This window comes from Strongylocentrotus purpuratus, unplaced genomic scaffold, assembly GCF_000002235.5.
Source record: "Strongylocentrotus purpuratus isolate Spur 01 unplaced genomic scaffold, Spur_5.0 spur5_scaffold_4, whole genome shotgun sequence".
Taxonomy (NCBI): Eukaryota; Metazoa; Echinodermata; class Echinoidea; order Camarodonta; family Strongylocentrotidae; genus Strongylocentrotus; species Strongylocentrotus purpuratus.
In genome coordinates this window covers 32,234,708-32,378,886 of record NW_022145610.1, presented here as the reverse complement: position 1 = coordinate 32,378,886, position 144,179 = coordinate 32,234,708, and the positions used below count along the sequence as shown (strand labels likewise).

The following is a 144,179-nucleotide window of genomic DNA, read 5'->3' as shown; positions in this document are numbered from 1 at the left end:
TTTGTCGAGGGAGTCAGACTTACGTATTCAAAAATGTTTGGTTTGATAAATGCAGGTTTTTCCCTAGATATTCCCTATGCCTTTATAATAAATAATTATAGTGCTTATATCGCGCCTAACATTTACTTTATCAGAAGTCTCTAAGCGCTTAACAATAATGGAACATAATTACCCTGGCTTTAGCAGTGCAGCTGTTACGCGCGCTGCGTTTCAAGGAAAAATTCCTACCAGGTACCCATTTTCTTCACCTGGGTGTAGTGTGGCAAATGCACCACTAGTCTATGTAAGTAATGCAGTTGGGGTTTCTTTAAGAATTTGAGTATTTCATTATCAAATTTATGAAAGTAATGGTTGAAAAAATACAGTTAAAAAACATTCCAAAGATTCGGAATCGAGTTATGGTAATGGTACCCGTTGTCCCGGGTGAATTGTCATTTGAAAGACTCTTTCAGTTTGTGTGTTTGATTGAGTGTATTATGTTTGAAATAGGGTAAGTTGTGACGCTGTAACAATTTACCTCAACATGGTCTCTCTCAAATATATACTTGCAAGGGGGTGAAAAGCACTTGAAAATTGAGTACTCGTTTTCCTACCCGTTTTAAAACACTTTACCCAAACGTATACATATTACTGAATGGATCATGACACCTTTGGTAAAACATGAAATTATTGAACTAATACAAACATTAATGAGACGGGAGTGACCTGCCTCCGTCATCTCTTGCACCACTACCATCAAAAGTGGTCCTTGCTGGTATTGCTTATCAAACTCAAGGCAATGCAAATTATTTATATCATCAACAGTTCTGCTTGATTCGGCATTGGGTAACTTGATCTCTAGATAGATATATAATACATAATATAATAGATAGTAATACTTTCTATTTGTTTTACTGACCCAGTGAAAAGGATTGCTAGGTCCCAGTCGTCAGGATTTGTGTCATCGTTGACGCTTTGAGCAGCCTGCCAAATGCAGAAATTTTCGAGGGTTGTATCTCCGTTATTCGTAGGCGTCATAGTTACTGGAGATCCACCGGTGTCAGTGGCCTATAGGCAATATCAAGACAATATAACTAAATTGATTGCATTGTCAAGGGTTACCGGATCCGACAGGGGTAGCCCCTCCCCCCCCCCCTCCCCAACTGAAGGTGTACACATATTGGTTTTGAGACTATAGAGGCTAACATGCATATACACCAACTGGTGCTGGATCCAGGGGGCAAGTAGGGCAACCCCCTCCCCTCACCCATCAAAACCCCAACCTCTAGTATGAACGAAAATTTGCCCCCACCCCCCCCCCCCCCCCCCATCGTGCTGCACCGGTATGTCGACCCAAAAGGGACACATGGAAATTGTAACAACCCCTTCTGTGTATATGAGTCATTTTCAGAGTAATTCCTCCCCATTACCGGCTAGAGGATCCTTGACCCGCCAAAGAACATACAGACAAATATATATTTTAATGTTAAAAATTAAGCGATTATTTTTCGATGTAAATCAGAACGAGTGGATAATTTATCCACTTAAAGAACAATGATCATATGCAACATTTATAAATCGCTTAATACTAGCATGCTGCTAACCGCACACGAAGATAACATGAATGAAAGGAATGAGAAAGAGAGAGAAAAATAAAATTAGCGATACAAAAATATTGTACAGAAATAATTGTCAGCAGTTGTTTGGGTTGTTAATTATAATATATTGACTTACAGTATATATCTATAATATTGATATTATTATTATTATTGATTGTCACGAAAGACAGAAACCATGAATATATAATTTGTGCCAAGTTATAGAATAAAGTAGGCCTACTGCTACCCAATAATTCTGTCTGTTTTTATATATTTTTCATTCTTCAATCATCTTTGTCCTCCTCGCTTATGCCTCAGTCACACCTTCGCGTATTTGGCTTGCGTATTACTGCTTATTTATGGCAAGCCATTTTTTCTTGATATCAAGAAATGTATTATTGATATCAAGAAATAGGAATAAATGTTAAAACGGCTTGCCATAAAAACGCAGCAATACGCAAGCCAAATGCCGAGGTTGAAAATACAAAGCAAGAACTGTCGCCGGCTTAGCATTGAGGGCATAGACGCCGGAAGTGGGGGGGGGGGGCAGGGGGGGCAGTTGCCCCCCCCCCCAATCAAAAAAGTGGGGGGGGCAAAACGCATTTTTGCCCCCCCCCAAAAAAAACGCCCCCTCCCCCCCTCCAAAAAAAAAAAAAAGAAGCAGTAAAGGAGTAAACATGGTTTGTATTTTTAACCCAAAAGAACATAACAATAATAAAAACCTGAATTAAATCACATAATAATTCCATTCAAAGAAAAGGAAAGTTCACAGGAATTTAATTTCTTAAACATTGCGCATGCCACCTATACGATATTGATCAATGGAGGTCTGTACAATAGCGATACGCGCATATCGTTGACATATTGTGCGAGAATGGGAAAACGTGTCTGTTTTTGTTTTGTTATAGGGGTGAGAAGACATGAGCCCCCGAAAGCTGGCGTAATGATGGGGGGGGGTGTATTTCTTATTCGATACCAGTGATTTACAAATGTTGCTGTTATGACATGATTTTCCGGTATTTTGTCTCCATTTTCACACCTTTTTATGCGTTTGTTGGCAAATAAGAAATTCCTAAATTACAGTCGGACGAAAAATACGCTTATTTAGAAGGCTTTATGTCATGGTCTGCAAAGTGGCTGGGCTCGAGCCCCCCCCCCCCCCCCCCCCTCACTTTTTGAAAAAGTATGTTAAAGAGAAAAAGAAAGAAAGACGGAGAGAAAAAATAAGTGACCTGCCAATGTCACAAATAAGGTATAAAACATGCTCATCTGACCGTAATTAAATGCCTAAAACTCCAGAGCTTACGGGGGCTCTGCCCCCTGGAACACATCAATGGCCTTAAAGAGGGCCCCTGGATGCTCATCTGACCGCAATTAAATACCTAAAACCCCTGAGCTTCCGGGGGCTCAGCCCCTTGACCCCCTGCCGAGGCTCATGCCCTGGACCCCACGCCAATCAACGCTCTACCTGATCGTTAATACTCCACTTTGAAAAACGTTCCGCGGGACCTGCAAGACAGTAACGTGTTCGACTGGTGGTGATGCAGATTTTTCGTCTGCCCCCCCCCCCCCCCCCTTCCGAACATTTTTTCTTATTACGTCACTGCCCCTGGAAGGTGAGCCCCCTGGAATGTTTGCCCCCCCCCCCAATCCCAAACTGCTTCCGGCGCGCCTGATTGAGGGTGTGTTATTTTCTCAGGATTTGGCGCGACATGGAAACAGTCCAGCTAGGCAGTGGACTCCCCAATAATCCGTAGCAATAGAACATATAGATCTACAGGATGGCAAGTACAATGTCATATTAAAGGGATCCGGTAACTTTGTCTAAGATTCTGAAAACAAAATTCTGGATTTAGCTCATGCTGCAATGATAATTATATACCTTTAGGTCAGTCAGGAACCCCATGACTTTTACAAGCCGATCGCCTGTCTCATTATCAAGATATTTATGATTGGAATTACACATTTTGAAAACCGTTTGTTTCATAACACTACAGTGTATTGGGGAAAATGAGTACCGTATGGTAAAACCCCGTCACTCAAAGATTTTTACTTTTTTGAGGCACTTCTTGATCATTTTGAAGCGCAATTTTTGTTAGGGCTTCAATATTACACCATATCACAGACACTGATAACACGTAGTTCCGTGTATCTCAGATTTAAAATTGTTAAACGATCCCTTTAATGCCAGGACCTTGTCTTAGAATACCCCTTTTCATTGGTGACCAATGAACCATATAATCAGGAAAGGTATATCTCACTTAAACCATTCAATTCCGCCTTTTGGTGATTTTTTTTGGATCTGGTAAGAAAGGATATTATATGGTCATATGGTGCCATCCTAATGCTGATAGAGGAAAGCTGCATTTAATTATTGTTGTATACAAAAGTAGAGCAATGAAGGGCAGCAGTAATTTTTAAATATGACCTTAGTTTATGGATATATCATAACCTCGTATATTGGATGAGTGTTAATGATTGTCACAATGGCCAAGGGTTGTAAAGTGGTTTATTTGATGTAAGTGAATTATAACAAACGATCAATGGAAACAATAAATTCAATATGACAGGAGTTACAAATACAATATCTTACCGTTAATGTTTCCGTCATTGAGATAAGGAGACGGACCACTGATATTCTCATGCTGATGTCAAGGCTAGGGTCTGCATAACGCCTGCTCATCTATGTTTCGCGGGGAAAATAGGTGGAAAACACATAGAAAATTGTGTTTATGTAGAGTGTTCCTAATGTGAATGAATGTTCTTAACCCTTCAAAAAAGGTTTGGAAACTCGAGTTTGATCGATGATATCTCTCTTGTCATGGGATAGTTATTGCTTTGTTTACTTTCATTACAAGGTACATTTATGTTTATTCCCCGTTACGATGACACCATATTTGTTACGATTTTGCAGCAATGGAATCAGCTGTATATCAGAATAAGAGGCAGGGTCAAAAGTGAAAAGTTACAAAATAGAGTGATAAGCACTGGTATATTTATAAAGTAGTGCAGTACACAGCAGCCCTGCACTCTCCAAAGAAAGGAGAATGCATAGCCGAACAACAGCGGTGCAGTTTGCAACTTTTCACTACATGCGTACTATGTCAGTAAACGCAGACTGGGTAGTGGATATTATGGAAAATATTAAAGATATTAATACAAACTATTGTTTAAAGAATAATATTTGAAGGAATATCTATTTCAAAAAATTACATTGGTCTTCAGAGAGGCCCTGCAAAACATTAAACAAACAGAAGAGATTAAACAAAATTGAAGTACATATGTAACAATATGACGTTTTTTTTTTGTTTTTTTTTCGGGGGGGGGGGGGGCGGGTCATATCATAAACATGGGCATATGTATCTGGCGAGCACATACAATGTCATACCTGTCAACATTAAAACAAAACATAAATAACTATTTCAATGCCTAATCGGGAAAGCAGAATATTTGTATGGTTTATACAGAGGTTAGTCATTAATACCATTATTTCAAATTAAGAAATAGGAACCATTAAAATAAATCAAGGAACAGTTCTTCTAAAAAAGGGAATAGTTTCTCCAAAGGTGCTTACAATGTTTAGTATGGTTGTGGCATAGCTCTCTGTGTCACCCATGTATTCATTGTAAACTAGACTGTCCACCACGTAGAAGATCTCCAGGAACTTGGCGCCGAGGTAGGGTCCCGTGTAGACAGTCTCATTGGCAGGAATCACTGTTCCATTCGCTGATGCACTGTTTGAATCGATCATGACTGTGACTGGAGAAAAAAACATTGTAAAATTAATGTAAGATAAACCAAATGAACACTACCTGTCCTCTATACATTGACAAACACAGAACCGAGTACTTCAAAAGATCTTTCGGTTATCAAGGCTTCGTTATATGGAATGCATTACCCCCTTCTTTACGTTTATTAAACTCACTGGATTCATTAAAAAAAACACTGCAAACTCCTTTCTCTCACAAAGTTTAAAATTTACTTAATACTGACATGAATATTATATCCCCCCCCCCCCCATTTATATCAACATTATATCTTGTTCAATTTGTGTGTTCATTATAACTTATGTATGTATATATGTTTTGTGAATATGTTTTTGATTATGTTGATACAGGGACCCTTGGTCGAGCAGTTTTTTTAAACTGAAAGGGCTACCCTGTCAAAATAAAACGAAAAATATAAAAAAATTATAAAAAACTAAATGAAACGCGTAAATATGAACAAGATTATTTGAAATATCTTTGGACCCCTGCATAGCGTTATGTATATGATTGTCTCCTACATGGTTTTGGGTGTATTGACCCGGATATAGGTTTAGGGTAGATCATACACGAGAAGAAGAAGATGATTTATTCAGAATTAAGTTTCAACTTGGAAACCCAAAATTTGTAGAAGAGAAACGCCTTGTTGATATATCCCGTAATATTTTCACCAACCTACCTTTATCATTTGTCTACGTTCTTTCAGAGCAATTTGGTATCAGGGTTGGATTTTAACCTGACATAAATGTGTATATTAAGTGAACAGAAGGTGTTCGGAAGGCTTACATGGTTCTACGGGGCACGAGGTGTCATCATCTGTAGATGGGCTACGTTTGTAGATGATGTGTAGTTTGACTGCATCTTCACTACTACTCCTCTTCATCCTCTTCGCATGGTGCTCTTTGAGAGGTTCTATATGTAGCAGCTCATCTGCCACTGACAGTATACCTCTCTGACAACGAAATGAAAACATTTTGGTACAGTATAATAGCGAGAAATTCCATTTAGGATACTTGGCCTAGCTCCAACGAATATACATCTTTGTTACGAATAATTGTATCTAAATAGACAGAATGGAAATTGCAAACATTTGTTGTCGCAACATTGGACAAACAACTACGGTTGCCCTACTTAAAACACGTAATGTATACAATGTGCATTCTGACTATTCAAACAATTATTAGTATTATTAGAATATTCGTACGAGATGAAATCATTTGTAACGAGGCACTTAATAAAAAAAGAAATACATTGCATTACGGAAATGGCATATTGGTTTTGTTAATGCTTGGATTGGAGTATGTTATTTTGCATTATCCTAGCTGGGTACAGGTTAGACATTTGGTTAGTGTAGGAAATATACTATAAAACATGCGAAGTAAAATCACCCAAAGGTAGTGTGTAACGTCTTGACAATAAACAGATTTTAGTATTTTCCTTTTAAATGTTTTAGTTTGGAATCTTGGAGAAAAAAGAAGAAGATAATAGTGAAATCTCAAAAATAATCCTATTTATATGTAAGGGGCAATTTCCCTTTAACGTCGAAATGGGTCTTATAAAATACAACTAAAATATTTACCAATCCACTGCATGTGCTCAGAGCTCCCGTTGATCCTGTATGAGAGATTGACGTAGCGAAGAAATGGCAGTCTCTGGTCTGAACCGGTTCTTTCCTGATCGATCCATCCGGCTGTAGATATTCCACCTCCAGATCGGGTCTCAGGAGCCAGCGATTTTGCTCAAGGACCACGTGATGCTCCTCATCGAATGCGGTGAAAGTGACTTTGTGAGCTTCATTGTCATTGGCCGAATCTACGCTTCGTTTTGATACTTTCGAGGGATCATGAACCAGCGGCAAGATGATGTCATATTCTAAATTAAGAATGCATGAAGTTAAAAGTTAAAAAGCTTCATCGTGTATTAAGAACATTAACAACATGATGCGTTATTTGCTACAAATTCAATGTTTTTCGTCATGAAGTATTTTAATTATTTTCTATGTGACAGGTGAAATAATCTTGACTTCTTATAACAATATTTTCACTTTATTACCATTAATCCAACTCAAGGAACAAAACCATGTAGGCTTATATATAAATTTTGGCCAACTTTGGAATAGTTGGTCGCAATATGGCGTATGTTCCTTCGTTTTGTTCGTGCCCATAAGCAACTAGACCCGTGTCGGCATAACTCGGTATATCGATGGCTCTGACAAGGAGTGGATTGGGTTCTTGTCGAATTACGCACTTACAATAATAATGAGGAAGGGGAATAAGACTTGAAGGAACCCATGACTCATTCAAAGTGTATGCAAGTTATTAGGATTTCGCCATTAAGATTAAAATTGACAATATTTTTTATTTTGTTTCAAATCTGATTTCATATTATCATTTATTCTGTTATTGATTAGGCTATTTTCCCATATTTCGTTAATTGTGAGGTTTTTCAACAACAAAAAAGCTCAAAGGCACAACCAATGACAATGTATGACTGTGCTCTTACAACATAAATTAATATTTGAAAAAAGATACACAGTGTATTAGCATATTCATGTAATATGTTAGCTTCATAGATAAAACCAAGTATGTTGTGAATGTATTGCATCAACGTGTTTGGTGTTGCGTTGTGTGTGTGTGCGTGTGTGTGATAGAACCTAGACAAACATATTAAAAATCTAACATCACAAAAGTGATTATGAGATACTGACCTTTTATCTGTGCTTTCTTTGTGTAGGAATGAAGTTCCTCTTCAGTTAAAATGCCATGAAACTAGGAGACAAACATGTAAATATAGGAAAACAATTAATAAAAAAAGAACATGCGTGTGAGTTGTTCTCTCTCTCCCTATATATCTCTCTCGCCCCTCCTTCCCTCCCCTACATCCCCTCTATTTCTCTTTCTTTTCTACTCACATCTCTTATCACTCTCTTACACCCCCTTTCCCCTCGCTTTCTCTCTCTCTCTCTCTCCCTCTCTCTTTTCCAGTCACTCTTCTCCTACACTTACCTACCACTCCCCTACACCCCTTTCTCTCTTCTCCCTCCCCTATCCTACCCCCTTGTCTCTCTCCCTCTTCTCCCATTTCTCTCTTTTCCCTTCCCTCCTAGCCCCCTCTCCCTCTCCCTCTTCTTCTTCCCTTCCCTATGTACTCCTGTATCTTCTCCCACCTCTCTCTCTCTCCAGTTTACCTTACCCTCTTCATGAACAAATTCTATTCCTTCATTTTTTTCATTCAAGCTATGTCTCTTTACATTCCCTATCACTATGCACTGCTCAAAACCAACCATCAAACATAAAGTTTACTTCCCTAATAATAAGTCGTTATACTCTTCACTGTGCTAATGTTATGAACAAAATACATTGTATTCAATCAGGATGCTATTATTGTGTCTGTTCAGTATACCCAAACACTTGATGCACTGGCAGAAATATAAATCACTGGCTAAATATAATATAGTACAGGATTTAGTAAAGGGTAAGCAGTCACAATGCCATACCGACCCCGGACCGACCCTAAACCGACCGATAGACGACAAAAGATATTTGGGGGTATTGCGCTAACTTTAAAGATAAAGACCAGTTATGGTCATGCGATGGCATTGTGAAAGAAACGTTGAGGAATCAATCAGAAAAGGTTGATCATCTAGCATATAAGTATTGGTGTGTATTGCAAGGTTCTGGAATAATCAAAATGGTAAGAAATTAGGCCGAGTCTTGGTTTAGTTACAATCACTGTACACAGATATATGTGTATGGGACTACGCGAAACGTTCGCGATATCTATCCGGTCCAAATAGATATAATAATTTACCGAATATATCACTTAGTAGGCGGTTTCTCGGCAAAATGTATATCATCACGTATTAGTCAAACATATTCTTTCACATGATTGGTAATAAGAGCTTCCATTTCATTTTTTGAGAGGGGGCGTTTCAAATACTGGTCTTTACCTTTAAAAAATCATTATGTACCCACGCGCAGTCAGTTGTAAGTGAAAATTGGAAGCAAAATAAAATACACAAAGCATGGAGACATTCGCAATTTTTTTTCTCACATTTTGAGGGGTAAAAGTAGTAAGCAGAACGGCAGAACCTATCCGCCATATTAGTAACGTAAATTTGTGTTTAAATTGGCTTTTGTCTTGTGTCGGTCTGTTGTGGCTAGGGTATAAAAGAGGGGAAGGTGGACAGTTTTCACTTAAAAATGATAGTCTATTTCAGATATCAGATACAAATCATCAATGGAGTGGGAAACTCTAAAATCTTTGCTATATCCTAATTTGTTCCCCATTCCTTAGTGCACCGCATGAAAGGGAGTTGCTTTAAAATCAGCATGGCATAATCATGATGAAAGCACGTCATTAAAACCAGGTCATCATGATTTAAACAACTATGTACAGAGTTCAATTAATATTGCGGCTACTGTGGTTATCCCGTCTACCATACAGTGATTGTATTTTAAATGCCAAACCTCACCTTTCATTCAGCCTTGAAAAATCCCAAATTACAATGAAAACCCACAGGGCGCGCAGTCAATCGACAATGAATTGAATAGAATTATGTTGGTCGAGAATTCTATCCAGTATAATTGACCTAGCTTTGTCACCCGAGAGGAATGTTATCTAAACACATAGTTCGTGATGGATATTCAAACTTCTTCGCAGCGCTAATTCGCTAGCGAACATGACTAGTCTCACGTACGTGCAGACACTATTCAGAAGGGAAAGAACGTACTTCCCATAGGCTCAACACGCGCCATGCCCCAATCTGTGCCGCATAAAAAAATAACGCCTCCCGGCACACAAAGCACCTTGTATTTGACATACTTTCCGGTGTCTGCGCAGGGACTGTGCCATTTTTGTCTACATATCACTGGTAGAACCTGGTGGGGGAATCAACCCCCTTTTTAACCCCAATTCATAAAACATATCTGCTCCTATATGTTTACAGTATTTGTGCCCTTTTAGATCTTAACTTTACATCAAAGTTGGATATGTTGCCTATACTAATACTATAAATGATGTAACTTGCTGTCTCATACAAGATTTAGTTTCTTTATATTGACACGTAGCAGCACTATGTAAATGTTAAACATACATGGATTTGTTTGAGGCCCATAATATTGCACAGTCATCTCTGACGTATCTCAATCATCTGTACTATGTGGGGGTAGATCCGGGTTCATATTTTGATATTCATTGAATTCTCCTTCTTGTCATTGTAGAGATTAGGATAAATGTGTTTGTGTGTGTGTGTTGGGTGGTTGATGTCTAAGTGCAGCCCCCCCCCCCCCCTCCCCCAGGCCCACTCAGTGTTATTTAGGGCACGCATATGCTTGTTCCCTCTTGTTGAAAGCACCCCCTATCTGAGGACTGCCAACATTTCCGAACCCCCCTTTCGCGGGCTTTTCCTGCCTTGGAGACCCCCTAAATCATGAAAAATGCTCAATGTACCCCCTAAATTCGGAATAATTTCTCAGGAGTCCAAAGAGATGAGAGAAAAAAACAAAAAAACACCCCCTTTTCAAAGAAATCTCCGGGTGAAAAGTTGACCCCTTTTTTGACAATTCTCGGGCCGGACCTTGTCGCACGAAAAGTACCCCTTTACCGGACATTTTGGTAACATGCATGGGGTCCGTCCGTTAATCCTCAGAGTGGGGGGGGGCGGGAAGTGCAGGAATGTGGCCGGTTTATACACATATTTTTCAAACAACCGTACGTGATCATCAGGCTATTATCAATTTCCTCTCGATTTAAAGTTTTGTTTGATGCCGATAATACTGTACAAATACGTCAGAGATGACGTATCTCAATCATCTGTTTTCTTTCAATCGTGGATCCGAGTTCATATTTTACTTATCGAACTTTCCTTCTTGTCATTGTAGAAATGATGATAAATGTGGCCGCTTGATTTAAACTTGTTTGGAATTGATTGTCATATGACCCCGAACTGCACTTTGTCTTCACACCTCAAGTAGGGCTCCCACTTAGCCGAGTTGGAACCTCGAGTTGTGGCGAGCTGGCGCGATCTTATTATTAATTGATATCAAGAAATCAATTCTTGATATCAAGAAATAATTTTACGTTATAAAGCAATGGTAATTCTGGATATCAAGAATTTGATTTCGTGATAGCAGGAATTCGATTTCGTGATATCAAGAAATGAATTCTTGATATCAAGAAATATGTTTTAATGATAAAACTGCTTGCCATAAGATCGCGCAAGCTCGCCACAACTCGTGGCTCTATGTGGGAGCCCTCCTTCAGACACACCACCACATTAAACCCAAGATACACCGACTCCCAACCAACCTTTTCTCCACCATTCTGGGTAATGTAATTTTTGTGTCGGTCTGTCGTTGGTCTTGTTGGTGTGACTGAGGTATCACATAGTTCTGGATACGTGAACCAGTCGGTAACAATTAGAGGAAACCTTGCACAGAGTCCTGAAAAACTAGATGGAACTTCGACTGCGCGCAGTCGAAAAATGATACCTCCTTCATAGAGCAATTTTACAAACCAAAACAGAAGAAATGTTTCAAATTCAAGTTCAATTGCAATCCATTAACAGGTTCTCAGAATATCGTGATTACAAGCAATTTCTCCTATACATATATGACCCTTTGATCTTTGACCTCATGACCCTAAAATCTACTCAGTTCATTGGCTCTGCAAGATGTCCCGAGTTAAATTGTAATCCATCTGTCAGTTCTAATGAGAATGCGTTCACAAGCTATTTTTGCATACATAATGAGCCCCATGACTTTTGACCTGGACCTCATGACCCCAAAATCAAATCAGTTCACCGGTTTTGCAAGTAACATACATGACCTAAGTTTGGCAGGAATTCATCAATCGGTTCTTGAGATAACGCGATCACAAGCTGTTTTTGCATACATAATGAGCCCTGTGACCTTTGACCTCGTGACCCCAAAATCTAATCAGTTCATCGGCTCTGCAAGATACATACATGACCAAAGTTTGGCATGAATCCATCAATCGGTTCTTCAGATAATGCGATCACGAGCTGTTTTTGCATATATAATGAGCCCTGTGACCTTTGACCTTGTGACCCCAAAATCTAATCAGTTTATCGGCTCTGCAAGATACATACATGACCAAAGTTTGGCAGGAATCCATCAATCGGTTCTTCAGATAACGCGATCACGAGAACGGGACGTACGGACGGACAACCCAAAAACATAATGCCTCCGGCTACTTCGTAACGAAGGCATAAAAATTAGGTGTGTGTACGAAAGTGGAGGTTCACTCTAGGGAGGAATCAACTTTGGCGTCACTTCATTCGAAGTGATAATCCAAGCCAAGAATAGCAGAATCTACACTCAAAAAATGTTATTTATTCACCACTTTCAAATGGATTCCACAAAACCTTGCATTGGATTCAATTCAAAATTAAGTGATCCCCTAGAGAAGACGCGATAGCTCAGTGGTAGAGCAGTGGTCTTGTATAACCGGGAGGTCCCTGATTCGAAAGCGAGACGATTCGCCAGTGTCCCCAGGTTGTTTATCTACAAGCATAGACCTGCTTTCTTAGCTGTCAGGTAAAACAAACAAACAAAAAAGCCTAGTATGACTCGTGAAAAGCCTGTTTCCACTCTTCTGCATTGAAATGGTTTATGGCATTTTCTAGTTGATCTCATAGAATAATATTCATACAATACATGGCTTCCCGTATAGGTAATACAATGTAGGGCCAAGGGCGTTTTTCGTTGACCTTGTTTCACATGGATAGTTCACTACCACTATTGATATTAGGCCATTAAGTCTGAACTCTTACAACACCCAATGGCCCGAATTCACAAAGGAGGTTTGTCGACAAACCTCCTTTTGTTCTTTACAAACCAGGTTTGTAAAAAAATAGTAAGAAAATAGGAAAAAAATAGTAAGAAAATAGGGAAAAATAGGAAGAAAATAGTGAGGAAATCAGAAAAAATTGTCGGGAAATAGGGGGGATCACTCATCCTTTACTTTCATGGATTTCTCAAGCACTACCATCTCACACATCCAGTCAACGACTCTGTATATATTCAACTAAATCATACAGTGCAAACTTGATATAAAGAGATCAGTTATACCTAAAATGACAAGGTAATTTACCAGCTTTTGGGGGTTAATATTTCTTGGTTGCACATGACCTCATTGTCAAAAGTTTCCACTGTAGAATAGTCACCCTACTCCTACAGCTCTTTTCTCTGCATCGATGCACCTACTCAGTTTGCCAAATTCACTTCATCCTTTCAGTCTAATCCATTCAGTAGAACATTTAAAATAGTCAAAGGGTATATATAGAAAATGTTATACAGTCCACTCCTATTATAACGAACATGGATACACCAAGATTTTATTATGAGGCAATTCTCATCAGTGCCAATTTTAAACAAACCAATGTGTTCAGTAACTTGAGTATAACATGATTTCATTTTAACAAGGAAATTGGCTTGGTCCCGAGCACCTCGTTATAATGGCAGTGGACTGTAACAAACAAAAAGAATAAAAGGGAATATGTCCAATAAAATACATGTACTTTATTTTCCAGAGGTGAATTTCAGGACTATATTACTGAGCCGATGTGGATATGCCAGACGATCACAAGCTCTCTTCCTCACTAATAACCAAATAAAGCAGTATTCTGGACATGAGAGTGTTGTTTTCTGTCTCTTTTATTACAATTTAATTACAAAGTGCTCTTAATAATGTAATACAATTTTCAAACATCAAGAAAATCATGACAAATAATATTTTGTTCTCGTTATTTACAAAGATAACAAAATAAAACTAGATTTGTAATACTTGTTTGGAACAAGTATAGGTGGGCTGATCCAACAAAAAATTGAGACAAAATAAAGGGTACATTTGAGATAGCTTTTTGTCTCAGCTACAACATACTCGAAGTTCAGCGTAAATGAAGCTAAAACGACGTAGATATTGCTCGCGATAGACAGGAATGTAGAATCGAGTTTTGAGAAAAAATCATGTCCCATAGAGAATACACGCAAAATGTGAAAATAGACATGCCTCCTTTAATCACAAAAATACGCCATGATGCTTTTGTCAAAATAAACAATTGTGATGACTTCATTTGTAGAAAATTGTCTCAGCTTGAACATTTTAAAATTTGGAAGAAAATCAATCACTATTTACAGAGATACAATCAAATTTCCATAAATATGCTGACGTCATAATATGCAAATTGGAATTTTGAGTTCGGAGGCCATTATGATGACGTCATGAGTTAATTGAAGGTCAAATGTGACATGAAACAATATCTCCGAATCATACTCTATCAAAATATGAAAAAAATTGGGGTCATCTTGCATCCTAAAGAGCTACAATGGATTTTGTATACGCATGTTTTTGCCCATATATGCTATGTATTACAAGAGCTCGCGCGCACGGAGATTTATGTTAAACGGTTGATCATTCCGTTATTAATAGTCATAAAGAGACAAACATGTTTTCAATTTGTTTGTAAATATATGTGGAATATTATAAAAGAAAAAAAATGGTGAATATATGTTGTGTAATACTTTTACGCGCGAAAACGCGCGCGCATGCGCGTGTGCGCGATTTTTTCTAAAATGCTTAGAATGGCCTAAAACGTATGCAAAATGATTTTGAGACGATTTTGAGCATTTTAAAATTTTGCGCGCACATTGACGCGCGGACGTACGCGCACGCGCGCATTATTTGAGCTGAAATTAACCGGACGGATATTGACCTTAAGCATGATAAATATGAATGAGTTTTACCTTCTGGTTATGAAGATAAGATCATGAGTTGATTTTCGTAAAATTTTACAAAATGGCACCTAGATGATTTCATCAGTCAAGTTCAAGGTTGAAAAAATTTCTGTGCTTTGTTCATATGTCTTTACATATATGTGCCAAATTTCAAGGATTTTGATCGAGCCATTTACGTGTTATCTTGTTCACAAAAAAGTGGTTAGAAATAAGAAAAATATTTAATAATAAATAAATAAAGGCAATTCTAACGAAATTATAAGGTGGTTTGTACGTTATACAGCCCACCTGATAAATCATAGAACAGATTTTTCAACAATGCACGTATGCTTTATAGTACAGTTGACATGTTACATAATTTTCTCAATCTCAATGGAACTGTCAAAATCTTAATACAATCATCATATTCTAGAAACACTTACTACAAAATCAATGACATGTCATGTCATTGAGATATAAAAATGACAGACTTACATGCTACTATTTTCAAATAGTTTTACAAAGTATACCATCATTACCATTCATAAGTAATGGTCTTATGGTCCTTTATCTTCACAATATGCAGGCACTCATTGTGTACACATACATGTTGTACTTGCCTATGAATCTCAATGATTATTGATTAGACATAAGAATTACATAATAAAATGGAAACAAATACTAATGTAAAGGATACAGATGTTGGTCATGCTGTTCACAGGCATCTAATCGAATGGTGGTTGTACGTTACATGTACATTGTCTCTTGATTAGTTTCAACTTTCAATGGATCTGTAAAGATATAAATGAAATGTGAGTTAGGGGTTAGAATAATCATGCATTGGTACATTTATGAACATGCAATTAATACTTAGTACAAGTATTTATGTATTTCATAATAACAAATTCAGAGGCACAGAACATGTGTGTACAAAAGTATGATAGCAAAAAAGATGCCAGGCTGACGACGAACGGATGGTGAAACAACGGAGTCATCATAGAGCTGTCAAGGTGCATGAAATGTAAACCACTCAGGTAGGCAATTAATTAGATTTTATTTTATTCTTAGATATATTGGGTGAACATACAATACAGAGAAGAAAATAGTAAAGGAACAATTTTTTGAAGAAAAAAATAAAAAGGAAAGAGAAAATAATGTAGGTAGAACTTGTGCCACCTGCAAATTATTTTTCTAGCATAATGATGAGGTAAACTACTCTAATATTTTGATGTCAGATCTTAAAGGTAATACAAAATTTTGGGAAATTTTGAAAATTTTGAAAATTGGGTGGATAGTGAATCTTTACAATTTTGATATTTGGATGCCCCCGTGGATGTATTACAGGGAAAAAAATTAGCCCCTAAAAAACTTCTGTTTTCGAGAAAAATTCAATATAAAAATTTACCGGTGCTCCCGGTAAATTTTGATAAAGTTCAAATAGCGCCTATGGCCGTACATGTACAATGTAACAAGAAACATTGTTTCATAGCTAAATTAATATCTTGACCTTGAGAGGGAGCTATACAACATAAAGAGTTTATTATTTATAATATAACTTTAGACTCGATTTCAACTGCGACAACGATCAATGTATATTGTAGGAACGAATCCGGGCTAACTCGGCCTACTCCTGTAGGAACGCTTCCTATGCTTCCAATACATGACCCAATACTAAACCTTTGTAATACCTTTAGCTAACAAACATGAAATAAATATACCCCAACAAATTATCAACAATAGATTTAGATTTCTACTTATACCCTTTTCTAACTGCACTCTATCGTAGTCACACCGATGAAAATATAGCCTATCCGATATGCGTCGGGCTTTATGGCAAATATACTGATCGCGTTATGGAGACCGACATCGGCGCAGGCGTCAGGCCGAGCGCCTATCATCACTGGTCAACTCATCATTATTCATATAATGGGTATCGTATGTGTGACGAGCGTATTTCATGCATGATTCATAAGACTAACCTTATTTGGTGATCGATCACTTTGATTCAACCAATCAAATATCATCTCCAGGTTCCTCATCGCTCATTGGCCTATTTTGGTCCATGCTACATAAATATTCATGAAAGAGCTTCGCAGGGGGTTCGTAGATTTTTTACGAACGAAACATGGTACATAAAAGAAAATAAAACTTTTCGCATTTACCAGTGATAGGCGCTCGGGCTGACGCCCGCGACGATGTCACTCTCCAAATAAACGCGATTAGCCCGACGCATATCGGATAGGCTAATGAAAATACAGATTGAATCTTCCTTATGTAAACAAAGGTGAAACCGCAGTTTTCCCCGTTGCTTTCTAACTGCCGATGAAATTCTCTCGCTGTGGCGAGCCCATGCCGGAAGTGAAGAATTATTGCGTAATTATTAAGCCCGCGCTCCATCTAGCTAGCATGCAGCATGTTCAACCATAAGTCAACAAACACAGCTGGTTAAGATAAAGCGCGCGTATACTGCGACCTTTGACCATTTTAATCGCTGTTTTAATCGCCTTTTTCTCCCGAACATTTTCTAACTGCACGTTTCATCGGTGTCACACCGATAGAATGAGAATTTAATCGCCTATTTCTCTTCTTTTCATCAGCTATTTAATCGCCTTTTTCTCCTCTGTTGCTTTCTAACTGGCACTTTCATCGGATGCGTCCGGATGCATCCGATGAAAATCGGTGCAGTTAGAAAAGGGTATAAGTAAGGACATTTACCTCGCAGACACATTCTCGGACTTGGAAGACTTGCTCTTCTTCTTGGCTTGCCTGGTGCTTAGCACTTTAATAGCAGGTTGGGTTTTCTGATTCCTAGAAAAATAATTTGAGAAACAATTTAGCCTAAAGCCACATCAAAACATTATATCATGCAAGGCAATATAACTGACAGACGTAGCAATGGTAAAAAATCTGAAATTTCTACGTGGATTTATTGTAATCACGTTTGTTTACATTCACTCATTCACTCAGGTGATCGGAAGTTGGAATCTGAATTAGACAGACATATCGTGTGTGCGTCGCGGTGTGGTCTAGTATGGTGGTGTGACCAAAGTTCGCGCGTGACCAAAGTTCGCGTACTAACACTAAAAGCGCTTATAACAGGAGAACGATACGCGATGCCTGTGTGGGACTGAGACAACGAAATCTTTGAGCACCGTCGACAACTCCAACGGTCAAAATGCGGCATAAAAATGTGAATAAGCTACCTTTTCACGCTTTTTATCATAACAAATTGTGTTTTTTTTACATGAAAATCAGTTTATTAGAGGGATCGACTCCGAAAAATAATGATAAAATTCCAATTTCTTACGCGAAAAACGGAACCTGCGCGCCTGCTTCCACCGTTTCTGTGTTTGTGAATTTCAATGAATCTATGGTTCGTAAGAATACAAATTTAAAAGGGGAAAGAGGAGAGACAAAGAGAGAAAAGAGCGAGAACTCGTGTATGGCTGACATATAAAATGGAGACACATGATAATTTTTTCAAACAAACAAATGACATGCAGATAGGGACTACATTGACATTAACACATAAACATTGAAAAATATTGTCTTTTATTTGCAAAATGTAACATGGGTATTTTTATCGGGCAATATTTCAATGATAGAGAGAAATTATTATATTTTTCAAAGTTTCAATATAAAGTTCGGCTTCTGATTGAAACTACGTAACTTTTTGGAATGTTTACATATTACAAAGCCCATCACAAGAGGGCAGTAAATATCATGCGCGAACTTAGGTCACACTTTTTGACGGACGTCGGTAGTGGTAAGGCTTCCGATATTCTCGTCTTATCATTGATTTGAAGTAAATAAAGCCTTGGAATATTATATAATCTGATTATATGATAAATTACGAATCTTATGACGTATGGAACATGATATATGTTGATCTGGATTTTTTGAAATATGCAAGAAAAGAAAAATATCCGCGAACTTTGGTCACCCCTTCATACATGGGAATATTGATACGTAAAATACCATTCTATACTATGAAGTAGCATTATATTCAACAACAGACACAATAAAAATCTATATATCATAATATAATTAAGTTTCAGATATAAACGTACCTTTTCAGCTGTTTTCTGGGGCCAGTTCCAATTCCGCTCGTCGATGGTCCATCATTCGACAACAAACTTGTATCTCTACGAGTGGGACTAATATTTTGAAAATTTGTCGGGCTCATTTTCTTGGGAAGAATCACTAAAATGGGATAAGGAGACATCGGAGTATGAGGAGTCACTATCTATTGATGAAATTTCATCGCTAGAATAATTGCTGGAAGACATTTTGGTGTGATTTGGAGACGTTTGATGAACGAAAATCAGCAATAAAAGTCCGATTGCGCACAATGATTCAGCAAGCGCACAATGCATTCAGCAAGCGCACGAAAAGCGGTGGGGGAAAAAAATAACGGGTTTCTTTTTTAATCCGTGCTAACTCGCCCCACGGGACATCTCGCCCCCACCTCAAAGACTGGGGCGAGATGTCCCGACCGGGTCCCGACACGATTCATCGATCGAGAGATACCAATATGTGTATTATGTTTGTGCACATTGTACATTTTTAGACGTCACATTCTTTCGTCCTGGCAGTAAATTAGCAGACCACTGGTATCTCTCGATCGATAAATCATGTCGGGATATCTCGCCCCAGTCTTTGAGGCTGGGGCGAGATGTTGCGTGGGGCGAGTTAGCACGACTCCTTCTTGTTCAGTAATTACGTAGGGGTACTTGCGTACTGTCCTCTACATTGAAACTTTACACACACATAGAACGGGAATATCTCGATCGAATGCTTTTCTTTCTATTAATAAAGGAAAAAATAATTGAAATTTCTATGTGTACATTTTCTTTTTACACATGGTTTATTTATGGTTATCTTTGAGATCACTATTCAATATGTGACCCGACAGCTAAAAACCACCAATAAGTCGCAAAATGAACAACAGAGATAAATAATGGCAGGAGATGCCAGTCATAAACAATGAAAATATGTAAGTTTAGAAAATAGACAAAAAATAGTTTACAAATTTGTATCATGTCATAAAAAATTAAAGTGCAAAAAATAGAAAGAATAGTTTGGTACTCGCAAATAGGTAAAAAGAAGTCTGAAAAAGATGAAGGTGAAAAAATAGGGGAAAAATAGTCTGAAAAAGATAAAGATGAAAAAATAGGCCGGGAAAAAATAGTTTTGAAGTCGAAAAGAGAAAAAAAAAATCTTGTTTTTTTTCATATTTTTTTGGAGAAAATAGGAATAAAATAGTCTGAAAAAGATGAAGGTGAAAAAATAGTTTGGTACTCGAAAATAGGAAAAAATAGAACTATTTTTTTCCTATTTTCTTATAAAAAAATAGGAAAAAAAATAGTCCCCAAAAGTTGAACGTGAAAAAAATGGGGAAAAAATAGTTTGTGCTTGAAATTTTTTTCCTATTTCCTTTAAGAAAACAGGAACAAAATAGTCCTATTTTTTTCCTGTTTTCTTAAAGGAAATAGGGAAAAAATAGTCTGAAAAAAAATATAGGTGAAAAAAATAGGGAAAAAATAGTTTGTGCTTGAAAATAGGAAAAAATAGTCCCCAAAAGTTGAACGTGAAAAAAATGGGGAAAAAATAGTTTGTGCTTGAAATTTTTTTCCTATTTCCTTTAAGAAAACAGGAACAAAATAGTCCTATTTTTTCCTGTTTTCTTAAAGGAAATAAGAAAAAAATAGTCTGAAAAAAAATATAGGTGAAAAAAATAGGGAAAAAATAGTTTGTGCTTGAAAATAGGAAAAAATAGGACTATTTTGTTCCTGTTTTCTTATAGGAAATAGTCTGAAAAAAATAGTCTGAAAAAAAATATAGGTGAAAAAAATAGGGAAAAAATAGTTTTTACTTGAAAATAGGAAAAAAATAGCCCTATTTTCTTGAAGGAAATAGGAAAAAAATAGTCTGAATTTCCGGAAAATAGGGAAAAAATAGGTAAAAATAGGGAAAAAATATATTTTCGCAACACACAAAACTACTAGGAGTAGCACATCAATATTGTTATTTGTATAATACATGTATATCATGCTTTTTTGGAATCGTTCAAATGATAATAAATTGACTCAGTCATGCTGAAAGTCACATGCAGGGTGGAAATCTCTCCTTTCAAGACGTAAATAGCATTTAAATAATAGTCTATAAATCCCTGAACAATTTGGCTCCTCCTTATTTAGAGGAGTCCTTCAAATACTGTAACTATTCATATTCTCTACGATCACAAGGAAATATTAAACTCCCCAAACCAAAGAGTGAATGCTGACGTAAAATTTTTGTGTATAAATGCTCACGTGAGTATAATGACCTAACGTTAACTATTAAGCTATCCAACAGCTTTAAAACTTTTTGCAAAAATCTAAATTTAAGAAATTACTTTTGCTCTGATCTGTCATGGAACATGCTTGGGATGGGGGGGGGGTGTTTATGCTTCTCTAATATGTATTAGGTTTTATATGTATATAAATTATATTATTTTATGTTGTATTGTATGTTGTATAATAACTGTTGATATCTTAATTCCTGGACCCCAGAGAAGAACAGTTTTGTTATACTAACAAAGCTGAATGGGTTATCCAGCCATTCACTATTCCATTGTTTTTACTATTTACATGCATTTCCTTTGTATTGTTTTTAATATTGTGATATGGAAAATAAATACCAATACCAATAACAATGCACTGTAAATGAAAATGTGTATATGAGACTACACTAACACGTGGTATGACAGTGCGATTCAACAACCTATTATTACTTGTCATAATTCGAATTATGAGGAAATTTGAATAGCCATCCTGTTCAGGGGACATTTTCTTTTCTATGATACTCGTCCACACTAATATATAAAATTAAAAAAAGAATGAAAAAAGCTCACACGAATTATTTTTCACCTTACTCGACAATCTCTTTAAGAATGAAATGCAGGAATTATCAGTACTAAATTACTGGCATATCTCCCATCATTTACGAAAGGATTATGGTATTTACTAATGACGAAAAGAATGATTGTAATTTTGTTATCATGTAAAATATGCTTCGTGAACAGTACTGTAGGCCTACACAAATTGTAAGTCATTACAAAAATTAATGTGTAACATGGCCTACACTGTAAAAAATAATTTGTTCATTGGTAATTTTTACGTATTTTTTCCATGTAGAATTTACTTGAAAACATTAGTTTTGCCACTTACGCACTAAATTTAAGTCTTGCTAACTCAAACTTTCAATTTAGTAGAACATACGTGGAATATTTAAGTAAAATCAAATACATAAAAACTTTAAGTAATTTCAGCTTGTATTAATTTAGTAATTTTAACTCAAAATCAGAAATTATACGTATTACTCAAACAATTTATGTTGATTATTCTTATCTTTTTAAAGTAAGGACCGATGCAGTGCGTAATAGAAATATTTACATAATTCATGAATATTCATTAAGATCAAATTAAACTCTTTTTTTTTTTTTTTTTTTTTTTTGTGGTTGAATGAAAATTTAAGGACTTTAAAACATTTAATAATTCATTTAACCTGGCTAAGCAAAGACAAGACAATTTTTAATTGTTACCCAGTTCAAAACAAATAAAAACTTGATATTTCAGGAAATTGTCAACCAATTTTCCTTTTAAGATGCTACGATCAAGTATATATAAAATTTGGAGCCTTTGAATATGTGTCGAATTGAAGCGTATGTAAATCTTAAATAGAAGTAGTGTTAGTGATTAGTGATTAATCTTAAATAGAAGTAGTGAATGATTAGTGGATGTTACTTGTTAGATTAGATGGGTAGCAAATCGTGCAATATGTAATCCTATCATAGCTTTTTTTTAATTATCTAAAATGATTACAATACTTAAATTATTTACGCTAATGTAACTCGATTTAACTGAGTAAAAATGTATTCAGCAAAATAAGTAAATTCTACTTAAGATGCCGTAGGTAATATTTACTTAATAAAAATAAGGCAATTCTTTTCCTCAATTTAATTGAGTTATTTCGACTATTATTTTTTTACAGTGTAGTTTGTATGAAGGGAAATGAAATACGTTCACTAATTGGGCTATTTCATTGTGATGTTTTTTTTTTTATAGTACTAAATTACTGGCATATTTCCCATCATTTACGAAAGGATTATGGTATTTACTAATGACGAAAAGAATGATTGTAATTTCATTGTGATGTTTTTTTTTATAGAAACGGGGAATGAACTACCGGGGAACTATTAAAGATCCTGCCTTCCATATAAATATTGGATACCACACCTTTCAAGTTTGGCTTTAGCGTACCTGGGCAGGAATAGGCCACGGTAAACTGAAAGATACGGTCATCGATTTTAACCTGTTTGATGCAGATAACCTTTAATGTTTGTATTTTCAAAGATCTCCGTGCACTAAAGATTCTCTAATCACACACCCACACCCACTTGCGCTTCATAATCTCCTCCTATCATCCTCATACCCATCACCCCCCCCCCCCCCCCCCCCCTCTCTCTCTCTCTCTCTCTCTCCCCTGTCTCTCCTCTCCCTCCCCCTCTCTCTCCTCTCTCTCTCTCTCTGTTTCTCCCTTTCTCTATCTCTTCCTTTCCAACTCTCGCTCGCTTCTCCCCATCTCTCTTCTTCATTTTTGCCTCCTCTCTCTCTCTCTCTCTCTTTTTTTTTCTTTCTTCCAATTCTCCCTCTTGTTAAAAGGAATTGATTGACTATTGAGTAAAGATACATATTCATTTTTTAAGTTACACATTTTATATTTTTATATTTTACCATCATAAGAAATGAAAAGATAGAAACTCACCTCTGATAGGCAATACCCTCCTTGAAAATTCAGCACCAGCCAAAGGAAGAGAACTGTATACGCCACGCCCATGTCTCTATAGAGAGCATCTAACACAATCCGAAAAATCGATCAAAGTTGTACTTGATCTTTCTTGCTGAATGCCTGTACAAAAGTTTAACATCTGCCGTGAAAACTTAATCAAACTGCTATCTGAACAAAATGATGAGTCGTTTGCATGTATTTCGTCCAATTAAGCAGCATCAATATTGTTAGAACTTTAGTCGACAGTATTATTTATTAGTTACAACATCGATACTTTATTCACCGACAGCGCTGAGTTTAGGATTTCTCCCTGGTTCTTCTCCATCAAATGAAGTTATGAAAGCAGTAGCAATTGCTCATATTTTGGAGTGTATTAATACAACAGCTTGGATGGGCAACATGAATGATAACACAATCACTGAAGCGGATCTATTGAATGGATTCCATATTAGTTATTCCCTCTAGAAAGCACCCTACAGACTATCAATATTTCAAAGCACAATGATAATGAACGAACCGTAACCTTTGCGTGACGTCACAAGACGCGATTTGGGCGTCGTCCTCTATACTATGACAATTTCTTTCATGTTGAATATTTCTGTAGTAAATCAAAAATTTACTCATTTTAGTTTTGGTTTTTGTTTTAAACAAGTTAAGAATCAAATAAACCTGATTGACATATGAAAAAGGCTAGGTTCTTTGAAATCAATACCTATTATAGAGTAAACATGTACATCCAATAGTAAATTTGTGTAGGCTTTAGCTTTCACTTTATTACATGTTGCATAATTCTATCGTACAATTTTTATTTCTTCGTGTTTGGTTATAAAACAAGGAAACATTCAATCAAACCTGATTGGCAAACGAAAAGACTAGCTTCTTAAAACGTAAAGCTATTGGAGATACAATGTCATCAAATAATAAACTTTTGTAGGCCCAGAAGCGGATCTAGAAGGGGGGTTGGGGGGGTTGCAACCCCCCCCCCCCCAAAAAAAAAAAAAAAATCCGGGGACCATTTTTTTAAATCTTATCTTTTTTTTTAAACTTGTAATTTTATTTTATTCTATTTCTATGTATTTATTTCATTTATTATTATTATTATTATTATTATTATTATTATTATTATTATTATTATTATTATTATTATTATCATTTCTTTTTTGGGGGGAGGGGGGGGGGGGTTGGGCGAAAAAATGTCACAGAGTCCTTTGCCCCCCCCCCCCCCCCATCAGCTTTTTTGAGGACACGGGCCACCGCCGAAGTGAAAAAAGAAAGAAAGAAAAAAGAACGCACGCTGGAGAGAAACCCTTTCAAGTGCAAATATTGTGAGAAGATTTTCAACTCATCTGGTAACTTAACCAAACACATGATAACTCTGGATATAACTGTGTATTTAACTGTTACTTAATTTAAAAAGACGTTATCATGCACTGCTTTTTATGGTCTCCATTGTGTTAATAGATGCCAGGAAAACATCACTTACGGGGTTCAAATAAACACCCCCAAAAACATTGGCTCGCCGCTTCGCGGCTCGTGGACGATGCTCCGCATCGTCATTATTTTGGTCAACCCCCCCCCTTAGCAAAAAGCTAGATCCGCCCCTGAGGCCATAGTATATTGATGGTCAGATTCTGTCCTACATGGATCACCAAAAAAGATGCAATTTGCCAAATTCTTACGGTTTCCTATTAATGATCTTGGAACTATACTACTGAAAATATAAGATAAACAAGAAATTATTCTCTGTGTTTGTTTTTAAAAAACAGTAGGAGCTAGCATATGATAAGTGTTTAGGCCTAGTTCAAGTTCGGAGAGGTAAACTTCCGATCCTGTCTGTCGCGGCTAGGATTTGAACCCTGAACCGTTTGATCCACAGCCCCGGCGACGTAACCACTTGCCCACGATACCTCAAAATTACACTGCCCCATAGTGCGTGGGCGCGTTACGTGGATAGGTAGGGGATGTGTATTTGTGTTTCTGTGCTTGTAGGAACAAACGTCTGACTGCATCGTTCTGTTATCTGAGACCGACCTTCCTACATACGGGGCTTGGGATCTAACTCGGATCGTTCCATGGATGGACCAGGGAAGCGGCCACTATAGTCAAGATTGACTCGTCATGGGTTCCTCCTTTTTTAAGGCACCCTTTATATAATATAGCGTATCCGGACATCTATCCCCTGGACATCCACCCCCCTGATAACCACCCCCAGTCAACTACCCCCTAGGATAACTACCCCCTAGGGCAACCACCCTCCAAGACGACTACCCCCAGGACAACTACCCCCGGACAACTACCCCCGGACAACTAATCCCAGACAACTACTCCCAGACAACTACCCCCTAGGATAGTTGTCCGGGGAGTAGTTGTCCTAGAGGATGGTTGTCGTAGGGGGTAGTTGTCTGGGGTTAGTTTTCCTAGGGTGTAGTTGTCCTGGGGGGTAGTTGTCCGGGATGTAGTTGTCCTGGGGGTAGTCGTCCTAGAGGGTGGTTATTCGATGTACCGTTCTTGACTCTTATAATCCTTATCTAAATTCAGTTTCCTCCCCTCCCGCGCAAAGCGCGGAAGCTTTGACGTATTATTAGACAAAGAAGACGATTCGTTGTACCTATCCCGACCCTTAATCATTATCTGTATTCAGTCCCCCTCTTTCGAAGCGCGGAAGCTTTGACGTTCCATTAAATTATTAGAGAAGGAAGACGATTCGTTGTTCTGTTCTCGACTCTAGGGACCCCCTAGAGCGCGCGCTACGCGCGCTCTTTAAGTGATTCGCACGCTTCGCGTGCTTACTACCGCCCCCCCCCTAAAATGAAATCCTGGCTACGCGCTTGTAGTAGAATAGGGCGCACACGGACCCACCACCGTGTCAGAGTTGGGTTTCGTGCATCGTCGAGGTTTTATGATATTCTTAATTTTCTTGATACTTCTAAACTGTTAAATCATTTAATGTCGGGTATGTTTTTAAAACTTTATTTCGTGCATCATAGATGTTAATATATTGTACTTGGGTGATTGGTTAATACCCTTGCAATGTAATTTAACCATTTTAAAATATCAAATAAGATATAGATCAACACAAAGACACAAATACACATGTGTGTGTATGTGCTCGAGCGAGGAGGCAAGTGTGGGAAGGGCCAGTTTTGGGGGTAGTGAGGAAAAACATTTGCTCGGAAACATACCTATATCGAAAACATTAGTGAGTTAGACTATTGCTGTTTCGTAGTGTGCATTTGCCAACAAATATAAAAAAAAAAAAAAAAACTAACAGTAATAGTAATATCATATGCCAATATCTTTTAGGGTGCTGCTTATAGTTTGAGAACAGGGTTTTATTTTAAAGCTAAGGTGATTTATGAATTTTAGGTTTTGCATGGTGTTTTGCGGTTTCATTTTTTTTTTATTTTTTTTATTTGGGGGGGGGGGTTTAAATAGGAATAGAAGATAAAAGAAAGAATTAAAAAGAGGGTCCTTTTTCATGCGACGCTGTTAAAAAGGTGCAACCATAAAAATGTCAATTGTAATATACATAAATTACTTGACGTTAATAGAAAGAATGAAATGTAGAGACATCAACTGCTCATGGGGACGGGGGACGCCTCTCCTTTAAAAATGTCTGAAATGATGTTTATAAATGTTGCAAGATATCGAAGAGACCGAGGAAGAGTTGTATATCCTAAATTTAATAATGGTGTTAACTCAATCGGGGTAAATCAGAATATTTGTTTTATAAATAAATTTATATAACGGCACCAGAAAGGTGTGTTGCGACATCCCAGTGTGCAGCGGCACCAAAAGTCGCTGACCTAGGCGACGAGCGAATATGACGTTATTTGTTATTTTACCACTTGAACGGCATGGGAGCGATAGGGGGAACTGAGAGGGAAAACCCGCCCTTTGTAATGTGGTACGTCGAAGTGAAATACAAACAGATATTTTCCACGATCCACTAAACCCTACACAAAGAAAATTCCTCGCATTCATGAAAAAAAAATAACATTTGATTTGCGCAAAGAAAGAAAAGAGAAGGAAGAAAGAGAAAAAAAGAAAAAGAGGGAGGAGAGGAAAGAAAGGAAAAGAAAGAAAAGAAAGAAAAGGAACAAAAAGAAAAAAGAGAAAAGGGAAACAAAAGAAACGGGGGTGAAAAAGATGATAAATAGGGGAGGTATGAGCCTGAGAGAGGAGGAGTGGGAGTAAAAGAGAAAGGGTGTTGTTTGGTTGAGTCGTCTCGTCGAGGGAGCAAGAAAGACACGGGTAAATATGTTGCTCTGTGGGGTCAGCTGTGTCAGTATTCTTGCTCGATCCTCGTGTACTATATCAATGCAGAAGATTGAAGTCCGTGAGATGATATTGTCGGTCGGCCGACAAGTTTTTTTTCCCTACGAACTGTGACTTTTTATCCGCTGTGACGACTTCGAGGGTGACTACAACTACAATACTTGTATTTTCTCGAAGTTTCACTTTCCTATAATAACAGCTAAAGAAATCAGAGGTTTAACATTTTCGGGGAAACTAATTCAAACAAGGATTAAGAGTCAACAACGGAACGATGAATCGTCTTCCTTTCTCTATACTTTGATGAAACGCCAAAATTCCGCGCTTCGCACGGGAGGGGAAAACTTCATTTAGACGAACCGAGAACGGTACAAAGAATCCCAGATAGCAAAGTATCTGGGGCCCATATGGGTTACTTGTGGGCTTATCTGGGCTAAAATGTGGGCCCCATATGGGTTGCCCATGTGGGCTATGTATGGGCCCATATGGGCCCATCTGGGCCCCTTGTGTTTTTTGCACCGTACACCCCGTCTGGGGCCCATATGGGCCAGGGTTACACGTGGGGTAAATATGGGCAGGCCCACATTGTACCCATGTAAACCATATGTGGCCCATTTGGGCTATGTATGGCCCCACTTGGCCAATCTGGGACCCATATGTACACCCTATGTGGGGCCCATTTGGGCCAAGTGGGTTTAGTGTGGGTTGAATATGGGCAGGCCCACATTGCTCCCATATGGGCCCCATATGGGTTGCCCATGTGGGCTATGTATGGCCCCACTTGGCCCATCTGGGACCCATGTGTTTTTTGCACGGGCCCCTTGTGTTAGACGGGGTTTCGCGTGGGGTAAATATGGGCAGGCCCACATCGTACCCATGTAAACCATATGGGGCCCATTTGCGCTATAAGCGGGTTTTTATATGGGATCCATATGGGCCAAGTGGGTTTGATATGGTCCCATATGGGCCAATGTAGTTCTAAATGGGCTTCATATTGTTTAAATGGGTTCTATTTTTACCCAGTTGAATTCATTTATCCCATTTTAATTTCCAGGGTTACCAGTTGGGTTTAACTGGACCAGTCGTACCATTTGGCACAACTTTGAAACAGTTGAAAGCCCCAATTAGCAGATATAATTAGTACGTTATGTAACACTTGTACTCATTAATTTTGCCAATGGCAACAACACATCGTCTAAAATTTCCAATGTAAAGGCATTGGTATTAAGAAGACTTGGTTAATTTGTTGAGACATTTCCATATACTTGTATTTTATTGAATCTGTTTTAGTTCACAGTTAGTGTTTTTCTTAATTCATGTTTAATTAAATGTAATTTATAGAAAGTAGTGAAATGTCCTAATAATTAGCAATTTACATTTTGTAGTATTTTCGAAATGAATTGCATATAACTAAATCATCAGTAATTAGGAAATATCCTGTAAATTCAGATAAATTGTAAAAAAACATAGATGTACACGCACCCCATATTCATTATGCAAATTAGGGGGTTATTTGTGGGTTTTGGGTGGGAAGGCCCATCTGGTATACATCTGGTTTTTAGCTGGGCCCGGCCGATGCTCGATGTGCAACTTTCACCACCAAAAAACTCACATGGGGCCCACATGGGGCCCATATGTGTTGGTACTTGTGGGTTCTGGATGGGAAGGCCCATCTGGTATACATCTGGTTTTTATATGGGCCACGTGGGATCCGTATACCTGTGGGTTCTTTGTGGGAAGGCCCATCTGGTATACATCTGGTTTTCAGCTGGGCGAAGACAATGTTCGACGTGCAATTTTCACCACCAAAAACCCACATGGGGCCCATATGGGGCCCATATGTGTCGGTAGTTGTGGGTTCTGGGTGGGAAGGCCCATCTGGTATACACCTGGTTTTTAGCTGGGCCCAGCCAATGCTCGACGTGCGATTTTCACCACCAAAAACCCACATGGGGCCGACATGGGGCCCATATGCGTGGGTTCTGGGTGGGAAGGCCCATCTGGGCCCCATATGGGTTTTATATGTTTCTATCTGGGCTCAGTCGATCCATAATTATGCCACTTCGCCCATATAGATACCACATGGGGCCCATATGGTTTTATTATGTGGGTTCTAGGTGGGAAAACCCATATGGCCCCATATGGGTTTTATATGTTTCTATCTGGGCTCAGTCAACCCTGAAATAAGACCACATCGCCCATATAGATACCACATGGGGCCCATATGGTTTTTATTATCTGGGTTCTAGGTGGGACAAACCATATGGGCCACATATGGGTTTTACATGGTACATATGGGCCCCAGTAGGCCCACATGATTCCCATATGGGCCCCAGATACTTTGCTATCTGGGATCGTCTTCTTTCTCTAATAATTTAAGGAAACGTCTAAGCTTCCGCGATTCGCGCGGGAGAGGGGGGGGGGACTGAATTCAGATACGGATTAAGAGTCGAGAACAGTACAACGAATCGTTTCCTACTCTCATAATTTAAGGAAACGTCAAAGCTTCCGCGCTTTGCGCGAGAGGGGGAAACTGAATTCAGAAAAATAGGGCTTAATATGAGTCGAAAACGGTGCAACGAATCGTCTTCTTTCCATAATAATTAAATCAAACGTCTAAGCTTTTCGCGCGGGAAGGGGGAAACTGAATCCAGACAAGGAATAAGAGTCGAAAACGGTACAACGGATCGTCTGCTTTCTCTAATTATTTAAGGAAACGTCCTAGCTTCTGCGCTTCACGCTAAAGTAAGGAAACTGAATTCAGACAATAATTAGGGCTTATTAAGAGTCGAAAACGGTACAACGAATCGTCTTCTTTCTCTAATAATTTAATGTAACGTCAAAACTTTTCGCGCTTCGCGCGGGAGGAGGGAAACTTCATTCAGACAAGGATTAACAGTCGAGCACGGTTCAACGAATCGTCTACTTCTCTAATAATTTAATGAAACATTAAAACTTCCGCGCTTTGCGCGGGAGGGGGTGAACTGAACTCAGATAAGGATTGAGAGTCGAGAACTGTACACCGAATCGTCTGCGTTTTCTCATAATTTAATGAAACGTCAAAGCTTCCGCGCGGGACAAACTGAATTCAGACAAGGATTAACAGTCGAGAACGGTACAGCAAATCGTCTTCTTTTTATAATAGTTTAATGAAACGTCAAAACTACCGCGCCTCGCGAGGGGGAGGGAAACTTCATTCAGACCAGGATTAAGAATCGAGCACGGTTCAACGAATCGTCTACTTTCTCTAATAATTTAATGAAACGTCAAAGCTTTCGCGCTTCGCGCGGGAGGGGCGGGGGAAACTTCATTCAGACAAGGATTAACAGTCGAGAATGGTACAATATATCGTCTTCTTTTCCTAACAATTTAAAGAAACGTCTAAGCTTCCGCGCTTCGCGCGGGAGGCCTATCACCCACACCCCCATAATGAGCGCGCTCTTTAAGTGATTCGCTTGCTCACTACCGCCCCTGCCTAAAATATATAGCTATGATGCTGACCAAGTTGACGAAATAATTTGTAAATTTATGTCGTCGAGGAAAATGACCATTTGCGCAAACGCAAGTACTATAGATAGTCCATATAGGAAAAACAATTTAGCCTTAGGCCCCGGGTTAATTGGGTTAAATGTGTAGATATTGGGACATCCAATTTTGTCGGTAATTGGTTGCTAGTTTTGTCGGTAATCGTTGGCCTCTACACCCCCCCCCCCCCCCCCCCCACTGAAAAAGGTCTAGCGATGCCCCTGCTCGTATCCTAGTTTACAATTCTACCAATTGTGATCATTTCAAAATTACAGGATAAACCTGTGTTTTTATCTAACTAACTAGTGAATCTCTCTCTTATAGTTACGCACGTTCCCATGTATATTATAATATCTTTTTACATATTTCAATTTTTTTTTTTTTTTTTTTTTTTAGTCATGTATAATTGGTAAATTTTACTGTTTGTCTCTTTAAAGGAAACTTTGTAATTTAATCTGAAATTTATAAACGCTTTCCCTTTGTCGTCTTACATTCATCATTCATCATCATTCTTCTTCTCCACGTCTTCACAGTTCCATCTGTTCCATTCTTCCCCTACCACTCCCTCTCTATCTCTTCTGCATTTCTTCCTTCTTCTTTTTTTCTAACTTAACCCTCTCTCGTTAAATTGTTCTCTCCCTGACACTTTCTCTTTCTTTCAGTATTGTTTGATTATGTTTCTATGATAAATCCTCATATATTGTGTGTGACTGTTGAATTACATTATGTTGTAGCATTATGGATAGGCATTCAATTTGCATTTTATTTTGGTCCAAAATCAAACAAATCTTCAATATTTACTTGTCATAAACTCAATTGATCAGCCTCAATTTTTAAAATATGAATATTCCTCACTTAAAAATAATAACAAAAATAATAATAATGACGAATCTATTATATTTGTGTCGTTAATTTGTTTGTAAGTATGAAATAATATGTAATAAGTTGTGATCTATTTTACTGTGTATTATTTGTTCTTGTCTATATCTAAGTTTTGTTTAAATGCTTTTTAAAGGGACTTGGTAACATTGTTCAGATGAGAGATAGTGGTGCTAAGGTAATGACTTCAATGCTAGATGTACAATTAAAGATAATCTGAAAATTTGAATGAAAACGGACCATTACTCATGGTTTTGGGAAAAACTGATCTGATTGATTCCTTAATTCTTCCAACTATATTATTACAATTTTATTACAATTTTAGGTAATTGTAAATCGTCACAAAGCAATAAAATGGCTCTACATTCCATTCCAGACATTAAAGTGTTGACAGATTTTTTATAGCCTGTTATATGTCTTTTTTTCATGGAAAAACGGTTGGGAAAATTCAAAAATGGTTGGGAGAATTTACTGTTAATCACTGTTAGAGGGTGTCATACATCGACGCCTTCAAAGAAAACCATAGATATCTTCGTGGTTTGAGAATTTTTTTTCAGGATTTTCTGCATGTCAGAGGGTTAGTACAGTAGAAGGAATATAGTAAGTAAAATGTTATACAAAAATTAAGCAATTTTTTCATCAACCTTCAACAATGTTACCGAGTCACTTTAAAACTGAACTTGTAAAACTTGCAATGTAATTTAGCTTTCGGGCTACCATTTTCCAGTAGTTCTCATAAAACCATTCTATCTAGCTGTCTACCTTCCTACTATCCTCAAAATGTCTCACCTGCTCACAAACTTTTCCAATGTCCGTCACTCCTTTTTATCACTACCGTACCCCCAATGGAGGCGCGGTGGTGTGTGTGCGTATGTGCGTGTGCGTGTGCGTGTGCGTGTGTGTGTGATTCTAAATATTTGTTTGGGTGGGGGAGGTGGCAGTTGTTTCATTCGTGTTTATTTTGTGCCGTCTTCCCTTTTGTAAATTTTCGAACAGAAAAAATGTCTCCGCGGGGATTTTTTCAAGGTTCGCAAATAAACTTCGCATTTATGGTTACGTTGCAAAATTGATGTTTGGCCACTCCTGATATGAAGCCAAATCATAAGCAGCACCGGGAGCAACATTTTGTAACACGAGTGCTCTATATGAGAAACAAAGTACTAGGATGTGATATACTTACTATGTTTATTACAGTAGTTGCATAATTCCCTATGTAATTCAAAATGTTCATCATAAAAACACTGTCCACCACTTTCCAGGAACTTGGCGCCGAGGTTAGGTCTGGTATAGTCTCATTTTCAGAACTCGTTTGTCTACTCTAACTAGTGACAAGAACCATTGGAAATGTCAGATATTAAAGATAAACTTGAGTTCTGGTAAAAAAGAGAAATGAATTCTCACAGAATCTAACGAAACTTACACTGAATGTTCAAGATTACAAATAAATGTCATGTGCCAAACAATTTTGGAAGAAAATGTATACTGGCTGAGTAATGAGCATAGAAAGATAAGGAAATCAGGGTAGTACTAGCCCCGACACCATGTGTGTTGTCCCATATACATCTTTTTGTGTAAGTGATTGTTACTTTACCAAGACTCTGCCAAATTTATGATGATTTTGATGACTCCAGAACCTTGCATTACACACCATTACTTACATGCTATATGATCAACTTTTCTGATCCATTCCACACCTTTTCTTTCACAATGCAATCGCATTACCAGAACTCAAGTTTATCTTTAACCCATAGCAATTTATTGTCACATTTTAGCGACTTTAAAAACATTATTATCTTTTAATCCACTATTCTTTTAATCTGAAAAACAAATTGTTCATGTGCAGAAAGTGCAAAAATTGCTCTTAAATTGGTTTCCTTTGTGTTGCATGACATTGTGCCGTTCATGAATAAGAACGAGTTAATCGAAAATTATCATGGATGTCTCTAAATTGGCAACGAAGAGTGAAATTAATAATCCCTGTTTACGTATACAAATTGGCAATTTTTATGATTTGTTTTAAAATTGTCATTTACACGTCTTTAGTTGATATTAATATTTCTCAACTATTAAAAAGTGAGAAATATAAATAATTTGTGCCATTTTGAGGAGGAAAGGCTATTTCATTTAGCCCTTTAGAAAACTCTGAACTTCTGTGAGGTGCTTGACCAAATCAAACAATATCTTTACTCTTAAAGATTAAATGTTTGACATATGTCAATGTCTGTTTCCTAACCGGTCAATAAAAAGCTGAAAATATGATTTAAAAATACTTTCTCTTACTGGACACGCCACATATCATCCTCTTTGGCAGCACTCCGTTTATAGATGATGTGAGGCTGAACTGCATCTTCGCTACGTCTCTTTATCATCTTCGTATTGTGCTCTTTGAGAGGTCCTATGTACAGCATCTGATCTGATACTGACAGTATTCCTCTCTGACAATGAAAGTTAAAACATCTTCCTACTTGGTAAGCTTATAGGATTGACTCCGACAATAAAACAATATTATTAAACAATAAACATTTTGAATTTACTGTAGGTTGATAAGCAAAGCCTACATTCTGAACATATTAGATGCTCCTGTTTTATTCTGCCCTATGACTATTTACTAAGGCGGGTGAGATGGGTGCAAAGGAGCAACGTCCACCGTTTAGGTTTTTATTGCGAATGGTCAAGGACTCGATCTCTGTTTTGTTTTTGTTTTTTATTTTGTATGTACTCTGTTTTGTTTCTTTTGTTTTTGGGTACTATATAATATTAATTGGCTTCATTAACTTTAAAACAATTTCATCCGACTGTAATATTATTTATGCATCAACAGGATATGGCTGACCATACACTCCATGTTAAGATATGTTCACTCAATGTAAGTCTAGGAGATAGATTAAAAAGAAGATGCATGTTTGATAGGTTTAGAAACATGCAATTTGATATTTTTATTTTGCAAGAAACACATAGGCCCGAATTCACAAAGGAGGTTAGTCGGCTAACCTAGGTTTATGCGCGTCATATGACGCGTTTCTTGCAGCGCAGGAGTAGGCCTATGTATTTTTGTATTAAATCAAATAGTAATTTGAAAATATCCTCAATCCACAGAGATGGTCAAGGGCGAATTCTTTCATTAAATGTAATGCATGATAATACACATTTTAATGTTGTATATGGTCCCAAAAGCGACGATTGTAATGTATTTAATAAATTACATGATATGTTAGGAACTTATGGATCCGAGCCTTTTATTATTGGGGGAGGCTGGAACACGGTACAAAACCCTTTTCTAAATAGACACCCAACTTCAAAACAATATCACCCTAAATGCTATGATTGCCTTGAAATTTAAAAAAAGGATTATGATTTGATTGATATCTGGTGTGTTGAAAACCCATGCAAGATTCAATATACTTGGCAATCTAATTGTTCTCAGAGTAGAATCGATTATTTTCTTATTTTTAGTAGTCTACGGGAGTTTGTTAATGAATGTGATATTAATTTTGGCTATCGCAGTGACCATTCAGGTATAAATATTGAAATCATCCGCTCAGTTCCTAAAAGGAGACCTGGTTTTTGGAAACCTAATTCTTCTATTTTGATTAAATTTTGATTTGATTTGATTTATTGGTTTCTGCATCTTTTTTCTTTTTTTTCATCATACATTTTCATGAACATAATATGGTTTGATACAATATTTTAAGTGTATATAATTTTTTACAGATAATAAACGAATTTAAACAAATATATTGAATGCATAATTAACTTACATTAGATGCAGAAGGGCTACAAAAATTTATAAGCAAAGTAGCTTGACGTGCCCACAGCCTTCAACTTAGATACAACAATAACAAATAAAAATAGAAAAGAGTGACTTGCAGAGAAGAAAGGGAAAGGGGAGAGAAGGAGCGTTGGTAATAATACAATAAATCTCATACATCTGCTGATTGAATGCAGGTTCAATCATGAATGGCTAAACGATGCTAGGTCATGGACGATTACACATCATTGTTGAATATACAGTCAATGTACACACGAACATGAATACAGTACAATTTCAGACGACAGGATCAATATTTACACAATAACATAGTTTTAACTGCCTTCTTAAAATAATACAATGTCCTAAAGATTTCTTATTACAATGGGCAGAGGGTTCCAGATGTCTGGGCCGGCGTGTCTTATGGATTTGAGAGCCAATGCGGTTTTTGGAGTTCTTAAATGGAATTTTTCAGTTTGCCTTGTAGGGTAAGAGTGGATGGTTTTATTCAAATTAAACAATGGGGGAAAGTATGAAGGTAGTAGACTATTTTGTAAACGTAACATGAAAGTGCTATTTGTAGAATATTTATATCATCAGCTTTTACAGTTTTTAGTTTTGAAAACAAGGGATTGGTGTGGTCGCGATAGGAAGAATCAGTACATAATTATACGCATTGCTTTCTTTTGTAACAGTAAAATGGAGTCAACGTTGCTTTTCGAATTTGCCCATATAATGTTACAATATGAAATATAAGGCAGTATTAATGAATTATATAACATAAACAAGATATGTGAAGGGACATAATATTTCAATTTACAGAGAATGCCAATAATACGTGAAATAGTATTAGAAATATATTGCACATGATTATTCCATCTCAGATGTTTATTGATCAAAACACCAAGGAATTTTGTGCTATCCTTTTTTTCCAATAATTCACCATCCAAAGTAATTTCAATGTCAGGAATATCGTTATTTTTTCTCTGTTCTGAAAGAATATATAGTTGTTTATTAAGAGACAGTTTATTACTTTGATAATTTTGGTAACTCAGCGTTAATATTTCTTAAAAGGATCTGAAAATCTGAATTGAAACAAAATGCTATTTTGACTGGAGGTGGTGGAGGGTGGACGATTACATCTTGGAAAAAAGTCTTTAGTAACTGCATGTTTAAATGAGAGCGGGGAGGTTTGGTCGATGGTTGCTTGTTGCTCCATGTCTTTACAGTCGAGTCCTTGGGAAATATGAGTTGGCATAAACGTCCGAGTTGGTGTGGCGAATTTCAAATTGGTTGGAGTGTCCTCGTCTACGTCTGTCTGGCTTAGGGTTGGTGCTAAATGCTAATGGATGACCTAAAAAGGTGACCTTACCCCCACCCCAAAAGGAACAAAATGTCGATCCGGCAAATTTTCAAATTTTAAGACCCCCCCCCCCCCCCCCCCCCCCCCCCAAAGGAAAAAAAAATGTCCTCTTAGAAAAATATCCGCGAACTTTGGTCACCCCTTTATACATCATGTGAGTTTCACCAAAATTTTGAAAGCTTTATATTATTAATCATAACTGTGATTAAATTATGATAAAACATCGATAATTCTCGGTTTCGTTTTTTTCTGGGACGCACTGTATAGATAATAATGTATGATCGAATCTCTTGGGTTAAGCTAAACCTCATTTGTGAATTCGGCCTGGCCATTGTGATTATAAGCGCGTTTATTTTTGGCGCGCGTCTCAATTTTTGATTACGCGCATTGACATTTCAAGCAAATGCAGCTAAGTACCTTTGCGCTTGCGCTCACAAAGCATGAAATTAAATTTTGAGTGAATTTCATAAATTAAAATTTAGAGCTGACTGGATCATTGATATATTTAAGCTGAATAACAAAAAAGATTGTTGAATTAACAAAATAAGGTTTTAAAAGGAGAAAATGAGCAGACCAAACAGTACAACTCCAAGTGTGGAGGGAGCTGAATCATTTGAGGAGATAACGAAAGAGGTAGGACTAAACATTACCAAGTCCGTTTTGTGCCCGAACGAACACGTTGTTGTTGTGTATCCGGACAGTTGATTTAAAAGTAAAGCAGTAGGCCTAGATCTAGGCCTAATCTAAAAAAGTTTATAGATCTAAGCAGAATTTCGTGAATCTTCTGAAAAGTACAATTATATATTACTTACTTACTTGGGTGTACTGCATGTAGAGAAAAATCCTGCGTACGCCACTGACTGGAAGCTTAGGTTATTTGTCCCTCTTTACTGTTGCATCCCGTCTCAAGTAGAGTCTATGGTTCAAACTTAATTGGATTGTTTCTCCAATACCTTTCTAGGGATGACTTGAATTCGTTAGATATAGTGCTATTTTATGAACACTTTCTGTGAAATCAAACGAGAAGAGTTTGTGAAGTGTCTGGACACCAACCCCCCCCCCCCCTTTTTTTTTTTTTAGATGCAGCGCGCACGAACGATCGGACATCGAATTTTTAGATCGCGATATCTCCGAAATCCTTCGACGATAACATTTCTAGTTGAACCAATCTGTAGTGAAAAAACGTTGCCGTCCATTTGGTAATAGATCTCTAATTGAAATAAATGAATTTGTGTAGAATACGAGGAATCGTAGTTCGAATATCACATGTTGTAATATGTTCTAAAATGTCCGCGAACTTTGGTCACCCCTTCATACTAGATCTAGGCCTATTTATTAGATTATTTTATGCGACATGTTGACGTGTCCTAAAAAGTTGAGACGGATAGTTTCAAACGTTAAATTGAACAAGTTTGCATGCTATATTAATTTTCATGATACTTATAAAACAAATTTTGAATAATATAATGATTGAGAAATAAAGATCTAAGTATTGGTAAATGCTATTCGATGCATGCTTTTTATGAAATCAGACCAAAAACGTGACAGCTTTATATTTGTTATGGGTACGGACCGGCCCGGACGCGTTATTTTTTTATGCGGCACAGATTGGGGCTTTTTTTTAAAAGGGGTCTTGATTTACAGACTAATACTGGTCGTGTGCGTACTAGACAGTATAAGTAGTAGAGGTCTCTTTTTAATAGTGTTACATTTAATCCACTACCGCATGGAAAATTATTACATCAACAATTAAAATCAAATTGGAAATCTGAAGAGGAGGCAGCACGTCAATAAGGAGAACATCACAATAATTAGTCAATAAAACTTAACTAATAGTTCGCGATGGATATACAAACTTCTTCGCAGCGCTAATGCGCTAGCTATAAACATGACTAGTCTCACGTACGTGCAGACACTATTCAGAAGGGAAAGAACGTACTTCCCATAGGTTTAACACGCGCCATGCCCCAATCTGTGCCGCATAATTATCGGCGCCATCCATCGATTACGATGATTTCCCCCAGGCTGTGTGTGAGGGCGCCTTGCTCTCACTTCTGCTGCTCTACGTTTCTGTGATTCTGAAACTTGCCCGGTGTGTGAGATAAAGATTTACCTTGACCTTTGTTATTGGCGAAGTGCAAGGTTATGGGGGATTAATGTGCTCGTTACTCATTATTTGTTAGTCATTTAATGTTAGAGCTGGTTGGAATTAATATCACGAAGTTTCGGTGTCAATTTATAGAGTTAATGATATATAATGTGTCTTATGTTTAATAGTATGGACTTTCCTGTCAGGTCTAATATCTATACTCGGGTAAGCCTATCATTTCACTCTCTTTTCTTAATCAGTGGCGAATGAGCAAATTACACACCAGAAGCGGATCTAGAGGGGGGGTTGGGGGGGTTGCAACCCCCCCCCCAAAAAAAAAAAATCCGGGGACCATTTTTTTAAATCTTATCTTTTTTTTAAAACTTGTAATTTTATTTTATTCTATTTCTATGTATTTATTTCATTTATTATTATTATTATTATTATTATTATTATTATTATTATTATTATTATTATTTCTTTTTGGGGGGAGGGGGGGGGGGGTTGGGCGAACAAATGTCACAGAGTCCCTTGCCCCCCCCCCCCCATCAGCTTTTTTGAGGACACGGGCCACCGCCGAAGTGACAAGCTTGGCCAGCGTTGCCGATTCTCATCCCCAAAATCCCCACATTAAAAAAAAAAAAAAAAAAAAAAGGGAAAAAAAAAAAAAAAAAAAGAAAGAAAAAGAACGCACGCTGGAGAGAAACCCTTTCAAGTGCAAATATTGTGAGAAGATATTCAACTCATCTGGTAACTTAACCAAACACATGATAACTCTGGATATAACTGTGTATTTAACTGTTACTTGATTTAAAAAGACGTTATCATGCACTGCTTTTTATGGTCTCCATTGTGTTAATAGATGCCAGGAAAACATCACTTACGGGGTTCAAATAAACACCCCAAAAAAATCGGCTCGCCGCTTCGCGGCTCGTGGACGATGCTCTGCATCGTTATTATTGGTCAACCCCCCCTAAGCAAAAAGCTAGATCCGCCCCTCACACTGAGTCGTTTAGAGCATGCATGGACCTACTAGTAGGTCCATGTTTAGAGGGTGACAGTGGTCGAAAACATCATCTTGATGTGAATATGCCTTCCAACCCCCCCCCCCCCCCACCCCGCCTCTCCCTCACTCTCTCATTAGCATAATATTCCTTCTAACATTGCTAGGACATCTATCTCGAGTCCAACGAGTACGAATCTGTCAGTCCCGAAAACCCAGCTGGATCTTACCAGCATTCCCGAGACCGTATGCACAACGACAATGACTTTGGGACATCGACGACGGAGGAAAGCTCGATGCCGTCTACGCAAGATATGATGGACGAGCTACTGGGCGACATCAATGCTATGATCGAATCAGCGAGCAGTATCGTCGAGGCGGCACGACAGGTATACATATATATCAGTGATTTTTTTCCTTCTACCTCCTCCTCTTTTTCTTCTTCTTCTTCCTCTTTTTCTTATTCTTCTTTTTATTCTTCTACTACTTCTTCTTATTTTCTTCTTCTTTTTCGTTGTCGTCATCGCTATCTCCTCTTCTTCGTTTTCTTCTTCTTTTTCGTTGTCGTCATCGCTATCTCCTCTTCTTTGTCTTCTCATTCTTACTTTCTTTAACTTCTTTATTCTCCTTCTTATTTCTCTTCTTTTTCTACATCTCTCCTACCATTTTCTTTTCTCCCTATTGCTCTTAGTGCCCACGCACTATCAACCTTATGTAATTCTTTACATTTTCATAATCGACGTGAATTTGCTTGGCGCCATTTATTTTAGTTGTGAACGTCAGCCCCCGCAAACAGTTTCGAAAAAAAAAATATTCTAAGCAAATTTCAAAGCCTTGTCCTTCCCCAAGTATTCACCCTAGTATTTATGAAGTGACGGATCTCGAAACTCTCTGACAAGCAACGGAAAATACATTTTAGGGGATGGGGCTTATACTACTAACCCCTTATAGGCAAATTATAGGATAGGGGCAATCGCAGAAACTTTGACCAACATTTCATTTTCGTATAATTCATGGACTACCGATCTAAATGACATTGATTATGATGTTGTCATTTTTCACTTAGGAAACAAACGTTGCTTGTGAACAATTGTAACCATGACAACCAACTTGATACCCCTTCTATCCCATTGGTTTTGTTCATGTTTGTTTTGTTCTTCATTTTGGAAACCCCGTGCAGATCCGTTACATCGTGCAGCATTCCGTGGAGTGTGTAGATCTCGAGCGACCGGGTATCAGCCAGCTGGGGTTGATCGGGACCATCAAGGATCTCCGACGAGAGACCGTTCGGGCGGTGGTCGACGCAGACCGCGCTCATCTCCGCTTCACCAAGGTTCTCACTGAGTTCTGCCAGCTGCGGCGCTGCCTTAAACGGCTCGGCGTCTTATCATCGACGGAAAGCTAACGCGTGCGTTACAACCACGATGGGATGAGAAGCCATGGCGAGGATACGGGGTTATGATGACGACGCAATGATTCGCACGGCATCAAGAACTAAAATCGATGTAAAATCGACAAATCACGACCCCGGATCACGATCCATTCAATCTTTTGACAATGGGCAATCATATTCATCCATACAATAAAAACCCCTTATCATGCATGGCTACTTTCTTAAAACAGAAAATCCAGTGGAAATCCACTCACATTAGGGATCACCTTGTTTGTGAGTCGCATCAAGTAGGCCTACGTGAGAAATTCTCTCTTTTTAAAATTTATGTTATGACCGCAACTTTAGTATGATAGCATCTTCCTTGGGTTTATAGCCTTTTGGTTTAAAACCACCCCTCTACTATTCACATGGTCTAAATATCATCATCAATAGTGATCTGGCAGTTTATGACAGGTTCAGTGACCCATTCAAAATGCTATATCAAGTGTTTCTCCAAGATTCTCTCCAAGTTCCTCGGTCTTGAGCCAACCGTTTCATCGTTTCATACCCTGTTGCTCCACATTGTATGATTACATCGTCTAGAAAGCCTTTACGTGGTATTCCCGTCTTCTTCTTTCCATGAATGCGACCTTCTAAATATCATTTAGTCTAATATAATATTAATAATCTTTAAATGATTGATATGCATTACAAATGGTAGACGAAATGGGCATTAGACAAACTGGAAATTACAGTAACTGGTCATTATACTAAATGAAAAATAGACCAAATGGGCACTAGACTAATTGGAGATCAGACAAAATGGATATAAGACCAAATAGCTATAATTAGCCTTATGAATGGTTATTACATATATCTAGAGATTAAGTAACCCAATGCCGAATCAAGCAGAAATATTGATGATATAAATAATTTGCACAACCTTAACCCCCCCCCCCCCCCCTCCTCCTCCCCCTCCCAAAGGAAAAAAGAAGTGTTGAATCAGTAGTAGGGAATCCCGGTCTAGTTGTTACACGGTAAGTCGTTGAACAAGCAATTCCTCAGGCACTCTACAAGCGAGAGGGAGCTATATAGGCTCTTCGGTGGTGCACGAGATGACGGAGGCAGGTCACTCCGGTCTCATTGATTTTTTGATCAGTTCAATGATTTGATTTTGTACTAAAGGGCACATGTGATAATCCATTCAGTAATATGTATCAGTTTGGGTCGAGTGTCTTTAGATAGGTGTATAACAGTGCCCAATTTTCAAGTGCTTTTATCCCTTGCAAGTTTATAGTTATCAAAAAAACCTGTTGAGGTAATTACATCGTCACAACTTACCTCATTTCAAACATAATATACTCACTCGCACACACAAACACACACCACAAACGAAATAGCTTTTTCCCCCTCAAAATCAGGTGTGTGCGTTTTTGTGTGTAAACACGATACCGCTGTTTGGTCTTATAATGTAAATGTTTTATGTGATTCTTGTTATTTTTTCTGCTATTTCTTTTTATCAATAAAAATTTTTAAAAAAAAGTCTATTGCAATATTTAGATGTACACGAACCCATTCACATGATTAACCTAAATATTCCTACATGGTGTGAATCTTCTGTCTCTTAAATAAAGTTTTATTTTATAACTATCAAATAAGCCTGTTTACTTGTTTAATTATTTTATACATAGTATTTCGCAACCGCTAAAAAGCTTTCCAGATACTTAGGCGACATAGTAATAGCTAGAAGGAGACGCGATGGCTCAGTGGTAGAGCAGTGGTCTCGTAACAGGGAGGTCCCGGGTTCAAAACCAAGTCGATGCGCCAGTGCCCGTTGGTAAGGCATTTATCCTCATTACCAATTCCCTCGGAGAGGACGTAAAGCCGTCCGTCCCCTGGTTGCTTACTAACAAGCGTACACATGAAAAGCCAAATGGGATGCACAATAATTTTTTGCTGCATCAACTAAAGTTGAACTGTGCAGATGTAGATTAACATTCTTATGAAAACAAAAAAATTTAATGCAAAGTATATTTTTTGCCATAATTTAATTGACGTTATTGGAAATATAATCATACTTTCTTAAAACATCAAGAAAAAATGTGGGCATCCTATCTGGCACTTCATATTCAAGTCGTTCGTAAAGTCATGCGTAACTTTACGAACAGCTTTATGAACCTCCCCCCCCCCCCCCCAGGTAAAGCAAACCATAAAATCAATGTATGAAGAGTATACTTCATCCATATAGATGTCATTATTTACAGCAGGTGAATGAAATGGCCGGTAATCAGGGATAAGGGAGAGAAAACTGAATATTTGGACAATATATTTGACAAAAATAAGGAAGTATGACTGTTTCGACCTTTTATTTAACTTTCCAGACATCATTTTTTCATTTCTTGAGCCGTTGTGGTCGAATTTTACATTTAGACAGCGCACGCAAGGGCTCGGCATCACGTTTGTTGAAAGCGCCATCTGCGACAACATGGTTAAAAATGTTACCCTCGATCTGACGAGAACGATAGCAGAATTTCCATGACTTTTGTTTGTATCAAAATAATGGGGAACGAATGAAATGTACGGCTGTGAATTTTTTTTGCGCATTTCCATACTTAAAAAATTACAGAAAAAAAAATCAATGAATAATGTTGTATATGTGTCACAGTTTTACACTGAACCATTTCATTGGGCCTATTTTGCAGGCGGATGCAACCGCTCAGCCCACAATGACAAATAAAATGCACAATTATTCAAAGAATCGACGGTTCTATAGGGGTTTGTGGGCTCAAAAGAAATAAATGAAATTTTTAAAAAGTCACGACTTACATGTAGAAAATCAATACAAGAACCCAAAGCCGCTTCTTACACCCTTAAAGGGGGGGGGGGGTGAGCACTATTCTTTCCCCTTAAGTTGCCCCCGGAAAATTGAAAATCGCGCCGGCCGATATTTCGCTCCACACCCAACCGCAAGGCCCGCTCGCCCCGTCCCCCCCCCCCATCCCCCCCCCCCAACAAAGCCCTTTCCGAAATTATTATTCCAGAACAACTTCTGAGCTTATGTCAAAAAAGCTAGTTCTGGAGGGTGTTTCACAAAGATCCTAAGTTGAACTTATCTCTAAGTTGGACTTAACGATTATGGAATGCTGCTAGCATCTTTGAAAATATTTTGTAAAAGTTTTTTTTAAGGCATAAGATGTTAATTCAGACCATTCACATTTCGTAATATCAAGGAGATTTCATTTTCTAGATATGGAATTGATGAAAAGTCTAAAATACTTGAATTTCTGCTTTTGAATATATTTCCTTTTAAAGCTACAAATGGCTCTCCATAAATTTTAAGTCCAATTTAGAGTTAAGTTCTACTTAGGATCTTTGTGAAACACCCCCCTGGTGCCATAGTCTGATCGTCCTCTTAGTTCAAAAGCTATCCAACTTTCCAGCTTTGCCCGAAGTTCCGCCCCCAGCATGGAGATATCTCCATGCCCCCAGCGTACACAGTACGTGCGAAAAGTGCGTCGAGCTCCAATCACGATAGCCGTCATAAATATCGAGGGGTAAATGCGAAATTGATAATTGGTCGTCTGCTCTCCGTCGAAAGTAGAGGCTACTTTACCGTTTGTTCAATTTCCACGAGAAAAATAAAATCTGTTGAAACCGCATTGGCTATTGAAAGCCAGCCATGGGGAAGTCTACCGAAGAGAAACTTTTAGAGTACATCAGAGAAGGGGAAGTTTTAAAAGTGAAATCTTATCTGAAGAAACATGCCCTTCTTGATCTGAATCTAATTCGGCACCGGGATCAGCTGCTTCGTACACCGCTGCACATCGCCTGCGCTGCCGGCCATGAGAAGATTGTCCGGCTGCTGATGCGCCTTGGGGCGAGCTCTGAAATCCAGGATTCAAAGGGGGATACACCCCTTCATCTAGCTCTCAGGCGTGTCCTACATGGAGATGAATATGGTGAGTTAGTTTTAAAAATTGACGCAAAATGGTATAATATTATTATTGTGGACTATACTAGTGGTAAATATAACAATAAGACCCCACTAAAATATCCATACGGCTTCGTACTCATACTGTCATAGAATTGTGTTCGAATATGAATTTTGTTTTGATTTATTTTTTCAACCATAACAACGTCTCTAAAAACGAGTAAAAATTTGTTGTAGCCTAGATGTTTATATCATACACATTCAAGTCGTGTAATCATGAAAGAACATAATACATTATAAAATGGCTCTAGTATTTTAAGCATCGTGATTGGTCAATACGCGTCACATGGCATTGAAAAAAATTTGATGCAAGCACGATTTTGCAGAAATGAGTGCAGAAAAAGCGCAGTAAAAAGTTATATTGCACGGTGCGTACGCGTGACCATGGAGATCCAGTGCGCGCGCGTACGTGTAGTACGCGCTCCCTCGAGTTGCATTGCAATTATTGTAGGCTACGCGTAGCTAATATTGTACGCTCCACCATGATCCCCAGCGCAACGTACGCGTAGCTAGCTCTAGCTAGCTAGCTAGAGCGGCCAGCGGGGTATTATTAAAAAGCAAATTTTTATTTTACTTTTGCCTTGGATTTAGGCCTGTTTTGACTTTTGGATTTTATAATGAAGCCAGGAATTTCAGCTGTCTGATGTAGACTCGTCTCTAGACCCACTGTATGGATTTTATTTTTAATCAAGGCAATGAATCCCATTGACTTTTTGGTAAGCCTGCAAGGTCTTAGTCTAGGCCTAATTAGAAGTAGAACCAACATAACTCTAGATCTAGATCTAGATCGAACTCTCGTAGACTAGACTCTAACTTATTAGATCTAAAGTTTCGTTTTTGCTATTTGTGTCGCTATTTTATAAAACAAATAACGCACTTGACCCTGTTGTGCAAAACGTAAATGCAGTAAACGCTCGGTTTCTTCAGATGGTTCGCACTGTCAACTCGCCGCAAGCGGCTCGTTGCACAGAGCGGCACCAATCTAAAGAAACCTCGCGCGTACTGCATTCACCGCTATTGCACTCTGGGACGTGCGTTATTTGTATACTAAGCGTACATCAATACTTCGTTACGAATGGAAAAATTGATTAAGTAGATTGAAAGTTGCTATTAAATAACGTTTAGTACTTCGGTATAATTGTTAAATTCATCTTTCATCTTCGTTTCATTTGTTCATTTATTTCCATTTTCATATAAAAACAATAGATCATTACAATATTATGCATTTTAAAAAATATATGCAATCAACAGTATCAAAGAGACCAAATTAACCAGCCGAACATGAGAAAAGGGGAAACTAAAATAAGGCCAAAAAGGCCTTGTAAAATAAGTTCCCTAAAAATACATTATAGATGATCTAATTGTTGCTTAGAAGCTACATATTATACATCTAGATGTCAAACGTTTAGAAAATAATATTCTCGTATTGGACTTGGACTCAATGTAGGATGTACCACATTTATGAAAATAAACATATCCAGTTGTTTGGGCTGAAGAAAATTGGCGTATCAAGAAATTAAACAAAAATAAAAGAGTTAGATCAAATAGGCTAAACACGATCGCAAAAACTTTAACAAAAATTATCTCGAGGGTAGTTTAATTATCCTGTGTAAATCCAATTCAAATTATGTTCGGAATACCAATACATCGCACATTTCAAATGAGGAAGAACAAAGCTGTTGAAATTTATAAGCGAGTTCGTAATTAGGATTTGCGCATGTGCAGATAAAGGTCATTCGTTCCCAAGTTGTAAAACTATTGAGACGAATACTCGTATCGTGCTCATGAAAGTTATGTAATTAGTATTCATTTATGTTCCGACAGTACATTTATCTGATACACAGGTGGAATTATTCTTCTCAAGAGAGCAAACAAAAGGTATTCCAGAAGCACCTCCATCACTTCGACAGTGATCATTCTAAAATGCACAAGTGGGACGCATCCATAGTGTAAAAGATCTTTGGATATTTGGGGGTCATGCGTTCCGAAGCTATTTACGAACTGGCTTATTGCCTCGGAATGACTTTGTGCGATTGTTTAATATCGAGCAGTTCAAATTCATGATGAAAATGTGTTAGTCCAGAAGATGATCTAATAAGAAAAACACTTTTAAAATGAAATTGTATGTGATATTTCTCATGTTGATAATGAAATGTATTTCGTTTTAATGTATAGAACGTGGCACCTTCCCCGACTTTAGCAAGAATTAAAAGAAGTACATGTTTTCAAAATGCATGTAGCAGCTTTATTCTTTTCAAAATACTAAGGAATACATTTGGAAACATAACATCATAGTAAAGTCTAGTGCGACATTGACGATGAACTATGGATTTTGCAGTATATAAAATCGAAGAAGATATTAGTCGATGTTATGAATCGACGAATCACCTATAAACCGTAGAAAACAAGGAGATTTGAAGAAAAAAACAAATCAGTTTATTAAAAACTAAGGGTTTTTCTCCAGTATTTCCTTCTTTAATGAATATTGTTGTATGGGCTTGCATTTCAGAAACATAAATTTCCAAAACAAGTAGGGTGGATGAAACGTGAATTAACGAGGCCAACGATTGGGGGTATATTTGGAAAGAGGGGGTTCAGTTGTATTTTTTAAGTCCCTTCCGATTCAACTCCCACCCGGGCCACCCCCCCCCCCCCCCTACTCCATTGATTCTTTGTTTCAACAGCATAATAGAAAAGAAGCAGTCACGGGTTGCTCTGTATCCCCTCTCAATCTCCCCACACCGAAAATTTTGCCGGATAACTCGCCTTCATGTTGTGCCACAAAGCACATCGGGCTGCTTACAGACATCAAAAGCCATCATGTGGGACTAGGAGAGGGAAATTCCTAATATCCTTTACCCAACCAGACGGTTATGGGATTGGGAGGGGGTAAAGGATGCATCTGATCTACGTCTACGTCTATGCTGGTACTCGTCAAAAGCCTTTTCAGCAACTAAACGAGGATATTGTGGTGTGGTGTCTCTCATAGTGGTCATGATTGATTGATTAGTGCATAGTGCGTATATACAAGTTGTGCGAGTAAAAACAGATCCTCCTATGATTTAGGCGCTGATGGCTCCCTTGAACTTCTCCACAGAGGGCAGTTCAATGAAGTTGGTAGGGAGCTCATCCCAGTCCCGGAGTGTTCTTGGGAAGAAACTTTGCCTGTAGCTGTCAGAGTTGGAGCTGGGTCTCATGAATCTGTGTCGGTGTTGCTGACGTGTTGAACGGAGTCTTGGTTGGATGTAGTCTGGAATTGGTACTGCGACTAGGTGGTTGATGGCTTTGTAAAGCATGGTTAATCGGGCTTGCCTGCGTCTCTCCTCTAAGGGTTGGAGTGCTAGATCTTCTCTCATTTTGGTGACGCTGGCATCTCGTTGGTAGTTTCCGCATATGAAGCGTACTGCCCTTCTTTGGATTTTCTCAAGCTGGTCAATCTGATTTTGTCTGTATGGATCCCAGACGACGGAGGCATATTCTAGCTGGGAGCGTACCAAGGAGATGTAGGCCTGTTGTTTAATATGCGATGAGCATTTGCTGATGTTTCTTCTTAGGAATCCCAAGGTTCTTCCTGCTTTTGCTGCAACGGCATTGATATGAGGCTTCCAGCTGAGATGCATCGATGCATCCGGCGCGATGAAAATAACCCAACATTTCCTAGAAAAATCAGGGCAACGATATATTAAAATAAAGTTTCATTCCAAATGTTGAAGAATAATTATCGGACAGAGAATTTCATGCATGTTATAAATTGGTGAAATGTTAGATAAATTGTACTCCAATTTTGCGAGAGATGACAAATTCTTTATTATGTTGCCGTTTTTGTTTTCGTATAGTTCATTTGTGACAGCATGAGAGCATTATTATTCTCATCATCGTCTTTATTATTAACATAAGTAGTAGTAGAAGTAGTAGTAGTAGTAGTAGTAGTGTAGTGGCTTATTATTTTCATCATCATCATTAAAACTATTATCATTAGTACTGCTATGGTTATCATCGTTACTTTTATTACATAGCCTTATTGTTATATTTATTGGTATAATCGATAGTCAAGTATGTTGATATCACAATTGTAGTTGATATCAGGCCCATATTACGTCATCAGTTCCTTACTTGTTCTATTTCTAATATTCCTCTCTTTAGCATTTTCTGAACTGGTCATCCCCATTCTGGAGAAGAGCAACCGTAACGTGATAGATGTGAGTAATGATGTCGGATTCACGCCACGTCAGATGATGAATGAAACAAACAACAAATGGCAGTTCGTTACCATGACGGTGAGAATATTATTCATTCAGTGAAATATAAAAGTGGGAATTCTTTTTTTTATATATATCCAACCAGGAGTAGATGGGTACCTGGCAATCGCTTGGATAATAATAGTTGCAGGGTCATCAGGAAGAGAATTGAAGCCGATGAGGCTTCCCTGGTCAACATTATTATTATTATTATTATCATTGTTAGTATTAGTAGTAGTAGTAGTAGTAGTAGTAGTAGTAGTAGTAGTAGTAGTAATAGTAGTAGTAGTAGTAGTAATAGTAGTAGTAGTAGTAGTAGTAGTAGTAGTATATAGTAGTAGTAGTATTGTTATCATTATTATTGTTATTATTAGTAGTACTGTAGTAGTATTTGTATCACTGTTATTAGGACTATTATTATCGCTATTAGTAGTAGTGGTATTATCATTACTATTATTGATGTTGCTGATGTTGTTGGTGGTGTTAATCATCATTGTTCCTGTTGGAAAGGATGACGTATTCACTTAGAACGATTCGTTCAATTTTTGTCAGTGACTCATTCTTTATAAAAGATTATCAGTGAAGCTTTTCATGTATGGTCTTACTATCACAATGTATGATTACTAGCTTAATATACAAATTAAAATACGTGTTAAGTGACAGTGTATTATTTTGATGGATTCCCCCGATGGCTGTTTTTGACCATGGAGGCTAATTATCAACAGAAATCCTAGGCCCCAGGGACGAATAATATTGTAACAATTAGTATATGAGGCTTCTGCAGTATGTATCCTCGCTCTGATATACTAGCTTATACTGACACAAGATTACATGATTTTTGTCGTACTTATTTCTTATACTTTGTTGTACGTACTTCATGCAAATAGCTATTAAATGCACGACATTACGTTGACATCTTCTTAATGCCATCTTTTTATAAAGCCACTTAGGAAAAAACGCCACTTTGATACAAAAGTAGTAAAAGATCATGTTCCTTTCTTTTGTTGCTCATCCAACGTTATACCGTTTTCAGTTTCCATAATAAATTCAGCATGGTTTCTTGTAAAAAATGAACCCTTTAATTTTTTTCCAAGAAAGATTGAACGGTAGTCGGTCAAACCTTGAGCCATTTAAAAGTTGAGATATAAATATTTCCTAAGCGAGTTATAGATACTTTTGTATCACATTACACTCATATTTTCCTCCGTATTCCCTGTCTTCCTCTTAAAAATCTCATAATAATTTCCATGTGCTGGACCACGTGTTTTAAAATTCCATGACGACATAAAACATTACAAAAAGAGCACCTGTGTCACGGGTTGTATGGTATCTTCAAAATCTAAATAGTCAACAGAAAAAATCCTTCAGGCATGAGGAAATCACGCTTTGTTGTTTCACATGATCAAATTCCCCCGATACATAGCAGCCCAATATGCACAAACCCAAATCATTGAAAAGAAAAGAGAGCTTTCATGCAATGTTTCTTTGTTAAAACGAGATGGGCTCGAGTGAATAAATACCATTTCAAATCAAAATGAATAAATACCATTTAAAACCAATATGAATAAATACCATTTAAAATCAATATGAATAAATATCGATAGATTATACTGCATGACAATCATAGTTAGAACTATTGTTCTACGTTGACTCCTACATGATGATAGTTATATGGGTCCGTATACTAGTAAGATTTTAACCCGCCAGATGCTAGTAGGTTAAAGCTCGGTTTGACGTCGAATTTAATCAGGGTAGTAAGTCCCAGGGGTGAGTTTTCCCCTTTGTTCAACATGACTTTAATCCACGTGTCGAGTTGAATCAAGGAGTTATACATCTTGGTTAAACTGAGTTACTATAATAAGTCCGCTGAGTACATAATGAGTGCAATATAATATTACAACGATTCCTTTTCTAATCTCGTTTGATGATATTAAGGCAATAAGGATCAAAATAATGCAAACGAGAAGATAAGATGCAAACCATCAGATAAAAAACTAAAAATTAAAAGGAAAGCTGTCTTTGTTCTCATTGAGCCATTTGTTCCTAAACATACTTAAGCCTTGAAGTCGTCTAACTAAGAGCAAGAAAAGCCTTCACTCACATACTGCAACTCGAAGTTAACGTCCTCCTGACACACACAAAAAAGACAAAATACATTTTCTATTTAAAAGTACGCGTCTTGTGAATAGGGAGTGGTTAAGGATTTGCAAGGTTTCAGGATCATGATTAATAATCCAGGGTTATTACGGGGTCCATATTTGTACGAGATTAAATCTGAGATAATCGCTTACAGCATGGACGGGGGTGTCGTTGAGCGGTTGACGTGGGTATTCAAGGCTTGTAGGAGGTAAAGAAATCACTTAAAATGCCTGCCTCTCTCCACAACGTACATGGACATGGTGAAGCAAATCTAATAAATTGATTTTTTTTTTTTTTTTTTTTTATTTTATTGATAAATATTTGATTTTGAACAAATCAAACAATCATTATACAATCAATTGAAATAACATCGTACTATCCTTACTTAATCAAATAAAACATGTTTCATTTTCTTGAATAACAGTTTTTTCCAAAATGCATAGTTTTTTTAGTTTTACGATATTATCGATTATCGATAAACGCTTATGGGATAATCTTTTGGAAATTCAAAGAATAGAGACTTCATGAAACATAATTTTGCGATTTTCGGCTAGCATAAATATTAGATAATCTGACAATGGATGAATCAAATGAAATGTAAATTTTCAAAGTAAGCTATGATTATAATGATGACAATAAAACACTCCGCTACATTACCATGATATTACGGTTACGGGGGCCCGAAAATGTGCAGTTTTCATATTCCAGGGGGGGGGGGTGAAGTCTTAGCTCTGCCCGGTATCTCTATGTTTTTTAATGTTTGTGTCTCCAATAAAAAAAAAACACAGATAGTAATCTTACGATAATCGTAATATTTATGTTCCATTGAAATTGAATCTCCCTTTTTGACCCCCTGTACTAAGGCTGGCTAGCATCCCGTTTCCACCCATTATCCCTCCAGCCCTCCCCATCGCTCAGCAAAGATTTATTCCAACAAGACTTTATACATGATGTATGGCGGGCAGTCAAGATATAAATCCGGGCATTAAAGGCCCCTTCCCATGTTTAATTCAATTAATCACCAGTCCATTGTTTCAGGACAAGACGTCTGTCGAAAGATAACAAGTTGGCAAGCTGCTAACTACAATTGTATCCGTGTTATGAAATGTTTGTCTTTCATACAGACAAACAACATGTTTGGTCAATCCATTCCTCTGCAGTATGCTGTACATATAAAGGTTTCCAGACGTGTAAAGATTGTTCGTACGTTTATGCCGATTGTTAAAAGATTGATATAAATGATCTTGAAACATGAATATGTATGCTTGAAATGAAATGCATTTTGTTGATCGAATTTGTTCTATTAACAAAACTATCATAACATAATGCTATTCATCACATAAACACATCTAAAATATAAACTTGTAGAGTTATTGAATAAACCTTTGATATTGAAATGTTTTATATTATTAATTCATAGAATATACTCTTGTATTTTCTTTTAGAGTCCCCCATCGCGCCACTAGTATTCCTTTTTTTTAATAATGTAAAAGGTCTATTTTTAGATATCTTAAATTCGGATTATCTCATAACATAATAACATTAACATAATCGTGATGAAAACTAAAAGCTTTAATGTACTGCATCTTGATGAATTATTTTAGGATAAATTGCAAACTTTCTAGGGGTAGGGGACTAAAGAAAATCGGCCAGGTGGAATGGGCTTCACGGGGAGAGGAGGGGGAGGAGGAGGGGGAGGGGTTAAGCTTTTCTTAGAACGTATATTATATATGGCAGAGTAAACACCAATCTGGGAAAGTAGGGCGTTTAGTCCTCTTAACCCCCCCCCCCCTCCCCCTTCTCCTAGAATCTACCAACAAAAACGAAAAACAATGAAAATGTATCATTGGGTTGGCTGATCCTCGAATTGCTTCAGTCTGTAATCGTCGATAATACCATGATAATACCATGATAATACCCTGGCGTATGGAAAAGTCTTGACCGGATATCGGTTTGACGTCACAAAATTGTAATCCTATACAGAACTGTTAATTGTCTCTTTGATTTTATCACTTAAGTTGTAATGAGAGGGCACGTGATGAATCGTTTTAATTTATTGGCACTAGATAACAGGGTTACTAAACCAAGTGCCATGGTTTTATACAGTCCAGGCTAACATCTGTCAAAATGAGCAAAAAATGATACGAATTTAATTATAGCATTGGCACAAAAAATCTCTGTAAGAAATAAAAAAGTCAACTGAGAGGAGGAGGGAGGGAGGGGGTGAACCTCTGCTCAACCCATTTTCGTTGTACCTTAATGCATATAATTTGACTGTTTGCTTGATTATGAGTGGTTTCTATTACCCCTCTCTCTCTCTCTCTCTTCATGTCTTTTATCTTTTCTATGCATTGTTCATATTTCCCCGTTTCTATGAGTTGTACCAGTGGCGTACCGTGGGGGGGGGGGGGGGGGGGGGACACCGGTCTTGCTCGGTAGATGAAGTTTTATTCAACAAGGCCATTGGTTAGGGGGAGATGTCGGAGGGGATTGTTAAATGATATTACGGGACTGTGGATTTTATATCTATAAATTTGATTAGCTTGTTTTGAATTGAATTTGTATTCATTTTATATTTGTTGTACTTTAGGATTTGGAGGGCCGTCTAAACCGAAGACATGACGAGAGTAAACACGAAAAAGAACCACAATGGAAGACAGTCGATGAACATCTCGATGAAAAGGTCATGTGGGAACATGATTGCTGGGAAGGTAAGGATTATTTCTCTAAATATGATAGCATTTTCAAAAGAGAGGAAAAGAAAGTTAGAGATTTATTTCATTTTTGTTTAATGGCCTCATATAAGCCTTCATCCTGGAAAAAACTTCCATTTGGTCTTTCTTGTCTGGACTTTACTGGAGGTCATTGAACATTTGATTGCACAAAGAATAACACAGTTTGAACAAGATATTATACTGCTGCGGAAATATGAGGTGATCAAATTGTACGAATAATGGTATGAGGGAGGGGGCTGAACACCCCCCCCCCCCTCTCATTCACATTGTACGAATATGGTAATGCTGGTGCTGCTAATGATGATGAACTCCTGTCTTTGACTCTGTTTTTCACAATTATTTGGCAAGTTTAAAAGCCAGGAGTTGGCTCATGATCTTCCCAGCCATTTAGCTATCTCGAGATCGTCAGTCATTCAACATCTTAGCACTTGTCGTACCATTCCTGGATTATAAAACAACTTGTCAATATTCCAATAAGATAGAATCCCCTTCTCACCTTCTATCATAATTCTTTTCATAATGGGCCTAGAATCTTGGACACGTCTTTTTTAAACTATATCTCTTAAGCGGGTTTCACACCGAGCCATACATTCCGTAGTGTTGCATACTGACTACGCCAAGCGTACGCAGAGAGTACGCATTTTACGCAAGTCTACGCAACACTACGCTTCCTTACGCAATTCCGCCGTAGCAGTAAAATCGTATAAATGCGTCCTAGATCCTACCTGCACACAGTAAGCAACCATACTCAAACGTAATCAAACATACGTCCATTTACGCCAGGCCTACGTAAACGTACGCAACCCTACGCCTATTATATGCAATCATACGTGTAGGTACGCCAATTGTGTACGCCGTAGGTACGCGGTATCTATACACAGGGTACGTAACCATACACCATCGTACGCAAGCCTACGCATAACCTACGCAGGGACTACGCCGAAGCAATTTTTTCATGAATACGCAGCCTAATATTGGCGTTCTCGGTATGCCACACTAGGCCACTCTACGCAGATCCGGTGTGAAAGGGGCTTTACGAATTATCACAGCGTTGGCTAAAGACCTAGCGTAGCTACAAAGCCAATTTCACACCGGATCTGCGTAGAGTTGGTCGCTGACGTATATCAGCAACTGAGGGTTTATATGCCATGGGCATAATGTTCGTTGTACATGAAGCGTCATTACTGACTTCAAACTGCGTCAGCGATTGGTGCGGTTTTTGACGCGCATTATAATAATAATAATAATAATAATCCGGTTTTTTATATAGCGCTCAATACACCGATCCAACGATGTACCTAAGCGCTTTACAGATATATTATTACCCCGGTTATGGGATTCAGGCTTACCCGCACACAATGTGTGCACATTTTCCACTCCCTGGGGAGCATTCCAGCCAGTCGCCATTTTACAGGCGCACACTTGCTCGTTCAACCACATGAACGTTCGCATCCTATTATAAGCATAGCATGTAAGTTTAAAGCGTGTACAATGCGTTAACTAGGGATGATGTTACCCTTAATGCGCATATTATGCGCATGGGAAGATAAAGGTCATTTGTACAAAACTGTAAAACCCAGGCATCGAGACGACTGCTCGATACGTGTACATGAAATTGTTGTAATTAAAAGGCCTATCCGCCAGCGGCACATCCATTACTTCGGCAATTATAATTCTACTATGCGCAAAGTGGGATGTCTCCATGTGTAAAAGATCTGTGGATATTTGGGGGTCATTTGCACAAGTGCTATATGACACCTCGTGTGCTACATGTAGCTCTAATGCAGTATCGTCGTATGTCAATAGACCGGTTTACTAACATATTCAAATTCTATGCATACTTGTTAAAAAAAAAGGGTATTCTCAAAAACATGAAAACTTTACCGAGGCTTGACCGACGTAGTAAACAAATATTTGTATCCAGACTGGATTCCAAGTATTGTAGGTTATTTATTAATATCAGGTTGATGGAATACCTCTTCACTAGGTCCCCAGGAAAGAAACATCCATAAATTTGAATATGTTACTAAACTGGTCTAATGGAGGCGTTATTTTATTGCGTTATTATACGTACCGTCTAATAAGCCCTTGAAGGCAACGGGTGCATGAGCTCGTACTTTTGTTCGCGATGCCCATTTTGCATTCACTTTGTGTACCATGTCTCTCTCACATGGCGCAAATTAAGATGCAGACATTCGTCAGCAGATGATCTCATAATTATGAAATAGGCATTAGAATCACATTTCTCAATCGTTTAGACAGATAATTGTAACATGCAAAGGGTTTGCTTGTACCTAAGGAAACACTATTTTGGACCGACATAAGATAACGTACATCTTGGATCTAAGAAGGGTCCTGTCAGGAACTTTCTGAAGATAATGAACACCTTCCGACTGTATTTCCGTTGCAAGCACTCGCTGCCCTGGCAACCCCAGCCACAGACTGCTCTGTAATGAAGTGTCACTCGTGGTGCTAAATGATCACGGCAATATATATGCTACAGCTACAGGCACATATTACATTGGTGCATATAGAGATCATAGAGTAAATTAAGCCGGCATTCACCCATAGCTCATCCTCTGATTGCATAGTTTACATTCTACAAGGAAATCAATGAAACATTTCTAACTTATAGTCTTAGATGTCGTTTTAAATGTTCCAAAATATTATAGGAGGCAACCTTGCGCTAGCTAACCAGTGTTACGTAGGACTCAAGTTCAAGTTCATTTTATTCAAGACCACACAAAACGTGATATAATTGTTAACATAAAAAAGAGACTGATAATAGTACATTAATCAACATAAATTAACTTGATTACATAATACAATGAACGGTCTCCTCATAGGAAGCCCAGATATATTTACTGGATACACTATTAAATGCGTCACTGACTACTGAATATCAATAAAGACTTCTATCACTGGAAAATCAGATTATAAAATTCATGAAATTCTAGAAAATATTGAAGTGGGCACGGTATTTCAGTTATTGACTGAATGTCTGAAAGATATAAGTGACCTGGGGGTGTTTCACAAAGACTAAGATCGACTTTAAGTTGGACTTAACTATGGTACGCCGTTCATGCCAATAGTTCCTCTAACCATTCCTGGCATTGGTTTCTCAAGGGACGTATAAATCGTGGTCACAAATCTAAAGGATTGTTTTATTTGTTGATAGTTCTTTATTTGAGGGAAAATATCTAAAGATCATAATCGAGAGACCAATAGTGAGAGCAACCAGTGGCATGAAGAGCCTGCCATAGTTAAGTCCAACTTAAAGTCGATCTTAGTCTTTGTAAACACCCTCCAGATCCTCAAATGATTAACAGTCTCAAACTGGCTCTTATTTATCATATATTATCTTTATTTCACATTATTGCATCACCTAACCTAGTCATCTTGATCAAAGTAGGTTCTGAAGCCGCTCCTTGCACATCCCAATGTCGTGTGATGATAACTAAACTTTGATATCTTTGTTGGATTCAATCAAGATTTATTACCTCGGTTGATGATTCAGTTTGCCCTACCTCAACCTTCATTAAACAAATATTTCAAAAAGTCATTGAAAATCCCCCTTTTGGAGCATCTAATGCGGTTCATTAAGTTACTCCGGTGCATCCTAACTCGACGATTGCTGGAAACCTATATTAATCATGTTAATTCATGTACGTACCATAATGTGAAATGTAAAGATCGTGGTATTTGCAAATGTCAAGTCGTATGCAGGATACAGTTTAAAGGTCTTAATAAAAACAACAATAATCTCCAAAAAATAATATTTAACGAGAGAGAGAGAGAAAGAAAAAAAGAGAGAAAGAGTGAGATTGTTGATTAGAATAATAGAAGGGAAAGAGCAGGATTAGGCAACTATTTCAAAAAGTCATTGGAAATCCCTTTGTGGAACAGCTAATACGGTTCAATAGATTACCTTGGATTTTATACTAACTCGAAGCAAAATGTAGGTTTTGGCAAGGTCTTCGACCAAGTACAAGAAGACGACGACAGGGTATGAGTTATGTGACATTTATGAGTCATGTGACATTCATGAGTCATGTGACATGAACTGATCGTTTGATAAGATTGGGGTGCCCTTGTTTTCATTTATCTAAAGGGCAAAGACTCAGTTCTAGTGCCTTCTCAGAAAACACATTGCCGTATAACTGCAGCATATACTATAGGGTAACGTTGATTTTCTTTTAGCGTATTGATGTCTTGTGTTTATCAATAATGGTTTTATTTCATGCCCAAAACAGCAAGAAAATTAAACGAAATAAATAAAAATATATAATGATACCTAGATTGCAAAAAAAGTGAACGTATAATATTACTCCTGAGGCATCTATTGCTCTTACTCCATTTAACCTCATTTGTCTTCCTCACTCCGCTTGCAATCATTGGTTCATCTTCGTAATTGCCTCCATGGCCCTTTGAAGGTTACTGTAGAAGAAGAAGGCAATTTCAATAGCTTTGTTCATCACCTTCATTATGAAGCTATTTTCAGATATATCACGAATTTGAAAAGAAATGGTACGGCATATGGTTTTGGCTTTGAAAACGGTGTATGTTTGAGGGGTTTTAATTGCAAGAAATTTGTTCACGATGCTCGCAGACTTCTACGTGCGTATAATTATGTACAGGGTTTTCCAATTTTGTGTGTGAATTTGTACTCGATAAGCAAAAGAGACTCGGGTTATTGTTTTTGTTGTTGTTGTTTAATTTAGGTAAGTCAGTCAGTCGGGGTTATAATTTAGAGCCTAATTTGCCCCTGTTATCACTAAAAAAAGAGGTCATATTGAGGTAAATATTGATAAAAGTAAGCAAAACGGGGGGTTATTTTCAACTTCGCTAATGGTCATGTGCTACACCTTCGAATTATAGAAGTGAAACCAGTGAGCATGTTGCTGGTGACACCGGTGGGACGAGACCGTATATGAAAGTACAATGTGAAACCGTGTTCATATAATAATGATAAACGAAACCGTTAATTCGATTTTTTGTTCACGTAATAGATTTTAAAGGGTGAGAACGTATCAACATGGTAGTTCCATGGTATATCGAAGTATGTGAACTCTAATTGATGCTCTATTTCAATTCAGCCAGAGCAGGTGGAGTAATTGCTGATTTCCGCATTTTGTATAGCAGCTGGCCTGGACATTTCGCCGAAGTTTATACAAGAAACGTTGTCATGATTGTGTTGATGATACAATCTTTGCGATGTAATTCTATACTTCGGGTCTTTTATCAGGGCATATTGATGATCATTGGCATTGTATCCTAAAATGATATCTTCGAGATTACCGGAAGTAGACAAGAAATCAGGCTATTGTTAATTTCCTTTAATTGGATCGAGTTTCCATGTACTTTGGGGCTTATGGCTATCCTGGTGCATGGATCTGACAAAGAACTCATTTATGTCCATGGATCGTGTTGAGTAAGCCTACTGAAAGTGGGAAGGACAAAAGGGAGTCTTTTTTTTTTTTTTAATTCCACTTGAAAAATATGGCAGTGAGATTAAAACAGTGTTCATTTAAAAGGGATTACATAAGCCCTTGACTTGAAGGAGATGGTGTCATTGATCTGCACCCATAACGAAATCTTAAAGGGAAAGGTCATTTGTATATGCAGCCACTGATTTATCGAATAACTTGCCGGAATACCTAGGAAATTTAGAAACATATGAAAGGTTCAGAAGTAATTTGAAAACATATCTATTCAGCACGTCCAAAAATCTATGAACCCAGTGCCCAATATCCACTCATTCTACATTCTGTTCTGTAAAGTTTGACCCTGGTCGCGCCCATACTTTTGTACAGGTGGTTGAAATTCTTATGTTCTGTTAGAAGTGGCCATTGTCTTTGAGGAAATGGGATGTACTATTTAATTACTTGTGAAAGAAGTGGGAAAACATTTTCGCAATCGAGGGGTAAACCCCTATTTAATTTCTAATTATCTATTTACCTGTTTGCCTCTATTCTATGTCGTCCTTCCGTCCACGTCCTAAGGTACATAGCATGAAGTTATTGGACATTCAAAGTGTTAATAGTGGGTGCAAAGTAGATATGAATATTGCTTGTAAATACTCGTGCAAGGGGGCAACTAATCAGTACTGATTGCACACAGCTTGAAGTGATTACAGATGGGAGTAGGGGCGTGGGCCCTGAAACATGAATAGACTTAAGATATCCCCAATCAGTACATCTTCTTTAACGATTTAGATGTAACAACCAATATCCTGCCTGAATAAGAAGGTTCTTCTCCTTAATTAGCGGCCATCGTCGTTATTAAACGCGGATGTTTACATCACGAGTGATTTTTTCGGGACTTCCCCCTTAAAATACATGACGTCATTGGCATGGTAACTGATCACCGTCCTTACGCAAATGGTCTCCATCTGTTCCCTGTTTTAAAAAACATGATTAAGGTCATGATTAGATTATTATATTGGTGTTCATAATCTCCACCAGCCGTCTGACCCATTTTTGTGATGGTATTTTGGTAATGCGAGTAATCCTCGCCGGTGATCAAATAACGTACCTCAATCTGGTGGTCATTTTTGTTTATTATTTGGTAACTATTATATTGTAAGAAATGCTCGAAAGAGCCATCATTGAAAAAAATAATAAAACAATAACAAAAAACTCACGAATTTCATCAAAGATGGATCATTATAGAGATGTAAAGCAATTATCGTAGGTGTCGATATCTTCTATAGGATCCACATTGTAAACAATGCCTACATTCAACGTCACTTAAACAGATGTATTATTACTCTTTTAAAATTATGTGCAATTTGAGGTTTGAAATTGAACAGTCCCGACAGTTAAGCCCTATATTGTTTAAATCTCATTCGTAACTTACTATTCCTTAGAATATTTTCGAAGTATCATAAAATATTTGTGTTCGTGTTGTTTTTACGTGATTATCCCATGATTTGCGCAAATGGAGGTGTCCTTTGAACCGTACAGTAATAGCTTCATGAGGGCGCTGCATCTTAGCGACCAACAGAGCCATCTATACACAGAGTTTGGCCAACCCGGCTCGAGTTGAACACAATATGGCGACCACTGCTTTGTTGAGCAAGCACAAAACAAAAGAATATACGCCATGTTGTGACCCAGTGAAACCAAGTTGGCCAAGCTCTGGCGACCACCAATGGTACTTGGTTTTATCTTTTATTGAGAGGCCAACGTCAATATATTAAAATATGATTCAATTAATGTGTTATATTTTGTTATCGTCGATGGATAATTCATTGCTTTGGACAACTGCTAAAACTGATATAAAATATATGGGGGAGAATCCAACAGTGCATGAACATGTGGCAAATTGATTCGGCCACAATATATCTAGAGATCTTCTAAATCCAATCTAATTCAATCTAATCTCCCTCTTTGCATGTTGTCCCCTGCAGATTACGCTGGCCACGACTGTGATTCTTTCGACGCCTGGGCGAGTCGGATAGCGCAAGAGTTCCGTCGCAAGCACCAGGAGGAGGAGAAGAAGTACCAACCCCAGGCACCCAAGGTCCAACACAACATCCGGCTCCAGCGGGAGTACGTTCCCACCCCCGAGGCAAAGCAGGAGACACAATGGAGGAAACAGGAGATCCAGATGCAACGTCAGAAGGTAGGGCCATTTTAAGTTTTGACAAAATAGGTCAAGTTCAAGTTCCATTTATTCTTTTTTTCCCCATTAAATCATAAAAAGGGAGCAAATAATGGCAATGATTTATACATGTATAGTATGAAATGAACAAATGTAAACATATTTGATTGAGGGGAAAGGAAACGTATAGAACAGTTTGGTAAACTGCCGATTCATCTATCCCTTGGGTAATGTGTGGCATAAAGGGAATCGTAAGAAAATAATTCATTTGGTGTCATTTTCAACTTCTAATCTTTGATCAGTTTGAGCAAAGTGAGATAGATTAGGATATTTTGAACAGGGTTAGGTTTCTTTTTGGATTCAGGTTTGAAGGTAAGAATTGCAAAAAGGGAAATGTGTTGTACAACCAACGCATTAGGATGCGAAAACTAATGTACAGATTAGCAAGTGTGCGCTTGTAAAAATAACGCCTGGCTGGAATGCTCCCCAGGGAGTGGAGAATGTGCATACATTGTGTACGGGTAAGCCTGAATCCTATGACTGTGGTAATAATATATATGTCTGTGAAGCGCTTTGAGAGGGCCTTCGGTCCTCTCAAAAAGCGCTTTATAAGAACTAGCTATTATTATTATTATTAGATTTAGAATGACGTTTATTTCTCTACAGGTCCGTCGCGTCGAGCGTGAACGCCAGAAGACTCTGAAGCAGAAGCACTCCTACATGAAACTCTGCGACAAGGTCTTCCATGAGATGGCCAACGATCTTCTACGGTTCCGCGACATTCCCTGGCCCTGCTCCACTGGCAAGGTAGAGAACATGATCAAGGTGCTTCTCTGCGACGTGGACGTGACCAACAAACAGGAGCTTCGGCGGTTCATCAAGGCACAACAGCTCATATGGCACCCGGACAAGTTCCTGCAGCGGTGTGGACAGCGACTGGTACAGAGGGACAGGCAGCAGATTATCGGAAAGGTCACCGAGTTGGCGCAAACACTGAACCAGCTGTACGACATTGGAACGCTACCCAAGGGTCTACTATAGTCGCAAGAGATGTTCATAAAGAGGTGGGTAGTTATATCAAGACTCATCGGATTAACTGCAGTATACCCCCACCATGTATACTATGGTTAGGATTAACGGTCTTCAAGTTTCAAGTTTTGTTTCATTTTCCTATCTGCATTTTTAAAGTTATCCATGAACAATTATACTTTTGATAACATCTGAACCCGTGAAAGTTCCGATTAATGAATCTTAGAGGTGCAGTATTGACCTGAAAATGATGTATATTTATTCCCGTCTTCCCTTGGCTTTGAGATTTCAGTATTGAACCCTCTCGCCATTATCTTACAGATTTGAAAGGATGAAGTTTAACAACGCGTTTAAAGCACCATACAACATTATATAAATAATTGCCTGAGGTGTTGTTAAAGGTTAAGGGTTGAAAATTGAACCTCATTTTCTTGTGTGGTAATGGCTCAAAACCATTGTCTATCGCTGTTTATGTCTTTTATCCCATTGACTACTGGAACTGAGAAGTCTCTATATTAAGCCTACAAAAACGAGCAATTCAGTAGTCAACGGGTTAATTTACCCATGTTATTGAACATAAAGGACAGATGTGTTAATTAAGGTCTTGGTTTGACTGGATAATGATTGTAAAAAAAAAATATAATAACTCCAGTTTGAAATTTAATTTGAAGATCATATACGACAGTTTGAAAGGTTTTTTAAAAAACAAAACAGCCACACCCCCTCATATCTTACCACTCTGTGACATGTTTATGCCATATGATTGTACACGTCCAAACTTCCCTGGCAAATGAAGAGAAACTTTAACCTATCTAGTAACTCAGCCAACATGTTGATATGTTATCATTCTATGCATCGACATCGCTCAACAGGTGGCGAGCAGATATTGTCAGTGCCTCAAAGCTAAATATTATATCTTTGTTGACAGAGTGTATTATATTTGATGTCAATGTGAGTGTATGATGACAGAAAATGATCAGATAATGATGCTCATTTTGCATGGAGGTTACATTGAATGGAGAGGAGAGGAAAAATAGGAATAGAGAGCTAAAATTGGTTATTATGTGTTGCTCAAAAGACAAAATCTCATCTTTTGTGTACGAACGCAAAACAAAAGAACAAAAAGTTGAGTCTCCATCCTGAGTGAGTTTGACTGAATATTCTCAAATCGTATTTGGCAAATTTCCCAAAGTGGCAAAGTACACATTGGCATAAGCCAAGCATACTTATATCAAAAGTGCAATGTAAACAGGTTAAACATTTGTAGTACTCTAAAAGTTAATATCAGTTAAAATCAAAAACAAGCAACCCCCAAACAAATCTATATTTATCTATATAGAAAGATAGATATGTGCACAGTTAAAATTTTAGTGAACATGTTGTTTAAAAGTTTAAACAACTTTGGATTAACGGGTGACCTGATCTAAGAGTTGTTTAAAATGTTAAGCAACTCGAGTTGTTTAAAGTTTAAACACTTAGTTGATCAACATTTTGAACAACTTGTTTAAAATCACAATTTAAACAACCGGTGTTGTTTAAAGACGGTTGTTTAAAACGGAGCTGGTGTTCAGTGGGGGTTGTTTGCACCAACTGGGTTGTTGAAAGAAAGTTGTTTAAAACGGAGATGTTGTTCAGTGGGGCTTGTTTACACCAACTGGGTTGTTTAAAGAGTTTAAAAAGGAGCTGTTGTTCAGTGGGGGTTGTTTACACCAACTGGGTTGTTTAAAGAAAGTTGTTTAAAAAGGAGCTGTTGTTAAATAATAATAATACTATTGGATTCTTATATAGCGCACGTACCGACCTTGCAAGGTCCTCAAGGCGCTCCAACATTACCCGGCTATGCTAGGCTGCCAAATGACATTAGTGCCGCGGCGGGACTCGAACCGTGGACCTTGTGATCGACAGTCCGGCGACGTTTCCACTCATCCACGACACCTCTACAGCTTGGTGGGCCATGATGTGAAACAAAGCTTTTAGCCAACGCGCACTTTACTGGCACGTGACACATGACGTCATATGTAAACAACGCTGTCTAAAAGCTCTCGTGTAGTAAATATAGCAGTCATTAAATTTTAAACAGCGAATGTTTAACAAAATTACTTTCGTTTCGAGCAACAATGTTTACAATTTGTTCAACTGTTGTTTAAGATAGTGTACAACTGTAAGTGAACATCACTTTTTTAAGCAGCGTTTTTACTGTGTGCGAACCATGATCTGAGCACACGATTTAGTATTTTAAAAGTCTTCAAGAAAATCTCGGATCCACACCTATTCCGATTTATGAACATGCTTTATCTATCAAGCCATCACTTGTCCATAATTGGGCAACCTATTAACACATTCCCACAAGTTCCTGTATTTCCATAATTGTTTCTAATTCCAAGACAATTGTCACAATCAACAGCTTTTTCCCGAGACACCTAAATTTGTCCTTTCCTTTCCTTCCCAACGAACGCGCGTGTTAATTGATGCGTCAAGCGTGTTCCGAAAGGAGCGGTATATCGCCTGCCCTGAATCAATTATTTTCTTAGAAATTATAGATGTCGGTCGCACCACGGGTGATAATATGGCATCACCGTTTTACCTGTTGCGATAATAGTTTCTCAACCATTCTATTTGATGGACAGTAATGTGTTAAGAGTGAGGACGTGGTCTATTCTTCAAGAATCTTGTATTTTGTCAGAGGATAATTGGTCATTTTTAAACGATTTCGAGGAATCAACTGCCCTCAGTTTCTCTGTTATGGATTCGCTCACAATTACTTCGAAAAAATTCTTCGATTTTAACACTTCCTATTTTCTATCATCCTATTACTGTCCTCCTCTTAAATAATTAATCAGTTCAGCCTACCTCCTATCCTATCTTCCTTCCCCTCTCCCCACACCCAGTACACCCCCTCTCTCTCTTTCTCTCTCTTTCCATCTCTCTCTCTCTCTCTCTCTCTCTCTATATATATATATATATATATATATATATATATATATATATCTCCCTCCCCCATCTTTCTTTCCCTTACTCTCTTTCCTGATGGAACTCTCATTATTATAAGTTTCCACTCTATATATTTCAACACGATTCGACTGGAGTCCCTCTTATTGTCCCTTCTTTTAAATTGCAACTTCATGACTCAAAAAAGCTAACCCACTTTCCCCCATTCTCTTAATATCCTACAGGTTCTCCCCTGCTGCTTCAGCGGTGCTCATCGACTTCAAGCAAACAATATTGGCCCCTCGTAAGCGAACGTCATCATATATCAAAGACTTTGCTCAGCAAAGGGATCGACATCGGTAAACTCGAATTGAAATCTAGCAGAATGACTCTTGTACGATTTTTTTTTTTCGTTCAATTATAATGAGTTTGAAATGAAGGAATCAGCATTGAGACATTACATACATTTTGAGATCTACTGTATATAGTAGGCATATTGTTGTTTTCTGCTGATTATCAGGAATACTACATTCGTAATGTTTTTCAAAACACTTTTTTTGTATTAGTTTTTTTCTATTGGTCTGTATATTTTATCTCTCTCAACGACGTACTGATGATGTATAATTTAGGTGAATTGTGTTATCCAAGTAGGCGAATTAAGAGCAATTTTAAGTGTATGTGTTGAGGTGATTGAAATTAAATGTTTAATGGGAGATTATACAACATTACAACAAGGCAGCCTGGTGTATATGTTGCATTAGTGAAGGAAATTTAGGCATATGAGTCTCATAATGAATTATTGTTGCATTGCTTAGATTAATATCATTAGACATACATGTGTTTCAATTTACTTCACAAAGACTGAGATAGTTTAATAGTTAAATAATTTGGACAACATTGAGGTATTGTATATTCTGTTCCATTATAAACTAATTCAGTTTCCATGGTTACAGAATGATCGATATGATATTCCAGATTTTAAAGCCAAATGCAAAGAAACCGGTAATTCTGACAAGAGTTGTGGACTAATTATTACAATCGACTCCAAGAGCTGACGTCAAAACTGATAAAGGGTTGTTTTTGCTTCATACAGAAACAAAAACATAATTGGTTCCTTCGCGAAACAAACAAAACAAATCTAACATCTGAATGTTTTGGTAACGTGCTAGCCTCCTGACATGTATTCATATCCTCTACTTAGTGTTTAAAGGCTGTATACCACTTTGTACGCTTGAAATATTTAACTTCTTAAACACAGCGATAGAATAAACTCTCGTTTACGAATTCACCGTAGACTGTAGAATTTGGAAACTGCTTTAAAACTCTAAATAAACCTCAAGATCCTGTAATTATCATAAACCTGACTGACTTGTTTTCCTTCTGATGACATTTTATTTAGACATCAAATATCTGATTGATTACGTCCCATAAATCAATCGATAAATTCGATTCCGTCATAGAATCTTATCCCAGTTGTATAAATACACAAAAAGATTACGCATTCAATTTAAAGTTGGTCTTTCTATACATGTGATCGCAGTATGGTATAATGATTGCACGTGATGAATGTCATGTTTGCAATATTTGTATAAGTGACATGCCTACCTAATACCTTTAAGTGTATTAATTTCTTGATCGTCTGTAGAGATGACCTTAAGGAGTTGCACGTTATCTTGTCATACATCTTACACGTGAGTCTGAGCGGAAAGGTGCTGAACTTAGTCCAACTTCTCGAGTGGGTTTTTCCTTCCTTCATGAACCATAATTTGTCTCCTCTAAGTGCATGCGAATGGGTGCGGATATTTACTGTTGCTTTCTCAGTAGTCGCCTTGTTTTGATATTACATAAAAAATTACGTATCCAATTAATTGTTTAGATAATTCGACACTTACTTATTTGTAAACAATGTGATATATTTCTCCTTATTTCTAGCATTATTTGAGACAGCGTTGTATTCATATAACAACAAGATTGTATGGTAATTCAGTCATTAATGAACTCAACGCTTAGCCTATTTTTCAATATTTTAATTGGTGTTTATCTTGCTTTATTAATATTACTATTAGACTCTTTTGTTTCATGTTATGGTTGTTTAATGGAATCACCTTAATCATATAAACAGAAATCATTTTTGAATAGCGAGGCTTTACAGGCATTTCAGTATCCAAATCATACATAAAACATATTAATTTGCTCGTATTTAATGTCCTTAGGTTAACTATTCATTTATCTATCCCCTCATGTGCCCCTTCTCTGTACCCCTCCCCTTTACCCCCTCCCTCTCTTTACCCCTCCTCTGTACCCCCTCTTTCCCTTTTCAGACTTACCTTTCCTGAAGAGGAGGTAAATAATAGCTGGAACACCCTCCGGAAGTATACTTATAGGCGAAACCAGGCGGCTACACCTATCACATTATTAAACTAAGCTTCACATTCTATTTCGAGGAGGTCTTCAGACGTCATATTTCGGTGAATTAAAAGTATTTATTATTATAGTGCTCTCCAAGGTAACGGTTGTGGTGATCAATTTAGTTCAGTTTCTGACGTCACATATTCTTAAATAAAGAAAATGCTATCTCAATTCAAATCTTCACTTCTGTTATGATTTCAAAAGAAGAAAAAGGACAGCATTTTTGTAATATAACTAATGACACAATTATTTTCAGATGAAGATAACAACAATATTAGATATTCTGAATCTTAATCATGAAAATAAAATTGTGGATCAGGTCGTCTGTACATTGTACTTGCAAACATCATCATATTTCTCAATGACTATTAATGGCTAAATGAATTCTTAAAAGATGAAGATATATTAACTTTGCTTTGCAGCAACATCTTGTTTATTTACTCAAAATTCTAAACAGGAAAAGGAAACAACTGGCTAGTGATCAAGTATGACAAAAATTGTTATGTAGTCACCAATCTAGAATGAACTTTTTCCAGTTATAAGAGAAACGCCTTACAAAGGTGCTTAAATCCATATACTTTATTAGTTTTATTAGTATTATTCTTGTTATTATTAAATTATCATTAGTATTTTCATTATTATTATTATCATTATTTTTATTATCATTATCATTATTTATTTGCTTTATTATAATTATCACTAATATTATCATTATCATTATTATTTTTAGTATTGTTATTATTATTATCATTATTACTCTCCTGATCAACGTCATCATTATTGTCAATAATGGTGACAGGAACACTTGCCTATACAATTTCCAACCATTCTAGATCGTAGACTGAAAGCAATACACAACTGCGCAAAAAATCGGGACTATATTCCTGTTAACGGAAACACGCCATTTTACGCTCATGGGGCTACGCCTTCGGCTTCTTTAAGGGTTCGGGGGCTTACTATTTTTGGTATGATCTGATGAGCTATCCTTACATAGTTCTGCCAACTCAAACAACAGCAATCAAACGTTTTGGGGTGATATTTAAGTACGAGTGTTAACTGCTGATGTGCCAGATAAGGAGGTCGATAACCTGTTTATCCCCCGGTTTGTGTCTTTTGAAAGAACTTTAGGAAAGGGTTTAGTGTCGGTACACGGATTTAAACACACTAATCGCATATTGTTTATGAGAGGGGAGGACTTATGATATTCAAACTAAAATCAGAAAGATTATCAGAGAGAAACGTACCCTGAAAATGAGACTAACTTTTGCTGTCAGTAATTCTTGACCGCTTCCGTGCATCAATAGTTAAACCAGGTTGAGAATTGCCAAATACAATTCAAGATAACTTTTCTTATTTCAGAGTTCTTTCCAAAGCCTCCGGAAGCACACTGTAAAATTAACATCTTTTTTGTATCCAAATCAAAAATTAAAATAGACCAAAACATGAAAATATATTGGACACAAAAGTGACGAAAACAGCAACTTCTAAGATAAAAGAATGAAAAATAAAACAGGCCTCCTCTTTGCCGAATATCAGTTTCCCGATGATTGGAACTAAGGCGGGCTTGTAAAGGTCATATATTTTTCTGCGGTTTTTTAAGGACATCTTTCTTGACAGATTAAGGTGGAAGGTGTGAAGCCTATCTATATATAAATGCTACGTATAGCCCCCTGAGAGGACTGCATCCACACCACATCCGTCACTGCTTAATATATATGGTCAGGTGACCAGCATAAGGTATCGTTGAAGAGAAAAATCTATTTTTTACCCCCCCCCCCCCCCCCTCCAGATATAAAACTGGTCATTTGAAATACAATGGATTCTTCATAAAATGTTCATTTTATGTATCTGTTTGATCTATCCTAAATGCTGTATATAACAATCGTTAGAATCATGAACTACACTCTCATGATACAATATTCTGTATTTCATTTACTTTTTACGTGTGTTTATTGCACATCTCTACAAACATGTCGCAGTGCACGCATGTAGTGAGGATACAGACTATAACATTTGAAGTAGATATGCGAGAAATTCAAGCTCGGTTTCCGCTTTGCATCAAGCAAGTTTGCGCCAATTTTCCGAACTATCTAGGTCGGCGCTAGTCTGACCAAAGAGATAGCTGGTATCCCTTTGGTCTGACCACGGCGCATGACGGAATAGAAAACGATTACTGCTCACAGACTTGTAATACGACAACTTTATTTGTATGTTGACCAAGTATGCTCAAAATGGTCATTAACCTACGCCGGGTTTGACCTAATCACCCGGGTCTCCTATATCCGGAATACCCCAAAGTATATAATTATCTAATTATTAGTTATGGATATAAGAGTCAAAGGATAACAAGTTTCAGAGTTACAACCTTCAAGTTTTGTCATTTTGACATTAAGTTGCATTAGAATGAAATGAAATAAGTGATTGGGATTTTTAGTGTGGTTTTGGATCTTAGCTGAACAGAGTGGATGCATTAACCTACATTTTTACATCCTTTTACATGATACCCACCACCCTCGGGTAGTGACTTCAACATGTGTGTATGTGAATACAGAATGATCATGACAACATTTGCGTTTATTTTGTAGTTCTTTCTTGGACACATTCCAGATTGTTTGGGAAATTCCTTGTTACAGAGATTCCATTTTTAGATCCAATGTAGTCCCCAGTTTCTGTAATCGGAAAACCAGGCTTGGAAAGACGCGTCCCATTGCGATGTTTATTATTCCCTTGATTGAACAGGGGAACATTGGTCGTATAGATATTACTTTCTGAAAGATAATGATCTTAGTAATGAAATTGCTCTGTGTCTTGGATATTCCTGCATGTTTTCATTTCTCTCAATCCCTGCTCTCCCCCCACCCACCCCACCATGCCTACATTCGTCTGACCCCGCCCCCCGCCCCGCGCGCTCCTTCTTTCTCTCTCTCACACACACTCTCTCTCTCTCTCTCTCTTTTTCATTGTCCAAGTGCTCATGTTCCAAGTGCTTACGTTCCAATGGAAACATTAATGTTTTTTAGGTTTGATTCGCCTCTTTTACTTTTCATGTTTTTAATTATTTAGATTGGACCACACTATGGAATATAAATGTTGGAATCAAATAACTTATATTAGTTCATGATTAAAACAAAGCATTCGTGTTGTTATTACAGGGTTCGTACGGGTCATGGAAAACCTGGAAAGTCATGGAATTTTACTTTATTGCTTTTAAGGCCTTGAAAGTCATGGAAAATTATTTTTTCCATTGGAAAGTCATGGAAAGTCATGGAATATCAAAATTATGGACAACTATAGTATTTTCTCACTATACAAGTGAATAAATGGAGATATTTCAACCATTTTCTTCTCGTATTTTCTTTCATTCGTAACATACCGACTGATTGTACTTGTGAATGTGTTCACTATGATCGATGGATAAGCGCTGTGTACGTGGGTGTGTACGTGTACGATACGAACTACGTGTGTATGGTCAGTGTATGGCGGTACGGTCCACATCGTGCGCACATGGCTAGCTTGCGAGCGAGCTCGCTAGCGCTAGCTCAGTTCAGCAAGCTAGCGCACGTGTACGTGTGCAGTGTGTGTGTGCATATGATGATGGTGCCAACGCGACATGTGACACTCCAAGAACGAATGTAATGCCTCGATTGCACTTTGGCTTTGCATTAAATTGCGACCACTTAGACTACTACAATTTTTACACTTCTCCAATAAATGAGGAAAAAGTAAATTAGTAATATTTGTTTTTTAATTTTCATTATTTAAATAAAAAAGGAACAATACTGACGTGTCAACAAGGCAAATTGGCAGCGCTAGCTCGTTGACGATCTATATATCGACGCGACGGCATGTGTTTTGAAACTTTTGTGCATGTGTTGATTCTTCATGAAACGGAGTTGTTTATTTTCACAGACCTTGGAACTCGTCACGTGGATATTTTCACCATTACAAATTTTGTGGAAGTGATATTCAAAATGCCTGGAAATTGTCATTTTAAGGATGCTTGGTTAGAACACCCGGATTACCGTGGCTGGATTTTGAAAGAAAGTTCCGATCTGGGGACTGCTAGATGTGCTGTTTGTATGTGTAAATTCAGTGTCCGTAATATGGGCGAAGCAGCCGTCAAGAGCCACAAGAAGAGTGAAAAACACACAGCAAACCTCCAACAGCAACAACGTCGTAAGTGAGCATTTTTAATGTGAATTTTACCGATCCTTTATTGAGCATGAATCCAAATAATGACTGATAATAATTATATAAAAATGAAAGATTTGAGATTATTTAGCGATGCGATGTCACCTCGCAGGCATTGGTTACTGCTTACTGCGACCAGCCCGTTCGGGAGCGTCCCCGGCCCCGGGCCGGGCCGGCTAGGTTACTGCATGCAACAGCCCGAACGCTAACCCAGGGGGCTCCGCACTCACACGCCAGTGTTGTACCGGGCACTGTATGTGGACTGCAGAAAAAAAAAATAATAATAATTTACCTTAAAATTGACCCCAAAAATCATAAAACTAAATTTTGTACTTACAATTGGGTCCAACAGTTTGCTTGCCTTGAGAAGTATTTCCTCCTTTCTATTTCTTTAAAATATGTTTTTAAGGAATGAGTCAAAAATTAGTCCACTTGTCTTAGTGACTTACATCAATTGGCCAAAAGTTGCCGTGAATTTTTTTTTTTTTTCCTTCCCCATACTGTCAAACGGTTGTCAAAATAGGAAAACGTTTATGCTTTTAATGGTCGTTTGAACGGCAGTTAAACGTTTTGACTCGGCCCTAAATCTTACCAAATGATGATATTTATATTTTATTTATTTTAATAGACATTTTTTTCTTTTCTCCTAGATTCTACTCTCTCACTCAAGAGCTTCTTCAAGGCAAAAGGTGCAGAAAGTTCATCAGTATCTATCACGTCTACAGATGCAACAACCAGTACTTGTGCGCCATCAACCTCTAAAGTGACAACTCCCATTCCTGTTGCTGCAAGAGAGGAAACTTTAAAAGCTGAAATACTCTGGTGTCTGAAAGTGGTGGAGGATCATTTATCATTTCATTCTTGCCAGCACAACAGTGAGCTCTTTCAAAGAATGTTTCCGGACTCAGCTATTGCTAAGGGTTTCACGTTGTCAGAAACAAAATGTCGGTATATGACGGTGTTTGGTTTGGGCCCATATGTGCAAGACCTCCTTTATGACAACATAAAACAATCAAACCACTATGTGATACTGTTTGATGAAAGCCTCAACAAGAAGCTCCAGAAAAAGCAGATGGACTTCCTCATAAGAACATGGCAACACAATGAAGTTTGCACTCGCTACTTGACGTCTGTGTTCATCGGACATGGTTCAGCTGTTCACCTCAAGGAAGAACTGAATAAAGTTCTGCACACAGTTGGCTTGGAAAAATTACTGCAAATATCAATGGATGGTCCCAACGTTAATTGGAAGATGTATGATGACTTTACGCGAGAGTACACTGCTGACCTGACCAAATCCATACTGAATATAGGCTCATGCGGGCTCCATATAGTTAATGGTGCTTTTCTGACAGGTGCCAAGGCTGCTGACTGGGAGGTGGAAAGCTTTCTATCATCCTTGTATTACCTGTTTTCTGATTCCCCTGCCAGAAGAGAGGATTATCAGAAGATAACTGGAGATCATACCATGCCACTTAAGTTTTGCAAGACCCGATGGCTGGAAAACCTTCCTGTTGCAGAGAGAGCAATCAGCATCTGGGAGAGTGTATGTGCGTATGTTAAAGCAGTAGAAGAGAAGAAAATCCCTCACCCAAAGAACAAGTCCTTTGAAACTGTTTCAAAATGTACTCATATAACTGATTTCTTAGCAAGACTGTACTTCTTCATATCTGTTGCAAAGCTGGTCAATCCTTTCCTAACAGACTATCAGACTGATGCACCAATGCTGCCCTTTTTAGCTGAAGACCTTACTAGAATGCTTGCATCCCTTATGCAGCGATTTTTAAAGCTGGACAGGAGTACCATTACTTCTCCTTACAAGATAATGCAGGTAGATGTTAGCAGTGAGGCCATTCAGCTGCCCTTGGCCAAGTTGGACATTGGATTCTACACTGAGAAGAAGCTGAAAGATCTGAAGGCGAAAAATATCATCAGTGAGCTGAAAGTTCTGGAATTTCGCACTCAAGCAAAGAAGTTTCTTGCTGCAATGACCCGGAAGCTCATTGAGCGATGTCCGCTTAAGTATGCACTTGTGAGAAATATAGGATGCTTGAGTCCAAAGAACATGGCAAAAGACAAAGAAAACTCCACTGCAAAGCTGAAGAGGGTGCTTAACACCCTTAGTGATGCCCACAGACTTAAGGATTCATGTGACGATATCCTAAGAGAATACTCAGAAGCATGTGATGAGGCATCAAGAAGTGCAGAGATGAGAGACTTTGATCCAAAGAAAGAGAGATTGGACTCTGTAATGTGCAAATTTCTGTCCGAGTCTCGCTATTCGACCCTCTTAAAGTTGGTCCGCATGTTGCTTGTCTTGTCCCATGGACAAGCCTCCATTGAGAGAGGTTTCTCAATCAACAACGAAGTTGAAGAGGACAATCTCCTGGGACACTCACTGATATCATTGAGGGCCATTTATGACCATATCAAGTATGTTGGAGGAATCAAGAATGTGACTATTGACAAATCAATCATGTTGGCTGCGTCTGCAGGCAGGCAGAAATACCACATCTATCTCGATGAACAGAGGCGTAAAAAGGAAAAGGAAAAGAAAGAAGGAAAGAGAAAAGGACTGATGGATGGTTTGGAAGAACTAAAGGCCAAACAAATGAGACTGCAAGCAGATGTGAAAAGTCTTCACACCTCAGCAGACAAGTATGCTGAGGAAGCAGAGTCACAAGGAAGATTGACTTGTATTTCCAAATCAAACAGCCTCCGACGTACAGCAAAGGAGAAGGCATCCCAGTTACAAGTAATTCAGAAACAGATTGATGAACAGCTGAATGCCATTAAGAATTATTAAAGAACTTGGACAGTTTGTTACCAATGCCACCAAATATTCAGACAGGTGCAATGTGTAGAGGGATTTCTTTCAAACAGCTACATGAAGATGTCTCAAGAAAAAACTCATTCAGAAATTATTGACCAGCTTAATGCTAGCGAAACAAGAATTCATCAGCTGATGTGAGTAGGCCTACTGTGTTTTGTTGGTGAAATCAAAATTGGTGATGGTATGTGTGTGAGTTTGTGTGTTGGTGTTGTTTTGTTTTCTTTTTTGGGGGGGGGGGGGTAGTTACCTTGTACATGCAAAGGAGAGCTATTGAAGGAATCATGGTGGTCCATGAAACCAGGAACAGGCAATTTGTATTCTTTAGAAGTGAAAATTGCCATTAAAAAATGGACAATTGTTGATATGAATACATGTATGTGTAATTGTAAGAATATTATATAGCAGTGCATATCGAATATGATGAAAAAATAACATGTAATTGTAACAGATGAAATAACTAGATAACAAAAGCTGCCTTTCTATTAGTAGACTTGAAACATGCACTTTGCTTCGCTTTGATTTGAGATCAAATTTTCAGTCTACCGTGTAAAAAAAATGTGTAAAAGTCATGGAAAGGTCATGGAATTCTGGCTAGAAAAGTCATGGAAAGTCATGGAATTAAATTTATGAGAAAGAGTATGAACCCTGTATTATAATTATTCTTCATGTAACATTTCATATTTTAAAGGTAAATAGATGAATTTAATGTTGGTATGATATAGTTTACTGTTTATCTTCTTTGATTGAATAACAAAGGTGCAGTATCTGTGTATAAACACATGTGTGGTATTACACACACATACAAGATAAACCTCAATATCTAGACATGTTCTAATTAGGAAGTGATCCATCTTTTGATCATATATTTTCTTTTGATTATATATATTTCCATAATAAACAGACAAGCAAAATAGGAAGGTTATGACATGCAAGGAAAGACATTTTATGTATTTTTAGTGGACAACGTGATACTTGGGCGAATAAAAACTGTTCTGTCTACACTCTTTGTAAAAACAAGTGTTTAATCACCTTTCATGAGGGTCGAGGAGAAGATTTTTTTTTACATGCTGGATCGAAAAAGTGCTCAGTTCCGGGCCTTCTAATTTAACACTTTTTTTGTTATAATGCAAGGGCATAAAGAATGTGAATCTTAAGATTTGTGTATGTATTTAAAACTACCTTAGGTAGTTGGTGACAGTGTTTCGGTTAGACGTTATGATTTCGTTAGCCTGTTAGAAATTACGAATGGTTTGATTTTGTATCAATAATTATTTCTTGTTTCTATATTCTATATCATTTTGTATGCGTATAATCTTTCTTTTACTAATTGTATTAATGTTTTGATAGATTTCACGAAGTTTTACTGATAAACCCTTCGCTACGTATATCTCTAATTGAATGAAACCTGACACTGGGTCCAAAATCATTTTTAACAGAGGACAACTTAGACCACCCACTAACTTCCTTTGTTGAACCTGCTTTTGAACAAAAGTTTTTTTTATCCCCAGAGACAGGTTTAAATTTGATTAGAACACGGGCCTTTGCATTCATGTACATTTTCATAACATGCACATAAAGAATATTTACTTGAACTGTACAAATATATTGCTAATATGTTGTAAATAAACCCATTTACAAAAATTTACGACGAACTCGTTTTTTAAGAACTTTCTTTCGTGTACACCTAGTTCTCTTTCTCTCAACCTTTTGTCCTTCGTAGCTCACATCGGTGAATAATTAATGTGTTGCTTATCTTAGATATAAGCTTGAGTTCTGGTTATGATAGAAAATAAATTCTCACCGAATCCAACAAAACTTACACTGAATGTACAAGATTACAAATAAATGACATGTGCCTAACAATTTTGGTAGAAAATGTATAGGGCTGAGTAATGAACATAGAAAGATAAGGAAATCAACTCATTGTTATTTGCACTGGTTCCTATAGGAAAGTTATTTATTCAGATGGTCATATTTCAACCAATACTTAACATATTCAATTGGTTTCGACATTTGGACATTATTTTTGATGCTCTTTCGGAAAATGAAGACAAAATTGAGAAATTCTCAAAATTGTTTTTTATGATGTCACAGCTTCGGTACTCTATACAGTAAGTTGTGATCTATCTTTTTCTTTATTACATATAGTTGTTATTATTTTCAGATTATACTGCCTAAGTAGTAGTAGTAAATGCAAAACAATTTCATAATAATTTCTAAACAATTACCAGCTATGAGATTCTATTATTTATAATTTCGGCATGAATGAACCTTAAATCAAAGACTTCAGATATGACATTGCAAGGATAGAAAGCATTCGCTCAGACAGATTTGTATAATGTCGAAAGAAAGAATACATAACATCAAAGTCTAGATGCTAATTAGTTTAGCCACCGTCAGACGTAACACCTGTTTTACCTTGTAGTGTTGACAACGGATGCATCGGTGATATTCTCAAATTAACCTCAGAGAAAGCGTTGAAACAACAATGCCTGTACCTTACTTTTAAAAGGTTTTTTTTTTTAAATAAGTTTTTTCATTTGTTGATTGCAAAATGTATTTATTCTAACAAATACTTCATTTAATCCATATGAGATAAATGATGATAACATTTGTCATTTCGTGAACAAGTTGATTTCCATACTATCGACCAGTATGCTCACTTGATAACCAAGCTTACATCTATACTCACCATGTTACACGCACACTATTAGCTGGTTCAAGTCAATGTAATTTGAAATAAGATCACAAAGTTTACTATTATGTCGTTTGAATATTGCTATATATAGCTTAACATTGCGAAGTAACTTTGTCCCGCAATGTCTTAAATAAATACAATAATGTAAACAATGAAACAATTTAGGAGCGCGTAAGCAACTGGGAAGGGAAGAAATAGAGAGAGAGAGGGAGAATATTTAAACGTCTTTGGGGAGAATACAGTACACAATCATACACGCACACACCCACATGCGCGCACACATCACACTCATACTGAGACAGACAGGGCGTAAAAGAAATGTGTAAAGACAAATATTGGTAAGGACATATATGATTGAGAGAGAGGGAAAGAGCGAGAGAGAAAGAGAGAGAGAGAGAGAGAGAGAGAGAGAGAAAAGGACGGGTTAGAAAGAGAGAGGAGAGAATGAAAATGGAACTTTTGAATAAAGTATCAGTATAGGAAATAAATACAGATCGGATTAAGGGGGTAGGATAGCATTCAAAATATAGTGACCCCTGTTCCAAACACATTTTGTTTTCGTCTCTCAACCATGGCGTATAAATCAGACATAAGAAATATGAGCAAGTGTTGCTTCACAAAAAGCGAATTCTTTTCAATAGATACGAAATTAATTAAATCCAATCCGTTGTAAATAATTATGGAGATGAAATTTCGCTGTCCATACGGGCTTACACATGACCGTGTGGTTCGAAAGTCGGAAATAAATTTCTGTGTAGACGCACCAATGGAGAGATGACCTTTGTGTAATAAACAGGCATTCAAGTCAGACTTTGATTTCATTAAGGGATTTACATCTAGTCTGGGCTGCCATGTGAACTCAACTCTACAAGTGATGATTCAACGTGACTTATACAGACTTCACAACAATGATGCCTCGACACAGACCTCGCTCTCACTCATTGCCAATAGTCCAATCAAATTTCCCTCAGTGCCGAAAGAATGAACATAACAGCATGCCTCATCGTCTGTCTGTCTGTCTGAACAGGTGCTATATCAATTGCATAGTAATTGTATGAGGATATAGGGACCATTTCACACTTGAATTCTAACACGATCCTCAATATCCAAATATCCTCTTCCAAACAAATAATGGTATTTCAATCAAGACATTAGTAGGTGTAACCTGTATTATATCAGATAAAGCCTTGCCATATATTCATTTCAATATTATCCTCCATATTTTCTATTTGTTCATTTGTTCACTTCCCTACCCATGGGTGTCGATCCCGGGGGGGGGGGGGGGGATGGGGGGATATATCCCCCCCCCCAATATTTCAGGTGGGGGGATGGCCTGTACAACCATCCCCCCCCCCCCCCCCCCAATAATTCACCATAAAAATATTAAAAAATGAAGAGAAAAATTAATGAGAGCCCGATGAGAATAGTTAATGGTTATTATTCGCAAGATGACCATCAATATACACATTTTGCTATCTCATTTTCATAATACATAATTATGTTTTGTATAGTCACTAATGGGCCTAATTAGTGGCCGTTAACACTAACAGTAGTATACAATTCCTTTCCAGAAGCTATTGCGACAAGCATTGCCGGGAGATAACATGCTACCCACCACTCGGGCTGTGCATGCGAAGATTTGAGAACGAAGGTTCCATACGTACATCATGTGGGGAAACTGAATTCAGACAAGGATTAATATAGAGAACAGTACAACGAATCGTTTTCTTTCTCTAATAATTAAGTAAAACGGCAAAGCTTCCGCGCTTTGCGCGGGAGGGGGGCAACTGAATTCAGACTAGGATTAAGAGTTATAATTAAATGAAAAGTAAAAGTACACGATACAACGAATCGTCTTCTTTTTCTAATAATTTAATGAAACGTGGAAGCTTCCGCGCTTCGCACGGGATGGGCGAATATGATTTCAGGCGTGGATTAAGAGTAATAATCAAATTAAACGTCAAAGCTTCCGCGCTTTGCGCGGGAGGGAGGAAACTGAATTCACACAAGGACACGATACAACGAATCGTCTTCCTTCTCTAATAATTCGTCGCTGTTTTCACGAAGTGACGGTAGTGAAAAAAAATTGCATTCACTTTGCGTTACGATTTTCCTCACTACCGTCACTTCGTGTAAACAAGGACGAATTTAATGAAACGTGAAAGCTTCCGCGCTACGTGCGGGAGATGGGCGAAAATGATTTCAGACGTGGATTAAGAGTAAAAATCAAATGAAATGTCAAAGCTTCCCCGCTTCGCGAGGGAGGAGGGGGGGGGTAAACTGAATTCAGTCAATAATTAAGAGTCGAGAAAGGTACATCGAATCGTCTTCTTGAATTCTTTAATGATCTAATGAAACGTCAGAGCTTTTCCGCGCTACGCCCGGAGGAAGGGGAACTTGATTCAAATTCAGACAAGGATTAAGAGTCGAGAATGGTAGATCGTATCGTCTTCTTTCTTTAATAATCTAATGAAACGTCAAAGCTTCCGCGCTACGCGCGGAGGGAGGGGAACCTGATTCAAACATTAAGGATTAAGAGTCGAGAATGGTAGATCGTATCGTCTTCTTTCTTTAATAATCTAATAAAACGTCAGAGCTTTTCCGCGCTACGCCCAGAGGAAGGGGATTCAAACAAGGATTAAGAGTCGAGAACGGTCCAACGAATCGTCTTCTTTCTCTAATAATTTAATGAAACGTCAAAGCTTCCGTGCTTCGCGTGGGAAGGGGGAAACTCCTCCCTCCCTGCACCCAAACCCCTAGGGAGCGCGCTTCGCGTGCTCACTACCCCCCCCCCCCCCCTAAAATGAAATCCTGGCTACGCGCTTGGGGATGGGGTGCAACCTGCCACACGGTTCTATCTCTTGGTTGCTTGATCCATTGCCGAAAATATTTTGGCACCTATCATCCCCCCCCCCCCCCCCCCCCAACATCTGATACAAATCGACACCCTTGTCCCTACCCTATTGGGTGTATCTTAACGCAATTATTCAATGTAAAGGACTGAATGAGTGTAATTCAACTCAATCTCAATTGATTTTATCCATTCAGGGCACCAATACAATCAGACATTGGCTCTTTTACACTAAATATCATGACGCTCACACACAGTTTTTTCTTTTTACATCGTTTATTTTTAATCAAATTTCTGATAGTTTTGTTCACTATAAACAGGTACACTGTGTATATATTTGTAGATAGTGGAATTTGTAACTAGAACATTACAGATAAAACCAAAAAAAGAATGGCAACGATCGTCACAATTTACACATGTTTATCCACATTCATAAATTACAGTGGTAAACAACGTATCAAAATAATTATTATATTTATTGATGGCTTCACTTTCACAAAGAGTGGGGCACTTAATAAACAATGAGTGATGTCTATACATCGCCAAATAGGTATAATTCATAACAATTACACAAAGTTTGAAGATAAGCCAGTTCGTAAATGATATTTGCGCAGGGGCAGATAAAGGTCATTTGCTCCCAAATTTGTAAAACCCATCGAGACGAATACTGGTATCGTGCTCATGAAAGTTTTGTACTCAATATTTATTTATGTACCGACAGTACATTTATCTGATACACAGGTGGAACTATTTTTCTCAAGAGGCAAACAAAAGGTATTCATGAAGCACCTCCATCACTTCGGCAGTGATTATTCTAAAATGCCCAAGTGGGACGTATCCATCGTGTAAAAGATCTGAGGATATTTTCGGGTCATGCGTTTCGAAGCTATTTACAAACTGGCTTATTATTGAACATCACTACGATTATCAGTACTCTACAAACAAAGTTCATGATGAACATACAAATTAGTGCCAAGAGAGGGCGTAGTACTAACTATTGCATGAGTGAGTTACATTCAGGAACTTATTAGTATTCCATCAAATATAAATATTCGTCTGGGAACCTGTCCAGAAAGTTTTATCCAATCAAGCACATAAACTTACTATTTTAGACATCTTAGTCTCTGATAATTGTTCATTACTTAATCATTATTAATTAAATTGTCGTCAGCCTACCGTCGCCGTTAGCGTTGGCCCTCAGCAACCGGCAGGTGCACTCGCTAAAAAGGCTCCCAAGTCTAGTCGGTTTTACACCATTTAGCCCATTTAACCTTACCTTTTCCCAAAACAAATAATTGTTTTTATATTTCAATTTTATTGACAAAATATTCTGTCCATCATCATTCTTTGACAAGTAATATTAGCCGAGCTTGCGTGGCATCAAGTTTAAGTTCAAGTTTTATTTCCACATCTGATTTAAAAACAAAACAAATACAATTGATATGCATATATACAATAACAAACGCTAAAATGAAACATCTTCAATTGAAATCATAATGTGTTGGAAAAAAAAGGGGCCAATGGCCTATCGAGGTTATTCCCAAAGATAATAATATTTACATAAAGAGTTTCTTAAATATACAATAAACAAGATAGAAATACAGAGATTAAAATGACACAAAAACATCAACATTTAGAATTGAACCAAACAAATCAATTACAAAAAGAAAAAAGGGAAGGGCATTTATGTACAAAATAATCTTAGTTATATTCACATACAAGATATTTCTTAAGCTTTCTTTTGTAAATTGACACTGTTGGACATATTTGAAGTTCTTGAGGCAATTTATTCCATAATTTGGGTCCGGCATAAATGATTGTTGTTCTTGAGATGTCATGAGTACACAGTGGTAGCTGGAAAAGATTTGATTGACGAGTTTCATAATTAGCCCATCTCTATTACATATAAAACAATCATCTTGAAATTTTGGAAGTATATTTTTGGAGTAAGACAACATAAAGATACCAATCTGTTGCTCTTATGTATATCATATATTGTTAATATACTATGTTTTTTTAATACAGGAGCAGTGTGGGAGAAAGAATGTAAGTTAAATATAATTTGTATTGCACGTTTGTGAAGAATTAAAATTCGATTTAAATGAGTTTTAGCACAATCTCCCCACACTATATTACAGTAACTAAGATAAGATATAAACATGGTGTTATACAGATTAAGAAGAATATTAAAAGGTACAAATTTTTTTAATTCTGTTTATTGCACCAACAGCTTTAGATATTTGACACGATACATGATGTACATGTTTTTTCCAAGTCAGTTTTATGTCAATTCTTACTCCTTAAACAGTTGTAGAATTTACTATAGATATATTTTGTTGGTTGATACTTATTTCTATACAGGATGTATTAATATTGTTGTTTTCTGGCTGAAATCACATACAGCACGTTTTTTGTGCATTCAATTTTAATTTATTTGCTTTAAACCATGTATCAATTCTTTAAAGTTCCGTATTTATAGTAGAACACAATGAGTGATTTCAAGTTGAGTGTTTAGGGCTGGTGTTAGTGTTAAATAAACACGAACACTCGCCCTAAACACCGAAATGGAAATCAGCTTGTGTTAAGGCTTTGACCTCTGAATATCGGCAACTTCAGGTAGCTAGTGTTATCGATTTTGCAAAACGTTGTGAAATAAAGTCTGTGTGGCAAAGTCACAGTGCCCACAGTGGTGTTAAGCTATCGATATTGATATCGGTATCGAGCTCTACAGTATTTCATCAGCAATTTTTTTGCTCTATTTAAGAGCTCTTGACTGCTCTTAACACTAACTCTAACACTAACACCCAACATGAAATCACTCAATGTAGGCCTATCAATATTTTTACCAGACAAAAATAAACTTGTATCATCTGTAAAAATTATCGACTGTAAGATATCATCATTAATAAACAACAAAAATAATAACGGACCTAATACTGATCCCTGAAGGACATCAAATGGGTTGTGTGCAATTTTAGAAGAAAAATTATTTACACATACATATTGCACTCTATTGTTTAAATAACTGGAAAACCACTTAAGTATAGTACCCTGAATATTATAAAATTACAATTGTTAAAAATTATATTTGATGACTTAAACAATCGAATGCCTTGGTAAGAACTAAGAATATACCAATAACAACTTGTTTATCTTCAAATAATTTAGCAATAATATTCGTAAAATCCAAAAGAGCCATATTATGTACCGTAATTTCTTCTAAACCCATACTGTTTATGGTATACTATATCTCTTTTACATAAGAAGGAAAATAGATGACTACAAACTACTTTTTTCAAAGATTTTGAGAAAGTAGATAAAATTAATATTGGTCCATGATTATCTAAAATATGTTTATCTCCTGTTTTGTATACAGGAATCACCTTCGCCTTCTTGAAGGCAGTTGGAAGACACCAACTTGTAAAGACATATTGAATACATTACAAAGCGATATAACAAATGTAGCAATAAATTTCTTTAGATCGGCAATTTTAACATCATCGTATCCTGGTGTTTTACATGATTCAAGTTTTTTTTTAACAATTTCAAATATTCCAGGAATATCAACTGAGGCATCAGGTATATTATTTACAGTGTCCCTACCAATCGTGCTAAACAAATTATTAAATGCTTCGACAATGGCCTGTTTATAATGTATCTGTCTACCATTTTTTTCCCAACTTAAATATCATTTATGATTTTCGAAGCCTTAATATTACTTTTGACACGTTTAAATCCAGAAAATTATATTCTCTTTTACATTTTCGTATCTCACTGTTTACTACATTTCTGTAACACGGGTATACATTATTCCGATAAGAAGATGGATTCTGATGTATTTCCGAAATAACAGATTTTTCTGAAACTTTCTAGCCGAGATTTACCATCCGTATGGAGCATACTTGTTTGGGGGATCTCCCCCATTTCACCTCTTAACTACTGAGATAAAACTGGAGGGCGTCTCGCTGGTTTCATGTTTGATGGGATCATAGGCACAGGTGGTTCCTCCAGGGGTGCAAGCTTACCCTCCAATGCGAGCTTGTCATATACCTCCCTAAAACAAAATTAAAGTTTTCAAAAAAAAATCCGAATGTTAGTTTATATTGTTTATTTACTTGTGTTAAAGATTTTTTTAAAGCAATTACTTCACATATTTTCATGAATATAGAATTCAAATAAATCGAATACTATATTCCCTGTTTAGAACATCAGTTTCATTTACTGAACATACCACTAGCTTTAGGTATAGGATGTGCCAGAATCTGGTCTAGCATATCCCCTCCGCCCAAAAATAAAGCATTGGTTGCTCTCAATGCCATACTTTCGATGTCTCAAGGATATTGAAGTTTCACGATTTTCGAGTCCCCTCCCCCTCCCCATAAAATCATGTATTGGCCTTTGAATGTCACTTTAAAAAGAAAAAAAAGTCGTGTACTTACGCAAGTTTGACAGCCATTGAGTCGAAAGTATCGGGTACAATAGCGCCAGCTTGTGCCAGAGCTTGGTTCTTGACCATCGCACTTTCTCGCTCACTGTCCGTTCCTCCTCCAGAATGGCCGAAATACGCAGGCTGAAGAAAAAGAAAAAGGAAAGAAAAAATTGACCAATAGATTGTGTGATAATTATTTAGAATTTGCTTTTGTTGCAAGTCCTATATATATATATATATTCTGAGAAATCTCTTTAAAAATCTCTCCTATGAAGCTATTTAACATTTCATGGTTGTATTCATGAATTTTGTTTTGGGTGAATTTGGACACATTTCTCTTTAATCATGTTTACATTAACCTACATGACAGGTGAAAATTAAATCATATTTAGCCCACTGGCGTTTGACTATTTTTAGCCAGAATTGAATTATTTATCTGTATAATCTCAAAACCATTACATTGACAAGCTTATGTGAGTATCGTTATACGAATGACATTGATTTTATTTTCACTCGAATTAACGTAATAATCCCAAACTCTTAACATCATACCCTCTTATTGTAAGACAAACAGCTAGCAACATTTTGTAATCGCTTACTCAAATCAAACCACGAAAAGACCTAACTATAGATAGAAAGTGATAAAGTGAGGCGAATTGGTTAATGAGAAAGAAAAAGTGTGTTACATACTTTATTTCTGTATTACTGTATTACATACTGTATTACGAGCGAACTCTAACTTTCATCTAAGATTTTAAGTACAAGGGCAGCCAAATAAAAACAGGAAATTCCCTTTCATTACCTCTTGTTTGTATAGATCTGTACATGTTCCGATGCAGAACGCAATGACAGGTTTTGTGATGGTTCCTTTCTTCAGAGCTTCACATACTTCATACTCCTCTAATCCACCAACCTGTCAATATACAAAAAGAGGAAGTAGCATCAAAGGCCTCTCAAACAAAGCTTGTGGTAAAATACAACTCAAATTTTACTGAGTTCTTTAACCCAAAAAACTGACTGACGCTCAATCCTATAGAAAAAAAAAGAGATACAAACATTAATCAAAATTATATTTTTTTAAATTATTTTTAATCCACTGGCTATTGAGGAGAACTTCTTTGGGAAGATCTAGTTTCCTTCCTCGGGCACTAGTCGCTAGCACATCTTACTTAATACTTTGTCTCAACTTTGCCCAGTTATTTTATAAATAGATAGATAGGTAGATAGTTGGAGAGATAGATACATACATAAATGCATAAATGATTAATGAACAAATAAATAACTGAATAAAAAAATAATTTAATAGATATATAAATGTGGAATGTTTCTTTTAGAGAAAGCTCAGAATTGATTTAGGGTTTCAGCGAGACCTACCTCTCCGATAAGTATGAAGCATTTGACGGCGTGGTTGTCCTGAAGAAACCTGATATGATCCATGATCCCCGAACCTGTGTACCTGAATAAAAAAAAATAAAAAAAATCATTATACAGTTTTAAAGCCCCACTGCACTACTTATAGCTACTTGCGCCCTCTTTTTTTTTTTTGGATTGGATATAGCAAAAAATGCTTAAACAGTACCCGTTCATCCCCCATGATGCCCTTTGTCTTATGTTAATTGAGAGCTGATTTGATGAGATAACCACCTGCCAGTTACCTTGCAGGGAAGTCTAATCCCTCCATGCCAAATTAGTGCCAAACAAGTAGTAAAAAACTGCGGGTTAAAAAATTGTTGATTAAAATTTGCTTAACCATGGTTAAAAATGTAGTGTTGATTAAAATTTACTTTTAATCTTACGTTAGTTAAAAACAGTGTTGATCAAAACTATTTCTTTTAAACTATGTTGGTTAAGAGTAAGTCGTTGGCGAACATTGTAGCCCAGTAGGATTAAAAACAAATTACCACAGTAATGAAAGCCCCCTCCCGGTTAACGTTTAATCAATGTTGATTAAAGTACAGGTCACGTGACCCAACGGAACGATCGAAGCGCGTAGCTAGAGCGCGATCGCTCGACACATTACACGTACACAGTACGAAAGATAAAAACAGACATGTAGGCATTCCTGTCATCAGATCTGCATGTAAATGGATGCTCAAAAACATTATAGTGTCATTGTTGTGCAAGTGTCGACGAACTTTAAAATGCTGAACAACTCTAACAAGGGCAAGGCAAACCCTAAATATTCAAAACATGTGAATAGCTAGGACACATTAAAATATTTTCTGTCCTATTAGGCCTACTTAGACATCCGCTTCTATATTTCCTGCTGTTTAGTCTTCTTTAATCTATACCAGTACCAGTCGATTTTATTTTATTTCATGAGTACTGTTTTATGTTATTTCATCATCATAAACTTTCCCTTATCCGCGAGATAAAAGGGCACGCTGGAGTAATTTCCAGGTGGAAGAAGTTCAAGTTTTATGTCCACATCTGTTTTTTTAAAACACAAATACAATTTATATGCATATATATATACAATAACAAACATTAGAATGAAACATCTTCAATTTAAATCCTAATGTGGTGGGGAAGAACAGAGGCCAATGGCCTATCAAGGTTATTCCCAAAGATAAAAACATTTACATAAAAAGTTACTTGAATATACTAAAATGAGATAGAAATACAAAGATTAAAATAACACAAAACTTCAATATATAGAATTAAACCAGACAAATCTATTACAAAAAAAGGCATTTATGTAAAAAAATAATCCTAGTTATACATTTTCATTTAAAAGGTATTTCTTAACCTTTCTTTAAAAAATTGACACTGTTTCAATACACTGATTACAGTTTATCTGCCTGGGAGACCAAATTTGGTTATTCAACCAACTTTGGTGTCAGCGAATTATGAGGTAACACAAAAGGAAACAGATGACTTTGTGGCTTTAATTCAAAAGGAAAAAGGTGACTAATAATACCTTCCTCCTCCCAGTGCTATGCCCATGTAGATTCCGTCCGAGTTCCTGGCAATGGAGACACACAACTCGGTGGAAAGTCCACCGGATCGAGAGAGATACACCACACTGCCCTGGCGGTAGAGCTTCAGCTCAACAAGATCGGGTAAAGGTCCGCCGATGTCACCGAAGAGATTACATCGGAACGAGCCTGGCTTGATGACGTTCACCTGTAGGCCGTGTTTGAACTGTGCAGACGAGAGAGAGAGAGAGAGAGGTTATATCAAAGAATAGCAGTGAATACAGACAGAATAAATCTTAAATGACATCCTCTTTCACATTATGAAAAAGTTTAAGTGAAATTTTGCCAACAATTTTGGGGGCTCCCAACACTTTAGTGGAGCTTTAACTGTACCGAGAGCAGTGGGGGTTTTGCCGAATAACAGTATATCACAGTATACCCCGGCCCCGGGCCCTGGAATTTATTTCTGTCATTATCAGCGGTATCATCGTGGCCAGTGGCGTACGCAGGATTCTTTCAAGGGGGTGTTATAAAATTTGAAAATCGCGCCGAAAATTTCACAACGACTCAGCCAGCCGCTGAATAAGCCGGGAGGAGCACATATTATTTATTTTTGTTGTCCCATAAATTATTTTTTTAATTTTTTTTAATCAAAAAGTAAATTGAGGGGGGGGGGGGTGGCCATCATCACCATCAGTTTCATCACTACCACCACCACACCATCATCATCACCAGTGTCACGAGTGTCACCACCTCCCCCCCCCCCCCTGCATTACCACTTTCGTCTAGTAATTTAATTTGAAAGCTAGTATTAGTTTTAAATAATTCTTGTGAATAAACCAGCCACCGCTACGTACCGATGACGGTCCTATCATGAGGACACGTTTCCTGCTGGCTAGGCCGATAAGCTCCCGGGTTTGTTGCTCGTTGATGTGACCCACCATCATCAAGATGCAGCGAATCTAAGTGAGGGTCAGAACAAATAATTATAATGAAATACAATCGTTATATTTTTGTCTTGCATTTTGTATTTTGTTTTATATCATCGAATATTGTAAATATGTGATTCTCATTTTTTGCCCTAATAAAACATACAAAGAAAAAGAAAAGAAAAAGGAAAGACGGAGAAGGAGAGACGAATAAGGAAAGGCGTACATTAATACAATGACGTTGCTTCAATGGACAGGGAGCACGTGCCGCCCCCTCCATATCGAGTGGAGAAAGATTTTTTTTTTAAAAGAAAGAAATAGTGAGAAGAGAGTAATTGAGAAAGTGAAAAGGAAGAGAAAAGAAGACACCTGGAACATCTCCCGCACCCCTCCCCCATCGTTCCAATGCTCCCCCTCTCAATCTATAGACTCACGCTACAGGGGGCGGCGACCTCAATATTTTTAGGGAGATCGTCCCCCTGGAAATTTGAAAAAGTGCAACAACAAAAAGTGTATAGCAAATACTGACTAAAGACTGCAACAAAATTTAGGCTATGGAGGGCCCAAGAGAGCTGCGTTTAGAAAGAAAAAAATCTTCTCGCTCCCTCGCATAATATCCTTCAAAGTGTACAAGTAGTGTAGAAAGGTGAAGTGTGAAAAAGTATATTGCTTGTTTTTATACTATAGTTTTGCTAAGGCATGTAATTTTTTAATGCCACAAAACTTCAAAATCCTGTGAGGGGATAGTCACTTCCGTCACCTTCACCCCTCTCGTTCACTATGCTCCCTCGCACTGGCTAATGATGGGGGGGCTGGGGGCAGTTACCCCCTGAAAAATTCAAACATTGTTTATTTCTGATTCGATACCACTGATTTACAAATGTTGCTGAAATGGTATGGTATTTCCCTGAGCTTCCGGGGGCTCTGCCCCCTGGACCCGACCAAGGGACCTCGGGAGGGCCCCTGAACCCCACTCCAATTAGTGACGTGCATGCCAGTGTCACAAATAAGGTATCAAAATATGCCCATCTGACCGTAATTAAATGCCTAAACCACAGAGCTTTCGGGGCTCTGCCCCCTGGACCCTATAAGGGGGCCCTAAGGCGGGCCCTAAGGCGGGCCCATGGATTCTCACCTAATCGTTATTAAACGCCTAAAACCCCTGAGCTTCATGGGACTACGCCCCTTGAACCCCGCCGGGTCTTTGCCCCTGGATCCTACACAAATGTACGTTCCGCTCGCTTTGCCCCACCTGATCGTTAATACATTAGACCCCCCCCCCTCCCCCCTCCCCCCCCCCCCCCCCCACACACACACACTTTGAAAAACGTTCCGCGAGGCCTGCACGTAACATGTAAGAGCGGGTACTTTCCTTTTCTTTCCTTTCTTTTTCTTTCTCTTCTTTTTCATTCGAGCTTAGCTACGCCACAATACATGACTAAGCAAATTCCCGGAAGCAAATGCCGTACTATTTAGTGGTACCCGCACATATCTACCATCCACTCTACCTTTACATTTATTTCATGATAAAATTGCAGGTAAAAAAAAAAACAGGCGCGTAGACGTCCATGTACATGGCACATGGATATCAATGGTAAAAGTACTGTACAACGGTTATAAACAGTGCGTGGTTGCGTGAGTCCTTCAGCCGAAAGTGGGGGGAAGTGAAAAGGTAGAGAGCAGGAAAAAGGAGTGGGAAAGAAGATAACAGGACCCCTCCCACAATCTTTTCCCTATTAATGGCCATGTTAGTTCGCAGTTAGTCAACGTAATGAGTCCTGACAGTAAGTGTGTGGTCCCCCCCCCCCCCCGCACTATGCCAGAGGTCCCTCAACGGCTAGAACCGGGCTATGCCACAGTTGCCCCTGGTATTGCGTGATTAGAAGTCTGAAATAGGAGTCCTATCAACGTTTCGTTCGCGTTTCAGGTATAGACCAGTATTGGAAACGCCCCCCTCTTAAAAAATGAAATGGAAACTTTTATTACCAATCATGTGACAGAATATGTTTTGACTAACACGCGATGATACAAATTTTTCCGCAAACCGCCTACTAAATGATATATTTGGTAAATTATCATATCGATCCTTCCTGGATAGATATCGCTAATGCACTTCAACATTGAACATTTGGGCATACATTTCTGTTTTTGCGAATTTAGGTTGAAGTATTGCCATCTAAACCTCTGAAGGCAATATTTAAACAATATTGAATGGATATTTTATACCCATGACCCTTGAACCGCATTTTTTTCCGTCAAGAATGAGTATGTTCAGGTAGTGTTTTAGCATATTTTGTAACGATTTAATAGTAACACTACATACTTGTGGCGTGCTGAGTGCATGAAGTGCGCATGTGTAACCAGCCGGGCCAATCGCCTGGTTGAGAACTACTGTGACGTCACAATGGTTGTTGACAGCATCGTATAGGCTAGCATACACTGAAGGGAATAAGTTGAAAGGAAAAAAAACGAGTGAGAGATAAAGAGGAGAGAAATGAAGGGGGAAAAAAGGTACGTCTATATGAAATAGTGAGTATGTAAACAAGACAGAGAAGAATATCATAAAGAAGAAGAAGAAGAAAATAAAATGAAGAGTATAAGGCTCCTTTTAACAACGAAATGCTTTCTTTTGATGTAAGTATACAAATGAACAGCGACATTTTGAAATTCGGGATGAAATGAGCACATTTGAAAATAGTCATGCAGATTATGCTGATAAAACGATTTTGACTGACTTGTATATTAAAGTGTGATATTTAACAAAACAAAATGATTTAATGATCTAATAACTCTAGAGAGTGAATAACTATTCAGCTTTAGTGCATAGAAATATGAAATTATGAAATACAGATAAAAATGGATGTTAAAATGGCAATACTGTGCCGGCATGTCAAGAGTGTACATGTTGATCAAATACCCGCGTCACACCGCCAACCCGACCCCGAACCAACTCTAAACCGACCGATTCTTAGCCATTTTGGCGAAATGTAATTTTTCTCGGTCTTTTTTCGGGCTGGTGTTTATCTCGGTGGTGTGACCGGCGTCTTACCTGGTATAGATATAACGTCTTGACCCCATGAATACGTTTCCTCACAATTTTTGCTGAAAAGTAAAATACAAAAAATAAATAAATGAAATCCAAAAGTCTGATTGGGATGACATAATGTAATTTTGATTTCAACTGGATACATTGTGTATAAAATTAAGACAAACAATGAAATAACACAATTGCAAAGACTACGGAGATCCTAATGTAAATATAAACCACTATAATCAACAATAATGATAAGTCCGATTCCCTATCAAACTGCCTAAAAATCTTCTTTTTTTTAATCATTAAAGCCTCGGTCACAAATGCCATTACGAACGAACCATTTCAAACAATGGAAATTCGGGAAGACAATGGAAAAACAGGGAGATTTGTACGAAATTATCGTTCGTACGAACCTTTGTGACCGTAGCATTAATAAACCATTGTTATCAGTTTGCACATCTTCAATAGTTCTTCCAGGACATATGATTTCCGATTCTCAGTAAATACATGATTGTTTTGATAATAAAAATGACGACGATGATGAGGATAATGATTATATAAATACGGTTTAACTAATGGTGCTTATTATGATAAAAATTACTCAATTTAGAGCAAACAAATAATATGAGGAATAATGTATAATCGCTAATACTTTCCCCATTCGTTTCATCATACCTGTTTGGTCGGACAATCGCGGCAATGGAAGGTTGTGTACGGGAGCATACGAAATCAAACCCGATGATGTTCTGTATGGCGCTTGGGAACATGCCAATAGCGATTGCCTACATTACGAAGGTAGCAAGAGAATATCGTAAATATGAATGCATTAGTCTAATGAGGAGAAATATGAGAGAGACAACTTTATACCTATATTCGGGAGATTTTTTCTTCAATTTTGCTTTGTTTAATTGCATATTCATAATGAAAAAGGTAGATAATTCCCTTTTTTTCTTATGGTCTCAGAAGTTATACTTTCGTTGTTGTAATGATGAAAGGAAAAGCTTGCGCTTCTAGCCGCCTCCTCCGCACTCGCTTCATTGGAACACTGGTGACGGACCCAGGGGGGGGGGGGGGGGGGGTCCCAAAACACGTTAATTGTACCTTTATTTGTTAAAAAAAAGAAGACGGCCCCTCCCTTGGTACTCAAAGGGGGGGGGGTGCGATTTTCTAATTTTCGGGGGCAAAAAAAAATAGTTAGTGCTCACTACCCCCCCCCCCCTCCCTCCCACCCTCCGCTTATTCACCGGCTGGCTGTTTCGCCGAAAAATATTTTCTCACTAATTGGGCCCCCTCTTTGGCCCCCTCCCCTGCCGCCGAATGGATCCGCCCCTGAGGAACACCGTATATGCCTCGAAGATGATTTTTCTAAAGTAGTTGTGATCGCGATTATTATCATGATTATGGAACACATCAACTTTTCTCTCTTGATTTATGTTCCTTTAATGAACAATATAAAAGACTTGATTCATGTATGTATTTTTAATCGCATTACAAATCATGTAATATGACAATTTATGAAATATTGAAATTAATTTGTAATTTTTTTAGTGTGAAAATGAGAGAAAAGAGAAGAAAAAAAGTAGGTCCATGGTTTTACCATTGTTCTAGGGTTGAAGATGGCGTCTGGTGATAGAGTCATAATATCGTTGTTTTCTCTGTCAGTGAAACCATTAATTGCAGTCTTACTGGTACGTGGCGGTGTTTGTCTTTCATTCTGTTAGATAAGGATTGAGTCAATGAGAGAAAAACTTCCATGAAATCATAAGTATTTATTACCATTGCCATTAAACGTAATCGTCATTATTTAGAATGGTGACATTTAATGGAAGAATTGCCTGGTACGTTATTACACTTCCAGTTCCGTCCTTGCCATTATTGATCATTCAACCTGATTCCTCTCCGAACTTAGATTTGAAAATCCACAAATAAACTACAAATTATTTGCAACGATTTAAAAAGAAATGGTTCCGTCGTTGTGTTTAATATGACGGACAGAAAATACCATCCACATAATAACCAAACAGTTCTATAAGATGAGGCATATTAATTAGCTTGGATTGAAATCCCTGGGTATTGTTTTTTCTCATTTTTAATTCACATGTCTGTTCTATTATGATCATATAATGTGATTAAATAGTTTATATAAAGATTAATTTCAGTCAAATTTTAAAATGATATTATTATGATTATTAAACTCACCCGGTAGATGCGTGGGTGATTGACGTTCTTCGGGATCACCTCTTTGCCGAGAGCATAACGGATAACGTCGGAAATTGGTACCTCGCCTCCGAACACATACACAGGGATACCTAACAAATTCGACATATGAAAAAGAATTATCGTTTTGCGGCATTGACGGATCCAGGTGGGGGGAATAGTATTCATACCAGAAATTAGTATCGTGCAGCTGATATTGAAATCCCTTCATTTTTTCTTTGCTGTTTTTGCACACTACGTACTGACCCAACAAGTTTAATTGTACTGTAAACTTGTGCAGAGGTTAACAGGAAAACGGCACTATTATTGTACGAATATTTGGATTGCCGTTGTATGTTAGGAAGGAACAAAACAAAGAACATAACATCAAAATCATCAATAACTACCAAGATTTGCCAAGGTCCGTGGAAGTTTCTCATTTTCAGCACCGACGATGCCGACAGTAGTTCTGATATACAGCGATACTTTGTGCTTGATCAATTGGTCTTTGTATTCCTCAAGTGCGTTCATCATTCCCTGCAAATAACAATACAACAAAGAATGTCACCAGACAGACCTGGATTTAAAAGGACAAATATACCCCGTAAACTACCCGCCTCCTTTTCTGAGACCCACTTTTCTCTGTTTTTTTTTCTTTCTTTGTCAGATATTTGACCAAATAAGTTTAATTGTTTGTTTGATTATTATCGGTTTTAGATTGTTTTAATTGTTTCATTCTTATCATTATTTTTATACGGGGGCGGGGGCTTTGTTTTTCCCTGTCAAGATATATCTTTAACTTAAAAGAAACCTAAATGTGAGGTCCTTTTCTTTATTTGTTTGTCAGAGGTAGCTCTGTCTTGTGAGCCCTCACTACCCTCCCCTCCACGTCCCCTCCCCTAAGAGAGTCATGCATGAAATATAATGACGTCGTCATTAAAGTTGTTACGTCATTTTTTATAGGTACATCGTTATAAGTATGTTTAAGTATTTTTAAGGCGCGATGGCACAAAGGTATAGTGCAGTGATCTTTTTACCTGGAGGTCCCGGTTTCGAAACCTAGTGGCTTACCCTAAATTTGGTAAGCCATTTATCCTTATTACCCAGTTTCTCAGAGAGGATTTAGAGCCGCCGTCGGTTCCCTTGTTGCTTACTTACAAGCATAAACATGCTTTCTTGGTAGTCAGGTAAATCAAACCAATCAAACCACCAACCAACCAACCAAATCAACCCAAAACAAGCATAATCTGATGAGATGAGGTAAAGAAAAAGCCCGGAGAAGATTTCTACAAGTACGTACTGCGCCAGGTCCAATCTTATTGGCTACAAGTGTTGTGACGTCAATTGCTTGACTGCCGGTCACCAGTACTTTTCCATCCGGGTGCTTCTCTGCCAACATCAAATCTAGCACTGTCTTAGTGAAGCCGTACATTTGTGTTGGATTCAATGGGCCAGAGAACTGAGCGTAGCAACCTATCTCATGAGAGCATTCGTGTACCATAGCAGTGTCTCTAAAAGCAACCAAACAAAAATTAAATTATTATTTCAAGAGTTTGCGTCATGAGATTTTGCCGCATAAAGAACAACACATCTACATTCAACTGAACTCTCTCTCTCTCTCTCTCTCTCTCTCGCTCTCTCTCTCTCTCCTCTCTCTCTCTCTCTCTCTCTCTCTCTCTCTTTCTCCCTCTGTTTGTCAGAGTGAATTTATCATGCTTTGTCGGTATTTCCGCGTGATGTAAGTAATCTTACGGAAAACAATATCATACAACAACAACAACTGCAACAATAGAAATACTGTATAAGCCAAATAACTATAATATTCGGCGTACAGGAGTGGAATCGTTTCATTCATTTCTAGTTGTTCTACCTAAACATGAACATCAGTCTATCTGGGTTTTTTCATACTTTCATCAATACTTAATGATTCGTTTTCTCAGTTAATGGCAAAATTGTAAGTTGTAAGATTTAGTACTTTCAGTCACTGGGCTTGATTTATTTGATTCAAAGAATGAGCTGTAGACCATAATCACTAACAACAAAAACATCTTGTTCATAAATCAAGAACTTACCCCAGCAATAGAGAGATTCCTCCACCGCTGATAGCGGACCAGATTCGTGCTTTTCGATTCAAGACAGTCAGTTTCACGTTGGCTGGTGTTCCTATCTCCAGCTCCGAAATAAATCGCTCCTAAAAATTCAAATGTACAAAACTTGAGTTGTGGAGTGCCCCAGTGAACATTTTTGGGACCATTCTTTGTTTGTATAGTCAATGACTTGTGCATAAAATTATCATCTAATCTGATCTCGTGTATTAAATATGCTGATAACAAAATTATTCTCCATTGTCGCAAAAATTCAATTCCTCATACATTTTTTTAAACGAAGTATTAAACTGAATTATGTGTTAGATAAGTGTAACAGTCTTTATCATATCACAAGGGACCAGCACCACATTATACTTCAATGTTCTTTCTTGGCAGTTTCCTCATTCGTATATATATATATATAATTGTATTTTGTGTTTATCTTTCGTTATGTTGTTTGTATGTTCTTTACTTATCTGTAAATATCAATGTTTGTTTTGCTATGACGAATGGAATCAAATGAAATGAAATGAAAAGATTGGAGACAAACAATATTATCCGTCGTTTCAAAGAACTATTATTATATTGAATTTCATCATACTTCAAGCTGTCATGAGATCCATTATTTGCGTATGTGTATTACATTAAAGCAGTGAGGTCATTCCTAGACATAAAAGCATTAGGTATTCCAAATACAGAATTCAATCAGTGGAAAAGATAAGTACATAAAGGTATCTTTTGGTAACTTATCAGAACATTTTGTTGTTTTTGTGTTTTTGTTTTTTGTTTTGTTTTTTTCTTTTTTAACCACAGGCAGCGCCAGGAGTAGATAATTGCTTGTGATCCTGCCTTATTTGAGATGATGTTATCCAGGGAAATACCAATCACCCCAGATGACTTTACGATTTTCCTTTTCTACACATATACACAAACACCAAACAAAACAAAGTCACAAGGATCATAAGCAGTTGCTATGGTAACTATTTACCTCTTCACTGGGCAGTCTTCCGAAAGGCGGGGGGAACTCCACCCGGCCCCATCTGTCCTTACACACAGGTGTGGCTTTGGTGTCTAGCATCGCAGCCAAGTCCAGCGGATACACCTTGTCCAAAACAACTGCAAGAACAGGAGGAAATACATTTATCCAAACTTTTAAAACTTTTATAACTTTTATGCCTTACTGTCACTATGCTTTTCTAAGTGTTTATCAGTACAAACTTAGGTATTTTATTAGGCTGGGGACTGCCTCGACAGAACCTTCATTTGGTTCTTTTGCAGTTTCCCAGTTCATGTTCGTTACCTATTTCTTGCTGTAAACATGTTAATTTGTTAATCTTGTCTTTGCTTCTCTTGATTTTTTGTTTAAAGTTCGATGTTTACTGTGTATCCTACATGTGATTATGTTCTCGATGTAAGCAATTGTAGTTTGAAAAGTGTGATGTGACACCAAGTCCAATTTTCAGAAATCTATTGAAGACGGCCACTAAGCCATCACAGAAAAATACCTACCCAAGGGGTTAATTTCTAGGAGAGTAAAATGCAGATCTTGATACATCTTGACGAGATCCACAATGAAGCTGGCCACGATACTGCATACAAAGAAGAATGAAATATACTGATCAATTTAATGATGGTGAGAATGATGATGATGACGACATTGACACGGGCAAAGACGACGATGTTGATATTATAAGCAAGATGATAATAACTACATTGGTGATAATAATAATGAAGAGGATGGTTTCGGCAACATGGGGAGGGGGAGGGGTATTATCATATTGAAGGCTCGTTTTTGACGCAGGCAGTTGCCATTCAGCTACACGTTGACAAAATCCCACGATGGGGTGCTTGCAGCAGTTTTCCTCGCCATATCTAAAATTTCTCTGACGAGTAGACAGTATTAAATTGCATTCACTTTGCGTTACGATTTTCTTCACTACCGTCACTTCGTGAAAACAAGGACGAAGTGACATTTTGAGTACTTATAGTTTACGCCAGATTACTCAAAAGGAAAGAAACGCCGATATCACCACGAAAAACACTACCCCCCCCCCCCCCCCCTCCTGATCAAGATGTATAAATCTAGAGATGGATGAAACGATTCCCCTCTTGTACGCTGAATATCATAGTTATTTGTCTCATACAGTATTTCTATTGCATGCCAATCATTGATTTACCTTTTCTTCTGAGGTGCGATGTTCTTCAAGAGTTCATCCTTCACAATGACGTCACTTAACTCCTCTTTAAGTCCAAGTCTCAGTTTCAGAGCCTTTACCATGCAAAACAAAAAAGAATGAGTTTACAGGGAAATCCAACTTTTATAACAAACTACTCTAAAAGAAAGCAGAACACTCAGAGAAGTAGCCTGGTAAAGGTTTAAACGAAATAGAACCAAAGAAATAAGAACGTTATGAATATAATGAAGGTTGCAATCACTATAAAGTGCAAATCCATAAAAAGTGTACCCAACTTTGGAAGCTTCTGAATTAATAGTTATAACCTAATGTGTAACCTCAAACCATATTTCATTGTAAAGAAGTACCCTGTCTAATGACCCTGGTGCTCATTCAGCCGGGGCATAAATATTATGAATAGGGTATCATTGAACAGAAAATAAATAATTAATCTTCATCATGATATCAATTGCAAGGTCATATTGTTATGACTTTTTAATTAGGAGCTCCCAGAGTTGGGTGCACTTTTTGTATACGCGCTGTAGACGTATGTGCACTTTAAATTGGCTGAATGGGTAATGTCAATGTGACGTATAGTGCAGGGCCCCGTCTTACAAAGAGTTGATATCAATCGTAACTTAATTGCGATTGATATCAATCGTAACTATGTACATAAGAGATAGGGGACTGCAAACTTGCGATTGATTGGAGGACTTACGATTGATTTGGATCGATCGTAACTTTTTGTAAGACGGGGCCCTGGTCAACATTCCCATTCGTTCCAAAACACGAAATGGCTAATTTTCCAAAATATATATTTCTCAGACGACCTAAAGTAAAATAAACAATTCATGATATGTGCTGGATAGTGCCCCAATGTGGAAGGCGCCTTTTGGGGAATTAATCAGTAATTATTGATATTTTTGTACACAAACGAGAAATCTTCCTTGCTTACGTCGAAATGTACTGACTGAATTACAAATATGAGATTCTTGAGGCTTTTTTTTACATATGATGCGGCAAAACCGAGGCAGGTTTTTCTTATGATGACATAATGTAATATGTTTCATAATTCATTATCTTATAACACAGTGCTCAGTGAATCCGCGCAGGTTCTTTATATTTATTTACACGTATAAGAAAAAAAGGAGGCTGATTCTTTTTTTTTCTGCTTCGGTTTACGGCGCCATAATTATTAGAACAAACCTCTACTCAAATCTGGAAGAAAAAAAGAATCATGATATGACTTAAAGACAAGGTTAAGTTCTGGTCATGCGATTGCATTGTGAAAGAAACGGTGTTGAATCGATCAGAAAAAGTTGATAATGTAGCATAACTATTGGTGTGTACTGCAAGGTTCTGGAATCATCAAAATGATAACGAATTTGGCACAGTCTTTGTAAACGTACAAGCACTGTACACAGAAAGATGTATATGGGACTACACAAACATGTGGCATAAAAATCGGGCCTCATTTTTAAGCTGTTACTTGTCAAATTTAGAATATGAAGGCATTTGAAGAGCCATGCTTTTCAGGGAGAAAAAAAATTATATGATATTCTTCCACACATGCATAACAAAGATGGCGCTCTTTGACGTCTCCTACGAGTTTTTTTAGCTGCAAGAATTTTCTATTCTACTACTCATATCTCTTCTTCATCATCTTCATTTGACTGTTTTTGATATGTAGTGCTTCTAAACATCATCAACCGCCAATATTAGGAGTCAAGTGTGGCAGCAGTTTGGAGTTGGTCCTTATTTTTTCGGATTACAAGCTTGTATTAAAGTTACACGTCAATCGTTTGTTCTGTCCCACCTGTTTCTCTTGCTGTATTTATTGACATTGTAGTACCGTGACTTGCGGCGCAGTGCTCTTGCCTTGTCTTCTGATATTTTCATTATCCTCTTGCCAATTTACAATGTCTATCAAGACAGTTAAAGCCGTTCTGGCTGAACTTTTTGAAAAAGAGGAGTTCTTTCAGGCAATTTCAGATGGCGTAGAGAAGAAATTAACTTGGTACAATTTTAGTTGCTGAAAAGGCTTTTGACGAGTACCAGCATAGACGTAGACGTAGACAGACTTATACAACAAGAAGCTTGCATCACTGAATTTGTATCAACAGGGAAAGTGAGGGATACTCAAATACGTGACCTAGAGACAAAGCTGAGTTCTATGGAGACCAGATGTGACAAGCTGGAGAGTGACCTCATGGGTGTTCAGAATGGGAAGGATCAACAGGATCAACAGTTCAAATCGCTTCAGAAGGAGCTTAACAGCCGTAATGAAGAAGCGCATAGCCTTAAACGAAACATCAATTCATTGGAGCAGTACTCGCGTCGAAACTGTGTACGCATTTTTGGAGTGAAGGAAAAACTGCAAGAAAATACAGATGAAATCGTTTATGATGTCGCACGGCAAATGGGAATCACCCTCGACCCGAGTGACATCGATCGCAGTCACCGTGTAGGAAAAGTTCCAGCTGACAAGGCTAGGAGCAGGGGTATCATCGTAAAGTTTCGCTCCTACAAATGCTGTCAACAGCTAATCGCAAATAGAAGGAAACTGTAAGGATCTCATATATCTGTGTTTGAAGACCTGACAGCGTCTAACTTCAAACTGTTGAGTGATGCCCAGGCCTACTCTAAGGTTCTAGCAGCATGGTCATTAGGTGGACGTATTTATGTAAGTGCTACAACTACAAATGGGACAATGAAGCATCTCATTACACGCAAAGAGGACTTACAGAAGCTGTAATTTTTTATCTCTATTTAATGATCTTCAGTTCTTGATGAATTTTTTATTGGCTCTTAGTGGCTTTTCTTCTTACAATACATCGAACATTTGTCGTTGTTTTTGTTTTGTTTTTTGCCGTTTATCTCTGTAGCGGCTCTTACATTCGCCCTACTTACATTCGCCCTACTTTTATTGTACATTCATGTCTCCAGTATTTTTCCATCACGCCACTTATTTATATTCATTATTCGGACCACGTGTGTATTTCTTTCCAATCGCGCATCGTGGTTCCGCACTGTTCACCCCGCGTATTTTCAACGCCACGAGGTTTTTCTCCACTCTCGCTTTCACCTCGGTCGAGTCAACAACTCCTGCTTACATCTCAGTTGAGTCAACACGTCTCTGCATGATTTCCTCTCCGGGCTTGATTCTACCGTGCCTATCACCTCTATCGGCACATACACATCTTCACTTTCTCTGCCGTCTTCAACGGGCTGGCAGTTTCCCAGTGGAACAGTTAAAATCAAGATCCGACATATATGGTGCTTGGTTATCCGCTGGGAGCTGCCAGTTTCTTCGCTCCGGTAGATTTCTTCACTATCTTCATCACGGACGTCAGCGTCGAGATTCTTCACGGCTCTTCAGCCACGACAACGAAGTTACATCTCCGTCTCTTCAAGCCTCCGCACATTTCATCGCGTGAGCCCCTTCCTTCGTTCCCAACTCTCTTCATCTTCATTGGACTTTCGACTTCATTTCTACTATTGTCGTAAGCTCTATTTATGTACATCGCATTTATTCATGTTCATTATCATCATTGATCATTATGTAATCTCCGTGCAATATTCACATTTACCATTTATGCATTTTCATTCCGATTCTTCGGCTTGTGCTTGGCTACACTTTGCAAGTGTACGGCCAGCCTCATCAGTACCCAATAAACATAACGAAAAGGGAATACTTTCTTTTATGTATTTTATTGTCAGTGCAACCTTGTTTCCTCGTAGCGTAGCTAAAATAAAAATAAGAGTTATGTTGTGTGACGAGTGAACACGCTTTCAAATATCCATTCACAATACCTCACACTCATATCTCTACATCTCCATTGAACTTCTTTTTTTCTTTTTTCTTTTTTTCTGTTGCATTTTTTTCATTTTTATATTTGTAGGTGTGTCTGTTTATGTGTGTAGTGAGCATGTCTGAGAAACAAAGTTATGTGCAATCTTTACAATCTATTGATTTATAAACTATTTATGAATATCTGTCTCCTGAGAATAATGAAAATGGATACAATTACGGGCCTTCCCAATCTTTTTATACCCCAGATGAATTTAATGATTACAGTAAAACAAAATTAAAGAACTATTCACGTGTCTTTTCTAGCTTGCATTGTAATTGCAGGAGTATGAATAAGAATTTTGAAAATTTAACTATATTTCTTAATACTTTGGATGTGCAATTTTCGCTTTTAGGTATAACAGAAACGTGGCTGAAAGAGAGTGATTGTTTTTATAACATTGATCATTATTCATTTTTAGGTAATGGGAGAGAAGCTAAAAGAGGTGGAGGAGTTGCAATATATATTAGAAATGATATAGATTTTAAAAGTAGAGCTGATTTAGATTTAAATACTGTTCATTTTGAGTCTATTTTTGTAGAAATTTCTAATTTCACCAAGAATATTATAGTAGGGGTAATTTATCGTCCACCAAACCAATCAGTGCAATCTTTTATTGAATCATTTGATGAAATTTTAAATATTGTAAAAAAAGAAAATAAATTATTGTATTTAATGGGTGATTTTAATTTAAATTTATTAAAAGTTACATCTTGCAAGAGAGTCAATGAATTTCTTGATCTTTGTATGTTTAACAACATTTACCCTCTGACAGTGGCGGATCCAGGGGGGGGGCCCGGGGGGCCCGGGCCCCCCCCCCCCTTGAGAAAAAAATCATGTAAAATCACGTGATTTTTACGATTTTTGGGGGTTGGGCCCCCCCCCTGGCGCTCAAGGGGGGGGTGCAAATTGAAATTTTTTTGAGGATCAAAAAAAAAAAAAATGTGCTCACTACCCCCCCCCCCCCCCCCCCCCCCCCCCCCCCCCCCCCCCCCCCCCCCCCCACTGAGCGAATTTTTGGCCGGCGCGTTTTTCAAATTTTCGGGAGCAAAAAAAAAAAAAAAAAAAAAAAAAAAAAAAAAAGTGCTCTGTACCCCCCCCCCCCCCCCCCCCCCCCCCCCCCCACTGAGCGACTTTTCGGCCGGGCGCGAATTTCAAATTTTCGGGAGCAAAAAAAAAAAAAAAGTTGGGCCCCCTCCCCTAAGAAATCCTGGATCCGCGCCTGCCCTCTGATTCATACTCCAACACGTGTAACCAATCATTCTGCTTCCTTGTTAGATAATATTTTGACTAATGACTTAGAAGAAATATTTGCAGGTGTTATCCTCGGTGATGTCAGTGATCACTTTCCAGTTTTTTCAATCTCAAATCTACAGTTACAAATAAAAAAGGAAAATGCTTCTGTTAAAGCTTATCTGCCGTAGTTTACAGGAGGGATTAGACCGCCCTGCAAGGTCACTGGACAGGTGGTTATCTCATCAACTCAGCTCTCAGTTAACATAAGAAAAAGAGGATCATGGGGGACCAATGGTCACCGATTAGGCATTGATTGTTATATAGAGGGCGCAAGTAGCTACAAGTAGTGCAGTGGGCCTTTAAACGTGATTTTAATAAAGAAAATTCACAGCTTTTTGTTTATGAAATTATGAATGTATGTTGGTCTGTTGAAAATCATGATGCTAATGAAGCCTATAATGATTTTTTGCAAAAGTTTTTAAACATTTATGAGTCATGCTTTCCAATTAAAAAGTCAGTTAAAAAGAAATTCAAAAATAAACCATGGTTTAATAAACCACTACGTAAGCTCTGTAATAAAAAATGTTACTTATACAGACGATATATTAAAAAACCAACTTCAGAAAGACATGAAAAATACAAGAATTTCAGAAATAAGGTAACTGAAGAAATTAAAGAAACAAAGAGAGCATATTTTAAAGGTAAATTTCAAAATGCTGCAGGTGATATGAAAAACACATGGAAAATAATCAATGGAGTACTGGGTAGGGGTGTAAAGAAGAAGGTAATACCTAGTTCAATTCAGTGCAATGATGCAATGATAAATGGGACAGCAGCAATATGTAATGCTTTTAACAAATACTTTGTAAATATAGGCCATACACTGTCTTCTTCTTTTGTAAATTCTGGGGACTGTATGCAACATGTAATAAAAAATAATTCATCTGCATTTTTTACTCCGTGTACACCAAAAGAAGTTATTATTATTGTTTCTAAACTTAAAAATGGCAAGAGTCCTGGTTTTGATGGAGTGGATATCACATTGGTTAAAAATGTTATTCATATTTTATGTTACCCTTTATGTGATATTATCAATTTATCTTTAAATACTGGTGTTGTCCCAGACAAACTTAAAATTGCAAAGGTTATTCCTATTTATAAAAATGGATCAAATGTTAATTTATCAAATTATAGGCCCATATCTATTCTTCCTATTTTTCAAAGATTTTAGAGAAATGTGTATATAGTCGTGTATATAAATTCTTGGAAAAGTACAATATTATTACTCCCAAACAATTTGGTTTTCGAGCGGGACACTCTACTTCTTCTGCCATCTCTGATTTTATTCATAAAGTTACAAATGCCTTTGATAATAAAGAAATAATGATTGGCCTGTTTTTAGATCTTAGCAAGGCTTTTGATTCTCTTGATCACTCAATATTATTAAAAAAATTGGAATGTTATGGTTTTAGAGGTATTGTACTGAAATGGTTCAAAAGTTATTTAAGTAATCGCAAACAATATGTTCTAGAAAAATGTGAATCACAGACAATGGCGATAAGATGTGGAGTGCCCCAGGGCTCAATTCTTGGGCCATTATTATTTCTTTTATATGTAAATGATATTTGCAATGTTTCAAAAGTATTAGAACTGATATTATTTGCAGATGACACTAGTGTGTTTATGTCCCATCAAGATATTGTATCTCTTCAAAATATGTTTAATACAGAATTTGCTAAACTGGTTGATTGGTTATATATAAATAAACTTGTAATCAATATTAAAAAAACACACTTCATGATTTTTACCAAAAAAAACATTGATGTTACCCAAATAAAGGTTAAAGTTAAGGAATCAGTTATTGAATACGTTACACATTTAACTTTTTTAGGAGTCACAATTGATGATAAATTAAATTGGAAGGAACACACTGGTGTCGTCTGCAATAGATTGGCTAAACATGTTGGTATATTTTATAAATTGAAATTTTTACCTACAGAAATATTAATAATTTTGTATAATACATCAATATTACCCCACTTAAATTATTGTATTCTTGTATGGGCATGCTCTAGTATGCAAAATACAAATAGGCTTTTAATTTTACAAAAGAAAATTATAAGAATTATATCGCACAGCCAATACCTTGCTCATACTTTACCTCTTTTTTACAACCTACATTTTTTTAAAGTAAACGATATTTATGTTTATCAATGTGCAATTTTTATGTATCTATGCTTTAAAAAACTTTTACCAAATACTATTTTACAATATTTTCAACTTAATAAGAATATTCATGGCCACCAGACCAGGATTTTAAATAATTTTCATATTCCAGGAGTAAGGACACTAGTTTCCCAAAATACAATTTTTTTCAGGGGTCCAAAAATTTGGAATGACATACCCATAGATATTCGACTGAGTCCATCACTAAATAGTTTTAAAAGAAAATTTAAACTGTACCTGTTAAGACAATACTCAATAATAAATAATTACAGTGCTTATATAGCGCCTAACACTTACTTTGTCAGAAGTCTCTAAGCGCTCTACAATAATGCAGCATAATTACCCTGGCTTTAGCAGTGCAGCTGTTACGCGCGCTGCGTTTCAAAGAATAAATTCCTACCAGGTACCCATTTACTACACCTGGGTGGAGTGTGGCAAATGTAGATCAATGTCTTGCCAAAGGACATTAGTGCAGCGGCGGGACTCGAACCGCGGACCTTGTGATCGACAGTCCGGCGACGTATCCACTCGACCACAACACCTCTAGTGCAATAACCTATATTCTTAATGTTCATCAGACAGAAAAGTGTGTGTTGGTGTGTATGGGAGAGAGTGTATGTGTGAATGCAATTCCCCCCCTTTTTTTTCCTTCCTTTTTATAACAAATACAAAATTTAAATAATGTACTTAGTTTTTTATACAATTACTGGAGACAGACTTTTACATAAGGCCCGGCCTTCCTGTCTAGTCTCCAAATACTTTCATTAATGTACATGTTTAAAAATGTTTTGTCCCTTGTCCATCATGTCTTCTCCACTTGTGTTATCCTCATGTTATATATTGATACATGTATTTTATTCTAACTTTTATATGTTTGCTTTCCATGTATATTTTTAATGAAAGTATTGAATAAAGTGAACTTGAACTTGAACTTGTAAAATCACGTGATTTTTACCTTTTTTGAGGGTTGGCCCCCCCCCCCTGGCGCTCAAGGGGGGGGGGGTGCAAATTGAATTTTTTTTAAGGATAAAAAAAAAAAAAATGTGCTCACTGCCCCCCCCCCCCAAAAAAAAACATTACAAATAAACCTAAAAATTACAATGCATATGAAATATATATCAATGTGAACAGTGTAAGTTAATCATCAAAAGCAATTTTGTATATACATGTCTTAAAGCCCAACTGTCCTACTTGTAGCTACTTGCTCCCTCTATATAGAAAACTCCCCAAATCGGTGCCTATTGCCTGGTCCCCCATGATCCTCTTTTTCTTATGTTAGTTGAGAGCTGAGTTAATGAGATAGCCACCTGTCAGTGACCTCGCTGTGTGGTCTAATCCCTTCTGGCCCAGTAGTATTGACGGTCTTTAAAGACCATCAATACTACTGGGCCAGAAGGGAGCAAGTAGCTACAAGTAGGACAGTGGGGCTTTAAGACAAGTTTTGAATTGGTCGACAGTCTGACAGTTTTTGACTTGAAAAGGTAGTTTGTTCCGGAAGCAAAGGTAGTTTGTTCCAAATCAGAAGCTTTGCAAAATACATAACGTGCCTACGCGCTTCTAAAGAAATTTGGAAACTATTACCCTATAGCTTTGGCTCCGACAGCCGTTATCAGCGCACAGTGCATTTCAAGAAATAATCCTACCAGGTACCCATTTACCTCACCTGGGTGGAGTGCGGCAAATGTTGATTAACGTCTTGCCAAAGGATGTTAGTGTTGTGGCAGGGGTTCGACTCTTGATAGCTACTCTTTCGGTCAAACTCCAACAGTTTTGGAACCATTGAACACACTATTTGCAGATATCATTTGTATTATTTTGTTAACCTTCCGAATAACCTAATCCCTTTTCTAAAGAACATTCGAGATAAGACCAAAGTACATTGCGGTCTTTCACCCACTCTTTAGGCAGAGGAGTGGAAAGCAACTCTTTCAGGAGTTATGTTACGGTTCACCTTTGTTGTTGTTATTTGAATCACCTCTAAACTACAGATGAATCCACTTCAAAATAGAGGTCTTGGCGTGGATTAAAATTTCAATTTCATTGGGCCTTCGAGTTTCGCAGTTTCGCGCAAAGTTTCATACACATTTGGTGATTCCACCACGTCCAGATCAAGCCAATCATTACACAATGCACATGAAAACTGCCATTAGACTTTAAACCTAGGTTGCTTCAGGAACCGGTGAAAAAAGAAAGTTTACAATTCGCTTACCTTCTCTCCGACATCACCGACATCGACACCGCCCTGGTGATGGAACAAGACGACATCGGCATCCATCTCGGAGTAGATGGACACATAATATTCGTCTGAGGAGGGATCGTGTTTCACGAAAGGCTCAATGATGAACTGGCGAAGACGACCATTGACACCGTCCACCTTCAATAAATCGAGAGAATGGTGACGTGCTGACATTTAGTTTAGAGATGATATTTGTAGTTTGGAAGGTTTTTATGTTTTTGTTGTTTTTTCTTTTTCTTGCTGTTGACGTTTTTTATGATCGTGTTTTTGTTTTAAGTAATACACTTCATTCTTACATTAATAAAAACTGATTAAAGATCGATCTCAGTTTAGACAAAAATTAGTTCTCATTATTTCTCTTTTAATCTCTAATCTCGAGTGATTATTAGTTATTCGCACGGGAGGCCTCCAGTATTGATACATGCCAATGGCGAATAAATGCGGTTTTGATATGGTAATTTCTTACTGCTTTGATAAAATAGGCACTTCATCTGATGAATAATTAATTTCTCATATATCAATAATATGAGTCTCTTTTTTTTTAAATCGCAAATCTTTTCTCTGTAATTCTCAAAACATTTCATTAGATGTTTGTCATCTTCAGATTAAGAAGTGAATTTTAAAAAAATGAAAATCGAACCACAAGCAAACGGGCTTCATATACCTGCTCTAAAAATGCTGGAAAACGTATAATACTTCTATAATATCAGTTGCAGTTTTCGGGGGAGAGGCCTAGGGAAGAACGTTTTACATTATTGGCCGTTTGATGAGAGAAACTTTGTCTTATCCAACTGGGATAAGATCATTAGATCCAGAGGTATGAACACTAAAAAAGAATTGTAAATGCATTACCAGTAAATCTTCTTCCATCTTTTCTGCAATCCATTTTCTGGCCGTTGTTAGGTCAGTATTGAGCTTTAGCAACCCAAGTTTACCGCGTCGTTTCAGTCCCTGGTCCGGTTTAACAACGAGTGGCTGAAAATTAGTGAGAGTAGAAAGCATAAAGAATATAGGTACGTCGCGACGCCTAGCTGCGAGGGAATGTGAGGGATTTCTCCCTCTCCTTCTTCCACACTTAATGACAAATATCTAGCTGTTTATCCATCAGTATTAATACTGATGTGGCTAGCCTTGGTAACTAAGACCGATTAACAATACTAACTGTTAACATTATAATTGTTATTATCATAGTTAATAATATTATTATTATTATTATTATTATTATTATTATTATTATAAATATTAGTATCATCATTGTCATTGTTATTATCATGATCATCATTATAATTATTATTATCATTATTAATATCAACATTATTATTATTATCAACAATGTTATCATTATTGTTATTATTATCATTATTATCATTATCAGTATCAGTATTAATATCCTTATTATTATTATCATCATTATTATTATTATTATCATTATCAGTATCGTTATTGTCATCTTTAAATGCCCAATTCGACATCCGTGTAATATTCCATGGGCCTTTTTCGGAGGGAGGAGGGGGGCTTTTATTGGAAATCCAACCGTGCTATGCTACAGCAAAGGAGGTTTAAATCGATGTCTCATAATACCCCATCCTTTCCTTTTCTGACCTTTTTCCAAACGTCTTGTCAACAAAAATCACCTTGAATGATTATAATATTTTGCATCGATGAAGCGCAATACAAATAAATTTCAATGCACTTTACATTAGATACGAAAATAATCAAAAGGATAACTACACATGAAATACATTTTATACTTACGGAAATAAATCTGTGCATATCTACTACATTTCATTCATTCTACGATAACTTGACAAAGAATAACATGACATCGAAAATAATATCGCTAGTGATATTCGTCTCGCAATGTATGGTCAACAAGGGATCAAAAGATCACGACGTTTCGCGTGCCGCTGCAACACTTCGTCAGGTGATAACATACTTGTAAGCAAGCGTCTTGTTGACCATACATTGCGAGACAAACGAATATACCTTTCCACGGTAAATTCTGAAGTAATTCTTTTAAACAACTAAAGGAAATTATCATCAATCAGATTATACATTTAAGGTATGCAAACCTATAAAGTAGATTGTACAATATAAGCATTGGATCGGTGAACAATAAAGAAACCTATTATGAAATTTGAACAAAGCAAAAATTAGAAATAGGTCTAAAACATTATTATCGAAGAAAAGATTTTTTTTAAGGGTGTTGGGGGATTAAATATTGTGGACATTACAAATCGAAATTGGAAGTGATTGGTATAATTATAAAGAGATCAAGTACTTTTGAATGAAATGGGTGTGATAGAAATAAATCAAAGAAAACATGTTCTTGGTAAATCGGTTTTTGCAAGAAAGGTTGGGGATTAGAAGGGAAAGACCACCCCGGCACCAAACCAACTCAAAAGGGGAACATTAAAACAAATATTTTTTTTTAAAATCGAGCGCAGGATGCCAACCCTGCGAGGAACATTTTGAGTTTCTCCAAAAAAAATAAAGATCTCGACTACTTTCGAAAGATCAACCAAAGGCAATTGCAATGGCCTTGTAAGCCTTGTTATAATGTGCGAACATTACGAAGACGTATTGCGTGACGGAAGACATTTTTTTTTTCTTCATTTCATTTATTTTCCATTAAAATTCAAAGTAAAATACATAACAAATTAACAGCAAAATCGGAAGGACCCCAAGAAAAGCAAAGCTTGTGAGAATGGGGCCCTGTACAAAAATAAACATACAAACAAATTATTATAACAAATATTGTAAAACTTATCAAAACAAACATACACCCACCCTCATTCATTCACATGCACACAGACACACGAACACACACAAGGAGTATTGAAATAACACTTGAGGTCAATTTTACAAAAGTAGTTGCAATCGTGATAATGAAATTTATTTAAATGAGGTACTATATACCAAATACATCTGATACAGGTTAAAATGCATTAATGGGAATTATAGGCATATCACAAAGAAGACAAAAAACGTTAATAATACGGGTCAAATAGGATCAAGTCCCGTATGGTCGTACAAATTTCTCGTAAAAAATACAGGCGATAATATCGATTTCAAGTATTTTAAAAAAATGGAGGGGAAAATATATAACTCACTTCCGATTGAAGCCAATCATGCGAGCCGACGAGGCTATCCCAGTCCGTGCTTGCATCCACTTTCACACATCGAATTACACCTACGTGTTCCGACAAAGCATTCGACAACAGTCTCTTTCCATATACTTCCGTGATCACCTTCGACGTCATTCTCCTGATCGTTTGTTTGTTGGTTAGTTTGTTAGTTTGGTTGTATCAAAGAGGGACGATTAGTAACCAAATTGTAAGGATTCCAAAGTAAGTGAACATAGACCTCGGCTAAACACGACTTGCTTTGGTGGTTGAAAGATCGCAAATGAAAGAAGAGCAGATGTTTAATGACGGGGTATCGATTGCGATACCCTTATTAAAAATAATTATATCGGAGGGTGGGGAGTATTCAGGTTCTAGTCGGATGTGATGCTGAGCTAGCTTAAAGGTACTATGTCCCCTTTGCAGCCAACCTCAAATTCTGTAGAACTTTGCAGGAATTATGAATATGTCATGTATGTCCTATCTGTGAAATGTAAACGTTAGCAGTGTCCTCATATTCAAATTATGCAAGGAAACCCGTTTACTTCACTGTCAGACACTATTGAGTGACTGACTGGCTTTTTTTTCTTCTTTGGTAATAACATACATGAAAAGAGTTGTAAAGGGTACATGAGCATTATTTTGTATACATCAATAACCCACTTCTTGTAATGGCCAAGATTAAACTGATTGAATCTTTGCGCAGCATAAAACGTATGACCATTCGGTACAATTGTCTGAAATTCAAGACAATTACTTTTGGGCTCTATAGCCCTAAAGTCGATTTGACAACTAATAGTCGTTATTTTCCCACTTGAAGACATTTTCAAGCCCCACCTTTTTTAGGGAAGTTCTAAATTAGTATTCATATTGCTCCGATTGTCTCATTTTCGCTCGCTCGATCACTGCAGCACAAACATAGCTCGTTCGACGTCACTACCAAACTAGCCAATCAGCTGTCAATGACGTCATATTGAATGCGGCGGCAATATATTTTGTGAAATTATCGAGAAATTGACTATTTCTAATTGCAAACTAGTTTTATTTTTGGATGGAAAAGCAGTCATTGTTATCTTGACATTCATTGAAGTAATCAGAATAGGGTAAGTTACTTCTCAGATGATTCAAGAGGTCCATTTTGTAGATAATTTTTTAATTTCTTAGAATGTTCCACTGTGTTGCAGGGTACCGGGTGGCGTTATTTTTTTATGCGGCACAGATTGGGGTTTTTTTTTTTAAAGGGGTCTTGATTTACAGACTAATAGTGGTCGTGTGCGTACTAGTTGTAGAGGTCTGTTTTTAATAGTGTTACATGTAATCCACTACCGTATGGAAAATCATTACATCAACAATTAAAATGCAATTGAAAATCTGAAGAGGAGGCAGCACGTCAACAAGGAGAACATCACAATAATTAGTCAATAAAACTTAATTAACTTAAACGAAGAGGAATGTTATCTAAACACATAGTTCGCGATGGATATTCAAACTTCTTCGCAGCGCTAATGCGCTAGCGAACATGCCTAGTCTCACGTACGTGCAGACATTATTCAACACGTACCATGCCCCAATCTGTGCCGCATAAAAAAATAACGCTACCGGCGTGCGTCTTATTTTTTCGTACCACGGCGAGCCCGGATTCCTGTTTTATCATGAATATTCATTAGGCAGGGCCGGGGAAAGTCTCGATTCTCTTGAATATTCATGTATGATCGAGGCATGCGCAGCATCGAATGTCGTGTGTAACAAGTACGTTGGATTAATGGCAGGCCTATAATATGACATAGAAAAGCAATGTCATGGTCATTTAGATAATACAGTCATAAATGCCGTGTTTAATTACTAGTAAATGCCAAAATGTCAGTACCGGTAGACAAGATATATAGCATATATTTCAAGTAAGAGTCTTGATAGGCAATTTGTGAGTAGCCTAGGCCTACTTTTCTGAGATTAATGGGAGTCTAGTTCTTTTCATAAATTGGTAAATAATCAGTTCTAGGTTTGCTTTTTAAATATTACAAGCAGAGGTTGCATTATGGTATTGAATATGTGATACAGTATTATAAACTGTATAAAATAGATAACAAGAATAGGCCTACATACAGACATTTATCAAAAATAAAATACTTGTGTATTGCACTTAAATTATTTCTATGATCTATGCTCACTTAACTGCATAAGGAAGAAAAGGAAGAAAGAAAAATGGGATTAGAAAGAAGAATAACAAAGTTAAAAAGTAAAATATATATAAATAATAAATGAATGGAAGAAATAAAGAATACGGAATAGATACCAAGGAAGAAAGAAATAAAGCAAGAAAATTGAAATGAAAAGAAGACAAAAGAAAAAGGGAAAGGAGCAAGATAATATTGATACCATATCTTCAATCTTGTTTTCTTTTATCTTGCCTCTTGTTTTTGTTTAGGCCTAGCTACCATTTTTTCCTTTCCTTTCTCTTTTTCTCTTAAAAGATCTCTTTGGTTTCTTTCTAAAATAATGAGGGAAGGGGGGTGGGGGACTCGATGATAATTCATCATTTGAAGGTTTACAATGTGAAGTCCACGAGTAATATGCACCCACTGAAGAAAATCCATGTACAGGGTTGCTGCAGGAACCCCAGCACCCACAGATCCCACGCATGATGAGACAAACTCGAGAGAAAACTACACATTCTTTCACATACATTGAAGAAAAAAAAGAAGAAAAAAAAATCCAAGATCGGTTGAACTCTTTTTGACCCCTCCCCAGGACGTCGATCAATTACATGTATGTGCCCCCCCCCCCAAACTCTGACTACGGCCCTGGCGATAATTACCCACTATTCAAATCTGACAGGTGCCCCTTTTTCTTCAACAAATGCCCCTTTAACTTCATAATAAGTGCCACTGTTCCATTTTCATAAGTGCCCCTTGTGATATCTGATAAAAGCCCTTTCATTTTTTTTTACTTTGACACGCGTCCCCTTAAACTTTCTAACAAGTGCCCTTTTACCTTTTGATATGTGCCCCTTTCCCTGTTTAATAGGAGCCCCAACCCCAACCCTTTCTCATAAATGCCCCTTTGACACATGCCCCCTTTTCCTTTTTTTATAATTCCCCTTTTCTCTCTTTCTCTGTCTTTCGAAAACTATCTTCTGCAAGGTTTGTTCTCTTGACTGAGCAACCTGTTGCAATTCCTTTCTGTCTCACTTTCAGTCGTACTTGTTGCCACTCATTTGCATTCACTCGTTATCAACTACCATCAACCATTCCATATTCACTCCATTACTGTCCACATTTCAATTTCATTCTCTTCACTCTCCCTTTTTGCAGCCTTTCCAGGAGCTTTGCTAGAAGTAGAACATTTTTAATGTAGAGGCCAGAGAAACCGGAAAGTATGTTAATCATTTTATTCAAATATCTAACTTGAAAAAAAGGAAAGTGAAACATTGTTTAATTACAATATATTGACATAATTTTGTTAAAGAAAAAATTTGAATTTAACACTGGAAATTTGTAATTGGTTTGCCAGCCCCCCCCCCCCCCAAAAAAAAAACACTCAAAACACAACAGTGGTACCAGGGTTTTTGTTAGGAGGCCCATGTACTGTATAATTTTTATTATTAAGAATAGTTTTCTCTTTTTTATTAATTTGACATTGGCATACCGTAAATTTCACCAGGAACCCCCCCCCCCCCCTCCCGACACTGCCATTACTTCTACCAACAGTAATGCTATAATTCAAAATTTCACTTTCTAAATCCTTCTAATATAAACATATAATCATATTTGTACAGAGGATAAGATAAGAGGATAGCAAGCCCCCCCCCCCCCCCCCCACTCCCTGTTTTCTTTAGTTGGGAAGCATCAAAACATGATTCTATGAAAGCTACCAGTTTGGATACGAAAGGCAATGAGGATTAGCAGTTTCCATATTTAATGCATTTAGAGTGTTGTCTTTCAAACCTTCTTACATACAATACTTGAAGTAGCAATAATTTCATAATCTACAAAACTTCCCATACAGAAGTCCATAGAGGTAAATGAATTTTAACATGTATAATTATAATCAAAATATCATTGATTAATTCAATCTTTGATATAGACTGATAGACCTTTATCAATCAAATTTGAAGGAGAATCTTTCTGCCCAGTCCTCAGTTTCATCCTATAAGATGGTAGTTGACATTGTTAGAATTTTAATGTTTATTCGTTGAGGATTAGTTATCTTTAATTATTTGAAAGTCGACAAGATAATAAACTTCATTAGCTTTATTGAATGTAGTATTCTACAAACATATAATACAAATAACAAATAAATATCATGTAAATATTCCAGTTTAAACCCATCTCTATTGTCCTCTTTCATTATATGAGGGTGGCATCTTTAAGACGTAGTGTCGTGTAGATATCTTCTGCATCCATCACTAAAGTTGTAGCCTAGTTTTCAGAAAAAAATATAACCCAAGTCTGTTGAATGGAAAAATGAAATAAGATATAAAAAAATCAACAATGACTAATAACATACACCCTGATACCTGCTCAGAAAAAGGAAGGACTGAAATTCACTTGGGGTTCTAGTGGGCAAACCTAAACTATTTTTTGTACAAGACTAGTTTAAATACTGACCGCATCTTAAATTATTACTGATGATCCCATTAAGACGATAGGCCTGCTGGAGCTCGGATCAGACAAGGTATGAAATAAGTAATACAATGTAATACAACTCGTGCTCATACCGGTAATTGAATAATACTCGGTTAAGTATGGGACATAAAATGACCAAACAACTTTGACCAGAGAATGTACTGGAAATAATGCTACTGAAACATACGTAATGTAGACTTATATTTCATCTATATTGACATTTAATTTTTAATCTAAATTACAATTGTGATATTAAGTCAATTATTCTTTTACAAGTCAACTGACAATGAAAAATATCTGTTTCAGATCTATAATTTTCTCCATGACATTTGTTCCACAAAAATTTATTGGGGGTACCTTCATGTATATTAGCACACTTACTCGTATGAAGTGTAGTAGGCCCGCATCTCTAGATATGATCCCGTCAACATCTGTTCTTTGTTCCTCTCCTGAGTTTGCAAACCAGAATGCCTTCATCATCCACTGTAGAGAGGCATCATCCTACATGAGAGAAAACAAAGTAGGTACATGTACTTCAATTAAAAACTGATACTGATGGATACATATCAACCATAATACATCCTATAAACAGACTTTTATCAATCTTATTTTGTGTTCTTCTTCATCTTCATTGCTCAAGAAGTGAAAGTACCCCTTACAAAAAAAAAATGAGGGGTCCTGTGTATACCCTACATGTAGTGCTTACAATGTGCATTTGATATGGCTCTTCTAAACACAGGACCTCCTGTAAATAAGGACAAATTTTCCTTTGTAAACATAAAAAGAAAAGACATCAATATTTGTATACTAGGTGCAGAACTAGAATAAAATATACCCTCCACTATATATGCTTGCAATGTCAACTTAGTTCCATTTCCTTTTGAGTGAATTAATAGGTGGTCGTTTAATATGTGTGTGCTAAATAACCTGATAACTGTACCTGCATGGGACTTTCTGCTTCATCTTGCAAATATAAGAGATGTTGTAAAGTCCTCCTTCCAGCTCTTCAGTTTCAATCTTTTGGAACAAAAAGAAGAAGAAAATCAATACGACAATCAAGGCATCCCTTTCTCCTTAACAAAATAAAATAGATCTAGCATAATTCAAATTAATAGATATTTTTATGTCATGGTTGGCCTTAATTTTAATATGGTGTGGAAATCAACATTCCTATTTAATGAACCACAGTACAAAGTAAAACTAAATGGAAGATTTAACTTGTGCATCAAACAGTGGTTTCTATGGCCTATGAACACGAAGCAGTACTAAGTAGAATTAGTTTATTATAACAAGAAGAGGTGGACTACATACCATATAAGCAGAGGCGGCGCTCCGAGAGGGGGGGGGGGCAGAGTGCCCTCCCATTTGGTCAAGTACCCTAAAAGTGCCCCTGTTTGCATAGGAAAAGTGCCCCTTTTTACATAGGAAAGTGCCCCTTTTACTCTGACAAGTGCCCCTATTAAGTTTTTAAAGTGCCCCTTCCCCTTTTAATAACTACCCCTTTTAACTTGGATAAGCGCACCTTATATCTTCACATGTGCTCCCTTTCATTTTTAATAAGTGCCCCTTTTTCTTATAAGTGCCCCCATTTAAAAATAGGCCCTTTCCCTTCTCATAAATGCCCCTTTTCATCTATGAAAATAGTTCCTTTTCATTCTCTTAAGTGCCCCTTTTCATCTCTTGTAAATGACCCTATTCACTTCTGAGAGATACTTGTTTTAATTTGACAAGCACCCCTTCCCCTCCTAGTCAGTACTCTTTTCATCTCTTATAAATGCCCCTTTTATTTTGACACATCCTCCTTTTCCTTCCTATATAATGCCTTTCTTCCTTATAAGCACCCTTACCCCTTATCATAATTACCGGTACCACTTTTCGTCTTTGATAAGTGCCCCGTTTATTTAAACATGTGCCACTTTTTCTTTTTAATAAGAGCCACTTCCCCTTCTCATTACCCTTTTAACAATGATATGTACCCTATTTCCTTTCTTGTAAAGAACCTATCCCTTTTTCATAAATGCCCCTTTTCACTGCTTATAAATGCCCCCTATCAAAATCTGATGGGTGCCTCTTTTCCGTCGACAAATGCCCATGTTCTTATCATCCCTGGTGCATGCCTCTTTGTTTAGGTGTAAGAAGTGCCCCATTTTCACCTCTGATAATTAGCCTTTGTAGTTTGACACATGCTTCTTTTCTTTTCTGATAAGTGTCTTAACCCTTTCGATAAGTGTCCCCTTTTCCTCTCATCATTAAACGTGTCCCTAATTTCAAGCGACTAAAAGCAATTTCCCACAAAGCTCGCTCGCTACGCTTGCCCATCGTTATAGATGTTATAATTATGTAACTTATCACAGATCTATTCAGTCTTCCGTTATGAGATTGTGCTTATATAACCCCATCAGGATTGGGTTTTCCTCTTTATAAGATGTAATTTTTCGCACTGCAAGCCAAAAACTGCAAAGTATGATACTTAAGCAATATCTTAAATGCTGTATTAAGAGAAACAAATATTGAAATCATCCCTGATAATGTAATCACAAAATAGGGGTATATACCAATGTCAAAAAAATGGTATATTTTCCCTCTGAAGGTGCCCTTTTTTCAAGAAAGTTTTTTTGTTGGTGCCCCCCCTCCCCCCCCCCCCCCACACTGGAAGTTGCTCCGCCGCCTCTGCGTATAAGTAAACATAATTGTCGACTACCCTAGGGTTCTTCTCTTATACAACGTCCAACAAAAAATAGATTTATCAAATGAACTGCACACTTTGGAGAAGAAAAAATCTTTAATATAGGTCTAGATCTAGAAAAGTTATGACAACTTGACAAGCACACTGGACACACACAACATCTGAACATTAAATAAATGAATCCTAGGTCTAGTTTGTTTGTTTTTGAATATTTTTATTAATAAGTTCCAGGTTTACGTCTAAATGAAATATGGTTTGGAGCCGTTTGATTATCCATGGTCACAAACAATTTTGGTCTAAAAGTTGACACGCACCAATGATGCAACTGAGCGAACGGATAGCACTTAGTCTTAGTAATACGTACTAGTATAGCCAACAGAGTCGACATCTACTAAAGATATAAACAATTAAGAATTAACCCTCTTGGATTATTAAAGAAATCATACTTCATAGATTATTTTAAGGTGTAACGTTAAATCTAGATTTAAATTCAATGGATGATTGGTGAATTAGATTCACGATGACGATCAAATTTGGAATAAAACCTGATCAGAAAGTTTTATCTTGATGCAGATGAGCACCGAAATTCCCCAACGTGGGCCTGCCGGAACCCCGGGGCTCTATTAAGGGTGACATGAAGGCAAACCGCAGTCAAACTACTTCACGACGATGAAAATCAAAGTGCAATTTCAAGAGAAATATTTTCCTAGCCTTTTCCCCACAAATCTGTTGAGAACAGTCTCAAAATGTAAAGAAATTACAGTAGATCACGAATTACAGCTTTTTCAAATTAATGACTAAATTCTCTTAAACTACTGATATTTCAATCAATTACTCACCCACATGCATTCTCCGTGAACTAAATCTTCTCACTTTGTGCGAGTATAGCGCGCGTCGTGCATTCCCACCTCGATATGAATATTTAAGAGAATCGAGACTTTCCCCGACCCTGCCTAATGAATATTCATGATAAAACAGGAATCCGGCCTCGCCGTGGTACGAAAAAATAAGACGCTACCGGCGTATGCCATTGGGTGTGATGTGTTCGCGCGCTTAAAGTCACTATGAACATGACAGACAATGAAAGCGGACAAAATATACAGTTCCTCAGGTAGACAAAGGAACATCCCTTCACTGCTATTATGTAAAAATGTGTAGAACAGGTGAATATGCATGTGACACCTGTTCCACACATTTTTACATAAAAGCAGTGAAGGGATGTTCCTTTGTCTACCTCAGGAACTGTATATTTTGTCCGCTTTCATTGTTCGTCATGTTCATAGTGAGTACAGGCCACCGCGCCGTCGGGTGTATTCTCGTACTGATGTAGGTGCAAAGCTAGAATGGCTACCACGCCCACTTACCTCTCTATGCCTTTCTGAACATTCCTTTCCTTCTCAATACAATAACTTTCACCTGCCTAAGTTATTCATACCATACCGCCTCGCCACTTCCATTACGTAATCATTAAAAGGATCCGCATATACAACATTTTCCTGCTATAGGTTGTACTGCAGGAAATTATACAAATCTCCCTGGTAAACCTTACAGTCCAAACAATAAATATGTGCCTTAGCAGGCGACAATCGGCGTAGCAGACGACACTTGACGACACTTCCAAGCAGCTGCCGTTTTCTATGGTTGCACAATATAATCTACTGGTGTGCTGTTACCTTTAATGTCAGAGGTTCGAAGCTGCAAATATCATTGGAAAGCTTGAGTAGTGATTTTGTTCACAAAAAAATATCCTTTATATTTCATTTTTTATTTGAACTAACAAGTGGGAAATCGAACTGGTGATGAAATATCAATAAAAAAGCCCAATTTCGTCAAGAAATTTACTTACGTTGTATGATAGCAGCTTTAACTTGTGAAAATAGTAAAATTTTACAGTCCTAAACACCTGCAATTTGACACTTTTCCGATTACCTCCGGTTCACGAAAATAAAAAGGGCATTTTTTTTTCATGTACAGTTCTTAAAGGTAATACAAAGTTTTGGTATGGCATCATGAATATGGTTCAAATGAACATATTGGAAGCATAATTATGCGATCCTACAATATAGGATTCCCCGGCCAAATTCGCGTGTTTGTCATTCGAATTTACTTTGCGTTTGAGTTTAGCGCAGAGCGGCTTTGCCATGTCAATTATCATTCAATTGTCCAGTTTCTGTATTAAATTTAGGATTTTGGTCGAAGGGTTTCATAGATCTGTCATTCAATATTTAGAAACTGCTCAACTAGCATTCAAATTAACATTCACTTGTCGAAGCGTAATTTTTATCATTCAAATTAACACCTGTCATTCGTATTCGTAATTTTTTTTTAATTCAAGTTAGGAATGTTAGGGGAAGAATTGCAACAAACTTTTATAGTTTTTAAATAATGCAGTTAAAGGGCATGATTTGCCATTGGGGTCTAAGCTGTTATTCCATTTATTTATTTTCAGGACAATGCAGATGGGTGTAGTCAGACATAAAGTAAAGAAGGGGTGAAATCAAGGGATATGGCATTTCTGCACGGACATGTTCATATACCCGGGAAAGGTGGGGGTACCCTCAATCGCCCCTATTTACTACCGACTCGGAATTTTACAAAAGTAATTCACATCGTCTCTTATACCCAGCACACCCCTTTGTTTTTCTTCAAGAGTTTCATAATTTACTTGCCCGCCAGCAGATCGATGGCTAAAGACATGTTCAAATTGTTGACTCTAGTCCCTACCCCAGTCAAAATATTATACCCTTCTTCCATAATGAAATTATGATGATATTTTATGATAAATTTATGATGAAACATAAGACAAAAAACTTCCTTACATGAACATTTACAAATATACTGAGACCATCAGGTCCGTGGATGCAAGTCGTTTTTTTCTTCTTAACAATTAAACTTAAATGCTGATGAATATCAGATAAATCTGATGAATGCAAGAAAAATGAAATATCATGAAATACACATGAAAAAAACTATCTTGAAAGAAAATGAATGAGCTATAAAAAGTGTGTAATAAACGAGAAATGTATATTGACCATCAATTTAAGTGCATAAAGTGCTAATTTGAATGCTTCAAATGAATTAGAATGCTAAAAGTACACTGTCGTGTGGTCAGAAAATCGTGTTGCGCCAAATCGAATGACCAAATAGCGAAAGAAGCACATTGTTCATTAACTTGAATGAAACATACGTAGATTCTAACGAAAATTCCATAGATTTGAAAACCAGAAAAGGGAATATAAACCAGAGATATACCTGACTGCACTAAAACCGTCGAATCTGAACGCAAGAAAAATTAATTTAAATGACAAACTCGCGAATTTGGCCGGGAAATCCTATATTCAGTGATTCTTGTCGCGGTTGCAATTGAGTCTAAAGTTATGAAATTGTAAATAATAAACTCTTTATGTTTTTAGCTCCCTCTCAAGGTCAAGATATTAATTAAGCTATAAAACAACGTTTATTGACTAAAATCGACCGATTAGCTATTACCGTTTGGAAATTATATATCACAACTACATATTCTACATTATGGCTCAGCCGAACATACACTACGTGCATGTTCTGTAATATTAACATGACTTATTCGCATAATTGCGACTTTAATAATAAATATTTTCCTATTGACATTACTGTTTACTAGGTTAATGATATATGTTTATTTTGCAAATGAGTATTTTTTTTTTTAACTGCTTGTATAAACGTTATAAACGATGTAAATATGTACATGTTTATGCAGGGCCCCATGGAAGACCACTACTTGTAGGTGAATGGGCTACCCTGTCAAAAGATTAGAAATAAATAAATAAATAAATAAAGTCTGAGATTTTGTTATGGTCGCAGCTACCATTGTACGGCCGTATAGGCGCTGCAGAAGTGTTTTAGGGGCTACATTTTCTAGTGCTTATAATACATCCACAGGGGCACCCAAATATATCAAAATTGTAAAGAATCACTATCCACCCAATTTTCAACATTTCCCAAAAACTTTTTGCCCGCACATGCCCAGTCGAGTAATTTTGATTAATATTCCTGGACATTTTGCTCCATTTCATTTCGCTTGCGTCCTGTAAAGGTAAGCACTGTGTACCGGTACTGCTCGTATTATCAGACGAGTGGTAGCGAAAAGTAATTATCATTACGAAAGCATATTTTCCCTTTGAAAGTGGCCCGTTAGTTTGCAGCTAGGCAGGAATCTTTTGTCTACGTATCTGCAAGGAAGATCCAGTTAAGCACATGCCTGATATATTTTCTCCTGGCGGCATCGAAGATGGTACAGAGGGAATGAGCAAGATAGGACTCCATTTCTTAAAACTACTTTGCTGTAATCAGTGCGGGCACCTGCACGGTGTAAAGCACTTCGGGCAGCGGGAAGTTTTAGACCTGTACACATAATTGTCGAAACTCGTAATAATAGGGACTTTTAGATTCGCACGAAGAAAATGATGGGGATTGCTACGATCGACGTCCTTTTAATGCACTGCCTTGAATGGACGTCACACGTATCAGTCCACGCAAATCTAAAAGTCCCTAATCATTCATGCCCTTACTAATTAAAACACCGCAATTAGATATCAATGATGATAAACAGAATATTGCTGGCAGACCCGTACAAATTTGATTGACCGCGCCTTAGGTTTAGGATTACGGTGGTTAAGTTTACCATTATTTATAATGCCTATCTAAACTATATGCTGCTTGTAAGTGTCGGCTTGCATCTGAACTAGTTCACCTCCCACCTTGGTTCTCTCATCAAATCAGCTCTCAAATAACATAAGAAAAAGGGGATCATGAGGGACCAGCGGATACCACTTAGGCACTGTTTGCTTTAAAGAGGGCACCAGGCGCGTAAGCAGAGGGGGGGGGGGGGAACCCCCCCCCCCACCCTTTGACTTGTTTTATGTGTATTTTTTGGATGACCCCCCCCCCCCCCTTTGCATTTAGTTTTATTTTATTTTATTTTTGTATTATTTAAAAAAAATTATGATAATGGTGACCCAAAAAAGCTAGACTTACCCCCCCCCCCCCCCCCCAACGAATCTAAATTTTGATAGACCAAATTTTCAAATTTTGCACAAAAAAAAAAAAAAAAAAAAAAAATGTCCTCTTTTTATGCCTCCGTTACGAATTAGCCGGAGGCATTATGTTTTCGGGTTGTCCATCCGTCCGTCCGTCCGTCCGTACGTCCCGTTCTCGTGATCGCGTTATCTGAAGAACCGATTGATGGATTTCTGCCAAACTTTGATCATGTATGTATCTTGCAGAGCCGATGAACTGATTAGATTTTGGGGTCACGAGGTCAAAGGTCAAAAATCACAGGGCTCATTATACAGTGCGTCCCAGAAAAAACGAAACCGAGAAGTATCGATGTTCTATCATAACTTAATCACAACTATAATTAATGAATGATACATATTTGGAAAACTTAGAGTCTCCTTTTCCATGTGATGCTACTCGGATAAAGCATATTTCACGCACGAGTGATTAAAAGCAATTTGAAGGAAGGAAACCAAAAAGACATTTGGCGGGCGGTATCTGAATTTCGAAGAAAAATTCACATTTCTAGAAAGTTGAGTTTCTGCCCTTTCATATGACACCTCAATCAGGAAAAATGAGCGAAGAATGACAAAGTTCTGTTTGATTAAAGTAGTGCTTGCATTTCCATAATTTTATTAAACGACTTCGTTTTCACTGGCTGCCTGCCGTATCAATAAACGAAATTAACAAAAGACTTAACTCCATTTCGTTGACAATCAGCCGTAGACGAGAGTCTTCATGCATGGCTGATTGTCAACGACACGGAGTTAAGTCTTTTGTCAAATCTGCTTTTTGCTACGGCAGGCACCCAGTGAAAACGAATTCGTTTGTTAAAATTATGAAAATGTAAGGGCTACTTTAAACAAACAGAACTTTGTTATTCCTGGCTCATTTTTCTTGATTGAGGTAACATATGAAAGAGCAGAAAATGAACTTTCTTGAAATATGAATTTTTCTATGAAATTCAGATACCACCCGCCAAATTAATTTTTGGTTTCCTTCCTTCAAATTGCTTTTACTCACTCATGCGTAAACTATGCATCACGTCAGTAGCATCAACTGAAAGAGGAGACTTTAAGCTTTCCAAATATGTATTATTCATTAGGTATGGTTGTGATTAAGTTATGATAAAACATCGATACTTCTCGGTTTCGTTTTTTCTGGGACGCACTGTATATGCAAAAACAGCTTGTGATCGCGTTATCTCAAGAACCGATTGATGGATTCCTGCCAAACTTTGGTCATGTATGTATCTTGCAGAGCCGATGAACTGATTAGATTTTGGGGTCATGAGGTCAAAGGTCAAAGGTCACAGGGCTCATTATATATGCAAAAACAGCTCGTGATCGCGTTATCTCAAGAACCGATTGATGGATTCCTGCCAAACTTTGATCATGTATGTATCTTGCAGAGCCGATGAAGTGATTAGATTTTGGGGTCACGAGGTCAAAGGTCACGGGGCTCATTATGCATGCAAAAACAGCTCGTGATCGCGTTATCTCAAGAGCCGATTGATGGATTCCTGCCAAACTTAGGTCATGTATGTTACTTGCAGAGCCGATGAACTGATTAGATTTTGGGGTCATGAGGTCAAAGTCAAAGGTCATGCAGCTCGTTATGTGTGCAAAATAGCTTGTGATCGCATTTTCATTAGAACAGATTGATGGATTCCTGCCAAACTTAGATCATATATGTATCTTGCAGAGTCAATGAACTGAGTAGATTCTTGGGTCATGAGGTCAAAGGTCAAATGTCATGGGCTCATTATGTATGCAAAAATAGCTTGTGAACGCATTCTCATTAGAACTGACAGATGGATTACTATTTAACTCAGGACATCTTGCAGAGCCAATGAACTGAGTAGATTTTAGGGTCATGAGGTCAAAGATCAAAGGGTCAAACATGAGAAATTGCTTGTAATCACGATTTTCTGAGAACCTGTTAATGGATTAAAATGAAACTTGAATTTGAAAAATTTCTTCTGTTTTGGTTTGTAAACTTGCTCTATGACGGAGGCATCATTTTCGACTGCGCGCAGTCGAAGTTCCATCTAGTTTTTCTCCATTTTACTTTCTTGTCTCCAGTTACAAGTCTGTTAATCCAGATCACCGTTTGTACATTCACAAATAGTTGAAAGTTAAGCATTTTATCCCTCCTTGCTTGTAGTCAAGATACAACGTGCGTCTTTTTATTTTTTCTTTACCTCGCCATATAGAAAATTAAAGCAAATCTCATCATTTTTTTTAAAAACCGATTTAGGTACAGGAGTCATAGAGCTTACATAAATTAGTTTGCTATCTTTAGGATACTGAAAAGATTCGCAACCCTGGCTCATAGTATTTCGTTCACAGTTCACACACACATAAACACATTCCGGGTGAGTCCTCAGACTTTATATCGCTGATTATATGCGATATATAGTACCAGCACATTTCAGTGTAAACGAGAGAAAGAAAATGCTAAGACATCAGGTCTATATACAGGGGTGGCGATCCCAGGGGGACGAGGGTCACGATCGTTGCCCCCCCCCCCCCGCCTCTTTTTTTTTTTTTGGGGGGGGGGTCGTCCTCCCCGGAAAATTTGAAAAAGTGCAACAAAAAAATGTATAGCTAATACTGACTAAAGACTGCAACACGCATACAGGCTCTTGAGGAGTGCAGCGTTTAGACTAACAAAAATGAAGAAAAAAAACTTCTCGCTCGGTCACTAAGCTCCTCCGTATAATATCCTTAAAAATGTTCAAGTAAATATTGTAGAAAATCTGTATTCCATTGGTATCACGTAAGCACCGTTTACACTATGCTCCCTCGTCCCTCGCATTTCGTTCCCGGCCCACCCCCCCCCCCCGGTCATGAAAAGAAATCGCAGCCCTTGTCGATATATAAAAACCAAGTTCCTTGATTGAAATTAAGACATTGTCTGTAGATTTGAGGATAAATTTACTGAAAATTAAAAAGTAAAAATTATCTTCCAAATTCATTTTCTATCAGGTTAAACGCTTTTAATCATCATTTTGGTTTCCTATTTACTCCATAATAATAATAGTTTTCAATTAATCGTGCAGAAACTATACACCCCCCCCCCCTAAAAAAAAGAACTAGCATACTTCTAATAATGTTGAATAATGTTTGATAACATGTGCTGTTTAATAATGAGGGCAAAATTAATGCCACCATCATAAAATAAAGGTGAGGGTAAAAGCAGCATACTTTGTACTATTAAAAAGGCCAATAAATATGTCTGCACCTGCCATGAATAGTGATCGAGGGGCCGAGAGGGCCCTGCCTCCAAGCCTGTTGCCTCCCCAACAACCCGCAAAAAAAAAGAGAGAGCAGGAAGGAAAGATAAAGTGTTTTTATTACAAAAGAAGATTATTCGTATTATTTGTAATTCCCCCTTTCGCTCACATAAAGACGCTCTATTTTTTTTAAATAAGATACTTCAGGTAAAAGACTTATATTCTTTGCAACTTGGTCAATTTATGTATAATTATAATAATAATATGTTGCCATCTGTTTTTCAAGAAATGTTTTTAAAAAATAACTCAGTTCATAATTACCCAACAAGACATTCAGATGATTTTCATTTACCTCTCTGTGGACCCTCTAAGCTCAAAAAACATTTATATATGAAGGTCCAAAGTTTTGGAATTTATTAAGTGGTGAAATAAAAAATGCTCCATCGATTAATACTTTTAAGAAAAAAATTGAAATTGTTTTTATTACAATAATATACACCTCATTGAATTATATGCCGTTGTTGCTTTTGCTTAATACAAGATCATTCTCCGCTCACTGACTCAAGATATAATTTGATATATTATATTGTTCCTGCTCATGCTTATTTCCTTTCTAACGCGCATTTCTCTTTCCTCATCTTCTTCTCAACCCCACATGCAGCTCATCTTTTAGTATTTTTTTCTGTACCCTCGATCTCTCACTTCTTTTTGTCATTGTCTACTCTTTGAATTATGACCGTGTTCTTCTATCTTTGTCGTGTAAAGTATTGTCTTGTCCCTTTTTCGTCTCTGTTGGCATCCCCCTTTTTCTTTCCCCTATTTTGTAGTTCCGCTTGTAGGTACAGATTAGTTCATAAATTTCATTTGAGGTGTTCACACTTGTACAAGCAATGCTTTTTAGTGGACCCCTCTGTTTCCAACATGTATCTCTTAAATTTGTTTTAAATGCTTATAATTGATTTGTAATGTTTTGTTGGAAACATGAATAAATTTCAAATCTTGAATCTTGAATCTTGAAAAGAGGAGATCGATAAAGAGAAGGATATTAGTTTTTTGCAAACAGAAAAAAAAAGCAAAAATGATCATGCATTGGCATGTAAGTATATCATTAGAATTATTCATATTGCTCACTTTAGAAATCCAGCCATCTGATTGGTCGAAATTGGAGTCATGATTTTAGCCATTCCTGTAAAGAAACGTAAAATGCCAAAACCAGTCAATAGTCTTTTGAAAAACGCCCTAGGGCACTTAAGAAATTCAAAAGACTATAGACCGGTTTTGGCATTTTACATATATGCGTGCAATCTCAATGTAAAGGATTTTAGCACACAAACTTGAGTGGTGCGCGATCAGACACCCTATTAGGACTAGGTCTTGATAGCGTAAACAAACTTGATTACCATGATTGGTAAGTCGCCCATGTATTCTATGACCCTTTTCGGTATATAAATATAATGACTGCTTTAATATTCGAGGCAAAGTTGTTTTGATAGGCTCTCGGGGAGGTAACATCGTGTTATCACCCCTCGGCACGCCTCGGGGCGATAGCACGATGTAGCCTCCCCGAGAGCCTATAAAACAACTATGTCTCTCATACCAGTCACTATTACTATATTATAACATCTTGTGAAATAGTATGCATATGCCCTACAAGCTTTTGAATCTTTTTTTTTTTTGTATTTGTATGAAAGAAAGCATTTGTAACTTATAATGCACATGATGCAATTTCCTGTGAAACGCTCTGCCGCCTTACAACTAATCGTACAAAGACTGAAAGTTGTCTTTATTGGCATGTTTTTTTCGGCAAAGAACCTGCTACGTATACATTTATAAAAGTGATATAGTAAACAACTAGTTTTTTCACTCTGGTTCTGAAGGGTATATTAACACATTTTTTAAATCATATTGTAGTTATAAGGTCAATAAAGTCTACTTTTGAAACTTAATACCCATCCCGACATCTTAATTATCACGTACGACATCGGACAATGACTTGTTAAAAAGCATAAAATATTAAGGCTGATCCTATTGAAAATGGTTTTTGATTATATTGAAAATGATTATTGATTTACAGTATCTTTCCATCTCCGATACATAACTATTTGATATGATCGCCGAGGAATAATGCGCCTTGGCTTTGCGGCTCCTGCAAGAGCTGATGTATGCTGATAAGGATTCACAAAACTCAGTGTTTAGGGCGGGTTTCGAAGGAGTGACAGGAAGGGGGGCTGTGGGGAGTTCATCCCCTCAAACGCTGGCCAACAAGAGAGAGAGAGAGAGAGATGGGGGAGAAAGAAGAGATAAAAGGAAATGGACGTAGGAAGAAAAAAGGAGGAGGCAAAGAAATATTCTTGAAAATTTAGACAAGGATTAAGAGTCGAGAACGGTACATCTTCTTTCTGTAATAGTTTAATGTAACGTCAAAGCTACCCTCCCTGCACGCACTACCCAAAGGAGCGCTCTTCGTGCACTCTGTAAGGGATTCACACGCTTTGCGTGCTCATTACCGCCCCTCCCCCCCCCCCCCCTAAAATAAAATCCTAGCTACGCGGGTGGGGAGTTAGCGTAAATGACCATGATGACACCCACAAAAACTAACATTATTCATTACCGAACGAACACAGAAGAAGGAGCTCCTCGACACCATTATGATAATAATACAGCATTTATTATGCGCCATCGATCTAGTAAACTATTCTGAGGCGCAGAGGGATAGAATTAGAATGAGATACATAGAGAAATGAGAAGGGGAAAAATGCATAGATGTACATTCAACATATAGTTAACTAAAATAACATGTGAACATATATGACTTTAGATTCTTTTTAAATGTTTTAGGTGTAAATATGATATTTCTTTCGGAAATTTGAAACTTTCAGAATGTTCTTCCGGCGGGAGTGAAGCCCTCCCACTGCCACATGCTTAACCAGATGTTGGTATTATGTTTCGATATGACAGGCGTGGGGTATGCTTTTGCGCCCCTCTCGCAACCCCCTCCCCCCCCCCCCCCCCCCCAAACGAAAACAAGCGCCAGAAATGCCACTGGTCACCATTCTACCTACCAATATTTGATTCGCATGATTTCGAATTTGGGCGCTCCCCCTAAGAAATCCTGGATCCGCGTCTGCGTATAACAATTAAAGGGCCTAACTGGAACCTTTATGATACGCCAACGGATATTTGAAAAGCTCTATCTGCCAAATATGACTCGACCCTACGACAAATAGCGGATTAATGTTTATGATGAGATCGGCGATGTTGAATTACTGGTAGAAAGAAGAAATAAGGTCGGGTGACTTAATTGTGCATATAAATGTTTAAAATCAATATCGTTCCCATTGTATTTTCGTTTTATCGCTACCATCACCGTTTAGTGAAAGAGATGTACGGGTATTGTATTTCTTTTTCTTCAATTGTTTCAAACGTCAAAGGATCGGAAATCATTAATCGCAAATATATATATATAGGCTTACTGGAACATCTCTTTATTAGTACAGAGACTAACAACCTTCCACGAACCTTTCTTTGTCGGTGATTATAGTCAGTTCTTGGCTGTTTTGCCATTATAACAAAATAACACAACAACATTTGTGCAACCTTTTCACAGCTGCATCCATACTGCATCCAACTGAACTCTCCCCCCCCCCCCCTCTCTCTCTCTCTTTGTCTGTCTCTGTCTGTCTCTCTCTGTCTCTCTCTCTCTCTCTCTCTCTCACACACACACACACACACACACTCAATGGCCCGAATTCACAAAGGAGGTTTGTCGACAAACCTTGGTTTTCGTACGTCATATGACGTGTTTTTACGCGTTTTTTACGAAACCTGGTTTGTAAAAACGCGTCGAAACGCGTCATATGACGCACGAAAACCAAGGTTTGTCGACAAACCTCCTTTGTGCATTCGGGCCTTTGACTTTGCCCTTGTATTTTACCTTTGTGTAGATCTCGATCTCTCTTCTATTGGTGAAAATACAGGAGGGTACGGGGGAACACGTGCATCCCCCCCCCCCCCCGTCCTTTCCCTATCGCACATCGTATGGCATCTATCGAGTCTGTTTCCGCCTCCTACCCCCGAAAAAAAATTTAAGTGTTGGTCATGATGGTGGAATAATTATTTTTACCCCAATTTATTGAATGATTTTGACAATGATTTATTCCTAATAGATCTAGATAATAGTAGACATTCTCAGATTTTATTGAATGACAATTGGGGAGTGTTTGTTTTGCGGGACTGCTAAAGCATGTGTGTGCTACTATGCTAATCAACTATGGGACCTACGTCCTTAAGTCATAACTGACAGTAATGGGGATTAATGCCTCATAAAAAGGCAATAATATAGCACATCGACACGGTTTTGATCCTGGGGGCTCACAATAACGGGGCCATTGCTTAGCCAATGAATCATGACTGTACTAGGGTAAAAAAATTATTCCACCATTATGACCAACAGTGTACATGTACATATAATATTCGGTCACCAGACGGTGATCCAGGTTTTCTTAGAGGGGGGGGGGACCAAATTTGAAATCAATTAGAAATTTAGTGTGCTGAAATTTGAAAATCATGCCGGCCAATATTTCGCTCTTTTGGGGGGGGGGGGGGGGGGGGGGGGGGGTAGTGAGCATTTTTTTTTCCAGGCCCCCCCCCCCCCCTGGATCCGCCACTGTCGGACATCCCATCATGTCCGGACCCACACCACCAACATATTAAAGCCCCTCCAAAGTGTTGCCGGGGGCCCAAAATTTAAATTGTACAATGATGTGAAAGGGTATGTCCTCCAACACTCACTTCTGCAAGGATTTTCAAAACAAATGCCTCCTGTTCATCCAAGCGTGAACACATACCGCACAAAAATGATACCAAATGATTTGGGATAAAACACTCTTTCATAAGATGTAAAATAATTGACTGTTCATAGATGATTTTTAAAATAATTAGCAATTTTCTAGGTGTAAACTGTTTTTTGACTCACACGGTATAGAGAGGCTTTAATTAACACCTTTTCTTTTCCACTACCTAATAGTCAATGTAAATTAGTGAGCAATTTTTTTTTAGAATGAGATGACGCACAAACATTATGTTTTTTGACTAACATGCATTGCTTCAGCCCAAACTTGGTATACAAATTACCAGAGGATTTTGACAATACTTTTAGAAAAGCCTGCTATTCAGTCATCCGTGGCAGAAACAATTATGAACGTAGTATTATTCGACAGAGTATTGATTACCCTTTACCATGACATATGATTCAAAGTCACATAAATTATAACTTTTTAGGTAGAAGCTATCAAAGTTGAGTACACTTATGTTCATACGCATTGTACATTTGTAAAGATTATAAGTTACATGTTCCGGCGACAATAATGCTTTACGCAGTTGATTACAACCCTGGACCTAACACGATACTAAACTCTAATGCTAATTCTAAACCTGATATAAATAATCCCAATCACAAGCCTTAACCTCACTTGTTTCAGGCAGCTCAACCTTCTATACAGTAGATTGCACACTCACCTGCACTTGCACTGCACCAGGGGCGGCGATTTCTTTTCACGACCGGGGGGGGGGGGGCGAAATGCGAGCGACGAGGGAGCAGTGGCGTAATGAGCAAAATGAGCAACAAAAAAAAACACTCTTACATGTTACGCAGGCCCTGGGAACGTTTTTCGAAGTGGGGAGGGGGGGGGGGCTAAAGTATTTACGATCAGGTAGAGCAAAGCAAAGCAAAGTGGAGCGTAAATTGGCGTGGGGACCAGGGGCAAAGCCCCGGCGGAGCCCCATGAAGCTCAGGGGTTTTAGGCATTTGTTAAGGTCAGATGAGTATCCTGGGGACAAAGCCCCAAGAAGTTCAGGGGTTTTAAGCATTAATTTACGGTCAGATGAGCAACCAGCCCCCCCCCCCCCCTCCTAAGGGCCCTTGGTGGGGTCCAGGGGGCAGAGCCCCCGGAAGCTCAGGGAACTATCAAGCCATTTCAGCGAAATTTGTAAATCACTGGTATCTAATTAGAAATAAACCACGTTTGAATTTCAATTGGAGGGGGGGGGCTGCCCCCAAAGGCCCCCCCCCCCATCAGTACGCAGGTGAGATGAGCAATAGTGAATGAGAGGGGTGAAGGTGACGGAAGTGACTACCTCTCACAGGTTTGTGAAATTTTGTTGTATTAACAAATTACAGTCATTTACAGAACTAGAGTATTAAAACAAGCAATATACTTTTTTCAATTTCACTTTTCTCCATATTTACTTGTAAATTTTGAAGGATATTATACGAGAGAAAATAGCTACCGAGTGAGAACATTTTTGCATTTTTATTTGTCTAAACGCTGCACTCCACAGCCTAAAAGTGTGTTGCAGTCTTTAGTCAGTATTTGCTATACATTTTTTTTTTTTTTTTTTTTTGGGGGGGGGGGCACTTTTTCAAATTTTGAGGGGGGACGTGTCCCCCCCCACCCCGTCCCCCCGGGATCACCGCCCCTGCACTGCACCCACTTGATCACTCAGTTTTCCCAAGAGAGTTATGTCGCCAATTTTTTTTTTATGAGGCCGCCATCCATCTCCAGCCTAACCGCTCACGATGGTGGTTTCCTGCGTTCTAAATTACCTCTCTAATTTATTTCATATTTCTTTGATCTTCTTTGTATGCTTCATATATGTTTATTGTATGATATAATTTTACATGATTTTCTGTTTAATTACTTTTGTTAACATTTGATTCATTGTATTTGTTATTGTTCTAATTTTAGTAATTTGAGTTTGAATTTGTTTCTTTTTGAACGCAGAAATAAAACCAAACAAACAAAAAACAAACTGAAGCTTTCGGTGCATCTATGACAAAATAGACCGGAGCAAATGTCAAATCACCCAGGTACCTCTCTCCCCCCCCCCCCCCCCCCTCTCTCTCTCTCTCTCTCTCTCTCTCTCTCTTTCTCGATCGAACTCTATCACTCTCTTTAACCATTTTGTACTCTTCCTTTTTTGTTTCTATGGTGTCATATATGCCATTTTCTTTCATTCAGTTCATTGAACAAAAAAGTATTTATTATACAGAGAGAATATGTGGGAGGAGAGACACAATAGGAACTGCAAGTCCAAGACATTAAAATATCAAAATAAATATTTATCATGAAACTCAACAATGATATCAAGCGAGAAACAAACCATGATTTTGGAGGTGGGGTACTGAAAGTGAGCAAACTATTAAGATGCCTCCCAGTGCCAATGCATAAGCTGTTTTGCTTATATACATAATGAGAGTAGATATCTTTGGTTTTACCACTGCACATACAAAATATTCAGTAAAATAGTAAGGAATGTTAATTTTTTTTCATTATCTAAATGCAACATTAAATGGGGTTAGTTTCATGTAGAGCTTTGTCGTGAGGGGATCTTTGAACACACATTTTGGAAACAAGAAATTAAACACATGTTAAGCCCCCTCCCTCCTCCTCCTCCCAGAAGTTGTTTTTTTTTTAATGAAGAACTGCCATGAGTCTCTCCTTCATTTCACTGCTTCTTCAAGTGTCTTGATCAGGTAATGATGGTTAGCATAGATTATGTGGTTGATGTCATGATCTATCTACATTTAAAAAATCAAGAGTATGTGCTCCTTGGCATTCTTGCACTACGGTCAGACTAGAAACATTTCCATCCCAACATTTCCAGCAACATGATTTCGATCCAGCTTTTGTAGAGGGGTTCTGGTCTGGCGGAGAAGTCTCTGGGCTGCGAGGGGTTCAAATCCTTGTCACAGCGCTTATTTACTTGGGGATGACATTAATGTACATATGCCACACTCCACGCCGTGAGGAAAATGGATACCCGGCAGGACTTAATTCCTCAAAAATGGTTGAGCTCTGTAATGGTATCGGTGCGCCAGGAGTGGCTGCCAGACACGAGCGCCATACAAGACTCCAATATTATCATTATTATTCAACACAGTGCAGGATTAAGGGCCTTCCTCCTCATATTCCCAGTTGGTCTAACTAACAAACTACAAAGTCAAAGCAGTGAGTTGGTATCATGTCTCTTGAAGGAAGTATTCAGCTAAGGACTTCAGGGCTTTACCACGGTGAGAAATTTTGTTCTTCTCTTCATTTGGCATCTCAGCATATCTGCAAAAATATGTTTAATGACAATGTTTCTTAATTACTAGGAGTCAATCGCTTTGAATGAAATAAATGAGAATAGTTATAATAATAAAACGGTGCCTATAAAGCCAGAGGAAAGCAACTTTCTAGCCATAAATGCATCTCCATCTAAAAGATAGGCATGATAGCAATAATCCAGATGACTTTTGAACAATCTCATAAGATCACTGGCTACACAAACATAAGAAAAGAAAAATTGATTTTTGTTTAATTGGGGAAGGAGATCTACAAGGTGAGATGTAACTATAAGAGCACGATTTTGTATTCCTAGCCAGGCACCTCTCTCCCTATAATTAATGGCAAGCATGAAAATTAGCGATATTTAACATGAATTTGTGTCACCACAGACAATTAACAAAAATTAAAAATTCCTCTTTTCATGTGAGGGAAAGGTTGTTGCATTTGTTCGAGGTGGAACAGTGTTATACTTACGTTTGATCAAATCCATCCGGTAGGAAACAAGGATCCCAGCCAAAACTTGGGGGTCCTCTGGGTTCAACTATCCTACCCTGCATCAAAGAGTAGAAAAATGTAGAATGGAGACATCATCCGACATGAACAATTTCTTTGTAATATCACATTCATACAAGCAAATTCCTAAAGCTCAAACTAAGAATTTATTAAAAATAATAGAAATACATTGCTTCATCCTTGCCATTATTTCACATTCTGATTTTGTTTCCACTATTAGCACTACCACATTACCACACAAAGTCGAGGACACCCTTAACAAAAGGATGGTTATTCCAGTGCCGCCTTGTCAAGAGTTTTAAGAATCAAATGATATGGAGTGGATTATAGGAGCTAGGCTTCTCTTTCTAGGTTGGCTGCTTACAATAGTGCCATTTTACAAACCAAAACAGAAGCAATTTTTAAAATTCGAGTTTGATTGTAATCCATTATCAGGTTCTCAGAATATCGTGATTACAAGCTATTTTTCATATACATGTATGACCTTTTGACCTTTGACCTAAATTACCCCAAAATGTACTCAGCTCATTACCTCTGCAAGATTCATACATGTTTTGAGTTTGATGGTAATCCGTCCATCGTTTCTAATGATAATGCGATCACAAGCTATTTTGCATACATAATGGGCCCCATGACCTTTGAACTCGTGACCCCAAAATCTAATCAGTTCATTGGCTCTGCAAGATACAAACATGACCTAAGTATAGCAGGAATCCATCAATCGGTTCTTGAGATAACGTGATCACAAGCTATTTTTGCATACATAAGGAGCTATGTGACCTTTGACCCATGATCACGAGAATGGGACGGACGGACGGACTGACGGACGGACAACCCAAAACATAATGCCTCTGGCTACTTCGTAACGGAGGCTTAAAAAAAACATGGACATATTGCACAACAAAAAAGCCCTCTCATGCCTATTCCCTCACCTCTGTCTTTCCTTGAAAAAGCTGTACTGTTTTGGCAGCATCTCCTGTTGAATATGCAAATGTGCATAGGGCATATGCAGATTTGTCTTCCCACCCAGTCAGTAGCCTGTGAAGCCCTAGAAATGGAGGATTCGTCGAGGGAAATACATTACTGAAAATTAAGATGGACAAGCACACAGAATCCTTAGGTAATTATTGACTGCTGCATATTTTCAAATTACTATCATTGAATAAGCAAATCATGGAATACATTTTCCAAAAATAAATATATATATTTTCTAACTTGTGGAAACCTACAAAATGTAGGATATAAGAGTGCTGGAAGAAAAATGAGGAGCACAGACTAAATAAGTTGGTAGATATCAAGTGCATTATAATCCCAAAATTATAAAATATAGAATATCTAGTAAGTCAGGGAACATATTTTCAAAGAAGAAGATTTAGACGTATTATTATCCCTTTTATTTATCTGTTTAGAAGGCACGAAGTGAACATGCAGCAATCTACATTTATTTCTGTCCAACTCAGAGCACTTAGGTTATTTTATTTTCAATCAATTAAATTCAGTCCACTTCACTCCACTTCATTTCGGTACAATTAATTTCAGTTCAATCAAGTTCCGTTCATTTCAGTGCAAATTACAGTTTCAGTTCAATTATTTATTAAATGAATCACTTTTGTATAAGATTTCATTTAGTGCTTTTTCTCTTCTTCAAATATTATTGCTGCTAATAGTGCTTTAAGGTTGAACTACTAAGTAGTTTGCATATCATTTTGATTAATAATTTCCAGTACAAACCTGATGGTCCTAATTTATCGAGAAACCACTTTCTGAAATAGAAAGAGAAAAAAGAGATAGGTACATTTCAAGGTAAAATATGAAATATTTGATAATCCAACATACATCGTAAGGGAACCAATAACTAAAAATCAACTGGTCAACAAACTCCCATAAAATTTGACAAGCACAGAATGATTATATTTCATTAAGCCTTAACATTAAATTTTATAGTTTTTTTTTGTTTACATACTGGTAATCATTATGTCTTAATTTTCATTGAGCCTTAACATTAAATGTTACAGTTTTTTTTAATTACGTAATCATTCTGTCTTCTGAAGAATACAAAATATTTTTGGTGCTCTCTCTCTCTCTCTCCCCTTTACATATCAATTTAGATACTGTGTTCACGATCACAAGAACGGGGGGACGGACGGACAACCCGAAAACACAATGACTCCGGCTACTTCGTAACAGAGGCATAAAAATAAAAATCTGGATCATTCATGAATTAATCCAATTTTTTTTTTTTTTTAATTTTTTCCAATTTGTTTCTACTCCACCCATTCTTATCTATCATAAATCAAAAGAGAAATGAATGTCTGCATCAATCCTGAAAAAAATATTATTTGTCATAAACTGTTCTGCCGTTTGTGTCCCTACTCATATGGATGTTCTTATACACTGTTTTAAGATTTCTCTATATACACTGTTTAAAGATTTCTCAAATGAATAACTCTAAATGATACTTACATGTAAGGTCCTGGCATGCCACCTAATGCATTGAAACACAGGCAGGTGTCTTCAACTATTAGAGGACCTTTTATCTGTGAAGAAACACAATAACACAAAAACATTGGACCTGCAACATGCAGTTTAAGGGGAAGTCCACCCTGATATTAATGTGGTTTTGATAGAATCAGATAAAGGAGAGAAACAAGTTTGAGCAAATTCCGATTAAAAATGAGAAAGTTATGAATTTTCGAAGTTGTCCTCAGGGAAACACAAATTGGCAACCCTTTCATTTTCTTAGTTATTGATGACGGAATAGATTTCTTTCATACAGGAGTCATGCAATAATTATATTAAGGGTGCATGCATGATTGAATTTATTTTTTATGGACTATACAAATTTCTGATCTTTTTTTGGTAAAGCAAATGCGAATTGACCTCACAAGATATGTCACATAGTTGCCAATTTGTGTTAGATTGATTGCACCTTTAAAAACTCATAAATTTCTTATTTTTAATCAATTATTGCTCAAACTTTCACTGGCCTGTTTCTCTCAATGTTCTGCTTCTTTTAAAGGGAGTGTCGTGGTCGAGTGGTTTAAGGCGCTTGACTGTAGATGCGAAGGTTGTTGTTTTTAACAAGTTTGGAGTTTAAATCTCCAGTGATTCTTGAGATATCATGATAACAATCTCAATGTATGGAATTTCATAAGGTGACCTCTATGACCCTTGACCTTTGACCTACGTGCTCCAAAATCTAATCAGATTGTCTTCCTATGGTGATACACACTATCATTAAGTTTGAGTTTAAATCTCCAGTGGTTCTTGAGATATTATGATATGGTGATACATACTATCATTAAGTTTGAAGTGAAAATTCTCCAGTGGTTCTTGAGATATCGCGATAACGATCTCAATGTATGGAATTTCATAAGTTGACCTCTGTGACACTTGACCTTTGACCTACGTGCTCCAAAATCTAATCAGATTGTCTTCCTATGGTGATACACACTATCATTAAGTTTGAAGTTTAAATCTCCAGTGGTTCTTGAGATATTATGATAACAATCTCAATGTATGGAATTTCATAAGTTGACCTCTGTGACCCTTGACCTTTGACCTACGTGCTCCAAAATCTAATCAGATTGTCTTCCTATGGTGATACACACTATCATTAAGTTTGAAGTTTAAATCTCCAGTGGTTCTTGAGATATTATGATAACAATCTCAATGTATGGAATTTCATAAGTTGACCTCTGTGACCCTTGACCTTTGACCTACGTGCTCCAAAATCTACTCAGATCGTCTTCCTATGGTGATACATACTATCCTTAAGTTTGAAGTTTTTACATCTCCAGTGGTTCTTGAGATATCATGATAACAATCTCAATGTATGGAATTTCATAAGTTGACCTCTATGACCCTTGACCTTTGACCTACGTGCTCCAAAATGTAATCAGATTGTTTTCCTATAGTGATACACACTATCACTAAGTTTGAAGTTTAAATCTCCAGTGGTTCTTGAGATATCATGATAACAATCTCAATGTATGGAATTTCATAAGTTGACCTCTGTGACCCTTGACCTTTGACATACGTGCTCCAAAATCTAATCAGATCGTCTTCCTATGGTGATACATATGGAGCGCCAAAGGGGCCAATATCAACAGTCACAAAAACAAACAAAGATGCATACAAACAAACAAAGAAGCATACAAACAAAGGACAGAGCAAAATAGACAAAGTACCCAGAAGAAAGGACCAATTAACAAAGAATAAATCAAAGGTCAGAGCAAAATAGACAAAGTACAGGTCAGAAGAAACAGAGGGCGTTTTGGTTTACGGTAAGCAAATAGACATCAGGCACGAAAACGAGAAAGGACAAACTCAAAAGGACATCAGCTCAGCTAGGAACTGACCCTCAAAGGACAACAGAGGGCGTTTTGGTTTACGGTAAGCAAATAGACATCAAGCACGAAAACGAGAAAGGACAAACTCAAAAGGACATCAGCTCAGCTAGGAACTGACCCTCAAAGGACAACAGAGGGCGTTTTGGTTTACGGTAAGCAAATAGACATCAAGCACGAAAACGAGAAAGGACAAACTCAAAAGGACATCAGCTCAGCTAGGAACTGACCCTCAAAGGACAACAGAGGGCGTCCTCGAGGTTTTTTTTCTTTTTAATCTAGGGCCTACTCCAATATAATACGCTGTAGGTCAATACTACAAATATGGGCTTTCATCGAAAGGGTGCGGTGCGGCGCGGTGTGGTGTGCTCAACGCACCCATTCGATAAAAGAGGGGGCCTTTTCTCGAAAGGGTGCGTTGAGAGCGGAGTACCATTTTAACACACCCTTTTGATGAAAGCGGGGGGGGGGGGGGGGGGGGGGGCTTTTTTCTCGAAAGGGTGCGTCGACTAGTCTTTCGCATCAGTCGTTTAAAATGAAGATCTCGGACAGAAGGTAATAGTTGCCAATTTAAGTATATCGAAAATGTATTAAATGAAATGGAATGGTCTTGATTACAGAGTGGTCTCTTTGATGGGGGAGACAGAGAGAAGGAAAAAAGGGAAAGGGAAGATAAAAGGAAAGAAATAAGAGGAAGAAGAAGAAGAAAAGAGGGAAACGGGGGCGAAAGGCTCTTGCCTCCCCCCCCCCCCCCCAAAAAAATAAATAAGAGAGAAAGAGAGAAGGGAAAGGGAAAGGGAAAGAGAATAAAAAAGGAAAGGAAGAAGAATATGAAGAACAGAGGGGCTCTTGCCTCCTCCTCCTCCCCCCGCCAAAAGATAAGTAAGAGAGAGAAGGGAAAGGGAAAGGGAAAGAGAAGATAAAAGGAAAGAAAGAAGAGGAAAAAGAAGGAAACGGAGGCGAAGGGCTCTTGCCTCCTAGCCCTTCTTCCCCTCCTCCCCCCCCCCCCCCCCGCCAAAAAAAATAAATAAGAGAGAGAGAGAAGGGAAAGGGAAAGAGAAGATAAAAGGAAAGAAAGAAGAGGAAGAAGAAGAAAAGAGGGTAACGGGGGCAAAGGGCTCTTGCCTCCTTTCTTTCCTATTCTCCCGCTTTTTCGTTTTTCTCTTTCTTTTCTTTCCTTTCTTTTCTTTTTTTCTTTTCTTTTTCTTTTTTTCTTTTCTTTCCCTTTTACTCTCTTTTTCCCCCTCCCCCTTTTCTCTTTTTCCCGACGGCAGCGCAATTTTACCGACAATATCCTGACAGGTGGGGGGGGGGGGGGGTGTCGCACCCCCACACCCCCTTTGGAGACGCCCCTGCCTTCGCCACTGTTGGCGACCACAAGGCTATCAATACAAATTAAGACATATTAATGAAGATTCTTTTTTAATGTTGCAGAGAGATAAGTATTTTCTCTATGAACTTGTTTAATGGAAAATAAATAATATTAAAAACATGAATACTATAGCGGTATAATGATGAGAGAGATGATTTAAGTCATACTTTTTTTCAATGTGATTGGAGTGGACTTGAGGGTGGGGGGGGGGGGTCCTCCTAAGATCTCGGCCGTTTCACAGCCGATCGCCGCGAAAATGCATATTTATGGTAATTTATGCAAACAAGGTCAGAGAATTCACATTTTTACCCATAAATCATATATAATTCATATTCGAGCATTCTTTTTCACTTCATATATTCGTTAGAATAATAATACGACAACAAAGTTGGAAGAGCCAGTTTATCCCTATGTTATCTCTTGTTTTGATTATTTGTATTTATGTATTATATTATTTTGTTATTTCATTTCATTTCTAACCACAATTCAACTATTTTTACCCAAAATCAAACAAATTTACTTGAAACAAGACCAAATAACCAATGTTTTCTCTTTTTTTAAAAGAATAAATGGTATTTCCATATGTTTGGTACATAAATCACAAAAATGAGCGATTTTAGATTTTTTTGACATGCAAAAACAAAAGGTCACGTGACTCCGCAATTATACGTCCGATTTTCAACAAAAAAATGTTTCAAAAGATGCGTAAGACTCGAAAGAAAAAAGTCATGAAAGAAAAACTGCCGCGGTTCCGGAGTAGTCGCGAAATTACTAGAGAGCACTAATCTTTTTTGGGGCCCTCAAAAATTTGAAAAATCGTACCCCCCCCCCCCCCTTGAACGCCAGGGGGGGGGGGTATCTCCCAAAAACGGTAAAAATTAACGTGTTTTTTTCACAGGGCGGAGCCCTCAGAAGCTCAGGGGTATTAAACATCAAAATTAACGTCGGATGAGCATAATTTTATACCTTATTTGTGACAGTGGCAGGACACAATTTGGTGTTGGGTCCAGAAGCTCAGGAGTTTTGTCCATTAAATAATTATTATTTTATACCTTATTTGTGACACAGGGGTCACGAATTGGCGTGGGGTCCAGGGGGTGGAGCACCCAGAAGCTCAGGGGTTTTGGGCAATAAATAACGGTCAGATGAGCATATTTTTATATCTATTTGTGACACTGGAAGGACACAAATTGGTGTTGGATCCAAGGGGCGGAGCCCCAAGAAGGTGAGGGGTTTTATACATCAAATTATCGTCAGATGAGCATATTTATATATCTATTTGTGACACTGGCAGAACACAAATTCTTCTTCCTCTTCCTCTTCTTTCTTTCCTTTTATCTTCTCTTTCCCTCTCCTTCTCCAACATAAGATGCAAGACGGATATATATCGACTCACCTTCTTTCCAAGAACCATACGGGCCTGGAATTTACTTCCCCCCCCCCCAGCATCTTTGCCTGCGACGCAGTCGAAACCTTCAAAGCCGGACTCTTATGGGAAGCCATCCAAGGGGGTAATATAATCATAGTCCCTCCCCACAACTGCAATGTGATGGGACTTAATTCTAAAATGTTCTAGAAGCAACAAACACTCTCTCTCGAACGATAACGTTCTTATTGGTCATCTTTATATCCCTCTTGAGGATCAGGACCAGGATCAGAACAGATTCTCTCTCTCTCTCTTATTTATTTATTGGCGGGGGGGGGGGGGGGGGGGGGGGAGGGAGGAGGCAAGAGCACTTCGCCCCTGTTTCCCTCTTTTCTTATTCTTTTTCCTCTTCTTTCTTTCCTTTTATCTTCCCTTTCCCTTTTTTCCTTCTCTCTGTCCCCCCCATCAAAGAGACCACTCTGTAATCAAGACCATTCCATTTCATTTAATACATTTTCGATATACTTAAATTGGCAACTATTACCTTCTGTCCGAGATCCTCATTTTAAACGACTTTCGAGAAAAGCCCCCCCCCCCCCCCCCCCCCCGCTTTCATCAAAAGGGTGTGTTAAAATG

General features: G+C 37.6%; 4 protein-coding genes and 2 long non-coding RNA genes across 7 annotated transcripts in view; 2 read left to right on the top strand and 4 right to left on the bottom strand.

The window, feature by feature from the left end:
- Nucleotides 1-15,070: 15,070 nt before the first annotated feature.
- On the bottom strand, nucleotides 15,071-19,468 carry LOC115929344. Its single transcript, XR_004066428.1, has 3 exons — nucleotides 19,149-19,468; nucleotides 17,794-17,886; nucleotides 15,071-15,869 (listed from the first exon to the last, which is right to left on the bottom strand). It is a non-coding gene; the product is annotated as an uncharacterized LOC115929344 (long non-coding RNA).
- A 26,183-nt stretch (nucleotides 19,469-45,651) lies between these two features.
- LOC586926 (NF-kappa-B inhibitor-like protein 1) lies at nucleotides 45,652-68,674 on the top strand. Its single transcript, XM_030997633.1, has 6 exons — nucleotides 45,652-46,123; nucleotides 50,299-50,432; nucleotides 55,123-55,243; nucleotides 62,679-62,893; nucleotides 63,539-63,936; nucleotides 67,075-68,674. The coding sequence occupies exons 1-5, from the start codon at nucleotides 45,844-45,846 to the stop codon at nucleotides 63,911-63,913; spliced, it is 1,125 nt and encodes a 374-aa protein (XP_030853493.1). The 5' UTR covers nucleotides 45,652-45,843; the 3' UTR covers nucleotides 63,914-63,936; nucleotides 67,075-68,674.
- A 3,707-nt stretch (nucleotides 68,675-72,381) lies between these two features.
- On the top strand, nucleotides 72,382-76,901 carry LOC115929151. The gene is made up of 2 exons (XM_030997493.1): nucleotides 72,382-73,414; nucleotides 74,080-76,901. The coding sequence occupies exons 1-2, from the start codon at nucleotides 73,084-73,086 to the stop codon at nucleotides 76,233-76,235; spliced, it is 2,487 nt and encodes an 828-aa protein (XP_030853353.1). The 5' UTR covers nucleotides 72,382-73,083; the 3' UTR covers nucleotides 76,236-76,901.
- Nucleotides 76,902-82,068: 5,167 nt separating this feature from the next.
- Nucleotides 82,069-112,558, bottom strand: LOC594785 (ATP-citrate synthase). The gene is made up of 20 exons (XM_030997039.1): nucleotides 112,241-112,558; nucleotides 109,980-110,102; nucleotides 109,101-109,265; nucleotides 99,582-99,673; nucleotides 98,914-98,993; nucleotides 98,393-98,520; nucleotides 97,390-97,508; nucleotides 96,618-96,828; nucleotides 95,725-95,854; nucleotides 95,321-95,430; nucleotides 94,719-94,835; nucleotides 93,797-93,903; nucleotides 93,137-93,189; nucleotides 92,411-92,526; nucleotides 90,016-90,120; nucleotides 89,161-89,384; nucleotides 87,615-87,696; nucleotides 87,043-87,153; nucleotides 86,251-86,381; nucleotides 82,069-85,865 (listed from the first exon to the last, which is right to left on the bottom strand). Exons 1-20 carry the CDS (start codon nucleotides 112,388-112,390, stop codon nucleotides 85,748-85,750), a joined length of 2,472 nt encoding a protein of 823 aa, XP_030852899.1. The 5' UTR covers nucleotides 112,391-112,558; the 3' UTR covers nucleotides 82,069-85,747.
- A 3,929-nt stretch (nucleotides 112,559-116,487) lies between these two features.
- LOC115929374 lies at nucleotides 116,488-120,568 on the bottom strand. Of its 2 annotated transcripts, XR_004066454.1 has the most exons (4): nucleotides 120,403-120,568; nucleotides 117,818-117,894; nucleotides 117,259-117,378; nucleotides 116,488-116,700 (listed from the first exon to the last, which is right to left on the bottom strand). It is a non-coding gene; the product is annotated as an uncharacterized LOC115929374 (long non-coding RNA). The 2 variants fall into 2 exon arrangements; XR_004066453.1 differs by lacking the exon at nucleotides 120,403-120,568 and having other exon boundaries at nucleotides 117,818-117,972.
- Nucleotides 120,569-134,854: 14,286 nt separating this feature from the next.
- Nucleotides 134,855-144,179, bottom strand: part of LOC583647 (inosine triphosphate pyrophosphatase) — a gene marked incomplete at its 5' end in the record, with an annotated part of 13,823 nt that continues 4,498 nt past the window's right edge. The window contains 5 exons of the mRNA XM_030997325.1: nucleotides 134,855-135,949; nucleotides 136,418-136,494; nucleotides 137,389-137,504; nucleotides 138,188-138,219; nucleotides 138,920-138,993. Coding sequence (XP_030853185.1) covers nucleotides 135,856-135,949; nucleotides 136,418-136,494; nucleotides 137,389-137,504; nucleotides 138,188-138,219; nucleotides 138,920-138,993 — 393 coding nt within the window. The remainder of the gene's footprint in view (nucleotides 135,950-136,417; nucleotides 136,495-137,388; nucleotides 137,505-138,187; nucleotides 138,220-138,919; nucleotides 138,994-144,179) is intronic.

What these genes read in the sequence shown, in the direction of transcription:
- LOC594785 (XM_030997039.1), bottom strand. Translation starts at nt 112,390, where the DNA reads ATGACGTCGAAGGTGATCACGGAAGTATATGGAAAGAGACTGTTGTCG. An exon ending in ATGATTGGCTTCAATCGGAA is followed by an intron (nt 110,103 to 112,240) that starts GTGAGTTATATA and finishes ACTAATTTTCAG; the next exon opens with CCACTCGTTGTTAAACCGGA. An exon ending in GAAGACTGCCCAGTGAAGAG is followed by an intron (nt 97,509 to 98,392) that starts GTAAATAGTTAC and finishes TTGAATTTTTAG; the next exon opens with GAGCGATTTATTTCGGAGCT.
- LOC115929151 (XM_030997493.1), top strand. Translation starts at nt 73,084, where the DNA reads ATGTGTTTTGAAACTTTTGTGCATGTGTTGATTCTTCATGAAACGGAG. An exon ending in CCTCCAACAGCAACAACGTC is followed by an intron (nt 73,415 to 74,079) that starts GTAAGTGAGCAT and finishes CTTTTCTCCTAG; the next exon opens with ATTCTACTCTCTCACTCAAG.
- LOC586926 (XM_030997633.1), top strand. Translation starts at nt 45,844, where the DNA reads ATGGGGAAGTCTACCGAAGAGAAACTTTTAGAGTACATCAGAGAAGGG. An exon ending in CCTACATGGAGATGAATATG is followed by an intron (nt 46,124 to 50,298) that starts GTGAGTTAGTTT and finishes TCCTCTCTTTAG; the next exon opens with CATTTTCTGAACTGGTCATC. An exon ending in GGCAGTTCGTTACCATGACG is followed by an intron (nt 50,433 to 55,122) that starts GTGAGAATATTA and finishes GTTGTACTTTAG; the next exon opens with GATTTGGAGGGCCGTCTAAA.